The 138,221-nt window shown below is 47.9% G+C and overlaps 8 protein-coding genes across 16 annotated transcripts; 2 read left to right on the plus strand and 6 right to left on the minus strand.

Moving 5' to 3' along the window:
* The first annotated feature begins 5,993 nt into the window (after nucleotides 1-5,993).
* On the plus strand, nucleotides 5,994-20,709 carry SLC5A2 (solute carrier family 5 member 2). Of its 2 annotated transcripts, none has more exons than XM_044447993.1 (15): nucleotides 5,994-6,104; nucleotides 9,367-9,438; nucleotides 10,556-10,660; nucleotides 11,031-11,090; nucleotides 11,793-11,897; nucleotides 12,195-12,300; nucleotides 13,140-13,220; nucleotides 13,430-13,659; nucleotides 14,614-14,749; nucleotides 15,499-15,606; nucleotides 16,062-16,212; nucleotides 16,997-17,165; nucleotides 17,542-17,757; nucleotides 20,200-20,371; nucleotides 20,489-20,709. In XM_044447993.1, the coding sequence occupies exons 1-15, from the start codon at nucleotides 5,994-5,996 to the stop codon at nucleotides 20,707-20,709; spliced, it is 2,043 nt and encodes a 680-aa protein (XP_044303928.1). The 2 variants fall into 2 exon arrangements, with proteins under 2 accessions (XP_044303928.1, XP_044303929.1); XM_044447994.1 differs by having other exon boundaries at nucleotides 6,030-6,104; nucleotides 20,200-20,289; nucleotides 20,587-20,709.
* A 1,123-nt stretch (nucleotides 20,710-21,832) lies between these two features.
* Nucleotides 21,833-31,465, minus strand: RUSF1 (RUS family member 1). 3 transcript variants are annotated; one of them, XM_044448007.1, is made up of 16 exons: nucleotides 31,070-31,465; nucleotides 30,831-30,887; nucleotides 29,694-29,857; nucleotides 28,773-28,850; nucleotides 28,386-28,500; nucleotides 27,470-27,515; nucleotides 26,475-26,507; nucleotides 26,078-26,183; nucleotides 25,732-25,833; nucleotides 25,574-25,644; nucleotides 24,807-24,991; nucleotides 24,139-24,196; nucleotides 23,755-23,825; nucleotides 22,813-22,971; nucleotides 22,613-22,690; nucleotides 21,833-22,167 (listed from the first exon to the last, which is right to left on the minus strand). In XM_044448007.1, exons 2-16 carry the CDS (start codon nucleotides 30,835-30,837, stop codon nucleotides 22,073-22,075), a joined length of 1,368 nt encoding a protein of 455 aa, XP_044303942.1. In that variant the 5' UTR covers nucleotides 30,838-30,887; nucleotides 31,070-31,465; the 3' UTR covers nucleotides 21,833-22,072. The 3 variants fall into 3 exon arrangements, with proteins under 3 accessions (XP_044303942.1, XP_044303943.1, XP_044303941.1); XM_044448008.1 differs by lacking the exon at nucleotides 30,831-30,887; XM_044448006.1 differs by lacking the exon at nucleotides 31,070-31,465 and having other exon boundaries at nucleotides 30,831-31,062.
* A 1,812-nt stretch (nucleotides 31,466-33,277) lies between these two features.
* Nucleotides 33,278-49,148, minus strand: RNF40 (ring finger protein 40). Its single transcript, XM_044447985.1, has 20 exons — nucleotides 49,116-49,148; nucleotides 47,945-48,142; nucleotides 46,196-46,363; nucleotides 45,719-45,854; nucleotides 45,385-45,618; nucleotides 43,818-43,939; nucleotides 43,578-43,724; nucleotides 42,324-42,398; nucleotides 42,117-42,236; nucleotides 40,572-40,751; nucleotides 39,835-39,970; nucleotides 38,987-39,108; nucleotides 37,851-38,371; nucleotides 37,203-37,320; nucleotides 36,001-36,150; nucleotides 34,925-35,137; nucleotides 34,654-34,779; nucleotides 33,979-34,119; nucleotides 33,699-33,800; nucleotides 33,278-33,580 (listed from the first exon to the last, which is right to left on the minus strand). The coding sequence occupies exons 2-20, from the start codon at nucleotides 48,074-48,076 to the stop codon at nucleotides 33,404-33,406; spliced, it is 3,120 nt and encodes a 1,039-aa protein (XP_044303920.1). The 5' UTR covers nucleotides 48,077-48,142; nucleotides 49,116-49,148; the 3' UTR covers nucleotides 33,278-33,403.
* A 749-nt stretch (nucleotides 49,149-49,897) lies between these two features.
* On the plus strand, nucleotides 49,898-58,504 carry CFAP119 (cilia and flagella associated protein 119). The gene is made up of 9 exons (XM_044448014.1): nucleotides 49,898-49,948; nucleotides 51,187-51,218; nucleotides 51,465-51,530; nucleotides 55,033-55,202; nucleotides 55,804-55,874; nucleotides 56,028-56,144; nucleotides 56,418-56,478; nucleotides 57,484-57,561; nucleotides 57,917-58,504. The coding sequence occupies exons 1-9, from the start codon at nucleotides 49,925-49,927 to the stop codon at nucleotides 58,093-58,095; spliced, it is 798 nt and encodes a 265-aa protein (XP_044303949.1). The 5' UTR covers nucleotides 49,898-49,924; the 3' UTR covers nucleotides 58,096-58,504.
* A 576-nt stretch (nucleotides 58,505-59,080) lies between these two features.
* PHKG2 (phosphorylase kinase catalytic subunit gamma 2) lies at nucleotides 59,081-65,719 on the minus strand. The gene is made up of 9 exons (XM_044448009.1): nucleotides 65,591-65,719; nucleotides 65,249-65,424; nucleotides 63,994-64,048; nucleotides 63,156-63,221; nucleotides 62,852-63,015; nucleotides 62,216-62,306; nucleotides 61,400-61,553; nucleotides 60,156-60,278; nucleotides 59,081-60,023 (listed from the first exon to the last, which is right to left on the minus strand). Exons 1-9 carry the CDS (start codon nucleotides 65,683-65,685, stop codon nucleotides 59,736-59,738), a joined length of 1,212 nt encoding a protein of 403 aa, XP_044303944.1. The 5' UTR covers nucleotides 65,686-65,719; the 3' UTR covers nucleotides 59,081-59,735.
* Nucleotides 65,720-69,145: 3,426 nt separating this feature from the next.
* Nucleotides 69,146-72,696, minus strand: TMEM265 (transmembrane protein 265). The gene is made up of 2 exons (XM_044448017.1): nucleotides 72,118-72,696; nucleotides 69,146-70,556 (listed from the first exon to the last, which is right to left on the minus strand). Exons 1-2 carry the CDS (start codon nucleotides 72,322-72,324, stop codon nucleotides 70,395-70,397), a joined length of 369 nt encoding a protein of 122 aa, XP_044303952.1. The 5' UTR covers nucleotides 72,325-72,696; the 3' UTR covers nucleotides 69,146-70,394.
* Nucleotides 72,697-78,918: 6,222 nt separating this feature from the next.
* On the minus strand, nucleotides 78,919-111,619 carry LOC123032237 (Snf2 related CREBBP activator protein). 4 transcript variants are annotated; one of them, XM_044447979.1, is made up of 34 exons: nucleotides 111,455-111,619; nucleotides 106,068-106,141; nucleotides 103,630-103,874; nucleotides 103,099-103,341; nucleotides 102,750-102,935; nucleotides 102,346-102,486; nucleotides 101,484-101,700; nucleotides 100,912-101,198; nucleotides 100,554-100,644; nucleotides 100,349-100,438; nucleotides 99,484-99,639; nucleotides 98,739-98,986; nucleotides 98,486-98,663; nucleotides 98,055-98,191; nucleotides 93,833-94,002; nucleotides 93,548-93,740; nucleotides 93,306-93,442; nucleotides 92,835-93,021; nucleotides 92,491-92,660; nucleotides 91,674-92,023; nucleotides 90,663-91,205; nucleotides 90,414-90,581; nucleotides 89,473-89,703; nucleotides 88,754-89,080; nucleotides 88,356-88,594; nucleotides 87,846-88,213; nucleotides 87,425-87,627; nucleotides 86,837-87,006; nucleotides 86,303-86,499; nucleotides 85,706-85,820; nucleotides 85,209-85,337; nucleotides 84,936-85,118; nucleotides 84,436-84,519; nucleotides 78,919-84,020 (listed from the first exon to the last, which is right to left on the minus strand). In XM_044447979.1, the coding sequence occupies exons 3-34, from the start codon at nucleotides 103,684-103,686 to the stop codon at nucleotides 80,145-80,147; spliced, it is 10,071 nt and encodes a 3,356-aa protein (XP_044303914.1). In that variant the 5' UTR covers nucleotides 103,687-103,874; nucleotides 106,068-106,141; nucleotides 111,455-111,619; the 3' UTR covers nucleotides 78,919-80,144. The 4 variants fall into 4 exon arrangements, with proteins under 4 accessions (XP_044303914.1, XP_044303915.1, XP_044303913.1 ...); XM_044447980.1 differs by lacking the exon at nucleotides 111,455-111,619 and adding an exon at nucleotides 111,362-111,447; XM_044447978.1 differs by lacking the exon at nucleotides 111,455-111,619 and having other exon boundaries at nucleotides 103,642-103,874; nucleotides 106,068-106,198.
* A 5,221-nt stretch (nucleotides 111,620-116,840) lies between these two features.
* FBRS (fibrosin) lies at nucleotides 116,841-135,589 on the minus strand. Of its 3 annotated transcripts, XM_044447988.1 has the most exons (19): nucleotides 133,236-135,586; nucleotides 128,606-128,779; nucleotides 127,439-127,474; nucleotides 126,820-126,849; nucleotides 125,620-125,668; nucleotides 124,287-124,692; nucleotides 123,595-123,830; nucleotides 122,277-122,476; nucleotides 122,061-122,105; nucleotides 121,808-121,903; nucleotides 121,131-121,199; nucleotides 121,006-121,035; nucleotides 120,710-120,781; nucleotides 120,311-120,443; nucleotides 119,591-119,674; nucleotides 119,414-119,497; nucleotides 118,800-119,019; nucleotides 118,177-118,375; nucleotides 116,841-117,024 (listed from the first exon to the last, which is right to left on the minus strand). In XM_044447988.1, the coding sequence occupies exons 1-19, from the start codon at nucleotides 133,632-133,634 to the stop codon at nucleotides 116,944-116,946; spliced, it is 2,643 nt and encodes an 880-aa protein (XP_044303923.1). In that variant the 5' UTR covers nucleotides 133,635-135,586; the 3' UTR covers nucleotides 116,841-116,943. The 3 variants fall into 3 exon arrangements, with proteins under 3 accessions (XP_044303923.1, XP_044303921.1, XP_044303922.1); XM_044447986.1 differs by having other exon boundaries at nucleotides 116,841-118,375; nucleotides 133,236-135,589; XM_044447987.1 differs by having other exon boundaries at nucleotides 116,841-118,375; nucleotides 135,092-135,585.
* Between the last annotated feature and the right edge of the window lie 2,632 nt (nucleotides 135,590-138,221).

Here is a 138,221-nt window from a genome sequence, read left to right on the forward strand (position 1 = left end):
GCCACATGACTTGAGTTTACACAGGGAATGCGGAGAAGTCTGAAATGGCAGCTACACCTGCTGCTCTCCCTTCAAAGCACTTATTTAAATCTGAGGGAGTCTGTCTCTATATGCGTACTACACAGGGTAGGACTGAGGATCTGGGGCAATTCCCCAGGATGATTTGGAAATTGAGAGGTTTTTCTGTAAATATATGAAGGCTCTACCTACCTGAGGTAATGTAGCCACCTGTCCTCTTCTACAGAGGACAATCCTTGATTTGAAGTACCAAGGAACCAGAGTGATGCACTGGCTGGAGTGATGACCAGATCTTGAGCAATCCTGGTCCCAACTCAGCCATGAAGCTCACAGAGTGATTTCTGAGTCATCCCTGAATCTCAGCCCAACCTATGTCACAGGTAGGAGGATCAAGCAGACTGCCTTGGTCTCCTTGCAGAAAAGGTAGGATAGAAATGGAACAAATAATAAAACAAAATAATTTTCAGCTTAGAGAATAAAAAGAAATTTTGCCCATCAGCAATTAGTCCTGGAATAGCAAGCTGAACAGGAATGTTCAGGAATGCAGGTCACTTGTCCACACCATGGCAAGTTTTATATTTCTCTTTAAATTGCAATAATTATTTCTAAATTTGCAATTCTATATACAAATTAGCATATTCCATTTTTATGCAGATAGGCACCCTCTTGTGCACTCTTTCTGATGATTCATCAGGTGCTTTTGATTTCTCTGATGACAATGGGAATAAAATGGGTGATTTGAAGGTCACCCTATCACAAGGATCTTCAGTCCTCCTAAAGGCCCACACAGAGAGACCTCCACTCCTCCCCAGAGCTGCCTTGTTTGCCTTGCCCTTCCTTCTTGGCCTCACGCAGGTCAACCTGACCTGACCAGTCTTACAGTCCCTTTGTTCTGCAACTCCGGTCAGGAAGAGAAGCGGCTGATCATTATCTCCAAAGAGAGAGTGCAGCAGATGCCTGGCGGGTGGAGCTGCAGCCCGTAAGTGCAGGCGACATGGAGGGGATGGTGCAAGCCCCACTACGAGCAAAAAGAGAACCCTCCCTCCCCGGTTATGGAGGCCTGTGCCCCCTTCTTCCTGGAACACCACCGCCTACGGAGCACCACTCTCTCCCACCTTGGGCTGCGCCCTTTGGTTACAGACAGGAGCACCAAGTAATCTACAGGCATGCACTTGGCTTGCAACAGGTGCTTCAGGGCCTATCCATTCACCCGGCACAAGCCTTAAGGGCCTGGCAGAATCTAAAGCCGCCTTTCCTCAGCTTTTAAACCTGAAGGTTTTTTATTAGGCATTATACCGGAGGACATTAGTAAACAAGAAGTGTATTTGATTTTACATGCAATCACTGCGGCGAGGATTGCATTCGCTCAACACTGGAAAAATGAGGAACTACCCACCGATGAACTGATTCTAAAAAAGATCCTAGACTGTGCAGAAATGGATGGATTGACTTTATCATTGAAGGAGAAAGAGGATACATACTTCTATCAAACTTGGGACTCTTTTTATTATTGGCTAGAGAAACGGGACTGGGCATAGATTTAAATATGTTTTTAAGTTATCATAAATGGAAAAAGAAGGGTGTGGGTGCTGACCCAGCAGGCTCGATGTTTTTGATGATGGATGTTGTTTGTAGTTTTCATTTTGTTTTTTAGGATTATAATTTCAAATAAAACTTATTTAAAAAAAAAAGAATCTAAAGCCGCCTTGTGCTCACGCAGCAGCCATGGGTGGAATCCCACTGCCTGTCCCTGTGGGCAGCAGCCGGGCGGTTGGGCACTTCACAGCGAGGCTGCCACCCTCGTCAAGAGGTTTAGGGCTTAGTTGCCTCCCTGCACCCTAACACAGGAGAGCCCCTTCTCGGGGCTTCCACAGCAATGCCTCCAAGTACGACAGGCCTTCTCCCTCTACCCATGTGCCCCTCCTCCTCTCAACCTGTATCCTCACCGCTCCGTGTGAAGGGCCATTCTCCATCCTCACTGGGCTGCCCTGTAGGGCGTGTGCCGCCCTCGTGTAGTTATTCCTTCAGCGTTGCTGCATCACGCACATCTTCATACCCCCCTTTTGTCTTTCGCTGACATGATTTTGGCTCCGTTTTTTTGTTGCTACTCATCACACAAGTTTGCTTTTAGAGGATGGAGTGATAATAGAGCTAAGGTGAATAAACCGTGTTGTGGGGAGAATGAACTAGCCGCCATATCTGGATAATGGAGTTCTTTCAACTGGTACAGATCCAGTTAATATTTCTGTAGGACATACCAGCCTGGCTGACATTAAGCCCAGAAAGGCTGATCACATCCCAAGCATCATCAAGGTAAATCAGAGCATTACATGCAGGCAGAGATTGAGGAATCTTGCATCAAATCTCCCAGCCCAACTTCCAGGTAGCACAGCCTCCCAGGTGAGTGCAGGAATCACCTGTATTCAAATATACCAATTGGTGCTCATGGGGAGAATTTCAATCCCACAGGCATCTGTCATCACTACTTGGACAGGAGGAGTTTAATGTATTCAAATATGCTCCAGGCCAATTACTATTTTAGTTTTATTCTTGAGAATAAAACGGAGTTTTGCAGCTCTCATTCTTGTTGTACTTAACCGGGTGAAGCATGCCAGGTACGGACCCCTTGAGTCCTTCATTTTGAAGGAAGTCATGCACATATTTAATCACTATTCTCAGGTCTGCAGCTATCAACTCAGTGAACCAAAATCCGAGCTAAGGATTCTAAATATAATGACCGATCGTGTAACCATTTCAGTGTTTTGCAGGACCCATTAGGAAAAAAGGCATTATGCTTTTGATTATTAGAAAATAATAATGGCTTTGGCTGAATTGTACGCTTGTGATGGAATGGATGGGAAAGATGGGGAAATCTTTCATGGCCGGCAAGCACAGAATCACTTGAAATGGCACTCTAAGCTTGGTTGTTTCTGGTTTCCTACAATAGAATACAAGAGCTGAGAAGGGCCGTGAAAGGCAGGGCATTTTGGGGGCTGTTCATTCATGGGGCCACCATAAGTTCAAGATGATATGAGAGCAAGTAATAACAAGAATATTAGAATAGCAAATGAATTATTACTTTCTTACAAAAATTAGGATTGTCCCCCACTGCATTTCTACCACCACTCCTTGCAGGACAATTTTTAGATTTAACACAAGCCCCTTGGTTCTTTCAAAAAGAACAAATTATGTATGTAGCAATAGATGTCTTGCTAATGGGACATAGGAAACCGTATCCACTTTAGGCCTATAAGAAGCCATCAATATAAACATCTGGTTAGGATACAGTAACACTTAACTGAAAATATACATCAGAATTTGTAATATTATGACTAGTGAGTTAAAGGCCAATCTCTGTTTTGCCCTTAGGCTAGAAACTGGTGGTGATGCTCCTGGACTCTGAGGCCTGGACTGCACTGGATTAGGAGAAGATTAGCCACCCTTGAGTCCCAGCCCCTGAGGTTCAGGAGCACCCACACAAACATGCCAATGGCAATTGCTGGTGTGTTACATACTATGCCATCATGGATACTGATGCATAAATGAAACAAGCAGCAATGTGTGAGGTCCATTCCTAATTTTCACACAGTTAAAGTGTGTGTGTGGGAGGAAGGGAGAGGGAGCAAAGAAAGTGAAATCGCCTTCAGCGGATACGTTGTCATTTCGAAGCGGGAAGTCCTGGTTCACAGCCTAGTGACAAAGAGCAATCACTGTGACAGAAGAAAAACTCAAAAATTCAAAAAACCCAAAAAACTTCTTGGTATCATTCCCCCACTCAAATACATACACCCCCCCCCCTTAGGCTCAAATGTTATCAGATTTCTGCTGGAAAACATTGCAATGTGGAGAAGGGACCGTGACAAGCAACTTCCTGCATGCCCTGCTCATGTATCTCTGGACCATCCCAGGAGGTTTTGCTGTCTGAGGTGAAGGACAAAATGAGTCTCCCCCCATTCCAAGTAGAGACCGGAACAGGTGGGCCGGTGAATCTTTCCTTCCTGCCGGCTTGCTCTAGTGTACCCGAGAGCAAGAGAATTGCTTAGGGGGCACAGGGCAGGCACGTGGGGGCACGGATACCGTCCCACCCTCCAGAAACATGTTGCCTCTCCACTCACTCCTGCCCGTCTTCTGCCTCGCTCTGCCTAAGGATAGGTGCCTTGCTTTACTTCACCACATAATTGAACCTGAAGGCTTGACAGGCCCAAGATTTGCCCCTGTCAGTTACAGTGCAATGGGGAAGGCTTTTTTTCTGTAATGCCCCCCTCCTGGATGGAATTGTTCTTTGCCTGGGGAAGGCCTGGGTTTCACCAGCCCCTGAACATCAAGTTTTGCAAAAGCCGGGAACTGCTGAGCTGTTTGACAAGTCCTCTGCAACTGTCATTTTAAATGTGCTCTTTTAACAGTTTATGGTTGAAATATGTGTGGGCTCTTTTGCTCTGTAATGTTTATTTCCAAGACAATCTGCTTGCTTAAGAACTGTTTTAGTAAAAAGTGTATACAGTGTGAAGAGAAACCAGAGTAGACTTGGACATTGAGATTCTCCAAGGGCTTTTTCAATATGAGATCTCTCCTTTTTAGAAAATACATTTTGCACTCCAAGTACAGTTGGTAGCAATGGCATATGGTTATGTATTTATATGATTTATGCCTTCTTGTTTTTAACTATTGGTAAACTATTTCGTGTTATTTTAGAATATTTAATTTAGAAAGAACTGCTTTAGTACATCATTCTTCCCTTGGCTTAAATTGGTTTTTATGTTGTTGTCATGGTCTTATTTGCTGTTGTTTTTGTTTTGGTTTTATTCTGTATGATTTTTTTTTTGTTTTGATGTTGGTACAGTATCAGACTACAGAAGGCTGTTAATCCACTATATCTACTTTTGGTTTTGTCACAGACTTGAGTCCTGAGTATTACATATGGAGTGTTTCCTTTCCTGTTTTTCTGCTACATCACCTTTAGGTGGCACTGTGGTAGCACAAATACACAAAACAAAATTGTGTTTACTTTCACTTTTACCATGCAATACTGCATTTTCCCTGCCTTTAAACAAAACACCAAAAATGCTGGTGAGACATAGAAGCAAAACTGGAGGGTCACAGCATCATCTAAAGAACCTGCAAACAACTGTGAGGAAGCTATACCGAGTGCATAATAAATGCTTCCGGTAGAAAAGCCTCAAGAAATGGGATGGGGGCAGGGCAGGTGCATAATGCAGGGAGAGCTTGTCTAAAGACTCCCAGGGGGAACCTGAGGGCATAGAGGTCAGGGGAGGTGAAGCCTGTTTGGATGGGGCAGAGCTTAGCACAGCTTGCTGTGGACAAGCAGTGGCCTCTCGGTGGGTGGTGGCGCCTAGTGCCTCCTACGTCCTTCAGGAATGAACAGGACAAGGTTTAACTCAAGCTAGGCTTAATCAGAGCCGCTTCCCCTCCCGCACTCAAGCGTATGCTGCTCCCAATGAGCTGAACTTCAACTCCCATCCTTCCACGTGGGCACCTAGAAGGGCACCATGTTGGTCACAACATCATTTGTGTACATATTTATTTATATTTAAACATTGAGAGATGGTTTGAGGCCCCCCCCAAAGCTTGTTTGCAAGACAATGGGCTTAAGTTGGGAATGCCGTAAGTGCCTCAGAGTGTGTGCACACAAACCTCTTGAGCACAGAAATACTGTGGACAGAAATGCACGCACTGCCCACATCTTCCTGGATGCACTTTTCCAAGGCACAGACCTTCAGTCCATGGAAATATGTGGTGAGCTGAGCAAGGATGGGTGGAAGTGCCCTTTCCCACATGGCTCCCCGCTCTTCCTCACTTAACCATTGCTCTCACATGCACTCCAAGTTAATTGCACATCCAACCCATGCCTGGGTTGGTTATTAACCACCCCTCCGGGGTCCCACCCCAGGAGCTGCCCCAGGGAGACTCCCTGGCTTTGCCCACTTGCCTGTGGATGTTCCAGAGGTTGAGATGCCATGGAGCAGGAGGCGCCACCCCCCACGCCAGAGAAGGCAGCCGTCAGCAACCCGGCAGATGTTTCAGTCATTTGCTTCTACTTTCTTGCAGTCATCGGAGTCGGGCTGTGGGTAGGTATGTATGTATGTATGGAGGGTGGGATACAATTCACATGCCAACACTTTCCAGAATGCAAAAAGGGGACTTGAGTGGGAAGAGGTGACTTTGGAAATCAATTCCAGGCTGGTGTAGTTCAGGAGATGATCCTGGGGCTTTAGATCCACCGGATCCAAGATCTCTGTTTCCTTCGGATCCAGCAGATTTCTGTTCATCTGCCAGAACATCCCATTTCAGGGCTATGAAGACTCACAGAGTTAGGCAAGGTCAGATTGTTTAGTAAATCCAGAATTGGTTGTATGTATGTATGTATGAATGAATAAATGAATGAATGAGAGAGGGGGGTAGAATTTCTATTCTTCAAAAATATTTTCCCCTGAGGATGGATTTATTACAAAGACATAAAAAACAAGATACGAATTCAGTAAGATACAATAACATCAATTAGAAACAAATAAAGAAAAATCCCAACTGTTAAAAGCACCATCCAATCAACCTTATCAGGAATTGAAGTGGTTAACCAGCCTAGGGAATTACGAAGCGTTTAAACTGAGGCCCAAAAGATAGCAAAGGAGGACCTGGAGAACAGTGGGCAGCAGATTAAAAAACCTACCCATCGCCCTGCAGCTGTCAAAACAGGGATTGCAAAAGTTGGCTGGCAAGCTGTCTTTCACAGGGAAAAGGCAGTAGGGGCACTAAACCGCCAGGAAACTGCAGAAAGTCAGAATCAAGTTGCCGCCACAGTGGGGAAAATTCAGCTAGTGGCATCCGCCTCCTAGTGCCACTTGGGCAGTTGGTGAGGAGTTGGCACTGACAGGTGCCCGGGTAAGCCTGGCAAGAGCAGCAAAGGATTTTTGCTGCTCTTGCAAAGCGAGTAGCTAACTAATTCCTGATAGCTGCAATGGGGTCAATTGCCTAGGTTTGGGCAACAAGCCAAAACAACCCTTAGAACAAGCCACGGTTTGTCAAAGTGGCTCCTTGCTCTCAAACAAATGAGATTACAGGAATTGGTCTGGTTTTGCATGTTGCTGTGCTGTGCAAACCCAGTCACTGACAGCTTACAAACTTATGTTCGTTAGTAATATCCCTCTCCTATAGCATGCCTGCGAGGAGATTTTTCCTGTAAATAAGCAGGATTGATAATGCATCACTTCTGAGCAGAGCTCCTGGGAGCCATGGCACTGGGAATAACTCTTTCCCTCATGGAAATCCCACCCCAACTTTGCTATTACCTATGGAGGGAGGAAATATGTGGGTACAACTAATGGTTACTGGGAGGGAAGGGGCAATTCCCATCAGAGAAATGGTGTAAGAGAGAAGAGCAAGTCTCCATTCCCAATGCTCTGAGCCCTCTTCAAAGTAGGCTGTTTGGAGGAAACCAAAAAGCCATCCCTTGAAATTCCTCCAATAAATCGGTTGAGGAGGAGGCTCCAAATTCACATTTGGCAAATTTAAAAAAGACTTTGGAAGATCCAGTTGTGAATCCCTTGCTACCTGGTCTTTTCCTAAGAGCCTAGGTAATTCATGGTGCACCTAGAACTCTTTTTTTTTTTTTAAAGTCTGGTTGATTTATCTGCATCTCACATGCAAAGGTGATAGGTACATACAGTCATTTAAAGAAATATCTGCATAATCCAAATATGTTGCTTGGATATTATTAACATTAACTTAATTAGGAAAATGATTATGCAACCCATTGATGCACTTGAGCTACCTGGAATTCAAATACTGCATCAAATTTTTTGTTTGCGCCCCTTTCTCTCATCATACCTCTGCCCCACATCCAGGCAGAGAGCCTCTGCCCCTTTGCACCCTTTGATGTTTTTCTGTCCTTTGCTGTCTCTTCTCTTTGATTCCCAGGCCTGATCACCCTGAAGTTAATCATTGTCAACAGTTACATGATTCAGAAATGTACTAGCAGCTGTTAATGAGGTGTAAAATTCAACAATCTGTTCCCTAAGGGTGGAGGTTATTTTTTTTCATCCTCTCTCTACACGTTTCCCTGTTTTCCAGCCAAGGCAAGACATTTTTCCAGGTTTACCCTGCCTAAAAAGCAAGATTCTTCTTCAAGAAGACTAGCTAGACTTGCTGAAAAGATTCAATTCATTTGTAGACACACACAAATGGATTTGCAGTTCCTGGACTATGTATTTCAATGAATTTCCCTTACAGATTTTGCAGTCATGCAAATCATGGTGGGGGCAAACTTACACTCTGTTTAAAAGGACTACCTGTTAAAAACATTCCTCTTCTTGTTTTATAACTCACATCACAGCTGCGCTACATGCTAGAAAGCTCAAGTGTGGTTGCAAATGCCCTCATCAGCAACACGAACAGACAAGGCAACTTGTGACCACCCGCTGAGCACTTCTCCATCATTTTCACTGGTGGCCACCAGCCAGGCTTTCTAACTGCCTGGAGCATATGATCTGCAAACTACGGCGGACTGGGGTCAAACTTTGGGCTTAAAGTCCAGAAAGCCTCAACTGACCACCCAGGGAACTGCACATCATGGGGGGGGGGGGGCAAGGAGGCCCAACAACAGCTTGCTTGCTTGCTTGCTTGCTTGCTTGCTTGCTTGCTTGCTTGCTTGCTCTTTTTAAGCATTGCAGAGTTGGGGCAGCCCGCTGGGCATGAGCATGGTTACAAATGCTCATCCAATTGCCTTTGCTGGCAATCCTGGCATTTTCCTGGTAGAAATATTATCCATTCCTATAAGAAATGGTGCCTATTCCAAGTAAACATGCTTGGTATTAGAAGCAAACTTGCTTGTATTCCTGTCTTCATGATATAGCCCTGGTGGTGTTATGATTTGAGCTTAAAATGCAAAAGTGCACGTGCTTAGAATTTATTTTTTATTTAAATCAGGATGGGCAACTGTTTGTTGCTCTGGCACATGAGGAAAGTAGAAGCAGCTATAAAGTATGGACTGCAGTGGGGAGAAGAGAAGTGCTAGCCAAGCGTTTCCCAGCTGAAGCAACATGTATGGCCATCTAAAGGAGGAGTTTCCATTGGAACATCAAGTCCTATGTCTAAAATTACCCACCTTCATCGCAGCTTGTAAAGCAAAATGGGGAAAAGTTTTAAAAGGCAGCCTCATAAGAACAAAGTCTAACAATACAGTGCAGAGATAATATGGAAGAATAACAACAATAGTTCCACACTAATGTGGAAACAGGAGAGAATGAACTTAATTGTGAGGAAATGCAAACATGAGACAAACCAGGTCAGCCAGGGCCATCCCTGATCACACCTTTCTTCTCTCTTGGCTCACAGTCCATGTGCCGGACCAACCGGGGCACCGTTGGGGGATATTTCCTGGCTGGTAGGAACATGGTGTGGTGGCCGGTGAGTATCAGAGAAGGGATGGGGAGAAAGGGAGGAGGACGCCGTTCTCCCAAGAAGCACGGGGAGTGCAGGCAGAGGCCTCCAGCCAGTAGCGAGGTGGCGCATTTGAAATGCAGGCTCTCTCCGTGTCCCCACTGCTGCATCCCTGAGGAGATTCCAAGATCCCAAGCAACTCCATTGCTCCACATCAGCAAGACACTTCTACTGCTTTTCATCTCCACTAGGAGACGGTCTTTCAGGAGATGTGCGAGGAAACCATGTTGGGGGTGGGAATCTCAGCCTCCCTGGGATCAGCTCCCCTGACTCCAGCCCAGTTTCTCATGGCCACGGTTTGATTCCCTTACAAGCATGCTGAGCCCTGGAGCACCAGGTGCCTTCCAGTAAGCAAGCCCAGAAGGATGTCGCTCAAGCAGCATCCCCTTTCTGCACACGACTTGCGGCCTTTCTTTGTATCTGCAGACACTGTGGAAAGTTGCTGGTTGCACAACTGGAGTTCCACAGGGGTCCGTGGATTTCCCCTCCTCTTGGCTTGCTTCCTACGTGAAGACCTGCTTGCGAAGAAGTCCAACGAATAGCGGAGGGCTGGATTCTGGGAAGGATTGTTGCAAGCCTTGCATCAGTTCCCCATTTAAGACCAAACTGCCCCCAAATACCTGGCATCACAACAAGGAACACTATTTCTGTTGGGAAAATCGACTGTCCCTCAGCCACCATGAGGGCTGCTTAGTGGGATTAAGGAATTCTGAAGGGTTTGGCAGATGACACCGCTGTCCCTGCCAACAGAAAAGGAGGTGCACTTTGTCCCTGAGAATCTTGGCTCCACTACACCACCTCCAAACATGTCAGATTGGGAGCGCGGAGGGATGGGCACGCAATAAGATAATGGAGAAGGAGGATGGAAAGAGAGCCTGGAAGGCCGGCGAGAGGATCAGTGGGGAGGACGGAGAAAGAGAAGGAAAAAGGAAGGCCGGTGAGAGTGAAGCTGGATGGTGGTGGGCAAGGAAAAGAAAGAGAGCAAACCAACAGAGAGAGTCAAGATGCTGAGGTCCCGTGTTTGAGCTGGCAGGTCCGGAAGAGTCAGGTGCTGCCCGTTCCTCTTTGATCTTTGTGTCCACAGATTGGCGCCTCTCTCTTTGCCAGCAACATTGGCAGCGGGCACTTTGTGGGCTTGGCAGGCATGGGTGCCGTGAATGGACTGGCCGTGGCGGTGTTCGAATGGAATGTAAGCCGTGGGCTACCGACTTGGTGTTTCTTTGGGAAAAGACAACATGTGGGAGCAAGGGGGCTGGCGAGGGAAAGAAGAGACAGAACTCCTTTGATTTGGTGGGGGAAAACAGGAGCCATGAAAGTAACATGCTGAGTTGAATTAACGCCATTTTTGTCACCAAACTAAAGAAAAATGAGTGGCTTGCAAAAATGTGGAGGGTCTTTTTGCAGACATCCAACTGGGCTGCTCTCCACTGTGTGAAATTACATAAAATAAAAACTGGATAAAAACTTCACTTTTATCTTTCTGCCTGTCATTCACATATTAATGGCACAAAAGTCTGGAGCAAAAGAAAGGAAAAACCCAGATCCATGTCTCTTCCCAGGCACTTTTCTTTGTTCTTCTCCTTGGATGGCTCTTCGTCCCAGTCTACCTCACAGCTGAGGTAATACATGGTTTCTTATCCCTCACACATTTTGGCTTATTTGTTTCTGTCAGTTTTATCTTCCTGGTAATATCTGGCTATTTGTGTGCTGCTGTGGAAAAAATCATTATTTAATCTGAGGACCAATAAACTATGACATGATGCAGGAAACCAGTGCAGCCCATGAATTGCTCCAGATCCGATTGCAGCCGAGGCCCTGAGGTGGGGAATTTTTGGAGACTTCCCTGTCTTGTGCTCCTCAACTGCCCTTCCAGAGCTATCATTAGTCCCCAGGTTACAGGTGGCGGCGGAGAGGAGAATATGTGCATCTTACAAACTTTACCTGCACTTTGGCCCTGGAGGAAATGCCTGTTCAGTTCTGTGCTCAGCAAATGGACTTGGCCACCTGATCTCACAACCTCAGTGTTGCTGGTTGGCCCCATAGCTCTTCCCAGGGAGATCTATGGGTGAGTTTGGCTTGTGGCCAAGGGAAGGGAAGCTCTCCAAGTTTGCACTGTGCAGCACAACTCACTTGTGCACGTTAGCTGTAGCTGATGTTCTGCAGGCACCTCTCACCGCTGCTGCCTGCCTGGGGCACAGAAGGGGCAGGAGCAGAGATCGTTCTGAACCTGAGTCCTCATTTCATGGAGAAGGACCAGTTGGTGCTTTTTCTTTAACGCTATGAAAACTAGAAACGACCTCTCCCTCTGCTTTCCTCTTCAGGTCATCACAATGCCACAGTACCTGAAGAAGCGCTTTGGAGGCCGAAGAATCCGCCTCTATCTCTCTGTGATCTCTCTTTTCATGTATATCTTCACCAAGATCTCAGTAGGTCATTTTTCCAGACTTCAGGAACAGAAATGGGTCTGAGGAAAGCAGGTTGGCCCCCTTCCACCCGTGGAGGAAAAACATTGGGTAGTCAGTGGTGTCCAAACCCTGTGCCCAGTTTCTCCCTCACCTTGCCCCATGGCAAGCCTTCCACTGGGAGTACAAGCAGCACCGCTCCCATTCTAGTCGCTTTTGGTAGCTCTGCATCAATATTCACGTGCCTTACAAAAAGTGTAACTAGCCCAGCCAACCCCCTTCCACCCCATCCACTCCTGGGCTTCTGCATTCTTGCTGCAGGTAGACATGTTCTCTGGCGCAGTGTTCATCCAGCAAGCCTTGGGCTGGAACATTTACGTGGCTGTCATAGCCCTCCTGGTCATCACCACCATTTACACAGTGACAGGTACCTGGACTGCTTGTTAGTTATCAGGGCTGGCGAGCTGGCCCAGAGTTTCGGGACTCTGGGGATGGACTCCATCGGGACGGGGTGGGCTCCGTGGTGCCTGGGAACCCCCATGTGGGCCTGGATACCTTTCCGGACACCCACCTTTCTGCCTTCCCACATTGTTTTTTCCAATTAACTCACTTCTCACCTGCATCTGGGATTGATCTCAAATAAGTTTCTATTGGTGATGAAAACTGTGGGTTCAAAAGTGCATGTTTAGTGTTTTGGGACTCAGACCGCTCCTCTGCCATGTACGCAGTCTTTTGGGCAGCTAAGTTGTCCTTCACCATGCCTCCCATGGCAGCCATTTTGTGGTGGTGCCCACAACGGTTTCTCCAATTGCCAAATGTGTCCATGGGCCAAAAAGATTGCCTGTCTCTGCAATGGAGACTTGGGTTGCCAAGTGGCCAGGAAAAATGGCAGGGGTTGGAGAGGAGAAATCAGTCTGACCTCTTGCCCCATGAACGAAGGCGTGTGCTCACATGCACTTTTCCTACCCCTCTGCACTCAGACCTCAGCACGTGGGGATATGGAGGTTTGACGTTTCCCCCTCTAGCCACTGAGCTCTGGGGACTCTGCACGCTGTCCCACACTCTCATCTGAGACCTAGTAGTTGTGGGGAAAGACTGGTCTGAGCTGCAGGGCTGCTGGAGGCTCCTAGACAGGCATCTGTGGGCATAGTGCTATGCAGACAATAAAAGGACACTGCCCCGAGGAGCTTACACTTTCTAGTGTAGGCAATGCTATTGAGCCAGATGGACTTACAGTTCCTAAGAGCTCTCCTGCCTTTCCTCCAGGTGGGCTGGCAGCGCTGATGTACACAGACACGGTTCAGACATTTGTCATGATCAGCGGAGCCTTTGTCCTCATGGGGTTTGGTGAGTGTGCTGTGCACCCAGCAGGCGCCCTGACACAGGCGCCTGCCCCTCCCCGGATCCCCCGGGCTCTGGCCCTTGCCGTCCTGTGGATAAAGCACGGGGAAGGAGAGGGTGCTGGGCTTGGGAGCGGGTGCTGGGACATTCGCTGCCATATCACCAGTGCTGATTTGTGGTCTTGTTCCCTTCCGATGGTGTCTACCACGCGACAGCCTTTGACAAAGTGGGGGGCTACCAGGGGGTGTTTGAGAAATACATGGATGCCATTCCGAGGCGGACGGTTTCCCCCACTCCAGCCCTTTACAACATCTCGGCTTCCTGCTACCTGCCCCGCGAAGACTCTTTCCACATGATGAGGGACGCCTTCGTCAGTGATTTGCCCTGGCCGGCTGTTATTCTCGGCCTCTCCATGAATTCCATCTGGTACTGGTGCAGCGACCAGGTATGTAGTAAAGGCTGGTGCATCCCTACTATAACCTCCTCGTGCTCATAGAACACCAGATCCTGCTCTTTTAATCTGGATTAACACCCAGTCCCCTATTCACAAACCATCAACATCGTTTCGATTCCTCGTGTCACTCCAAAGCAGACACTTATGCCACTAACCCAGTCATCATTTCTAAGGTGAGGTGCTGTGTCTGCTTGTGCGAAAGCCACGGTTCCTAGCTTCCACTCAAGCAGTCTGTCTCCGATTGCTTGGTAGGGACTGGAAATTCACTCTACAGACACTTAGAAGTGCTGGCAAGTTATTCATATATTCCACAGATGACTGCTAAGCAGACTCTGGCTCAGAAAGAGGCTGTGCATGTTGAAAGGCTTTCTCAGCCACCCAAGCACCATGGCAGGGCAGACGATTTCCCCTGAGCTCTAGGTGAAGGAAGGCTGCTTTAAGGGCTGCAAGGCAGGGGGTGTTCATCCAAGGCACGGGAGCTGTAGAAAGGACAGGCACTGGTGCTTAACTGGCCACATGCCTGAGGTCACAAAACCAAAATCCCTCACTCGCTCTTTCCAGAATGCATCCTTTCTTCCAAGTCTAATTGAGAAATTGCACCGCTGTAGCCCACAAGCACTCACAGTTTGGTGTCTGTTGCGGACAGCCTAAATGGCGCCCTCTGTCCCACTAATTAAAGTGGAGCACTGCCCACTGAGAAAGGATGGTGTGCGATCGCCGCTGAAAAGCCCGGGCTCCTGCTCATGGCAAGAGAGAAGAACCCAGGCAGACAGCCTCACAGGAGCCCGTCTCACACTTGCCACTCTTCATAGACGCTCTGCCCTGGCCACCTGAGGCAGGCCCTTCACCTTGCCTTGTGGCAGTGCCACCTCACTGCTCAAGGTAGCCTAGAATACGAGCTCAGATGGTAGAAAGGGCGACCATTCTGCCTCCCGCCCCATCCAGGTCATTGTGCAGAGGTGCCTGGCTGGGAAGAACCTCACCCACGTCAAAGCCGGTTGCATCCTTTGTGGCTACCTCAAACTGCTGCCCATGTTTCTCATGGTTATGCCGGGCATGATCAGCCGGATTCTGTACCCAGGTAAGGTAAACGCCGTGGGAAAAGTGGGTGAGGAGGGCTGTTGGTTTTAACGGTGGAAGAACAAGAACAATTCCTGTCATTTCCATCCATCAGGGAAGAAATGCGAGGCACTGATCTACCTGAAACAAGACATTCTGATGGGAAAAATCAGATTGCAGTAGTCTTTGGGCCTGTTATCACTGTTTTGTGCATTTTAGTGTTAACTGAACTCTTACAGACGGTACTACTTACAATTCATTGTCTTTTGGCCCCCCGTGTTTTCCTCCCCTCCATCTGGCCGTGCATATGTCCTTTCAAAGGGGAACCTTCCACATATTGATGAGGTAGACCCCGGTTCATAGAAACCTGTGCCGTATTATTTTAGTGTTTGTTAGTTTCTAAGATGTCACCAGACTGTTTGTGGCTGTTAACTAATGTACCAGCTACCCCTCTGGAAACTGAAAATGAGCCACCTGCATAGCAATCAAGGCAATCTCCGTATCTTTAGATCTTTCCTCCTCTTTAGGGTAGGGCTTGGGGACTCAGAAAGGTCAATGGTAACTAAGGAACACAGCTTTTCCATGGAGGTAGGATTTCACCTTTAGGCACTCCTGTCAAGCTTGACTACCTGGGGTGGGGGGGTGAAATTAAAAGCTTCCTGGTCCAGCAATCAGAGTGAAGCAAGTGATGTGCACACAACCCATCAATCTCTCTATTTTGACCCCAAAGTTCTTACCTGCCCCCTGTCCGCACCTCCCTTGCCTTTTCAGATGAAGTGGCCTGCGTCATCCCAGAGGAATGCAAGCAAATATGTGGCACTGAAGTGGGGTGCTCCAATATTGCCTACCCGAAACTGGTGGTCTCTCTCATGCCAAGTGGTAAGTGGGGAGCACAATTTTGTCTCTGACTTCAGGGTGTTTGGTTTGGACTGCAGACAGGTTTAAAGCAGATTTCCGGAGCCTGAGGCTCAATAGATGCAATTATAACTCCCATCCACTGCCACCATGGGTGGGGGTGATGGCAGTTGTAGTCTCTCACAACTGAAAACTGGTTTGGTTGCTCCTGATGTTGGGTGGGCTGAAGAGCCTTCCAATCTATTGCTTTAATCCAGACTGGCATCCTCCAAGTGTATTCAGACACAGCTCCCAGAATCCCCTAGCCAGCATGGCTGACAGGGGGATTCTGGGAATTATATTCAAATACTTCTGGAGGTGATCAAGGTGGGTAATGCTGCTTCAGCCTCAGTGACTTCTTAGCAGTCCCTTCTGTGTGGCATGAGAGATGCTAATCTGCAGGACCACATTCCCTCCCTCCTCCCTGTCACCCCCCACAGGCCTCCGGGGCCTCATGCTGGCTGTGATGCTGGCTGCGCTGATGAGCTCCCTGGCTTCCATCTTCAACAGCAGCAGCACCCTCTTCACCATGGACATCTACAACCACTTGAGGCCACAAGCGAGGGACAAAGAGCTGCTGATAGTGGGCAGGTGAGAAGGCATGCCGTCCAGCACACCACATCTGAGCAGCACCTGCTTCAGTAAAATGGAGGGTTGGGACTGTGTGAATGCACAAAAAGCTCGGTAAGAGCTGGGAAAGCACCAAATGATTAGCCCTCTGGGATAAGGAATAGGGCCCTGTGAGGGGTCCCAGAAGGCTGGCTTGGAACTGCAAAAGGCCCTCTGCTACCTCATCCCTACATTGTTGTTTCAACCAGAATAGAACCCCCTGAATTTGGGGCACATCTGTGCAATAATCTTAAAGTACAGGGAAGCAAGCTTGGGAGCTATCAGTGTTCAAGGAGCAGCTGGGGGTTTCTTGCAGTTGGTGCCACTGAACTGCACCGTCTGGATTTGGGAGAAATCATCCATCTAAAACTGTATTTAAGGCGGAACCCTCTCAAGACATGACACCTAACCTGCCATAGCACCCATGTGCCTGTGTAGTACAAATATACCCTTCAACGCTGCCAGAAAGGAAATTAAATCTATTCCAGGAAGAATCTTCTACATCAGGCCCTCTCTATTGCAAGACAGAGAATTCTGGCAGCTGGAAATGCTACACCCCAGGTGCCCCGCTTGCCAGCACCCTTTCAAACCAATTGCACCGGCTGCCTCCGGAGAGCAAGCCAAGTCATGTAACACAGCAACTGCGAGCAGGTGCACCTCCACAGACGGGAAGTCTGATTCCAGTGCAGCTTCTGAGCTGTGCGTCCACTCCGGTTTTCTAGCCGGGGCTGCTGCATCCTCATCACGTGGCTATGCCTTCCTGCAGGGTATGGATCCTGCTACTCGTGGGCATCAGCATCGGGTGGATTCCGGTGGTGCAGGCAGCCCAGGGCGGGCAGCTCTTCGACTACATCCAGTCTATCAGCAGCTACCTAGCCCCGCCCATTGCTGCCATTTTTCTGCTCGGAGTCTTCATCAAAAGGGTGAATGAACAGGTGAGCTCAAAAACAAGGTGCACCTGCACACAGATAGAGGCAGGCTGCCCAGAAGATGCCTTGTTGGTGGAGGGGAAGCACAAATGTTCAGGATGGAGGCCATGTAAGAGATGAGCACCAGCTGGGTCATGGCCAAGGCTATGCCACGGATGGCAAAACCAGAGGCACCCAGGCTTGGAGGATGCAGAGATATTACAGGAAAGGACTGACTCCATAAATGATCATTTCACAGGATCTGCTATGAGCTTTCCATTTTAGACTGCAGGACAGGAACTGGAAAAGATGGGGGGCACCAAATGCCTAGGGAGAAAGGACTCAGGTGTTGGATTCTTGGCTCGCCTCCACTCTCACCCCCTTCCTCTCTCTCCCTCTCCAGGGCGCATTCTGGGGGTTGGTGGGGGGACTAGCCATAGGCCTAGCCCGGATGATCCCAGAATTCATTTACGGGACGGGGAGCTGCCTCTTCCCCAGCTCCTGCCCCCGCCTGATCTGTGGTGTCCACTACCTCTACTTTGCCGTCATCGTCTTCTCCACCACAGCTGCCATCGCAATGGGCATTTCCCTCTGCACTTCACCTATTCCTGATAAACACGTAAGTATGCAAGGAGGGAGGGAAAAAGTAATCCCAGTGAACAGGCACTGGCATCAGAACCTGCGCTGGGGCTTATTAGGATTATTGATCTCATTCCAATATTGCCCCATAGCCTAAGCTCTCCAGGCAGTTCCTGAAATAAGTCTTGGTTGCCCTTACTACTGATGCTCTTCCCTTTCCACACCTCTGTGACACTAAGGCAGCAGCCCTGGAAAGAGCAGGTTTATTCTGAAGATTTTCTATGGCTTACCTTCCTTCCCGATAGGCTCCTTAACCAGAGAAAGCCCTCTCTCGGCACCCAACGCTTCTCCACCTTTTCCTTCCTACAACCAAGTTTATAAAGCTCCCTCCCTTGCTGAAGCAGATCCCACATTGTTTGCAATGACCGAGGCCTGTATGACCAGTGAGCTGGCACCCCTTCCCTGGCCGTGCTGGAGCTGTCAGTCATGGGACACTGGAGTCTGCAAACCCTGATGGGAAAAGAGCTGCTGGCTCAGAGCAAGCAAAGCAGCCCTTGAGCGCCACCCTGGAAGGAGCGCCAGAGAATGTCATACAGCCTGCTTCCGCCACGGGGCCCTCAGACACCTAGAGCAACCGAAGCAGCAAAGGGGGCAACAGGAAAAACAGGACGGGGGTCTTGAGAGTGGAGTGGAAGGCATGATTTCAAGTAAAGATGTTAACGGGTGAACCGTGTTCTGAAACAGGCTTCCCTGGGGTATCCTGCAAAGCTTTCTAGGCTTGGTTGTTCAACCACAGAAGCAACTAAAGATCTTTCTGCCTCCTGAGACAAAGCAAAGTTGAAGGAGGGCAGAGGGGGAGCCAGGAGGGGGCTTGTGTGTGGAAAGGCAGTGACCTCAGTTTGCAACATGAAAACAAACTCCTTTGTTGAATGTGTGCTCAGGGATGCCCTTAATCCTTTTGAATTGCTCAATAGACCCTGCTCTATTGAACCTACCAGCAGTTTGTGAAGCCTAGATAAAAACAGCTTCCAAAGTAGATCCCCCAGCATGGATGGAACCTGCTCAACCCGCTCTGGCATGCCCTGTAACAGTGATGGCGAACCTTTTAGAAACCGAGTGCCCAAACTGCAACCCAAAACCCACATATTTAATGCAAAGGGCCAACACTATAATAAAATACGAAAACTAAGAGTTTACATTAGAAAAAGCAACTCACAGTCAGTCAAAGCAATTGTATATATATCCTTGGCAGTGCACTGACCAGCCATGCAAAAGCTCGGACGAGTCGCAGCTCATGACATCATCGCCTAGCGCTGCTACTCCTTTCCAAGCATCCTCATGGCCCTCTGTGCCCTGTGATCTGATGCTCAGCTGCTGGAGCGATGATGGGGCGACTTGGCTCATGTACCAAGAGAGAAGGCGCTACATGACTGCTGTGGCACACGTGCCATAAGTTCACCACCACTGGCCTAACCCTATTACAGTGCCAAAATACCATTGAAAAGAGGGCGATTTTGAAAAAGCGTTCCTTGAGCAGCTTTTACTGCACTGCTCATCATTTCTGCCCATTCTGAACAGATCCCAACCATCAAAATCATGCCAGGATGCCTCTTTTTTCTAACCCTAACCCTGCCCTGGTGCACACCCCTAACCCTAACACAGGGCTACAGTTCCATTGAAAAGAGAGTGATTTTGAAAAAGCCTTCCTTGAGTAGCATTTTTTGCACAGCTCAACATTTCTGCCCATTCTGAACACATCCCAACCATCAAAACCATGCCAAGATGCCTCGTTTTTCTAACACTAACCCTACCCTGGTGCACACCCCTAACCATAACACACGCCTAAAGTTCCATTGAAAATAATGTGATTTTGAAAAAGCCTTCCTTGAGTAGCTTTTTTTGCACTGCTCATCATTTCTGCCCATTCTAAACACATCCCAACCATCAAAACCATGCCAGGACGCCTCGTTTTTCTAACCCTAACCCTACCCTGGTGCACACCCCTAACCCTAACACAGGGCTAAAGTTCCATTGAAAAGAGGGTGATTTTGAAAAAGTTTTCCTTGAGTACCTTTTTCTGCACAGCTCAATATTTCTGCCCATTCTAAACACATTCCATCCATCAAAATCATGCCAGACACCTTGTTTGCCCGACTCTAGCCCAGTGATGGTGAACCTTTTGGAAACAGTGCCCAAACTGCAACCCAAAACCCACTTATTCATCGCAAAGTGCTAACACTACAATAAAACCTGAACCCTGAGGTTTTACTTTAAAAAAAACAACTCAGAGCCCGTCCAAGCATATATACATGGCAGCGCACTGACCGGCCATGCGAAAGCTTGGTCAAATTGCAGCTGAGTCACGGCACATGATGTCACCCCCTGGCACCACTACTCCTTTCTGAGCATGCGCGTGGCCCCTATGTGCGCTGTTATCCGATGCTCAGCTGCTGGGGCCTAAAGTTCGGTCTCGCCCGAACAGCTGCATCGCCTAGTGTTCAGCCTCCGGCACAGCAAGGAGCAGCGCATCGATCTGGACATGGAGGAAGAGGCGGAAGCTAAGCCCAGGGAGGCTGCATGGCGGCAGTGCCAGGAGCAAGCAGAGTCGGCAGCGCCAGACAGCGAACGGCTGGAACGTGGGCTCGAGATGGATGGTGAGGGGCTGCCCACTGCAGGGCCAAGCATGCCTGGGGGCCAGCCATGTATTCCTCAGAGGCCCCCGTGCCTGAGAACAGCCTTATCATCCCCTCCCCTTCCCCCTCTCCACGCAGATCCCACAGCAGCGTCCTCCCTTGGCAAGCTGCGCCGGTGTGTTGGCTGGTTTTGCGGGACGGACAGCCAAGGGGAGCAGGGCCTGACCCCCGAGGAGAAAGCAGAGGAGCAGCAGCGCCTGGCGGACATCACGGAGCACCCGCGCTGGAGTCGCGTCGTCAACCTCAATGCCATCGCCATGATGGCCTTTGCCACCTTCCTGTGGGGCTACTATGCCTGAGCGACACCCACGGTGGAAGCCACACGAGCCTCTGGCCTCTGCCCACCACCCACCAGGACACCCCACACAACTGGCAGCCTCGTGAGGACCGAGGGGAGCGACAAGATGGAATCCACGTCGGCAGGAGACCGAGCAGCTCTCGTGGCCAAGCCACCCGCACAGGCCAGACTCGCCCCAGTCCAAAGATCTGGCAGACCAAACGCAGACCAAAGCGGGCTCGCCTGCTTTAGTGGCACGGCTGCGCATGCCCCATTTCCATCGTTCCTCTTGGTTCTCACATATCACACACTACCTCTCTGCCCCCCAAATGATCTCCTCACCGTTGGAAACATTTTGTGATGGGGAAGAATTTTGTTTGGTTTACATTTTATTCATAGCCTACCAAGTGTGCACTTCCTAAATCAACAGGTGAACTGGACTACAGTTATTCTTCAGTATCCATGATTCTGAGAACGTTACACTGCAGTTCTCCAGCAGAGGGAAACTGTACAGTGATACATGTAAGAGGGGAAAGTTTGCTAAAATATGTATAAGTGCAAAACATTTACAAATCAGAAATATTTTAAAGAAAACAGCTTACAAAAATACCTGGCAGAACTTGTATACAAAAGGGTATATAGTAGAAAATGCACAAAAATTGCATTTCCTTGCAGAATTTTAAATCAAAACCAAATGAGGTTAAGACTAAAAATGAGAAACTGAAATTCTATCTAAACAAATAAGACATCAGCCACTTGTTTCCTTCCCACCCCACCTTTTTACCTGCTGCTCTGTTCACCTTCTTGCCTGATGAAGAGTTCTGGGTAACTCAAAAGCTTGCACACTATTTTCATGACCTTCACTTAGCCTAATAAATGTACTGCCTTAAAAGGAGTTTTGACATTCTTCTTATAGCTGATACAGCTACCTTTGTTTTTTGTGTAATGGTGTCATGTTTGCCACACAGTCCTTGGCAGTGAAAGCTCAGGGAATGTGCATAGCAAGCCTGCCTGCTTTACCTGGTGAACAGAAACTAGAGAGACACACAGAAGGAAATGCTCCGTACAGCAACGCCACTGATACATTTTATCTCAGTATCACTTTCCTCACCCACCCACCTACAACCACAAGGGAAGATGTCATGTCAAATTTACTGCAAATTTTTATTATTATGATCCTGCCTTCCGCACCCCCAGGATTTAGGGAGAGGATACTTTACCAACAGCTCTGCTCCATTTGGACATTACAGCTTTGCCAATCTCATACAAGGCAAAGGCAGGCCCAGATGCCTCTAAATACTGGTATTAGTTGCAGCAACTGGGATCTGCTCCTTTCTAGGTGGGAAGGTCCTATCCTTGGCATCAGTGATAAATGTCTTGCAGAATCAAAGGTTTTTCTTCCCAGCAGTGGTCCAATCCACACGCCATTCCTCAGGGCCTAGAAGGTTCCGGTCTGTTACCCATCCTGCAGCTCTCAATCCTTGGAAGAAATGAATAGATCCGAAAGGAAAACTTTAAAGATGAGACATGAATCTGCATGTTCTTGTTCCCACCTTTTTGATGCAGGATGTAACATGAGCACAACTGAATATGTTTTTGATGCAGTTGTCAACAGTGCTAGAAATCAAAACAGCGTCTGATTTCTTTTAAAAGAGAGCAGATTCCTAGTTGCAAAGCCTGTGGCCAAAGAGGAAAATTAAGATGCTAGAGCCCCCAGGAGGTTCTCCAACAGGGATGACTCCCTACTAGCACTCCCTGTGAACTAGCACTACAGTAGAATAAAATCAAACCGAACAAGCCACTGAACAAATTTGTTCAGTTTTCACCGCTTGTTCAAGTAGTGAAATTCCACTTCTCTTACTGTAGAATTGGGAAGGTTTTACAGCTTTAAGGTAAAGGGTAGCACCTAAATCAGTACCACAAACCTGTCAGGAATTTGGGAAAGATTCTGTCCAAAAGCTGATGTGTTTCCGGAAGTACAGCACAGTCCTTCTTATTAGGTTCTGATTGACACAAAAAGGACGGAAATCCATCAGATGCTACAAACGGAAGACTTGCAAAACATGTGCCCAACCACACTGAGCGATGGTCGCTCCCCTTCCAGATTTACTTCCTGGTTCATCACCTTCACGTAGCCGACACCGCAGATCCATAGCAGATGGTTTGTCCAAGAAGCGTGCTGGCAGCTCCCAGCACAGCAGGAACTCCAGGAGGAGGGCATGGGTGCAGGCCTTAATCATATCCACACTGTCAGCCTGTCGGTGTAGGAGAATGGAAACAGTCCCTATGAAGGAAGGGAAAGAGAAAGGGGACAAGCGGCACAGATGTAGGAAGACTCCAGTTTTAGATAACTGTAGAACCTTTGCTGCCCTCTCTTGAAAATCAGCTGTTATCCTTTTTGACAACTGTATTCCAAGGCAGAAGACAATCCAAATAAAAACAATGGAAACATCAAAGAATTAAAATGTAAAAACAATCAAGTATGGTTAAAAATAACTGTGGGATAATATGAGAACTTGCATCTTTAAAAGATTGCAAGAAGAGCATTATTTTCAAAGCCTACTACAGGAAGTTAGCAATGAAGCTTAGACATGAAGCACGTGCTCTCTGTCCCTCTCTCTGTCTCTCTCTCTCAAATAAATTTTGCACCCAGCAGGGCAGGAATCTGGCCATCTGTAGAGGCCTCTTAGCCAGTGGGAGACTGAAGGCGTGGAAGCTGAGAGTACATTCACAAGAGCTAAAGCAACAAAGATGCAGGGTGCGGGAATGGGGAAGGCCACACATCCCATAATCTAGCACATGGTCCACATTCTGCTTCCAGGTTTTTGCCCTCTGTCATGCCTTCATTAAAGAAATGAGTTTTGGTATGATTGGCCTGGAAAGAACTTTCATGGCCCAAAATGGTTCTGTCTCCTCCTCCCTGTGCTTTCAAGCCTGTCTTCACAGACATGAGGGATAGAAACTTGATAAAGTGTTTGCACAGGACCAAAATGGGTATTCCCCTTTTCACGTTCACAGTGTTGGGATATCAAGACATGTCCTAAGTGTGGCTTTCTCACCTACCCACCTTCTGAGTGGTTGAAGAAGATTAAGTAATTCGTAGTATTCCCCTCAAGGACTTTCTGGAAATCAGTAACGCTGTCAAGAGTTGGAGGAAAAGATATTAATACCAAACCTTAAGGAAGTGAGTCAGGAGATTCAATCTAAAGGCCAGCCTTGGGATTCCTCTAATTTGCCTCCCATAAATATTTTTTTGTTCCGGGGAATAAAGATGCATCTGAAACAAGCCATTCAGTAAAATACTAAAATAATACATTAAAATAAACCTTTCCAGCTGTATTTACAAAGGGAAGCTAAGAACAGGAATAAGTAAACAATGTGCAAAAATATGGCATGCACATAGGCATGATTTCTACAACAAGATGGAAGCGCTCCATGGGTGTTAACTCACCTGGAAGCTACTGAGTGAAGCGGAGCTCCAAGGATCATCTTGAGTGGTTCATGGAACCCTACGCAGAGAGAGGAACGTGCGCACACTCAGTATCCCATGCACGCAATCCTGTATTCAAATTAGGCCTACTGAACGGTTTCAGGGTCTTTCGGGAGCCCTGCAGAAGGCAAGATACGTTGCTGCCATGACAGAGACCCCAGCAGAACTGCCCAGAGACATCGGTGGCATACTTATTATATGCCTTTCCCACCCTTTTCCAGCAAGGAATCCAAGCTGGCTTAGGTAATCCTCCTGGTGCTCTCTTATCCTCACAACAACCCTGTGAGGTAGGCTAGGAGATAGTGCTAGGTTGGCTATTCTGTCAGCAAAGAACATTTAAAAGAGGGCAAGATCAGGGTGGTTCAGAGGAAGGACACACACATTCTCCTTGCCCCCATCCTCCTCCATTCACGGCCACACCAGTCCACCTGCACGCAGGAGCTTGAGGTCGGCCTCAGAATAGAAACCGAGAGTTTCTTTCTCATCCACCTCAGTGGAGGGGGTAGGAAATGTTAAAAAGCCACCTCCATGGGAATAGCTGCCTTGCCCGTGGATTTCAGGATATGGTGTAACCCTTCTGAATTGCGGGCCCCGGGGAGTCTTGCCTGCGTAAGCAACCCCGTCGTTACCTAAAAGCAGAGGCTCTTGTGGGTTGGCGACAGCAGGGCCCGGCACCTCTGCCCGTTCCAGGAAGTGGCGGAAGAGCAGGCGGAGGCGGGCGCGGTTGAGGGTCTCCATGCAGACAGCCCGCACTGCCCGATAGTTGGCATAGAGGTGCATGACCGTAAAGAGACCATAGAAGGCATAGGTGAGGCTGCAGGGAAAGGCGGGAAAAGAATCGGGAAAAGGCCTGGGGTCTTCCTGGTGCTGCTGAACTCCAAGTCCCACCAGCCCCAGCCAGCACCGCCAAGGGCTGGGGACGATGGAAGCTGTGGCCCATCATCACGCACAGTGCTGCAGGTTCCCCACCTCTGGCCTCTCTCTGCTCCCTCTTATGATCCTGTTAGCCTTAGTACTAAGAATGCCAAGCCTCTTTCAGGCCGAGGACCAAAAACCACTTAGAGGAAATGCTTGGAGGGCACATTCCCGCAGGAGGAAGCCTGACGGCAAAAGGGCCAAGGCCCCACATGCCAGCACACTGTAGCCTGAGGCTCCCATCCCCAGGAGAGGCCTTTCAGCATTTTAGAGTATGGACAAGAATGGCACAAAGGCTGCACCCAGCAGTCAGCGGCTGGAGGAACGGTGGCGAGGCCACGAAGGGAACCCTGCAGGGCCGGACTGGGGCCCCAGGCGATCCAGATTTCTCCTCTGCACTTAGAGATCTGTACCTCTGTGGCAAATCCTGCCTCTTCCACAACTGTACTACTTAAGAGAGAAATGGCCACACGTCACTCACTGGAGATTCTCAGCTACAAGAGGGATGAGGAGGAGACTGAAGAGCAGGCCAGCCAAGTTCACCAGGGTCTCCTAGGAGAGAGGGGAAGGTGGCTGATAGCAAGCTGCAGGTCAGCTGTGCTCAGGACCAGCTAGCTCATGGCTGAATGGCCCTCTCACCTGGCTTCCATCTTTGGCTGAAACATCTGCCATGTTGTCTCGCCGGGCCTGGTGCATGGTAAGGGCTGCCCGGGTGGCACCTCCAGCGACTCCCACAATGCACTGAAGCAGAGAGGGCGGAGAGAAAGAAGAGACGGGGAAGTTTCTGAGCTGCACACAAAGACAGCTGTGAGGATTCTCACAGCATCCATGAGCTACCAGGATGGGAAATGAGAACTGCCAAGCCATTTCCTAGTCCACCCAATACTGGCTCCCCATTTATATCCACCAGCTCCCAAGTCCTTCCTATTGCCTATCACAATGACTCCCTAAACCAACCTCCACCCCAAACCTCCTTCCTTGATACCTTGAAGAATCCACTGAGACACACAATGAAAGTGAAGCCTGCTGGGAATGCAGGAGCCAGGATCTCCATTAAGATGGCCACGTCATTGAGTACATCTGCAAAAAGTCTAAACAGGGTGGGGTCAGGGCAGCGGGGGGGGGGTTAAAGGTTAACTCGCTAGGGTCACTGGGCCCATTAGGGCAAAAGGGGTCCCACCAAGTCTTCCTCTAGGTAAAACGCCCAACTGCTCCATGAGTGCAGCAGCTGATGCATCAATCAGTCAATCGATCAATCCTTTATTTGGTCACTGACCAGCAGTTGATGCGTATGTACTGAATCTGTACCTTACACTGAACTCGGAACAAAAACGGTCAGGAGACCTATAACGCAGCATCAAAAGGGTCCATCCCCTCTTTACCTCCATTGCTTAGCATCACAGTCCAGTTTGCTCCTGGAAAATGAAAAGAAAAGAAAAAAAAGGATGGTGATACAACAGTCCCGAAAGACCAAATTTGAGGAAAAGAGCCGCCAGGGTTATTTTATTGATTTATACCTCACCATTTTTCCTTTCAAGAAACTCATGGTAGGTTACAAGGTTCTCTTCCTCCTCCTCACAATTTTATTCTTACAACAACAAACCTGTGAGGTAGGCTAGGCTGTGACTGGCCCAAAGTTACCCAGGGAGCTCCATGGCTGAGCAGCTCGTGTTTGGTTAGGACTGGGGGCAACCCCAGGTTTAAATTAATATTCAGACATAAAATTTACTAGGTGAACTTGAGCCAGTCAATCTTGTTCAGCCTAGCCTACTTCACTGGGTTGTTTTGCAAGCCAGGGAAGAACCACTTGTGCAATGCTGAGCTCCGAGGAAAGTGAAAAGTCTGCCATCAAGCGCCATCGTGCTAAGACTGTGAAATCCAGATAGTGGAAGCTCTGCATGTATACTAAGGGGACCCTAGAGCTGTGAACCTCTGCCCTATTTTGCTCCTGAAGTGCATTAGTTTTATTTAACCTAAAGGAGCCCTTGTGGTTGGAAACACCTTCAGCCACTAGGGGGAGACTTCTTCTCTAAACAGTGCACAGCATGGCAATACATACAGGTGGAAACCAGGAGAGATTAGTAGGCAGAGGGACAGTGTTGTACTTGCCCCATGCCCTGTGCCGTGGAGCAGCCCCCCACCAAGGAGGATGTGGTAGACAGACCCCCCTCCCCCGCTCTCAGGGGGCAGTAATACCATGGCAGGCACCACACGCAGAAGTACCATCAGGTACGGCTTCCCCACAATGGTGCAGGCACAATTTTGATCTGGGTGGGAAGCTGGGTCCATTCACTAGTGAAAGAAAGTATCAGCAGCCTCAGGCCAACACCTTTGCCCAGTCTTTTGACAGCACGATGGCGAAGGAATCACGACTCACCCCTTGCTCCAGGCGAACAGAATCCGGCCCAGCATTCCTGTCCCATCTGCGGCAGAAAGGGTGGGGAAAACACGTGAATGTCTCGCCTGAAGAAGTAACAGGACCTTGTGTGGTAGGGCTTGAAGGGGAGTTGAGCTAAGCAACAAATGAGCTTTCAGGTGTGGAGGGAGAGACATTCTAGGCAGGCAGGTGGGGCAGGGAAGTAAAGCAGTGGCTCTGAAGAACCAGAACCAGAGTATGGGTCAAGAGGGTCGTCTTGGCTTGCGTCACTCTGGGTTCAAAGTAAAGATGGGGCAGGCTTGGAAAAAGACAGTCGAGGGACCAGCAGAGCAGATTTGCCATGACAGTCCTCGTGTCTTGCTGTGCTCAAACTCTGCTCAAAAGTTAATGCTTGAAGGCATCCTATGAGCTGAGAACCTTCGGCCAGGCAGGGCTCGCACCTTCGTCATGTATGCTGGTAGAACAGAACTGCCTGGGATAAGTGATGCAACTTCTGTGGTGGATTCGGGTTCAAGGAAGCAGTGAGGAAGGTGATGAAGCCCATCTTCCCCAAACTGACACAATACAGATATGTTGGGCTGCAACTCCCATGATTCCCAGCCAACTTGGCCATGGTGTGGTGAGTGGCAGTTATGGGAAGAACTGTTAAGCTACAAGCTCCTAAAGGCCTTATACTGGGGTTGGGTGGGTAGTCCTGGCAGGCCAGAAGAGAATTCTCAAAGGAGGTTTCACAAAGTGCTTGGAGGCAAAGAAAATACAGATAGCCTGAAGCTGCTATATTTTAAGAAGCAGAACAAAGATTCCTCCTGGAGCATAGAATCTGCATCTCAGTCAGGTACCCCAAGGTATTTTTCTCCAGGAGAAGAGAAGACAAGATGGGGAAAGGCACAGAGAATAAGCTGAGGACAGCTCCCACCTTTCAGTATCCAAGTGACGGTGGCGGCCGTAACCGTCGAAGTCTCGTCCCCGACTCCCACCCCCTTCAGCACGGCCTGGGTGGCCAGTGTCCCTGTGATGCTACTAGCAAAGGCCTGAGGTTTGGGGATGAGAGAGAGAAAGGGGAGGGGAACCGTTAGAATGAAACGTGTGCTTCCTGCAACTCCCACTCTGCTTCCTGTCTCCTGTTGACCCTCAGTCCTCTATCCCACCTCAGCCGCACATACATGTCCATCCGAAGGACAGCCCTGCTTAGAACAAATGAACGAAAACTCGCCATGCTTCTTTCTTCAGCCTCAGAAAGTATGGGGCAGGAGGAAGGCCTTCCCACCCATCCTCACCCTGAGACAGACCGTCAGTCTCTCACCTGCACCGTGTCCCAAATCTGGTAGGCAAGGTAATCTGGACTCACACTTTCAGGATAACCCTGAGGCAGGAAGACTGACTGCAGGAAAGAGAAAGAGCATCAGGGACCACCTCCCTGTCACCTCTGCTGCTCGCTCACGCTCTTGTTCGTGTCTCGGCCCTATTTCAACCATTTCGTGGGCAGAACAGTGATGCAGCAGGACTCTGCCACCAGCTTATCTGTGTCCGCCCAATGAAGCTCTTGCAAAACCCCAAAGCTTGCTCAGGCTGGAAATGATGTACAAGAGGACCCCTTAACTGATGAGCATCCATCTTTTAAATAGATGAATACCAATACAATCTATTTGCATATATTGATAAGGATAATATACATTATATTTAGAACTTTCTTACCCCTTGCAGCATAGCAGGCACCAACTGCATTGGAGCTGTGGCATCCTTTACAAATGTATTTGCTTAATCAAACATTTGTTAATTTTAATGCCCACTCTACTGTGCCTTTTTGTTTTCCTGTGGACTTTTACTACAACTGTACTTGTTGTTTTAATGAATTTGTTACATTACCTTGGAAGATGTGAATGAAGAACAGTTCATAAATGTTTTAAACCAAGGGCGCAGAAATTCAGGCCTGGGGCCAAATGCGGCTCTGCCCTCTTTCCGGCAGCCACGGAACACTTGGTGATTCCTGACTTATGTACAGTTTTTCCTCATGCTGAAAGGTGGAAATGCTTGCCCTGTGGGTTCCTTAATGGCATTAAGAACTTTAGGCTAGAAAAGCCTGTTATTTTGGCCCTGCTTGTCACTGGAATGTATCTCTGAAAAGCATCACGGAATGGTGAGTCCTGGGAGTTGTAGGACTTTTCCATAGGCCAGCGACCCAAATAGCCTCGGGTGTGGTTTCAAAAAGCAGCAGTTTACTCACCATGAAGATATCTCGTACTGAACGGTAACCCTGACCTTCCGGTCTGTCCGAAACACAGATCAGCCTGCCATCAGGTAAGGATTGATAGTGCTGAGCATTGCGAGAGCCATAACTTTCTGTGCAAAGCACTTGCCCTCCAGGATTGGTCATGGTTGAAGCAGTACCTGAGTTTGAAAGATACAGAATTCACCGACTGTTAATTTAGAAAAACTGTGAACATGACCTACTGGGATCATGGCCGCTCATGGACCTCTAAGACTGCATTCTAATAATTTTCTTCCCTCGGGGAACCCATTCATTCATTATGCCATTTACCTTAGAACCCTCATGCACTGCAGAGGATACTGGGGACCACCTTAAGCAGCCCACCCAGTTCACAGAATGACAGCTAGTCCCAGTCATAGGAACGGAAACCTTAGGAGTCATGGAGCACTGCAGCCCTCATTGGCACGTTTGATTTAAAGTCACTCTTGTATCACAGCTTCTGATACAAATAATATAGGACTTTCGATGCAGGTGCCAAGAAAAAGAATACTATCATAGCACCCAACTGCCATGGAAAATCAGGACCAGCCAGTGGCAATTTTCAGCTTTTACCAGAAGTTAAAAAATGTATCACTATGCATGTTTTCTACGTCTAAAGGCACAAAAGCGAAGAGTTTTGAACTTGTCCTTTATCTTTGCAGTATGCAAAGGACTCGTGGTCCTGTCCCAGAGCAAATTCTCCGCTCATACAGGGCAGCCATGCGTCCTGGAACTACAGTTCATCATTCCAGCACACAAAGACAATTCCTAAACTGCTTGGCAGAAAAGGCAGAATAGGACACTAAAGTATCTAAGAATCCTGTGTCACCTTGAAGACTGACAAATTTGTCATGGCATAAGCTTTCGTGAGCAGCAATCCTAATGCATGCAGCACGCATATATACAAGCTTCTACTGTAATGCATTGAATCCTGAAAGGTGTCACAAGGCAATTTACTTTTTAAAACAAATGTGACTTTGTGATTATACATATTGTCATATAAATGTGACTTTGTGATTACAATATTTATATATCATAAAGAATATATACAATTTTGTATTTTGCAGCATGGAAATGTAGCAATACGGAAAGCTCTACAGGTTGAATCGCTACCTGTCATGCAGCCGTTAAAGACCCCAGGAGCCCTGTCAAAGAGGAAAAGATGGAAATCTTCGCCACAAAAAAATAAAAATAAAAATCTTATTAGGGATTGCAATTTCTTGATCGCCAACTAAGATGAAGTTTCAATGGCTTTCTGTGGGGGTTTTAATTTTAAAAAGGTGCGGGGAGGAAAATCCAGCCAGAGAAAACACGCCCCACACGAAAAACGCGGCCACGTCGTCAATCCTCACCAGACCGGGGCTCTGCAGCATTTCCAGCCAGCTGGAGCAGCACCGCTTCGCTTCCCTGCTTCCTCCTGCATTAGGAACTAGAGGAAACGGTTGAGTTACAAGTCGGACTCATTTCACTTCCGCTTCCCTGCCTCAGAGAACGCTGGGGAATGTAGTCTTTTCTCTATCCCTTATTATTTATTGTACTTCTATGTCGGGAGGGAGGGAAGGTTGCCCACAATGTGAGCGGGGAACGGGGAGACTTCAGCTGCCCCCTCACAGAAGTGCATCGATGGGTGGGCCTGGCAAGGCAGGACCGGCACGGGAGGCAAAACGCTTGACATCAAAATCCTGGTATGAGGGCCCCTATAATGTCCTTGGGGCAAAGAAAATCGTAACATTTATTATTTTAGAGCATCTTTAAAGGATGAGCCTCTTCTCAAAGCAGTACGCCCATCTTAAAAAGAGTATTATTGCTGATTTACATAAAATTTGGATATGCTGACCTGTATGCACAAATGAGATATATCTCACCATAGCAAGAAAGGTGCCCGTCTGCTGAGTGCTGCTTCTTGATGGATGTCACTTCCCCCTCCCTTACCTGTACTCCTTGGAGTTCTTTATCTTTAGACTTGCTGGAATGCAGACAGTTCTGAATGGAGGATTGTCCTCCTTGAAACAGACCCCCCCTGGCCACCAAACATTTGGTACAGGAATAGTGCGAGGCATAGTATAGTAAACTTGAGGTACAGTGAATTTCATCACTCTTCTATAGCTTATCTGAGCTGCCAGTAAGCTGAGCTGTCAGAGGCCACTGAGAATTCTTCACCTGCAGTTTTGGAATTCCAAAGTGGCACACAGGCCATCCTATCCAATCAAGACCGTTGGAATATGCTTGCATAATTGTGTACACACTTTCATGGGAGTAACTCCATCACAGACCATGCAATTGCGTTTTGAGTAAGCCTGCCCAACTCCTTTGCCCAGCACATACGGCTACCAGCTGTGCCCCTTTCCAGCAAGCAAGCTTCACTACACCACAGTGGCTGTCAATGCATTTGCCACGATTGCCTACAAAACTGCAAACCATCGAGAAAAGCTTTGCCAGCAAAACCGCTGCGAGTGGCTGCTGGTGAAAGGAAAGGCCTTTAATTTTAATAAGGCTTAACTGTCAGTCTTAGGTAAGGTTTGACTCAATGTCCTAAGTATCACCTCTGGAGAACCATTTGCAAGAACATAGATTAAGGACATGAGGCAACCCCGAGGTAAGAGATGAGGGAGACCACAGGATTTGCAGGAGGTCTGGGTTATAAATTTTGCCCCAAAATTAAATTAAATTTTGTATAAATGGCTTACAACCAATGCTTGCACTGGAAAAGAAATTGGCCTTTGGATTAGCATGCAACAGATAGACTCAAGTGGTAACTAGAGCAGATACTGTAAAGCCAACTGTTGTTTCAAGTTTCCTGTACTGAGCAAAACAAAGAACCATGCTGGCTGGGGATCATGGAAACTGTAGCTGAGCATCTCTGGAGGACATGAGGTTGGGGCATGTTAGACTAGGCAGCCTTCAAGGTCCCTTTCCAATGCTAAAATGCTAATCCCACACTCTTAGCTGGAAACATACTCTCTGCCCTCCACCTTATCTTGCTAGTGTATCCCAAGAGAAGACTACACAAACACAGCTGCCTCCCTCTCTTCAGAGGTTTCTGTCCCCATCTCTCTTCACTCACAATGCTACACTTTGCCCGAAAGGGGTCCAGAACAGCCTACAGCCCCCAGCCTCCAATCCCACCAGCTCAACCCCTCACTTAACAAAAGCCACAGGCACCGGTTTTGAAGGAACAGGGAGGGGTCCATCCCACAGGAGCAGACCATCTCCAACTTTTATTTCCAAAACACTCAAAACAATTAAAAAATAGGAATGCCCTTCTGCAAGAGAGGGGGGCATCTGTTCGGCACAACTGCCGCCTGCAGCCAGCAACTGGGAGAGCTCGCGTCATAGAAGTTTTCAAAATGGTGGAGCAGGGAGATCTGGAGGCAATTTAGGGGGCACATCTGGGAAAGGTTGAAGAGCAGCAGAACAAACTTGTCAGGAGACAGGGAGAGGATCGACTGATACTCAGGGGAAACCAGTGAGTGAACCCAAGCAGCACAAGGGCAGGGACAGAGAGGAAGTAAACCAAAGAAGAGGGATCCACTGAAAAGGAAGCCTGGGGGGGGGGGGGATCCAGAGACACGAGCCAAAGAACTTGGGGGGAGATGTCCCAGCTGGACCCAAGGCAGGTCTCTGCAAGAGGCCTAGACAGAGTCTATGAAGGGGGATCCCCTGATGGGGGAATCGGGCCCAAGTGCTCAGCTGATGTAGATGCGATGGAAGTCATTGGCACCGAAGGCTGCATTGCACTTGGGGCACTTCCGCTGGCGGGTGTCGTAGCGCGTCTTGACGCAGTCGAAGCAGAAGACATGGAAGCATTTGGTGAGGACGGCATCCTTCTTGCGTGTGTTGCAGCAGGGACAGGTCAGCTTGGCCTGGGCATACAGATAGAGGGTGAAGTGGGAACCAGAGCTTGCCTCCCTGTTGCTGCCCCCGCCCCCCATGGGGCTTTCCCTGGCTTGCAAACCACAGTTTGCTTCTCCCTCCTCTTACCTTGTACTCCTTGATCTCCTCCTGCAGTATTTCATCAGCATCTGCGTACACCTCCACCTTGCGCTGCTTTTCCAGCTTGCGCCGTAGGCGAGAGATGTCCTCCTGCAAAAGGAGTAAGAGAAAGTAGACCAAGGCACAGGAAAACAATTTCAGCATATTCAGATTATTTATTTATTGCAACCATGGGGGTTAGTGCCTTGCTTTACAAATATTTACATCTATATAGATTCTGGAAGTCCCATCATCATGTGGCAAAGCAGGGCCTTTCTTCTCTTAGTACCTGAGCTCTTTTGAGGTTGAAAGACTCCTTCTCCTTGGCTGCCCGGTTCTCAGCCATAAAGGTCTGGATCTCCTTTAGTTTACACTGCACATGTTCCAGCTGCACCTTCAGGTCTTCTGCCAGTTGGGCAGCCTCTACCGCCTGCAAGGAGGGAGAAACAGACACCTTGACCTGTCTTCTCAGCAGTATCCAGGTCAGCCAAAACAAGCATCAGCACCAGCAACGCAGTGCCCTGTCTGAGAATCTGATTTCTAGGGCTGTGCAAAATACCACAACCACATTATGTAAGCATGAAAACTGGTGTTGGGTACAGAAATCACTCCCTCAGGAATCTTTTAAGCAAGTTTCTGGCCTGTCTCACCATAAATATGAACTTTTAAATGAGGAAGAAATGCCTGGAAGCCTTCAGAAGAGGTGGCAGGAGAGATGATGCAGGTTCCCCAGGGCTCAAGAATGAGGTTTCAGTGGCTGCCATAGCCTGTCCCCCTTTCCCTGTGACTAACCAAAGCAGAATTATGTAAAGGGGATGCAGATGTGCTAATTTTTCATCAGGTATATGGACTAAAGAATTCAAAACTGGTGAAAGATTTCTGTTCTTTAAGCACAAGCACCAATGGTCATTGTTGGTTTCCACCTCCACCTTATTTTCTCATCTCATTTTTTCATCCACCTCACCTTCCTCTTGTTCAGCTCCAGGGCCTGGCTGCGCAAAGTCAGCTCTTTCTCCACTGTGCCCAGATTCCCCTGCAGGACACGTTCCTTCTCCTCCAGTTTCTGTACCACCAAAAGCTGGGTGTCCACCTAAACAAGGAAAGCAATGGCTCCTGCTTCAACATGCATACGAGGAGTGCCGCTTGCCCATTTCCTCCTGCACCTGTGTCACACCCATCTTTCGCTCGTCAGAAGGTCGGCAGCCCAGCAAAGAAGAAGAGGAGAACTTTCTTACCTGAGACTTGAGAGCCAGCACCTGTTCAGCCAGCTCATCCTTCTCCTCCCGCAGCAGTTTGTGGATCTGGTTGGACTTGATGCGCTCAGACATCAGCTTGAAGTTGGCATCATCCTTCTCGCGTAGCTGCTGGTTCAGCCGCATGTTCTGCTCCTGCATGTCCTCAAAAGCCTGGCCTGTCACATCCATTTCAGACAGAAGAGCCTCCTCCTCCTGCCCCACAGACGAAATAAGCAGTGGGAGGAATGAGAAGGCGCTAGTCCTTTCCCCTAATCTTACTGCTACGCGTATGGTTACATACAGAGACAAGGACAACAAGGCCTCATTTCTTTGGTTAGGAACAGGCTTGCCTCCTCCGTGTAGGGACTACAACCACTCACGGGGAAGTGCGGAAGAGACCAGTCATCAGAGATGAAGCCCAGTGCTCTGAACTTGGGGCAAATACTTGCCACAGAAGCCTTTGCCTCTTGCAAGATTCCCGCACTAACCTGCATAATGGGCTACCTTGCAAATAATTATCCAAAATAAAAAGTGATAGGCCTTCCACCTTTTGCTCATAAATTGCTAATACTCTCCTAAATGATGCTTTTCATAAAGACACAACAAATAGTACTACCCGTTGGACCTTTTTGCTGTGAGCCGTCCAGAGACAAAAGTGATTGGATGGGCTAGAAATATCCTGAATGAATGAGTCAGTAACTTTTGCCTGACCCTTCCACTGACCCAGCAGCCCGCTATGGGAAAGTTGCAAGTTCCCCAGCTGAGCACAGGAAAGAAATAACCAGATGAATACAGAGGCAGAAACGGGGGAACAGGCATGTCCATCTGGTGGCCAGCCTGGGCCTGTGAATCCAATCCCCTGCCATGGAGTACATAGTTAAAATATACTGCGTTTTGTAATCCTGGCCCTTTGGAATGGGACCCAACAGCTTCTCCAAATGCGGCCCTTGGAGTGAAAGAGATTCCTCACCCCTTGGCCACCAGCTACTGAATGGCTGGAGCGAGCGCCAGTTTCTAGGCTCCCCGTCTCAGGACACCAGCTGACACCTGCTTGTGCACCTCCCATGAAGAACTACCTGCTTGGTTGCAGCCAGCTTTTTCTGCAAGTGCTCAATTTGCTCCTCGGCCAACTTGATCTTACGCAAAGCATCTTCATCTGCCATTTTCTTGCTCTCCTTCTTCTCCTTCTCCTCCAGCTCACGGATCCTCACCCGCAGCTCCTCCACCTGCCCAGTGGAATGAAGTCAAAGAGAAGAGGACTGACTCCTTATCCTCAGCCCCCAATCTGGAACAAGACAACTTGCAAATGCCTGAAGGCGAGGAACAGTTAAACTATGGAATTTGTTCCAACAAGATGTAGTGATGGCCATCAACTTGCACGCCTTCAAAAAAGGGACTAGAAAATTCATGAAGGCGGCGGCTAGCAATACATCCTAGCCCTGATGACTACATGTCCCCCTGGTGTGCCTACACACACCAGTCGTTGATGAACACCTGGTGCTAACACGGCCCTCTTTTAAGCACCAGGATTAGACCTCCCCCACCGAGTTCCGCCCTGCAGCTCAACGCAGGCCATTGCCAGTAGGTCGCTTCATGCCTGGTGTCAGTTATGCTTCCATGCGGTTTGTTAATTATTTTTTTAAAAACATAGTTTTCCTCTATTCTCAGACATTTGCTAACATATTAGGGGCTTCTTAATTCAGGCGCTTTGGGGATTGTGCTATTTCAATGATAATTTTGAGTTGCTTTAAATATCTGTATGCTCTCTCTTTTGTTGCAAAATACCTTGAGGCTTTTTTTCTGAGCAAGGCACCTATTAAATTGAATACTGCTACCACTGAAACCTCCCCCACCCCCACAAGTGGAAGGGCATTATTGCCCTCATGACGTATTTGTGGGCTCCCCATAAGGCCTCTGGTTGACGAGTGCGAGAAAGAGGGTGTGGGACTAGATGGGCCTTCAATCTGACCCAGAAGGCCTACTCTTACTTTCAAACGCTCCCAGGGTTTTCCATTTGCCATTCTTCTCAGCCAAACCTCCATTTTCAGGGCGTTAATCTATGCCATGTGAGGGATGGCAATGGCCCTTGGCAGGACCACTTCTGCCTTCCCTCCAGACGTACTCTCTCACTTGGACCCAGGGCTAATGCCCCGTACGGCTGCACTGTGGCATACTAAACCACAGCACGTTCTGGCTGCACAAGTGCTTTTCCACAATGAGGAATCTGGAATGATGCTGGAAGGGGAGCAGGTGCGCAACACGGGCCCAACCACCTCACCTCTGCCTTGGTTTTCTTCTCAGCGGCCATCAGCTGAACTTTGTCCCGCTGCTCCTTGGGGGCTGACTTGTACATGTCTAAGAGAAGCTTCATTTCCTTCTGGCTCTCCTGAGCTTTTCTGAGAAAGAAAACACGTTCAGATGATACTCACAGTCCAGGGGGCCAAGAATCCCCCTCTCAAAGTTCCTCATTTCTTTCCCCAACTACCTCTCTCCTCATCCCTCCGCTGCTGCCTCCTGCCACGCTCTCCTCCAACCTCCAATGTCCTGAGTAGCAGGCATTCAGGGATGTTGGGAATGGACAACTGGCAAGCACTGGCTGGCCAACTCAGCTTGAGAGACACAATTTACTTAGACACAACAGCAAGAAATACTGCTGCTTTTGGAGACTTGTGGAAGCTGTGAGTGTAAAAAGGAGTCTCAAACTGTTTTATATCAATGAACATCTCATTATTGAGATCAATACTAGAAAGGAAGGGTTGAAGGACACTGGAGATTCATTTGCTGTGACCCTTCTCTTCCTTTCCTATATGCTCAAAAACCGTGACAGAGGGCTCACCGTCAAAGCATGACGTCTGACGCTCTCCCTGCTTTCCAAGGAGCTCCACCATCTTCAACCCACCCGCCCCCAGCCCTCCAGGACTCTCACTTGAGATCAGTTCTCAGTTGTTTGAGCAGATCCGAATCTTTCTTCTTGGCATCCTCACAGCCTCCACTGCTGCCGCCCCCCTTCTGTTTCTCCCGATCCCGTGAGGAAGAGGACGATGCGGAAGATGAGGACGAGCAGGTCTCCTTGTCCCGGTCCCGCGACCTCTCACGATCCCCTCCCCGCTCTGTCCCCCGCCCCTTGGACCGCTCAGGCTCCTTGGCTCGAGGGGGTGGGGGCGGCTGCGGCGTGGGGGGCTGGGGGGCAGGCAGCTCCTCTTCCTCCTTCTTCATGCCCTCGTGCAGCCCGAGTGGCTGGGGTGCCGCCACTGCTGCCTCCTCCTTGGGCTCCTTCTTCACCTGCGCCTCCCTGGGCTCTTTCTTCACCTCGGAGGGGGCTGCTCCGTCCTCCTCCTTCACGGCGGCTCCCGCAGGGGCCCCGAGCAGAGCTGCCGGCTCCTCGCTCCCTGGCGTGGTGGGTGTGGCCACCAAGCCAGAGGGAAAGCCGCTCTGCTGCATCCGCACCTGAGGAAAGGACAACGGAGGACTGTGCACCACCGGGCGAGAGGTGGTTTCCCATCCGAGCACATGCGATGGCGTGCTGAAACCTCCAGTGTCCCAGCTTGGGACTCCCACCAGCTCTAGCTAGCACAGCCCATGGGAGTTGCAGGCCACGAGTTGTCCACCCCACCCCCGGCGAAAGATTTCCTCATACCGTGGCAACGACGCCGAGTTCTAGGAGGACTGGGGGAAGCAAATCTACATATGTTTACAGTGTGCAGTCTTGGAGAGGGGGCTGTGAAGGACCAGAAAAAGTTTGGGACTCAGGGCAGTAAAACCACGTGAGATAGCCAAGCATGAGGGTACATCACGCTGCCCCAATCCCGTGTCTGCAGGACCGGCTGCGTTTTTAAGCAGAGCCCTGAGAGCTATAGACCAGGAATAAAATGAACTGCACGGGGACTGGCTGTATACCCACAAACCGCCCTACAGAGCCCACAGCTTCTGTCACCTAAGCCAAAGAAGCTAACGCACAGTTCCAAGGCCACAGCGGCGGGGAGAGGCACGGCTGCCCCCATCCCAGCGACCTCCAAGCCTCTTGAAAAAGGATGCCTCCGCGGTTCCCTGCCACAGGCCCACCTTGTTGATCTCTGCCTGCACCTCCCGGAGCTTGCGCTTGTAGCGCTGCACGTCGCCCTTCAGCTGATGGTTGTGGTTCTGGAGGCTGCTGATCAGGTGGCGCATCTCCCGGTTGATGGGGCCTCGAGTTTAAAATTGGGGGGAGAGAGGAGAGAGGGGGTCATTTAGCGGAACAGCTGCCTCTTGACACGCAGCAGAACTGATTTACAGTGGAGGTAACAAACCTCTTTCAGCCTCAGGGATGGATACAATTTGGGAGATGCTCAGAGGGCTGCACTCTAGTATACAGGGCTGAAAACAAGTAAGGGCAGAGCCAAGGAGGAGGAGAAAAGGGCCAAAGTGCTAGCAAAAGCAGCCAATTCCAGGGTAAAGCTCTTTTTGCCAGTAACTAAGTCCCAGCAGGTTTCGGGAGGAGGGGGAAAGCTGCAAAAGCCAGGAAACCATCAAATCCCTGGCAGCTGGCAGGAAAGGGCAGGTTCTTTGGAGCCTGAGACTCCAGACAGGATGCATTTAGCTCCAAGGCCTGAGGATGACACCCTTATTAACAGGCACCAACATATGGCAAGAAGGGATCAACCAAGAGTGTGAAAGTGGCCACACCTGCCTTGGGCAGAATAACCATGGGAGGAATCTCACATGCTGAGCCTAGGGGTGTGGCACCTCCTAGGCAACCAATGTGGTTCGCCTCTTATTTGAGAGCTCTTCTATGGCAGGCAAGCCACTCACATCAAAGGGCCCAGAAGAGGACCAAGGCCCAACAAGCTCGGCACAACATAGTTATGGGCCCCAAACCCCACTCTCCCAGGGTTGCCCCACAAACCTGCCGTGGGGAGAGGATCACGCCTCACCTGCTTGCTCATTGGCAGCCAGGTTCTGCTCGAACTCGATGCGCAGCATTTCATACTCCTTGCGCACCTGCGCCAGCGTGTCCTCCAGCTGGATCACCTCTGTCCGCAACTTCTTCTGCAGGTTCAGCTCGTCGCTCTGGTGCCAGGGAGAGGCAATGGGGTCAGCCACACAGAGCCGAAGTGCAGGCCCCAGCACCTCCCCCCGGCAGAGCGTCTCCATCCAACCAGGCAGGGCCATGCCAACATTTTAACTGCGTGGGCAGCATGGTTCTTTGTCAAGCCAGCATCACAGAGGGGCGGTGTGCAGACAAGGAAGTGTGGCCACCTCGGCTGGAAGCGACCAGAGTTTCAATCCCAGCACAGCTGCAGGAGACTAGATTGGGAGGGCGCTTCAGCCTTCTCCTTGGAGACCAGGAGTCTACCTTCACCTCTCACACTCTGCCTCACAGGAGCATGAGAAGCCGCCCTTATATTAGGTTCAGGCCATGAATTTAGAAACATAGAAACACAGAAACAGAGCGAGTCAGAAGGGACCTCCCGGGCCATCTAGTCTGACCCCTGGCTCCAGCCCGCTTCATTCATGACATGCCCACCATGTGCACGTCCAGACCTAACTGGCAGGGTCTGTTCCAGGCTTCACGCAGGGCTCTTTCCTAGTGCTACCTGGAGATACTGGGGAATTGGACCGAGACCCTCCACGTGCCCGACAGGTGTTCTGGCACGCTGAACTACCTCACCTCCATGTGTTCGATGTGGCGCAGGTGGCTGTTCTTGGTAGTGAGTAGCAGGGCCCTGGCCTCATCCAGCTGCGTTTTCACCTGCAGGCTCTCATTGTACAGCAGCGAGAACTGGGACTGCAGCACTTTGAACTCCAGCGTCTCTTTCACGGCCTCCTCAGGTAAGCTCCGCAGGGCCACCTACAGAGCAGAGACCCACACACCAGGGAAGAGGGCCAAGCTGGGCCCAGCTGCACAGAAACCCCTGCAACAAACACCCTCCAACACCTTCTCTGGGGAGCTGCTTTGGTGGGGCTTTCTGACTGGTACGCAATAAGCTACGACAGCGAAACAGACCAGAGCCTGGTCAACGCGGCAGCATACAGGCGGGATCCAACTAAAGATCCATCTAGTCCGGCATTCTGCCCACACGGTGGCCAACCGGCTGCCCAGAGGAAACCCACGAGCAGGACTTTGGTGCAACTGCCCAGTCTCGCTCGTGTTCCGCCGTCCCCGACACAGTGCATGCCTCCTCGGGTACGGCCACCGGCATCAGGACCAGCAGCCATTCACAGCCTTCTGCTCCATGCGTTTGCTCAATCCCCTTTACAAAAATATCCAAACTGGAGGCCACCACACCTTCCTATGGTAGCGCATACCCTTAAGGGTGCACTGTGTAAACGAGCCTCTTCCTCTGTTCTAAATCTCCCACCAGCTTCAGATAACTCCTTCATATCAAACCAACCTGAGATGGGAGCCTTAACAGCAGATTTTTAGGAGTCAAAGTGTGCCATGCATCACAGATGAGAAATTCAGGGTAGGCTACACTGGCTTAGGCCTCCCCATTTCAGTGCTGAAATGGGGAGAACATACCCAATTCCTTCCTTCCAGGGCACCACGGACACAGTGGAGCAGCAGTCCTGGCAGAGGCACATGGCTGGGAGGGAGGGAGGGAGGGGCTTCACCCTGCTGGACCACTCAAACATTCACCAGCACTCTCAAGAAGCCCTCGCTTTGCGGGTGCGAGGAGCAGCTCTACCACAGCAAGGTCTACAGACCTTTCTTAAGGAAAAAAACAGAACCAAGACAAAAACAACACTATGAAGTGTCAATCCTGGCACGCTCTGGGCCCACACATCTGGAGGGCAGATCCACTGGCAGGCCAAGAACTGCAGAGAACCGCGCGTTGCCCAGCCCTGCTCCAAGATGCTCCTGCACCACCTGAACACCACACTCCACCTTCTGAGGGTAACCTGCCCGGAGCCGAAGGCAGCCGTGAGCAGGGCCCCCTCCTTCTCTCGCCACAATGCTCTCTGGCTGTCCTCCTGACTACCCATAAAGAGGCGGCTGGGCCACAAGGAGATCGACTGCCAAATGCTGTTTATTCAAGGAGACGCCACACATTCTCATTTTCTTCTCCTGCTTGGCTTCCAGGCTGACTAGAACGAAGCCTCCTCCTGACCTGCCATGAAAAGCCAGCAGGCTGCCAAGGACCGGAGCAGTGCAGGAGCCTGGGGTGAAGGGCACGCTGCTCCAACCCCTCCTCCAGGGCAGGCCCGTCCCTACCTTCAGCTTCTCATTGGTCCTGACTGCCTGCTGCATTTCTTGCTGCAGCTTCTCCAGTTCTGCCATGCGGCTGTTAGCAAGTTCCTGGTTCTCTTCCAGCTCTGCATTCAGCATCTCAAACTGCAAGCACAAAGCAAGTCAGAGACCCAAGACTCCCAGATTCCAGTGATGCAAACTTCACCTTCCTGCCATTTTGCTCCTGCTTACCTTCTGCATGCTAAGTGTGATCTGCCCACCTTGGAAGCCGCCAGAACTGCCTGACGCATAGTACCCAGAGTTTAGCTGCCAAAGAAGCAGAGGCACACAGTCAAGACCTTATAAATACAAGTATTTCTACACAGGCTGCGATCTGCGAATCTTGCCAGTCTTGGGGTCTTAATAAAAGGCGAAATGAAGGCAAGTGTTATAAAAGTATTCAGAATTACAGAAATACCCTTTGATATGATGTGGGAAGGTGAGATGAGAACCTGTCATGGGAGGTCTCCGCCCCCATTGACCTAACACTCAAAAGAGCCCAAGCCAATTTATGAAACAACCCCCCGGATCCCTACACCTACCAAGGCAGAGGAACTGGCTCTACGCAGTCAGAGCCACAATTAAGAAGGCCCTACTCTGCGCAACATCTAAGGAAAGGGAAACTTTGCAAGGCTTCTTCTCCACAACGTGAGGGGCATCTCAAGCTGAAGATTCCTCCCCTGGCCGCCTATAAGGCTTGGCTGGTCTTTCTCCATCCAGCAAATGACTCGGTTAAGGTGCTTGGTCAGCATGGAGTTGCTTTACTGTGGGGGCAGCAGGGTGACTTGAGGACAGGCTCATGTTCTGGACTATGGCTTCCACTGTCCCTTCCCTATGAGCTCTGCTGGTTGGGGCTGATGGGAGCCACAGGGCAAAGCACCAGGGTGGGTGCGAGTAACAGCCCCTTTTCCACAAAATGGTCCTTTGAATTCTGCAGCTACCTTCTCCAAGGGCAGAGACGCATCGACCCAGGCAGGGTCCACAATACTTCCTGAGCGTCTGCCACCCAACACAGTTCGGGTGCAAGTTCACAAGGGGACCACTCGACTGAGGTGGGCGCCCCCCTGCCTTCCTTACTAGTACTACTTTATTACACCTTTCTTTGGCAAAGAAGCCAAGGCAGCTTATATAATTGGCCATCTCTCCAGTTTATTCATACAACAACCCTGTGAGGTAGGCTAGGTTGAAAGTCAGTAACGGGCGGTCACCCAGGGATCTTCATGGCTAGGTGGGATTGGAACCCAGGTTTCTTGAGACCCGGTCAAAAACTCAAGCACCCACGTCCTGCATGCTATCTCAGCCCATTCCCTTTTGCCCACTGGTTCCATGCATTAAATGGCTGGCGTGTCTCACTGCCTTCTCTCTTCCCTAGAGAGACGCAAGAGGCCTTTGGACAGCACCAGCCATGGGGGAAGGAGAGGAGGGCACCCCATGGTCCTCACTCGCCTGCTCCAGGGCTTCGGCCAGGTGCTTGTTCAGCTTCTGCTCTCGCTTGCGCAGCTTCTCGATATCCCACTGCAGGTCTTCAATGGTGGTCTCCATCTCCAGCACTTTGGTCTCTGAGGAGGTCACCTTGTCCTGCAGCTCTGTGTACTGAGCAGGCCACAGGTAAAAAAGAGGATGGGGCAAGCTTCAGGGGAGCTTTTTCACCCTCCCACTAAGCCAGAAATGCTGCCAGAAACATACCTCCAGGGAGATCTTGTGATGCTTCTCCTGCAACTGGGTGGTTAAGTCCTGTAGATGCCGGTTCTCCCTCGTCAGCTCTTTGGTGAGTGCCTTCACTGCATCTTCCAGCTGGTCGAATTCCACTGTGGGGAAAACAAGTTCCCTCTGAAACTGGAGTTGCTCAACTTCCATTTCCCTCTCCTAGAGGCTGACACCCAATAGATATCCTTGAGAGCCTGCATTTTTATGGAACATGCTTGCTATGAACCACAATGCCAAATGTCAGTGTACTCCAGATGCAAGAGTGATAGCCCTGGATCTGGATTCAAAGCTCCCTCAGAGTCTGATTCACTCTGTCTCACCTTTCATCTGGGGACTTCACTGTGAAAGGAAGTTAGCAGTTACCTACCTTACACAATGACTGTAAAGCCAAGCAGGAAAAGCATTGAAGATTGCAAATAAATGTTAAATAATCAGTAAAGTATATAGATGCCACAGATAATGATGCATCAAATACATTTTGATCCAGTTTTGCATACTAAGTTGACTTTATGGCAAAATCCAGACTTTAAACATTCGTAAGCAAAAGGGTTTGGGATGGACATTGATTTTTTTATTTGGGTCAATGTTTGAGGACAATGTGGAGGTTCTACCCTTTTCAGATTTCCATGCCAAATGTGATTTGTCCACTCTGGCTAAATAGCACTACCTGGAATTGCAACACTCGTTAGAATCAAAGTTTGGCCCTGCAACTGTTTCAGCTTCAGTTTCCTCTGCTATCGGAAATAGTTGTTTAGATTGCTCAGTTATACAGACCCAAGATCCACAGTTACAAAATTGTATTATTGATGAATAAATATGATACACAAGGTCTGAAGCTGAAATGGAATAGGAAAGCAGAATGTCCTATTCATTCTAAGCAGTGGATTATCACTTTAGTATTTATATGTCAAGTTGCAATGAAACTAAAGTTACAACTTATTCCACAGAAACTTTTGTGTTTATTTGATGGCATAAAATCTCCTTAATACATTTGCCTAAGTCTGCTACCTGCTGATAATGCTGCCGATACTTAATCATATATTGGCTAGTAGGGTGGCAATGAAATCAAATAAAGTATTTTGGCAATATGCAGTAGTTGCCCCTTATGGAGAGAAAGTTACACTATGAATAAATTTTGCATGGGAACACTTTTATATTTGCCACTTCATGCCTTCTTAACTTTTTAGAAGCAAATAGATAATTTAACACATGGTCAGTGCTAATGGATTTTCTGCACCCTTCTCACAGATACAAAAATGATATTACAATACTGGAGAGATAAAACCTCATCTCCTATAATATAATCGACTGAGGACCAAACAATGCTTTCAACTTTCGAACAGGTGGTGCACAGACAACACTCCTGAATGAGTTATGGTGTAGGAATCTGTCTCTTGTGTGAATTATCTTTCCCCTTCAGACACAAGAATTCTGGATCTCAGGCTCTTTTCCCAGTGATGTCTGAGGCGCTCCCTTGATGACTCTGACACAAAGGACGGTGATGCACAATCAACCCCCCCCAACCTGACGTGGAGCTTGGGCTCACCATGGGCATGGATCTTCTGGCAGAGTTCCTCAGTGCGCCGGTGGATCTTGTCAGAAACTTCCACGATGCGGGAGACAGCAGCTTTAGAGAACTCCATGCGCTCCTGAAGCTGCAGTTCAATTTCTTCGCTGCTGCTGCTGGCCAAGGTGGCCAGGAAGGAAAGGGCCGTCTCGTTCAGCACCAGGCCCCCAGCCTTCCAGGGCGCAGGGGGAGTGATGGGGGAGAGTACTGCCTCTGAGGAGACCAGAGGAAAGCAGGGTCAGTCTTGGCTCGGAGGATGGGGTGCCCCATCCCATCCCCCATGTGCCCCATAGACACAGAAAGCAGGGCTCACCTCTCCTCTCAGATCCCTCTGGTCCAAGAAGAGACCCCTCTAACTCCGCTCCTGCAAGCTCCAGTTTGGGCTCCTCCAAAGACTGCCCACAATCTCCATCGTAACGTCTCAGTAGCACTTGCACCGTTTCATCCAGCTGTAGAAATGAGGAGGAGGGGAGGAAAAAGGACTTTAAGAGTTGAGGAAGGAGTAAAGGGAGAGCATGTTTGGAACAACACAGGCAACGCTAGGCATTTGCCCCGAACGGTACGATTTCTGGAGATACAGAATGAACTGCACCAATAAAATCAACTCAGATTATGCTTGTCATGAATTGAGAATAAGGAGCAGATGCTCCCTGGGACCGCAAAATCCTGCTTCGGTTTCTGCTTCTTTCTAAACATTGCACCGGATGCGGGACTGAGCTTCAGCTTTGCAAATGCAAGCCTGAGATGAGGATCTTAAGGGGGAAATCAGCTGAGAGGACTGGGCCCCAACCTGCTTCCAGTAGCGATTGACAATCAAGAGGGTAGCATCGTCAGTGGCCTGTCTCTTCTCCAGCTTCTCGATGCGTTCGCGCAGCTCATCCTCAAAAGCCTGCCGCTGCTCCAGGCGCTCTGCTAGCTTCTTGTTCTTGAACTGCAGCACCTTGAGGTCCATCTCCTCCTACAGCAAGAAGCCCCCCACCCCAGTCATCCATGAAAATTGTATCCACAGTGAAAGTCTCTGCCGTTTCCAGCAGCTGTCCTAATGGACACATGAGAGGATGTTCCAAGAGCAACACCTGCCCTGCAAGCTGGTTAGCCCACCGAGAGCACTACTTTAACTTGCAGAGCAAGGCAGCAGGGTCTGGCTCATTTTCAGGGGTCTCAGGTGAAAACACCACAACAAAACAGATGGAAACGCTGGACTGGATTCAGGATTTGCACTCTGCAAGAGGAAAGGCTTTGCTCACACAAATTCCACCATGGGATTTTGCTGGATTCGCCCAACAATACAACTCTGATTCTCCAACCTGGTTCACAAGATCAAAACAGCCCACCCACAAGTTATTTACATTATGGTGTGATGCATGCCACTCAGAATGTTACATGTTCAACTCCCAATTACTTTGCGTTTGTCTCCAGGCAGCGCGGGTCTGTTGTTTAACTCTTGCATAACCCATGGTGGCTGCAATAACAACCCCTAATCAGGAAAAATTCTGCCTAGCTAGTACTGGCAAGCACTGTGGCTCAGTGTATTAAACAATCCATAATGGGCTGCGCTGATCATGTGAATCTGATCAGAGAGTTAAGAAATAAGCTGAGAAAGAAACACATGACAGGTATACAAAATTCTGCATAGCGTAAAGGAAGTGGGTAGGAAGGCATCCTTCTCCCTCTCTCATAATACTGGTACACAGAGCTGACTGGTGCAGGATTCAGGACAGATAAAAGGAAGTATTTCGCATAGCACATAGTTAAACTATGGAATTCACTTCTACAAGATAGAGTGATAGCAGCCAAATTGCATGGCTAGAAACGGGAAATGACTGGAGGAGGCGGCTAAGAATGGCTACTAGTCCTTCATTTACATTCTGCATTTCTTCCTTTTGCAAAGAACTCAAGGTAGCTCACAAAATACTCCTGTCCACTTATCCTCATAACAGCCCTATAAGGAAGGTTAGGATAAGGCAGTGACTGGCCCAAAGTCACCCAGTGGATTTCATGGCTGATTGAAGACTAAAACCTAGATCTCCTGAGTCCCAGTCCTGCACTCTTAACCACTACACATGGATCTCAACGAATCTGTAACTGACTGTGATGAGTTATAAATACCACGACAATCAGGCCAGTCAATATACCAACACATACTAGAAGCATTCCAAAATCATCTATTCCACAGACAAGCTCTAACACTGCAAAGAGATTAACAGAGTCTGATTCAGAAAGAGGCCATGCGTGCCGCCTCCTTACTGAAAGTAAGCAGAAAGTTTTGGGCATTTCTGGAAGTTTTGAACTTCAGCTCCCAGCATTCCTGACCACAGGACACATTGGCAGGGGCTTCTGGGAACTTCAATCCAAAGCAACTAGAAGATTTTACCTTCTGCCCACACCTGCAGTAAAAATTGGGCTTCTTTTGCAGAAGTCTGGAGCATATGTATTCACAAGAGATCACATTATTTCTTTTCAGAGTAGATAAAAATAGGTTGCTGCAGATCTTAATCCCACACCATCTTTACCCTGCTTTCTGACTCCAGGATCTCACCGTAGAAGAGATGCCGCCTAGCCGGATGGGCTCAATCAGGGTGGTGGTGGTCTTTTCCTCCCTGTTGGCTTTCTTCTCTGGGGGCCCTGAGCCCCCATCTCCAGCTGCCCGCTTGCTTCCAGGCCCTGACATGGTGACTCTGCGTGGTGGGTTAGAAGCACAGGAAACAGGCAGTCAGCCGAGGGGGCAGTTCTTCAGCTAGAAGGAAAAAAAGTGACAAAGATGGTTAGCAGACCAGCATTGCATCAACCTAATTGCAATCCTGTATCATTGCTAAGGCTGGGAATTGCTTACCTCACATCTGAGCAAAGTAGCAAAAAGAAAAGGAGCGTAAGGGAAAAGCTACAACATGTGGAAAGCAGTGCAGCAGCATGAGATACAGGCATGCAAAATATTAACAGAGATCACATATTTTGAGAACTTGAATAGGAATGAGGGTTGTGATCACAAATGCTAATATGCACATGTGTACCATATGCCTATTAAGAATGGCAGAACAGGTAGAAGTTCAACAGGTGTTTGTTGACATAAGGATGTAGCAATAAAGTGGCACCTGCCAAACTACTCCTGTCTGTCGCAGTACTGCCCAAGGAAGAGTAGATGCTCTGTTTGGAGGAGGGTGCTGACAAACAAATACGGAAGAGAAACTGCACCAGTCTGGAGAAACTGCAAGGCTTAGCAAGAAGGGAAATGTGGGCAGAGGAAGAACAGTTGAATATGCTCAAGGAAAGGAGTAGCACAGAACAGAAAATAGCAAAAGAAGAGAGAAGAAACAGAAGTGGCTAAAATGAAAACAGGCGATTAAAAAGGCAAGGAGGTAGCTAGGAGTGAACGCACTTGGTCTCTCTTCTTTAACCCAAGCCTCCCTTTGCACAACTTTGCTTCTTCCCTGCCTGAGATGACATATTTGATACATCTCCTAAAGAAATCATTTTAGAATTAATTTACTATTACCATCACAGAAAGGCAGTATCAGAAAATAGTACAAAAGGGATGCTCAGGGGGGAAACCTTAGTTTGGAAAAAATGCGAACAGGTAAGGCGAAAGACCTCAGTGAGGAGAAGAAATACAGAGATATGGGGGAAGAGGAATATATATAAAAGATACAGGAAAAAAAAGCCCCCAGCCTGCCTGGAGGGCAGGAGCCTCTCTCTCTCTCTCTCTCTCTCACCTGCCCCAGCGCCCCCTCCCCCCACAGCTGCGGATCCTTCGCACTCCCCCCCATGCGACGAGTAGAAACAGGAACGCCAACGCAACTTCTGCGCATGCTCCTACGTTACCACCCTTAAGGCCCAGCCCTCAGTTCAGAACCAAACGAAATTCTTCTCCCCGCCCCATGCGGGTGCGCATGCGCACTCAGACATCCTACCGTGAAAGCGAAGGGTAATTGGTTGAAAGTGATACACTGGGCAGGATTATTCTTCGTGAGAGGTTTGGGAGGGAGGGGAAAAAAAAGAAAGCCGGTTGTGATTGGATAAAGCACACAAGCGCCGAGGCTGTGTTCGTCGGAGCTCGTGATTGGGCTCGGCGCGATACGGTTTTATAGAGCCACCGCATTCTTATAGAGATAGAAATGTAGAGCTAACTGTGCCTTTGAAATCCACTTTAATACTTTTGGGTTAAAATGGAACTATTTTTACTTTAGTGTTGAGTGTAAAGATTTCATGAATCAAATACTATTCTGAGTCTTTCATAGTAGCAGGGGAAAGAGGAAAGCGCCCCTTGAAACCGTTTTAGTGCTCCAAACGAATGACGCCTTCTGCTTTTTATCGTTGTGTTACCTTAATTGATCTATCTCTATTGAAATTTTCCTAGCCACGGCAAAGAGTCCTTCCATGATTGGCTAGGCCCTCGTCCTGCCCTTACTGACTCACTTCGCCAGTATTGCTCATTCTGAGTGGGTGAATGGGCACGGGCTGCCAACCGGGCAAAACAGGGGTTGCTATGGCAACGCGTGCTTTCCCAGTCGGATAACCCGCGATGGGGCCCGAGTCTTTGCAACAGGTAAAAGGGAGTGGAGATGGGATACTATACACAGGCTAATCAGTAGTACGAACGGTCAACATGATGGTAACCATCGCATATTCATAGCCTTGGATCCACATTTTGTCTTACTCAGAGCAGACAAAGTTAACTACTTAACTGCAACTGACTTAAGACCTGTTGATTGTGTTGGCCAAGGTCCGTGTCCTGCTGCGCACATGCCCAAAATACACAACAGAGGAAAATTTTCTTTAAAGTATTTATTTTTCCAGAATAACCAGCTACCAATACATAGTTCCAGTTGGCTCACCTGAGCAGTCCTTAGTTGGCCCTTTTATGCATTGATCATAAAAGGGTTGCACGTAACACAGTTAACACTTTCTAATAGGTTACAGAAGGAAAAAGCCGCATGATCTTTCCAGTCTGCATACCCAAGAGAAAGGAGATTTTTTTCAAGAAGGGGATGAGGATGCGGTGTTATTCTGAGGAGGAGGAAGGGTGGTGTGAATTGCCCTTTGCTCAGACCGTACAGTGTCAGCTTGGTGTCTCTAGAATGGTGCCTGGTTAGTGTCAGCTACATTTCAAGGATGCACACATGCTGATGTCGAAAGAAAAGGATTCTTTTTCTGGTCCAGCTACATGCCAATATTTGCATGATTATATCTGTGTAGGTTGTACCTATTGATTTGTTCATCAATTGCACCGAGTCTCCTCTAAACATAAGTACATCTGTGCTTGATCTATTATTATTTTCATTTCTATACCTTCCTGCAGCCAAAGCTCTCTGGGCAGAAATATTAAATATTAATTTCACATAAGTGAAGGCATACAAGGCTACATGGATGGTATTCATTGGGAGGCATGGGTTTTCTCCCTTCTGTCAATCTAGTCCCACTTTTGAATCTTGAAGAAAAATATCTACCTCAGATTGTGAGAAGCACTAACACAAATTAACATTGTTCTTGCTTAGATCAGAAAAGGTGTGGTTGTATTTAAAACTACATCAACATGGCTTTCAGCCAGCTGTAATTTGCATAGCAAATAAACCTTGTTTCACAATAATGATCCATCTCATTTTAATTGTTTCATTTCCATTGTGGCAAGCACATCTGCCATTAAAGTTGCCAGTGGGATAATCGTGTTGGAATAACAACTATTTGGTAGTATTAAATAATGAGCTAACCTACCTGTAAATGGAAAGAATTATTATAATGATCCCCACATAGAAAATACACCTAAATCTTAACTTTCTTTTTCAGCCCCAGTCACATAAAGCAAAAATATGCATGTGGTAAGTGACTTCTTGTGACTTTTAGAGGAACTGTTAGATACCACATCCAAGCCTAGAGCCAGTTGCACTTTGATGCAGGGCCTGTATTTAGACATTGGTGGGTGCCCAGTACTCAATCGAACTCAGTGGGAATTACTTCTGAGTAGACATGTATGGGATTGCACTAGTAGTTACACCCAAGGCTGTTTGTGTATGTGGGCAACACACAGTTACCTTTCTTATTTTTGCTTATTTTCTGCATTTCAGGAAGGACATAGATGTTCACTCCATGGATCTCATCAACAAGGCAGAAACTACTGATGCTTTGAAAAGGTAACAAGAGTTTTAAGACTGAAAAGCATTTTGTGACTAGATGTGCTTTATTTATTTATTATTTTATTTATTTATTAAAACATTTTTATGCCGCCCCATTCGCCGAAGCCTCGGGGCGGCTTACAACAAAAAATTTAAAATAACATTTTAAAATATATACAATAAAATACAAATATACACTATAAAACAAGCCGCCCTGGCCAAATAAAATTCAATAATATTAACATTTAAAATACTGCTTAAATAAAAAGGTCTTTGCCTGGCGCCGAAAAACAAATAACGACGGCGCCAGGCGGACCTCTCTGGGGAGCGCATTCCATAACTTAGGCGCCACCGCTGAGAAAGCCCTCCTCCGAGTAACCACCCTCCTAACTTCTTCCATGGAGGGCTCCCGGAGAAGGGCCTCTCCCGCCGATCTCAGGGGGCGGCTGGGCATATAAGGATGTAAGCGCTCCTTCAGGTAACCAGGACCCAAGCCGTTTAGGGCTTTATAGGTCATAACCAACACCTTGAATTGGGCCCGGACTTCAATGGGAAGCCAGTGAAGCTGACGGAGAACTGGAGTCATGTGAACATAACGTCCAGTCCCCGTCAGCAGCCTGGCAGCTCTATTTTGGACCAATTGAAGTATCCGGACCGTCTTCAAGGGTAGCCCCACGTAGAGCGCGTTGCAGAAGTCCAAACGGGAAGTCACCAACGCATGTGTCACTGTCGCAAGGCAGTCATTCTCCAGATAGGGGCGCAGCTGATGAATTAGCCGAAGCTGGAGGAAAGCACTCCTCGCCACTGCTGTTACCTGAGCTTCCAGTGAAAGCTCTGGGTCGAGGAGCACTCCCAAGCTGCGGACCTTGTCCCTAAGAGGGAGTGCAACCCCATTCAGGACAAGGTTCAATTCACCCTCTCCGAAGCCCGATCCACCAACCAACAGGACCTCCGTCTTGTCTGGATTGAGCTTCAGTTTATTGGCCCTCATCCAGCCCATTACCTCAGCCAGGCACCGGTTCAGCACAGCCACTGCCTCACCTGGATTGGTGGAAAACGAGAGGTAGAGCTGGGTATCATCAGCGTACTGATGGTTCCGCAGCCCACACCTCCTGATGACCTCTCCCAGCGGTTTCATGTATATGTTGAACAGCAAAGGGGACAAAATGGACCCCTGCGGTACTCCATGGCATAGCTGCCATGGCGCAGAGCCATAGTCCCCCAGCACCACCTTCTGGAACCGGCCATTGAGATAGGAGCGGAACCACTGCAAAGCAGTGCCTCCAACCCCCAATCCCGCAAGCCTATCCAGAAGGATACCATGGTCGATGGTATCGAAAGCTGCTGAGAGGTCCAGCAGAACCAACAGGGACGCACTCCCCCTGTCCTTCTCCCTGCACAGGTCATCATACAGGGCGACCAAGGCAGATTCAGTACCGTACCCGGGTCTGAAGCCGGACTGCAATGGGTCCAGATAATCAGTTTCATCCAAGAGTGCTTGGAGTTGTCCCGCCACCACTCGTTCTAACACCTTGCCCAGAAACGGGATGTTGGCCACTGGTCTATAATTAGTGGCCATCTCTGGATCCAGTGACGCCTTCTTCAGGACCGGTCGGACTACCGCCTCCTTCAAAGGGGCCGGCACCCGACCCTCCCTCAGAGAAGCATTAACCACTTCCAAGATCCAGGTTCCAATCCCGTGCTTGGAATCATTTATTAACCAAGACGGGCAAGGGTCCAAAAGGCAAGTGGTTGGACGTACTCGCCCAAGCACCTTGTCCACATCATCGGGCCGCAATAACTGAAATTCATCCAATAAATCTGGACCAGACGGCAGCATTGGTGTCTCCTTTGAAAACTCTGAATCAATAGTGGTGTCCAGCTCGTGACGAATCTGAGCGATTTTCTCCCTGAAATGCCTGGCAAAGTCGTCACAGCGGGTCTTTGAGGGTGGAATCAGGTCTTCCTTTGGACCTGGACGGACCTTTTCTCTTACTGGAACAAAAAAGGAGGTGTGCACAGGTCTGAACATAATGTAAAATGTATATAAGTTCAGTATATCTGAGCAGCACACCCATGCAAAATCTGATTGTATTCATGTACAGGAAAGTGCATAATGCAAAAATGGACTCATGTATAGTAATCTGTATAACTGCTAACATCAAGAAGCACACACAAAATGCAGCTTTATGCCATAGTTGGTTTTTTCCCGTTACTGTGCATCAGGATGGACCCTATAGCTGTTATTAGTTGCTTTCTGTAGCAGTTATTCACGGGAAACCCATTCACAAATTCTTGCTCCTAAGTATCTAATATCCAGGCATTATCCCTAAATTCCATCTCCTGAGGTCTGCTATATAACAATGGCTTCCTTACAGTCTGTTCAGTTTCCCCAGGAACTCTTTTGCAGGGCAGTCAGTTCAAGTACCTGTACAGCTTCAAAACACAGATCTGTATTCAGCAGCTGCCCTTTCTGTCAAGTTGTTCTCTGTGGTGGCTGGGTCAACTAACTCTGTTGTAACAAAAACTACAGTGCCCTCCAGGATCTCAGTATTTTTCAGCAGCACAGGCCCTCATAAGGTACCGCTTGCTTCATCAGATGCTTGCAATTGATAATAGCAGCAGACAGATCAATGGAGGCAGGCTGGTGGGGGTAGCAGAGCAGAATCTGGTGAGTGAGAGGAAGGCTGAAACGCCATCTCTTTACTTGTAAGCATTACTGTGGAATAAACTTGCATAGCATTATGCTGCATGAGATGAATGGCTACATATCCTGAATGCAGAGAGAAGGGGAGAAACCAATCAGCATTTGCTGTTATTAGTGCATGGTTAACTGGGTACTGGTAAAGAGACTGCTCAGATTAGAACTATGTGTATCCATAGGTTAGCTGTCCAGCTTCTTAGAAAGGAGAAGGAACTTCCTCCCCAGGAAGTGAGACGAGTCTTTCATGTATTGTCCTTTATGGCTGGTGAAGACAGATTCATTCCACTGAGCTTTTAAAAGCTGCTATCAGTGCAGTTTTTTATTACATATCCTGGTGGGTTTTTTATCTAAATAGTCATTCAGCTGTTGTAGCTTATATATTTGTTACTTCTATTTATATAATTCCTCAGTGGAGCAGTAATCCAGAACTATTGATTTGCATGCATAGCTATACATTGAGTTAGTATGTGAGTCACCTTTGCTTAGCTGGAAAGACACAGGCCTGCAGCTGGATGGTGACCACATCTGGAAGCAGAGCAGTGGGGTGGACTCGATGTCCTCACAGTACCCTTCCAGCTGTATTTCTGTCCTCTTCTGTTTTAAATAAATGTTCAGCTGTGGCCAGTCCTCAACAATTGGAGGAGATGCAAAATCAACAGCCACCTTTCTACTCTTCCTCTCTTCAGTTGCACAGTATCATCTTCTTGCATTGGATTGTACAAACCAAAGGCAGGCGGTTATATGTGAAAGGAGAGTCCTTTTGGTCTATGCCTAAGCTGGATATCTGGATTTACACATCTTCTCCCCCTTTCACAGCCTTCTTTCTGAGCTCTTCCATCTGCAGGATTTTGACTCAAACCCACGCTCTGCTATCTTATTGGACCTCTACTTTTACACCATCCAATTCAGCCGGGAGCAGGGGTTCAACCGGGAACAAACCTCAGCCTTCTTCTCCATCGTGAAGGATGTCCACGAGGCCTGTGTGGGTGAGCAGAGGGTTGTCAATGACCAGGGAGAAGGCAGCTTTATGGGCAGGACAGAAAATGAAGGAGACAGTGGGAGAAATGTGCAAAAGTCTCAATAAGGAGGGGAGGACACCATCCATTTTCAGCAGGCCTGGATCTAGGATCACCTGTCTGAAACATCTCCTGCAACAGCCTGCCCCATGTGTCTACTGCTCATGGTGGCTGCTGGTGTTCTGAGCCCCGACTGCCATGTTTTCCTTTCGTTTTGCACATGTGTAAAAGATAGAAGAGCCGCCGCCACCACTGCTGCCAAGAGGAAGAGGTGTGGTGAGGATCCCTTTCAGAATCAGTGCGGCCTTGTTGTGGGGACTGGCAACGTGATGAGAGCCACAGGCCAGGTGTTTTGGCCTGTGGCTCTCATCATCATGTCTAATCATTGGCTTTGCTGGCTTGGGCTGATGGGAGCCACAGCCCAAAACACATGTAGGGCCCGAGTTGCGCACCCCTGCTGCGTTGGCTGCTGGTAGAGGACCTGGGCTGCCGGGTGAGACAAGAACAGAAGCGGCAGGGGAGATCAAGCTGAATCTTCGGCTTACCCCCCCCCCCCCCCGCTCTCCTACAGAAACACCCCTGCCCAATGTGGAGGAATGCTACAGCTATTTCACGGAACTTGTTTTCTGCCACTCCATCCGGGTGAGTAAGTGTGCCAGATAAAGAGGATTACAGAAGAACCCTGCTGGACCCTCTTCAGCATGTGTCCCTCTGCAGTAATGCTTGTTGCTACATAGCAATAGGCTAGCTGCCCTTCTGCTCTAATTGTCTCTCCTCCAAACACACTTTTTCCAGAGACCTCCCTTCAGTATCAATCTTTTTAATCAAGACCAGCTGGTGCTCATAACTGACTACATGATCAACACTTACTTCCGACACTACAAGCTTTACAAATATGCTTTCACTCCACAGGTAAAAGGATTTTCTCGCTCTCCTCAAACTGTGTGCAAGAAAAAGATCAGAGCAGCTCTTGTGTCAGCTCCTCATAGTGGGTGAAGGAAGTGTAAGATCCTGGGTGGCCATGATCTACAAGACGTGGCTTCCACCGCAGAGTGCTTATTGAAAAACAGCAGGAGTACTGCCTTTGCTATGCAGGAAAAAAATCAGTGGGACTAGAAAAATGCAACCCACTGAACTTGGTGGGTTCATCCACACTTACCCCTCTGGTTCTTCTGTATTCGTTAGGTGCGTTTGGACCTATCACTCACCTATATTGGGATGCCTGAACCACAGCCCAAAGATGAAGGTACGACAAGGATGCTGGGACCCCTCTCCCAGCTCTGAGCTCTATAGTTACCCCAACTGTCATCCAGCTGTCTTAGCAGGAATGTTAACAAGATGAAAAGGAATGGACTGGTCTTTCCTAGTAAAAGAGGATTGAACCAAATGAGAGAGCGCCACAGATAAATCAGAGATTAAAGGTGACTTAGGGCAACCTTCCCCAACCTTGTGCCTTTCAGACATTTTGTACTAAAATTCCCATTATCCAGTCATGGTTCATTGCATCTGGAGGGTTGAGAAAGGCTCCTGTAAGGGCTTAGCTGTGTGGACTGGATGCTGGAGATTTGGCATCAGGCATTGGCATAGGCAGGGAGCTCCTGAGGGCCCAGAAAACCGGAAGGGCACATTCCTGTCCTGAACCTACCTCAGCTGCTGCCGCCATCCTCCCTCTGCAGTGAAGGAGCCTCTGAAGCCCCTCAGTGAATTAAAAACAACAGCAATGACAGAAAGAATGTTTTCTGGGTGGTTGGAAGCAGGCAGGCATTGGCTCTGGTGCTTGATGGCTGGCAATAGTAGTAGGGGGCTTCAGCTGCAGAGGGCTGCCACCAGCCCTCATTTCATGCATAAGTAACTGCCATATATCAGGTATTGGTATCCTAATATGGGGGAGGGGGTCTACTCTGATGGTTACAGGCTTATCTTTCATAGTGTCACCACCCTGAAACCCTTTTTACATGGAGATGATGGAGGACTGAACCTTGTAACACATGCAGGGACAGAGCTCCTGGGCTGAGCCTGCCTTGTCTTGCGGCCGGGTGGTGTCTCTCTGAAGCAGGACTCGCAGGTCTTTGAAGCTCTGGCAAGTGCTCCAGCTACGCCGTGCTCTCCCTGGCTTAGGCTTAGCCAAATGAAGTTTATATGATCCTATGAAGTGACCTTACAAAAATATTTGAGTAAGGGATGACAATTTTACCTCAAATCCTACCTTTCTCCACAGCTCTTCCAAAGGGTTTAATATCTGTTTTTACAGAAGCAGCTGAGAGCACAGAAGCAACTTTGTCACCTTTACAGGAAGAAATGGAAGAGTCGGTTGTTGCACCTGAAGAAAGTAAGGCAGGATAGTATGGTGCTGGGGGCCAGGGCAGGGCAGTGGGCTGAGCTGGTTCGCCGGAAGGGGCCCAGACTTGAATTCCTTTCCAGACCTGAGGCAAGCCACTCTTCAGCCTCAGGAAACCCACCTGCAAGATGGAGATAACAATATTGCCCTCCTTTAAAAGGCTGTGGTAACTGAGCTAATAGGTGGGAGTACTTTAAATACTCAAAAGGCACTATTTCAACACTAAGTAGCAGTTATTCTTGTGGAGAGTGCCAGTCCTGTACCCAAAGTGGTTGCAGGGGGCAAATGCTTTCTCCTGTTAAGGCTGCTGGAGTTCAGGGTGCATTCTGCCTTGCCCTCCTCCTAGGTCCCACGGCAGCACTGCGGGAATTCATCTCTGCCCAGCTCAACCAGGAGCTGGCCCAGCTGCGTGTCTCAGTAGAGCAGCGTTTAAAGGCAACAGAGGATCAATTTAATGCCAAGCTGGTTCAGCTGGAAAAGGCTTTTGGTGCTGGCAAGGGCAGTTCAAAGGGGAAGAAAAAGTGAACAGGCAGGCCTGGAGATGGGACTAGGAGAGTAACTGTTTTAGGTTATAATCTTGCTGCCTCCTTGTCTTCGAAGCACCTGAGGAGAGACTATATAGGTCTAGCAATCACATCTGTCATGCCCCAGATGGCGGGGAGTGCATGCAGCTGTTGCGACAAATACTGTTAAAACCATATTCCCCAATGGGGTGCCCTCCAAAAGTGTTGGACCGCAACTCCCATGATTCACCGCTAGCACTTGCAGGTTGAGGAAGGCAGCTTTTAAAAGCAGGCAGCAGATGATAAACAGACTTTTCAAAGCATGATGTGGTTTACAAAAAATCTCTACAGAGAGATCTGTGTACCAAGAAGAAGCAGAAAGGTTCCCTGCAAGATGGGATATTAAGGCATTAAAGAACTTTCTGAACAATGCCTACCGTTGCTGTTCATCTTTTGTGCATTAGGCCCACACTGTGTTCCCCAGTTTGGGCCTGCGGTACCTCCCTCCACACTCAAACTGTTGTATTTTTCTGGGGACATCCAGATTCTATCCAGCCTTCTACCCAGCACCTTGGAGGTGCTGCCTGGACTGTAACGGTGCAACCAGGCAAAGACGAGGTAGCTCCTCACTGTTGCTTTAGCTCAGGAGTAACCAATGTGTAGCCCTCCAGATGTTGTGGCAGTTGCAGCTCCAGAACAGCTGGAGAGCCACGTGTGGCCCAGCCTTGCTTTGGCAGGACTGGTGGCTGAGGTGCCCGACACAGCTGCAGTCTCAGGACATTCCTTGAGTGCTGCTCGGTGCCAGCTCTGCCTTCCCAAGCAGTCCTCCTCCCTCCAGGCTCACATCATGCAGCAGCACCATTCTTTGCCCGCTCGCCAGATGCTCTGCTGGCTGGAGCACTTGGGATTTTTGGGTGGACATGGCAGTGAAGTCTGTCCCTTCTGGCAGCATCCAGTAGAACTAACACAGTCCCTCTTCGGGAGGCAAAGGATGTCCCAGAGGCCTGTTTTGGTTTTGTCCCATTATTTTAATTCTGACATCAAGTAGTTGGGCAAACAACACAACCACGCACACACACACATACACACACAAACAAGAGACATGATTGTACAAGGAAGGGCCAAACCCAGCTCCTGTTTATAGGAGGAAGGAAGTGTGTAATACCCGATTCCAGTCCCACCCACTTCCCCCAGTACTGACCATACATTGACTGCTTCCTCAGCAATGTGAAAATTGGCTACATTTTGGAAGGGTGAAATGTAGGGACCTCCTTACTGTGGAAACAGGTGTATAAATGGCTCCACTTCTTGCTACTCTAATATAAAAGATTTCCCCCCCACCCTGCAATGCTCCCTAATCATTTTGTATCAAGTAATACTGGAGCTCTGTACCCGGACCCCACACAGATCCAAGGTTCCGCACTCTCCAGGACAATTACAGGACCTTTGTTCCCATCAGCCACAAACTTAGGTTCCCAGATACCTACTCCACAGAAAATGGCCCCTCTGCATGCAAGGGCAAGTATCTCTCCCACAGGAAAGCTTTACGACTTGCCATTCTCCCAAGAAGAGTTCATTTCTCACTCAGAGCGGCTCCTGCCTCCCTCATGACAGTTCCCAGGACCAGCAATCCCGCGGCTGCACAGGGAGTGCAGTAAACTCTCAGTAGGAAGGGTGTTCCACAGCGGATGTCGAGGGGGCCTCCTCTCCCTCTGCACTGAGCAAGACCAACTGGATGGCCTTAGGGACGTTTTCAAACAGGGCAGCCCGGTTCTGCTGCTCGCCTTTCTTCACCCAGTGCCCATAGATGCGGAAGGCACAGGCATCGATCAGCTTCCGCACCCCCTTGAGAGCATAGGGTTCGCAGAGCAGCAGCTCCTTGGTGACTGGCCGAACACGTCTGTAGGTGGAGAAGATGCGGATAGAGGCCCGCACGGTCCAGGCAATAACCTGTCGTAGAGAAGAGGAGGCAGAAATGGCTATGGGCAGCAGTCACCACTCTCCCAAGTTGGAGAATGAGCAAGGGATCAGCCTTCCCCAGCACAAAACAAGTGGCAGGGATGGCGAGAGGAGGAGACCCACCCGGAATTTGCGGAAAGGGCTGAAGTGCCGGTGCTCCTTCCCATAGCGATGGAAGAAAGGGTGCTGTAACGCCTGCTCGGCTGTCAGCCGCTCTGCTGGATCCACCTGCAGCAGTCGTGAGATCTACAAGAACACAGGTGTGCTGAGAGGCACGGGGTGGCCATGCCCCCTTTCCCCCAACAACCTGGGGTTTGATGGTTTCTCCTGTTCTAAAACTGACGTACCGGGCCTAATGGCAGGCACCTGAAACTTACTTACTGACAGAAAGGATTCTAAGCCAAAATCGGCTGGGTTGCTTTGGACTGTTGAGTCTACCCTTTTGCCTGAGCCTGTGCCCCCTCTGGCCACACCCATCACTGGCAGGCAGCCCAGCTGACCCGGAATTCGGCTACTGGACTGAAAGAAGTTGGGCACCTCAGGTTTAAAAAATATTATTTATCCTACCCTTCCTCCAAGAACTCTGTGGTCCTTTCCCCTCCTCTCCATTTTATTCTCACAGCACCCTCTGTGGCTGGTTAGCTGGAGAGCGCCCAGAGATCATCTCATGACTTTCAAGGCTTAAGCGGAGATCAGAACCGGATCACCCCAAGCCTAGTCTCACGCTCTGACCAACACAGCGCATTGCCGCACAATTAATTACGAGTCGACAGAAGTTCTGTTACTTCGTCAGGTCTCTCTTTCCAGCCTGCCTTGCTAGTGGCCACCAGGTCTTAGTTCTGCAGTGGGACTTGGCAAGCACTTACACCAGCCGATCAGGACAGAGTTACCAGGGGAAAGTTGCAGGAGGCGGGCTCACTATAATCCGATCACAGTTAGGGGCAAACCCTGGAACTTCAACCTGGTATCTACCACCCCTGAATTCTAAAAGGACGTAGAAGTAGAGAAAGAGCATGGATCCCAATGATTTTCCTTCCTTTTAAAAAAGTAGTAGTGTTAAACTTTCATTTCTCAAGGCTTAGAGGATAGGTTTGAAACTTTATTGCTGGCATAAAAATGTGATGACTTAATCCCATAGGCAGGGTAAGGAAAGGATCGGGATTTCCAGTGGTAAAGGGCAGGGCTCCGGGGCTAGGGGTGATTCTTCATTCTTCCTCACAACCAACAAAAGCAAAACTATGCAAACTATGCAAATGTGCTCCATGTGTGTTGTGGGACTGCTTTTTTCCAGCACAGATCTTTCCAACTGGAAGATGGGGAAGCTACACACAGAACCAAGTGACCGACAACAGATCCTTCAGTCTTACCAGATCCTTGACTGTATCAGATCGGTCATCCCACTCAGGGGAGCCGAACTGGTACTGCCCCTCCATAATCATCCGAAGCATCAGCATCTGCTTGCGATGCCAGAAGGGGGGAGAGCCAGCCAAGAGAGTGAAAAAGATGACTCCACAGGCCCAGCTGCAGGGAAAGGAGAGAACTTATTTTCTGCATCTCCTTAAGTCCCCTCCACAGTCAGAGAGAAGGCCTAAGGAATATTGATCTTGCCAGCATCACATGCAATTTGCATGACTTCTTAAGGGTCTTGAGAATGGCAACATTTGATTTTTTTAAAGGTGTGTTGCTAGACCTTGTGTTAACTATGGAATCAAAGCCGTCAACAAACATGGACCATCTGGTCAAACCTGGCCTACATGAACCGCAGGCCAGAGCTGGACAAGGGAAGAGAAGCGAAGTTTGCCCTCTTCTTCCTACCACACGCATCCCATCTCTTAGGGCTAGGCAGCTGGTGCCTGTCAGATGCTTTGGGCTGGAGCTCCCATCTTCCCTCGCAATTGGCTAGCAAGGGCTGATGGGTAGCGCTCTGCCACGTATTGTGGCCTACAAATTTCCTGCCCCGACCGGAGTTTGGGGTTCTTTACCAACTGTAGTTCCAGTACAAGAGAACAGATGACCAGAACAAGGAAGGGGAGAAACAGACTCCTTCACATTTATAGAAATCTGAACGTATGAATTTGTTGTGGATTTCACCAACATCCCTAAGTCCAAATGAACTGCAGGGCACCAAAGAGGAGTTGGCAAGCCCCAACTTCCCCTGCTCCCGTCTGCCATGGGAAACTTACAGGTCCACCTCTTTCCCGTAACCAGGGTGAGTCTCATCCATGGAACATTTCAGGATCTCTGGTGCCAGGTAGCCTGGGGTTCCACACAGCTCTGGCAGGGAAGAGTGAAGGAATCAAGGAATGCAGAGAACCACTGAGCTGAAGCCCCCATGAACCTGAAGCTAGGAGCCCATGTTGGGAGCACATGTACAAGCCACGCATGCCCCCACCCCACCCACAGTAATGGCAGGCTTGTGGTTTCATCCCATCAGCGCTACCCAGAACATGGTGAGAGCTGCAGTCCAGCCACACCTGCAGGGCCACATCGATGTAACTGCAGAAAAACTACAGAGCGAGCAAGCAGGCTGATGGGCTGCAAAGCAACAGCAGGGCAGCCTCCAGCATCTGGAAGCCTTGCCAGGCCCAGCTCTGCTTTCGGGCAGGCTTCCCAGCCAGCCGCCCTCCAGATACTTTGGCCTTCAGTTCCCAGGGCCCCACGCTGGCCAGGGGCTGCGATCCTCCACATCCGCAAGGCACCACGTTGAGGCATTCTTGCCTTGGGACAGCACAGAACACTGAAAAGAAGGGACCCTCCCCAACACTTTCCGACCACAGGACAGCCCACCAAACGGGGCCACCCCCAGCCGCCATCTCTACCTCGCAGCTTCTCCCCTGGCTCCAAGTGGCAGGAGAAGCCAAAATCAGAGAGTTTGATGCTGAGGTCGTCATCCATGAGGATGTTCTCAGGCTTCAGATCTCGATGGATGATGTGGTTTGCGTGAAGGTAGCTCACAGCCTCCAGCAGGGCTCGCATAATACACCTGAAAGAGGGGGGGGGACAGGTGGCCCCTGCAGTTGAAGCCCCCATTTCTGAAAGCTCCTCCGAACTCGGGCAGGGATGCAAAGCATTGTGAAGGGAGCCTCCACCTCTCCAGGACCACCACGGAGGGCAGCACTTTACCTGGTCTCCTTCTCGCTGAGTGTTACCTTCTCTGTAAGGTAGTCAAAAAGCTCTCCACGTCTCATCCTGCAGGGGGAACGCAAGCTGAGATAAATCTGCCTGCAAGGGCGATGGCACACGAGAGAAAAGAACTCCTCCCCTCCTTCACACGGCACTTTCAATCGGTAGGCAAAGTGCTGCCTTCCAGGTGCTTTGGCCCCATCCTTTGTCACTGATAAGAGCTGTAAGCCAGAACATCTGGAGGGCCGCAGGGTGCCCACCCTTGCTTCAGCTGCAAAGCAACCCTTTATGGAGGGGGAGAGCCAATGAAGTCCAGGAGCTGGAAACCAGCAGGACTCGGGTTCAAGCCCCTGCTCTGGAATTCAATCATGAAAGGACTCCTCAACAGGGCCATTTTTCCCTTAGAGGAAAGATGACTGCAGGATTAATGATACCTTGATAACAAGTCTATTTAAGGTTGAACAGACAAAAGGGAAATTACAGAACAAGTGCTAATCAAACATTAATTCAGCCTGCTGGTTGGTTCTGTCAGTCTTTCTTGCCAATCATAACAGTATCAAAACTGGAGACATGCGGCTTTTCTTTCCACCATCTTTCACCTCTCATTCTCTTTTGCTCCCACCCCCATGGACAGAATGTGTGCATGTGAGACAGTGAGAGACTTCTTGTTTCTCCAAACCTGACTTGTTTCCACAGGGAAGAAGCACAGGCCTGTAATGTGCAAAGGGAAGTGAAGTGGCTTTTTTGTACTACTGGGAAGCCAACAGCTAGAAAAGAATTTTCTTTGCTAGGGAGAATGGGGTGCATCAACAGCTCATTTTCAGAGGTTTGTACTTACAAGTCAAATACGAGGAACATGAAGGTGGATGTCTCATAGGAATCTATAAGAGTAACTGGGAAGAAAAAGAAAAGGATTATTGCTTCAGCATTTTGGAGGGAGGCACTGTGAAACTCAACCCACTTCTGCTCAGCAAACATCAAGCATCTTGCCAACTTGAGAGAAAAATCGGGTGGGGGTTGTTTGTTTTTTTGTTTTGCAACACCCATTTTGAAGTGGGCTATGATTTTAATTTTACTTTAAATGTTTAAAGAACATTTGCATAAATCCCAGCCACAAATAGAGTCAATTCTAGACACAAACTGAAGCTGAAATGTATGTAAATTTCCCAGGCTTTAGCGCACCCCGCCCCCCTGCAAATCATGGCTTGCTTCAAAAGTGAAAAAGTGCATATTGGTTCAACTCATGTCAGGGCAAGTTGGCACCAACAAGTTGACAAGAATTAATTTGGAATGCTGAGCTGAACCAACATGTCATACTTTGATCCTTACCAGATTCCTTGCCTATCCCTATTTGGCAGTATACGTAGGAGACAGAAAACAGCACTAGTGGAAAACCTATTGACAGAATACTATTACTGCAAGAAATGTACAGTGACAACAGCCATGCTTTCTGTCATCTGTATTTTTTTTCTTTACTTGCTAAATGTGAATCTAGCTTTTCTACTGCTCATGATGCTAATAAAAAATGAATAACAAAATTTTAAAATTTCCAAACATTAAAAATGTGAAACATGGCATGTAAGACAGCAAAAAAAAAAAGCCAGTTCTTAAGCCAATAGCAACCTATTTGCAAACTCATTCCACTACAATTCCAGGTAACTTGTTTGCCCATTAAAGGCTGTGGTACCGAATTAGGATTTTGGGAGTTAAACCCATTCGGTGATGGTGGAAACAAGTACAGATACCAACAGGGAACTACCGGGATAAGTTCCTCCACAGTGAGATGTGCCCAGATACTACAGGCAGGGTTAACAGGAGGGTTCCATCTCCAACACAGAATTAGCAAAATGTTGGAGTTTTGGTTAAAGCAGGAGAGGGCAGCTTGTGGCCCCTGTGACTATTTTTATGCTCATGTCACCTTCCTGCTATTGAACTTGCTGCTGCCGCTATGGCAAAATTCACTGTGACAAAACATCTATAACAATTTTGGCAAGAGTAGGATTTGCCCCCAGCAGCAGGTTCCAGGGAGTGCTATGCAGGGTCTCCAGCCCCAAGTTAGGGAACTGAGCAGCCATCAAGGGGGTGTCACTCACTGATGAAGGGGTGGCCAGAAACCTGGCGCAGAATAGCGATCTCTTTGCCCGTCGACGTGCGCACTTCCTCCAGCTGTTGAGGGGTCATGCGCTCTGGGGTCACCTCAATAATCTTGACAGCATATTCCTGGCCTGTCTGCTTGTGAATACATCGCCGGACCACACTGCTCACACCCCTACAGCAGAGGGTTGTGGGGTAAACAAATTCCCAAGAAAGAGAGTTTAAGTTTCTACACAGTTAGGATAAGGATGGTAGTGATGGTGGGGAAATTCAGGGATCCTCCCCCTCCGGGCCCCTCCTTGCATGATGTCCCATGCCAGCCCCACCCAGCTAGCCCTTACCTGCCAATAACATCCTTGGGGTCATATTTCTGATAGAACTCCTTGGCACCAGCCCAGTCTGGAAGTTCATCATCTAAACCCACGTCCCGAGTCATCGCACCTCAGGGACAGGGTGGGTGGGGTGGGTCACAATGTCTGTAAAGCAAGAAGGAAACGAGCGTGTCAGAGAAAAACCTGTCAAATAACCAAAACCTTCAAGGACTAACCTACTTCAAGGCAGAGAAGCCAATATCCCACGTGGGGAGGGACCACAGTGTATGTGGGAAACAGGACACAGATGTAAAACAGCAGATGAACAGAGAAGAGGGCCAATAGAGAAAAAAGGCTGAGGGAATGCAGTTGCAGGAGAAGCCTGCTGTGCGCATGTAAAGACACCTTCCAGTCTCCTTCAGGAGCTGGGGACTGAGGCTGAGTGACAGAGCACATGCTCTGCATGCAGGTCCTACTCACAGGTCCGATGCCCAGCTCCTCCAGTCAAGGCAGGAAAAATAGGACTCTGAAACCCTGGAGACCATAGCTGCCAGTCAGTGTTGCCAATGCTGGGCTAGATGGACCAATAGCCTAACTATAAGGCCTACCTTGCAATGTTGTTGAAAAGGTACTGAGCCAGTGTGAGCCTTTTGAACTCTGAAGAAATCACTCTATAAAATAGCAGCTGCTTTACTGATTATATTGCCAAGTTTGTAAAGGTTGAGACAAGGTACCCATGAAATACACCCTGTCTATTGGGGAAGCCCTCTCCTCAAATCCCAAAACCCAAACAGGTGTTTCAGGGACGCTCATTAATAGGGTACTGCCTTCTGCATATACTCAGAGGCATGCTATTCCGATATTTTGGGACCAGGGCCTAGCACAAGCAACAGGTTCCAGGGCTGAACTCTGCAAAGCCTTATTGCGTTATGAAACATCCCGCACGTTACCCAAAGAGTAATTCAGCCCCTCCGCTCTTTTACGTGGATTCCCCACTACGTAATTAGGCCCCGCCCCGTGCACGCGAAGGGACTCCCCGACATCCTCACCCGACCGAACCTTTGCAGGGATTCAGTCAATGACCCCAACAGCAGCCGGCGACTTCCACGCTCCGCCTCCTTTCCTTTCCGATTGGTCCGCGCTGCTTCGAAGGAGGCGTTGAATGACAGCGCCAACTATCAATAGACGGAAGCGTGCTGCGGGAAGTGTCCCGGCTGGAGAGGGCAGTGTCCAGTAAGACGACGAGTAGATAGGAAGACGAAAAGGGGCGGGCTGTCGCCGGCAGTGTCGAATCAAAGAGAAGGTGAAGAATTTGGAAGGCGGGGATTAAAAGAGGAAGCGACTGTTTTCTGCTCGGTGCCGAAGGAGGAGAAGAATGTTTGTTATTGGTAGTCAAATGAGCCAATAAGATGCTACTCGAGGGGTCGCGCCGCAGGGAGGAGTTCAGATAACAAGTCCGGGAGGTGCAGTGGCCAATCGCGAGCAGAAGGGGGAGGAACCTGGCTAGAAAGGCTAACCGGGTTTCCTAATCGCGAAGGTAAAGGTCAAGGTGAGGACACGGTTCTTATTGCCCTCCTTCAGCGCTTGGACGTGTGGCTACACAGCAATACAGAGAACCTCGTTCCGTGGTGATCGCTTGACCTGGCCCTCCACCCAATTTTATCTTCACAACAACCCTGCGAGGTAGAGTAGCCTGGAAGAAGAAGTGACAAAGTGGCATACAGGGCATTTGACGACTGAGCGGGGCTGTCTCCTACTCTACCGATGACTTGGGCTGGGAAACGTGTGGCCCTCAGCCGCCATCATTCCTGACCACTGGCCATGCTGAGTGGGACTGATAGGAGTTGCGCTCCAGCAGCAGCTAGCAGGCCACACGTTTCCCACCCCTGACCTAACCACTGCACACCATAATGGCTCCTGGGTTCCTGATGGGTCCTTCCATTTTGTGCCAGTTAGATTGAGCAAAATCTAACAGCAAAAATATTAAAGAGCTGTTGTTGTTACTATGATCCCATCTTTCTCCCAAGGAGCTGAAGGCATCACATTCTTTCTCTCCATCCCCTCTGATTTTATCCTCATTTCCTCTCAAGCGTTCTATTAGGGGACCAGGCTGAGCAAGGCAATGACTGGCTCAAGATCCCCAGACAGCTTCATAACTGGGGGAGGTTTGAACCCAGAGCTCCCCAGGCCAACCATCTACCTGCTGCACTGGTTCTCTATGTTCTCTCCCCTGCTGGTATATGGTACGACATCCATAGGGTAAGAAAAGATGGAAGCTGTTACACAGTAATTAGTCGATAGAACACAGACATCCCAGGAGTAGCTGCATCTGGGCATAAAGGAAAGGATTGCTTGGGCACTAAAGAATCCCTTTCCTTGCATCCAGGCACATTGGATGATTTGACTTCTAGCTTAGGCTGTTGCAGCAGAAACATTTCAGAGTTTTCTCAAGGCTTCAGTCTCTCTCTGTCTCTCTCTAGATTAGGGAAACTTCCTGGTGAGCTGTGAGAATTATAAACCTTGGGCATGATATATCTGGATTTCAACAGTCCTTTTACAAAGTGCCCCATGATATCCTGATTAGCAAACTAGCTAAAAGTGGGCCTGAGGGAATAACTATCAGGTAGATTCACAAATGGCTACAAAGTTGGCTCCAAGGGTGCTTCTCAGTGCAGCTTCTCAAACTGGGAGAGAGGATGCGTGGGGTACTGCAGAGTTCAGTCCTAGAACCAGTGCTTTCTGACATTTTTGTTAACCATTTGGATGAGGAGGTACAGAGAATACTTATCATATTTGTAGATGACACAAAATTGGATGGAGTAGCTAATACCCTGGAAAATAGAAACAAGATTCAAGATGGTCTTGATAGGTTGGCACTCTGGGCTGAAAAGTGCAAGCGGGCCAGAACCAGTCTTATATATTCAGATCTACGGGTCCCAGTTATTAATCTGGCTGTCACGTTCTGCACAAACTGCAGCTTTTGAAGTCTTCAGAGATGTAGCTACAGAGAAAGAAAATGCTAGTTTGGGCTGCATTAACAGAGGTATCACATCCAAATCCCATGAAGTACAGTGCTAGTTCCTGGCTAAGCAACACTGCTTAGGCTTCATCAATGACCAATGCTCTAGGGAAGTTGTGGGGCTTTCCCACACTAGAGGCATTCACGATGCAGTTGGATAGCCATCTGTTAGGAATGCTTTAACTTGCGGTCTTGCACTGAGCAGGGGGTTGGGTCCAGTGGCCCTCTGGCCCCTCCCAACGTTCCTATTCTACGATTCTATGAGGGCAACAAAGGTGCCCTTAGGATCTTCAGGTTCAGTCCTCTGCATGTTTAGACAGGAAAATGTCCTACAACTCCAAACATTCCCCAGCCAGCCATTTTCAGCATTCCTCATGGTACTGGTTTCTGAAGACAGGGTAGGTTACTCAGCTGACTGGGACAACTCCATTGTCTTCTAATCTTAAGAACATTTAGAGGAACAGTTCTTCTCATGAAGGATTTGATTATATTTCAGAAAGAGCTGCACCTTAAACATATTCATGAGCAAGTACTTCCTTGTTTTTAAATCATATTTATTTCTAGTAGATTGTGCTCAGTTGTATAGTTAGTCATTACAGGAAGTACAATGGAGCAGGCCTTTCCCCCACACCGTTTGCAACCCACTGCTCCCTTTCTTTCTTGTGGTTGACAAGGAGGTAGCATTTTTGCATTCACGTACAATTCAACCTAATGATATTTTTAGCTGAACTTCCTGATTATTATTATTAGTCTCTTATATCCTTTCAAAGAGACACACACTTGCGCACATTCTCATGCCAACAGAGGGTAACACTTCATGAATCGGATGTAATAGACTCTAGCCTACGAAAGCTTGAGCTTGTAACAGGTTGTTAAGGCGCCACGATGCACATCCTTCTTCATTCTACCTGCATTGCTGAAAGACTGTAACTATCTATAAACCTGATCTGACAAAAGATACTGCTCATCCACATCAGCCAGAGTGGCGGGAATTGTCAGTGCCAGTTTTTCACATTGCTATTTTACAGGAATCTGTATTCAGGCTAAGTAGCATTTACTACAAGTGGCTTATCTTTGAAAAAGGGTATGAAACAAAAAGTCCATTACAGTTAACGGTAATAAGAAATACAGTTCTGTACCAGAGTCCATGCTACCTGGGAATGATGGCACTTGCAGTCGAACAAGAGAGATTGGAGAAGCTTGCTCTATTCCAAGTGCCAATAATGATTTTCTTCCTGTGGAGAGCTCTCGTGTGCAGAATTATCTTATTTTATTTGCTCTCACAACAATCCTATGAGGTTAGGATATTGCATGAACAAGTGAGGTGGAGAACAGTGGGACCCAAAAGAGGCTACATCCAAGAAGGGATTTCAAGCAAAGTCTTCTAAGTTGTTTTAGCCATTCAGTCAAAAGCATGTTGCGTAATAGACATCCAACCAACGATTAAAAAAACACCAGACCACAGCAGCAGGATAGTTTCTGATGGAAGAAAACAGCACAAAAAGGAAATGAAAGCATATCCTGTGCTTCCGTTTTTTGATACTCCATAGCTCTAAAGAGCTGCTCTCCAGCGTGTGCACGTTTTCAATTGAGAAGTGCCCCAAGGAGGACCTTGATGCACCCCAATAAGATGTCTGCAAATACAAGACAAAGTAACAACTGCTCTCTTCTCTGATGCTCACAAAGCCAACGGAAATGAGACGGCACCATGGCAGGCAGTCTTGCTTAATGACCTCTTAGGATATATCCTGATGGGGAAAATACAGTAAGAAACAGAGATCTTGGAAGTTCAAAGTCACATGTTGGTGTGGGTCATCATTCAGCTTGTGCGAAGATGTAAGAGACGAGGATAACTAACAGGGGCACCAGAATGAGAAGGCACAGCCAGACAGCAATGCTGAAGACAGACATAAGCCGGGATTTCCGGGCCCAGTAAGCTGCAACATCTTGGGAACCGGCTTTTTGCTTCTCACTTGCCTAAACAAGAGAAAATTGAGAGTCATCAGAAAATTAGTTGCTAGAGTTTTGAAGAAAGTCCCTCTGTATTCTGAGTTTGTTCCTGTTAGCCTAACCTTTCTTAAATGCACTCACCTGCTGAAGTGCATGGTAGAACTACCAGAATTTTTTGTTTCTGTTTTTTGTGCTGGACTGCAACTCCAAGGGTCCCCCAGCCAGCCATCTTCCCATCCCCAGATAGATTTGGCGCTACACCCAGTACTTATGAACCATGCGAAGTGACCTGGGAGGAAGGTCAGTTTGGACAGGAAAATTTATTTTTGTATTTCTTTAGGGAATCTCTTTCTCAGAGCTATCTTTTCATTGAGGAAGCCCTGATGTCCCTTCCAAGGCACCTCAGGTTTCTCTGAACCACCTTTTTCTGAATCACAAAGCCACACAGAAAATAAGAGCTCTCCCTTTCTCCAGGATATGACATCTTCACCAAACATTCCTGGCAGCTTCCTGGCATAACAGGTATGTAGGAGATTTCAGTGCAGTGAGTGCTAACTTGGGTGGGGCAGAGATGAAGTAATTCCTTTTGTCAGTAATGCTCTGCTCAAGGGATATTTTGCCCAGACAGACTTAAAATATACGATTTATTTAGAAAGTAATCTGACAGAACCCACTGTCCAGTTCCCAATTTCACAGAAACTCCTAATTATCAAAGGACAACTTGTTTTTAGCCAGGGGTTTTTGCCATATAAAATAAATAGAGTGAATAGTCCAGTGCTTTTCTCTTTGAGGTATGGTTCTTTGAAGGAAGCGATTCAAGTGCGAGCCAACTATAAGCTATAGCCAGGAGCCCTTAACATTTCTTATTACCTCTCCTTGAACTCCTAGGAGGTAGACCCAACCTGCCTGGAATGCATATGCAGCCTATTTGTTCAGCACAAGGATGGGGAGGGCAAGGCTAGAAGTATTTGCCCCCCAGGAGCGAGTGTGGGGGAAACAGTGCAGCAGCCCACTCAAGAGCCAGGTGTCCACCACCATCAGCGAGCCAGAGAGGTCACAGAGGAATCTGGGGCAGGCACTGACCTTCCTCACAAGTTTCCCCTGAGGATGAAATGGAGAGGAAGAGGAGGCAGAGCAGCCTGTGGTTCCTTGCAGGAAAAAAGTTGGGCTAAAATCATAGTTAAAAATAAATTAATTCTAGGAGTCCAAAGGGCTCCTAAATACCTCTGAGCCCCATGCCTGGAGAAATCCCTGCTACTGAATGGGAAGGAGCCACAAGTGAAGCATCCTCAGGGGAGTTGGTGGCCAGAGCACTCCCCCAGTCCCTGATGCAGCCTCTCCCCATCAGGGATACCAGGGTGCAGCAAAGCAAGGTCCCAGGAGAGATGCCAGACACACAGTATGTTGGCCGGAAATCAGATTGTGTCCCTGATGTAATTTGACCCACAGGTGACTGGGGGGTGGGGCCATCCACTTCGTTGAAGTTGCCCACCTGTTTTATGACAATGCAGGAGTAGAAATACAAAGTCAACCATCCTGTCTCCCTGCTGCCCCCCACAAGTTCCCGTCACAGGAACATGTAGCTCACCTTGATGGCATAGATCAGTGCAAGGACTCCGATGCAAGAACAGCCACAGATGATGCTAGCTATTGCCAGATTGCGAAGTTTGTGCAAATGCAGAGGCGGCAGCTTTGTAGGGTTATCCCCCTGGGTGGTGCTTGCTGTGGTCATTGGAACCATCTCTGCCCCATCTTGAGCAAATCCTCCATTACTGAGCTCCATCTCTTCTCCCATGGCAACAGGTCCATGTAAAGTTGCTTGAAGAAGGGTGCTGTGAGGATCCTAGTCTGCTTTTGTGATTCAGAATTCAAAGCCAGGAGGTGATGACAGCCAGCTGAGAATTTGCTCTGGGAGACTGTTCTGAATCCCACCTGGATGGTTCCAAGAAGAACTCCCTCTTCCCCAGACTCAGCCTCTCTTGCATAAAGCAATGGGTTGTTAATGATGCCAGACCTCACCAGATTTTTGCCAAAAGGAACGTGGCATTTTAAAACACCTTTCACCAATAAAAGGCATTATATGAATGACAAGGTCTTGAGGATTCATCCATCTGAAGCAATCTTTTAAAAAGAAGCAGGAGCACCAACTGTGATCCTCTAAGCTTTCCTGTAAGCCATTGGTACTTCTTTATCAATAAACTTTGATTTCATTCACCATCCTGAGTGTGCATTTGTAGTCCCTCGTTCAGCTTTACCTACCAGTCTAAACCCAAATTAGCACAGCACACACGAGTTCTGCGAGCCAAACTGGGTTACAGTCCTCAAAGGTGTAGCATGACCAGTTCATTTTCTATAGCTTTTTTACGATTCTGTTTGCTTCCCTGGGAAGTACCATGAACATATTTCAACTGCATGTCATCAACATGCTGCTCTGGGATTGGCAGCAACAGTACAAAAGGAAACAACTCTTATCCGAGAAATGGCTCAGACAAGTTCAAATATAGGCACGCCTCAGCACATGGCGAGTTTCACACAAGATTCCCACTATCAGGCAATTCAAGGACAGCTAAGAAACCAGTCTGTGCACATTCTTGCACCCTGTGACAGAAAACTTTCCAAGGCCTGTGCAAAACCATGTCAATTATTTCGAACTTCCTTTCCCTCTTTTAGAGCTGCACTCTGAGCTTGAGAAGTATCTCCATATTCAATTATTCTAACAAGCAAATAGCCCGACTGAGGTGGCAAGAGCACTCTTGTTCATTCCTGTATGGTTTGGCCCATCTTGCTGAACCTGGTGCTACACCCTGCAGGGTTCCTGACTGTGCTGGCTGGGGCTGATGGGAGCTGAAGTCCCAAACATCTGGAGGGCACTTGGTTGAGGAAAGCCAATTTTAGACAACATAACGAGTGCACGACCTGCTCCACCTTTGGGTGTTAGGAAAGTATGTTGATTCTTGGACAAGGGTGGGAAACCGGTGACCTTCCAAATGTTGCCAGACTACAATTCTTTATCATTCCAGGCCACAGTCCATACCAGCTGGGGCTGGTGACAATTACAAAAGCAGCAACATCTAAAGGCTACAGGCCTAAGAAAATGGTTCAGACCCAGCATAAAGCCTTGCGGCTTGGCTGCCTGACTGTTCAGAGAGGTGCACTACTACCCGATTATCACTTGATCCTGGGGGAAGGTTGAGGTGTGCTACTCATTGTTATTACTCCAGTGCAAGACTTGACTCCCCAGAGCTGAGGGATCATAGGTACCATGCTGTTACCTATTGTGTGAAGAAAATTTTGAGAGGCAAAAGTTAAGTATGCTTCCACTCTTGTGCTTTATTTGAATGACCGAAGACAAACGGGTTAATATTATTTTTATTCGTTGTGGTGGTTGTTGTGCAATACAAAAGTAACCAAACCATGCTATTAAATGCGGTGGGAGGGAGAAAAGGATAAACAATTTTTGAATCAAATGTAAAAGATCCATAGCACTAATTGCATGTATATTATATATATGTATATGTTAACACGGAACATACTACCAGTAAAGTAATTATGTGTAGACTTCAACAAAGCACACTCCCCAAATCCATATATTTATCCATTACACCTAAATGCCACCAGTTCAATAATTGAACAATTAAATAAATCCTCCACCCATTGTGTTATTATAGGTGGCAGTTTATCCCTCCAAGGTTGCTGTATTAGTCTCTTAGTTGTCAAAAGAGTGCAGAAATTTAGTTGCATTTACCTTGCATTACATTCCAAGAGATGGCAAGATAATTCAAAAGAACATGTGTATCCTTGACTGTAAAAGAACTTTCCATTGTAAGATTTATCTGATTACCTTCTCCCAAAAGGAAGCTGCCAAAATTGGGATTGCCAAAGCACGTTGAGAACCACCGCATTACCAGCATCGCACTTCCACTAATTGGCTGATTAAGCTTCCATCAAAAAGATGTTGTGGTATCCAATATACCTGAAACATTTTTTTTTTTTTGATGAATTAAATGTAGCCTAAAGGATGTTTCACTGGAGACGAAGACCAAGATCATCCATGCAATTGTATTCCCCATCAGTATGTACGGGTGTGAAAGCAAGGCAGTGAAGAAAGCTAATGGGAAGAAACATGGTGCTGGAGGAGAGCTTTGTGAAGATCCGATTCCAACAGAACGACCAAGTGGGTCCTAGAGCAAATCCAGCCAGAACTTTCTCTGGAAACAAGTGATGAAACTGCCATAGTTTTAGGCATGTCATGGGAAGGCAAGACTTACTGGAGAAGACAAACATGTGAATGACTCAAAGGCAGAAGAGGAAGACCAACTTTGAGATGGAGCGATTCCATAAAGGAAGTCACCTCCTTGTTTTTACAAGAGCTGAGCAGGACAGTCAAGAACGGACCATTTTGAAGGGCACTTGTTCACAGGGTTGTCGTACTGAAGAACTCCATTGACTGGGCAAGATGGGGTGCTCCAGTGTATTATTCCATTCTTGGTTAAGTCCTTGTGTATCATATTTATTCAATGATAATAGATATTTATAGAAATGAATTGCAGGCTGATACAGCTGTTCAGCCTCAACCAATGCTTCCAACAACACAGGCAGCTCTGAAGGCATAAAAGCAGCAGGACCAGACCTGGATTCTAATAAATGTTTCAAGTGCATGTATTGCCATGTTGCTGTAGCTGCGTAGAACTAGCACACAAAAGCAGGAAAATATTATCAGGACTGACACATCCATCTAAAGCAAAGATCAGCCTGCCATCCAAGTCTGCCAAACAAATGTTTTCTTGTTCATTTTAAAATCTAGATTTCCCCATAAAGTTGACAGGTAAAATATTTCAAACTGCAACTGATGTGAAAATATACCCACTGCTCTCTGGCTGCCACAAGCAGAGGCTACCTTGCTCATTTTGGTAGGACAAGAGCCCGGATGCCGTCCACTAGGGAAGAGGAGCCAGAAAGGAAGATGCCAAAACTGACTGAGATGAGGAATCCAATCCAAGGGGAAAAAACTAAATCTAGTGCAAGTCAACAGACAGGCTTAATAGTATAAGGACAGGTTAAACAGTCCAGATCCACCCTCTGACTGAAAGTTGCATCCTTTTTGATATTTGTGGTGCACTGGAACTGCGTAATAATTTACAAAACAAAACATTACACTTCTGGAAATGCTTGCCAAATATATAAAGGAATTCCATATAGAACATAAAGTGAGGTATTACATTCATTGTAAGTATATTTACCCTGCTCCATAGACTTAACTTTATAGATACCCATCTGTTAATGTCCCTTAAATTCATAATTTATGATGTTTCTTGGAACAAGTATTCCCAGATATATTATTAAACCTCTAATTGCCAGTTAGATAACAAACTATGTGGTATATATTCCCCAATAGTCATGACTTCTGTTTTTGACCATTTAAAACAGAAAGTAGATAAATGTTCAAGATCATTCATTGTCTGCTTCAAAGCAGGAACAGATGAGTGGAGTTCAAAAAAATAAAAGATCAGCAGCATAGAAAATAAGCTTATATGCTAGTGCACTAATCACAAATCCATGGATATTAGGGTTCTATCAAATAGCACATGCCACGTGCGCCAAACATAAATTAAGTATCAAGGGGGATAGAGGACATCCCTGCCTAGCACTTTTCTTTTCAGTAAAATTCCATTGGCCCTTACTCTGGTTCTAGGGCTTTCATATTTTAACTCATGTCTTAAATTCAACAGGAAAACAACTTCTCAATGTGGCAATGATAAATATCAAATAAATTTTATCAAAGGCCTTCTCTGGATCCAACTAGATAATTGCAGTTGTCTTTTCCATCCTCATTTAATGCAATCAGGTCCACAAGCAATTTCAGCTCCTTGCCTATTTTTAATGAATCTCACCTGGACAAGTTGAATTATGGCTTGTAGTCTTTCAGCCAGAATTGCTGTATTTTAATGTCAACATAGATCAATAAAATAGGTCAGTAATTAGGACAGTACATACGACTTTTCTCAGATTAGGAATTACTGTAATAATAGCATAAATGAGCACTGATAAAAGAGAACCTGAAGCAAAAATACGCAAGCAATAATGTTTGGGAATACAAAAACTGGAAATGTTTTATATCACTCAGTTGGAAATCCTGTAAGACCAGGTGCTTTTATTGTTTTCATGTTAGTTATTGCTTTGGCAACTTCATTAATCAGCAAAGGCACCATTAAAATGGACTCTGAGACATATCTAGACAGGGAAAATTAATTTGTGGGGTGCGATTTATATCCTCCTCTGCTATTTCATAACCACTATTGCCACGTTGGGATGACCAAAAACTAGTAAGCTGACAGAATTTTCTCTCACTGCGCAGGTGCCGCACCCATGTGTGAGATGCACCGAGACCTCAACGAAGAACCACTACTGCCAATTTTTATCTTTAGGATGAATTAGTATCTTGCCACTATCATCTTTTATTGCTGAGATAGTTTGATGTTTTTGTTGTCAAAGGCAACTTGCCAAAATTATAATGAACCTCTTAGCATTCTCTCAATATCTCTGTCTTAAACAAGCTAATGCAAATTCTACCTGCTGTGGAAAAAAATTGTCCCGGTCTTATCTAAAAGGGGTTAACAGTATGAGAACATGTATGCTTTTTGAGTGAACGTCAGCAGGTAGATGAAATATGGTGTGCCGGTGGAGTGGCAGTTACTGCTCTCCTTGGGAGGGGAATACAAGGCCAGGTATGTGTCTTAAACAAAGATGGGAACAAAATCAGCCCCACCTGCCTGAAGAGCTGCACATTCTAATGATGCCCATTAGTTCTGAGCTTGAACAGAGCTCTCTGACTTTTTACTGAGCAGTGTTCTGGAGAGAGCTGTCAAGAGGCATCCCAAGTTCACTTGGGGAAGTCTGTCAGAACAGTGACAACACGAGTGTCTTCAAAAGAGCCCGAGGAACACAGCAGTGAAGCAGCGGCTGGACTGGGAAGCCAAGCTTGAGGCGGGCAAGGCATCGGGCAGCGAGTGAGTGTGGAGGGGAAGCCTCCAATTCAGGAAGAGCAGAGGCTGGGGGAGAGATGGGGAAGTGGGGTAGCTGCTAGGCCAGACTGAAGACTTCAAGGGAAACCCGGTAAGCTATTAAATGTTTCAACCCTTATGGGAGTATCAACCCTTCACCGCCAGGCCAGTTAGTTAACTGTGCTGGAGCCTCATACAGGAATTGACTAAAGTTTGTTTCAGATTAGAAACCAGTAACAATATAGCAGCTCTATTTTTAAAAGGCTCTTAAAGGGTTTTACTCCTCTTTAGTAACACATTCATCTTTATAACACATACCTTTGTCCAATGAACGTCTAGCTGCCTTATGCAGAAGTTGTGTATTAAATGAAGGGGGTACAGATTTAAGGTGGCTGTGGAAAAGATGGTTCAGTGGTGAGGGATGATCCTCCACACCAGATAGGAATGGCCCTGTAAATGCTTCTTCGTAAGCTTGCTAGAAGGCACCCCTCAAGCTGTGGACCAGAAGAGTGTAAGCAATGCAGGGAGGCTCAGATTTCACATTCTAGATGGAGAAGGCCTCAGGTGAGTCAGATTCAATACCATGCACGTTCCTTTCTAAATTACATAGCAACCAAGTGCAGTTGTATTTCCACTCCCAGTACACAAACACACACCTGAAAAATTGGCAAGTCTCCAAGTTTCAGTGAGGAAGGAAACCCCCTTCCTTTCAGGGCATCAGCTTGGCCACTCCTGCCATTTATGCCCATATTCGGTTACCTACCTTGCATAAAGCACAAACCCATATATCATTCAAACAGGAATGGCAAGCCAACAGTGGCTTGGAATTTGGATGTGGAAGACAAATACTAACCCACAGTATACTAATTTGGATGTAACAGCAAATTCTATTTTACACTAGATGGAAGCTGACTACTCAAATGTGAGTATGCTGACATACGAAGCTAACTCACATATAACAAAATGTGTTTTAAGATTTTAAAGAAACTTAACCGAATGGCTGAAACACAGTAAAGCACTGCTCTCCAGTGTCATCTATGGCTGGGATTAATGATTGTGTTTTGGAGGCTTGGATTCTATCCCTACCTTGTATTTGTATTCTTAGTTTCACTAACTTGCATTCTGGAAAAGAACCATGTTGCACCTGCTCATGCCCACCATGGCAACCATTTTATTAATGGGCAAACCCTGCCCCCATGGGAGTCATTTTGTGAGAGCATCTGTAAGACTCACAGTTCCAGATGTGCCAGCCCACGGGGTGGGGATCCCTGAACCAAACCTTGATTTCATGCATTGCCTGACTGCCAGTTCATCTTCCAGGAAGACTACAGCAAGGAAGACAGAAGCGCGGGAGGCTTCATTTACAAGAAAGGCTCCACAGACCCATATGGTGTGCTGTTGTTGTTTTTTCCTTTTTTTAACACTTTATTCATAGCATTATTCTGAAGAAAGATTACATCGGTCTTCTGTACAAGTTCTGAACATGCTTCAGTAGGAAAGACAGCTCCATGGGAACACCTCCCCCTCCACCCCACTGCACCCCTCCCCCAAACCAGAGAACCACTGCCACCCCCTAATCCCACTGCGGTGGGGGAGGGGAGGGAACGTTGTGCTCCCCTATACAAAATAACCTTTGCATAGATTATGTTCAAAAGAACCTATTTTACATTGAGAGCTGTACATAGAGGCAGGGAAGGGGAGGGGGATATGACCCAACTCAGAAGCCCATAGAGAATTCTTGGAGCAGTGAGGCTGCAATATACATAATTAAAAATACAAGTTTTCTTCTGGAGGTGACACAAAAAGTGAGGGCAAGACCTTACTGGAACAGGCCTTGCCCCTCATATTTTGAGAGCCAACTCTCTCTCCTCCTCATGCCTCAAGAGGGCCCTAAGTGGTGAACGGAATAAGCAGAGACAATCAAAAAGGGATAGCCAGAGAACGGGGACCCAGCATTTGGTCACTGTCATTTAAAAACCAACCCAAAGCCATTAAAAAAGTAAGAGCTAATTGTGTTATAAATCAGGAGGATGTCCCCTGCAGGTTTGGGTTTTGGGTGGAGGGGAAGAAGGGGCAGAGGACAGGGACACCTAGCCCCCATTGTGACGATTATAAAAAGGGAGGCAAGCGCCTATAGGCTTCCCAAAGTGGTACTGAACCAGCAGGGCATTCAGGGGTGGTGGCAGCCCTGCAGCGTTCCTCCAAGGGCCATGGCTCTGGAGAGCCACCCCCTGTGCCCCTACACACTCCACCACCAGGAAGCAGCAACATACACTAAGCAAAGTGCGGGTCTGGTCACTTCCTCCTGCAATGGAGCAGTCGAGTCACCCCCACTAGCAGCTTCAGCAGGAGTGCCCCTCGCCCCACTCTGAAAAGAGCATCCGGGAGTGAGCCACTCTCCTCCTTTCAAGTAGTACTCTAACAGTCAAGTCTGGAATGCAGGGAGCTGGGCGGGGACAGGGATGCCCCACCGGCTGCCCCCACCATCAGGAAGAGTCAGAGCAGGGGCATGGGCTGGCGGACTAAATTTGCTTACTGCCTTGTGTGGGAGAAGAGATGGCACTGGCCCATCCATCCCTGTAGAGAAGTGACAGCAGAACTTCTCACGCGGTGGTCACGTTTTGGGCTTACGGCCTCTGTTACTTAGTGAAGAGGTAATGGGGGTGCCTGGGGAGGAGACAGTTGAGGGAGAGAGCGCTCCAGTGACTCCCCCAGCTGAGGTGGAAGCAGAAGCAGAGGCAGGGCCTGTTTTCCTGGTGGGGATGGGGGAAGAGGCCGAGCGGGTGTTGTCGGCCGGCTTGGCCGCACTCCGAAGGACGCGGTCAGCCATGCTGCTCAGCTGCCGGCGCCCTCGCCCCCGCCCCCTGCCCCGCCCCCCGGCTGATTCATAGCACTGGCGCTTGGGCTGCTTGTTACCACTAGACTCTGAGGAGGACCTCAGGGAGGACTCTGACTCCCCCCCATCCTGCTCGGAGATGGCTTGGGGGGCAGGCGACTTGCTGCTGTTGCTCACCCGGCTGCCGTCCAGGGAGCAGCGCCGCTTCCGCCGCTGGGTCTCCCGTTCCAGCGGTGGAACGAGGCTGCCAGGCCGCAGGCGGGTAGAGCGAGTGGGGGTGTCGCCAAAAGGCTGTTCCCAAGCACTACTCTCGGCTGAGGAGGCCCCCTCTGCAGCAGCAGGCTTTGGGGAGGGCTGTGCTACACCCTCCCCGCCAGACTCTGGCTTCTCTTCCAGCTTGTGCCGAGCAAGCCTGGTGAGTGGGCGTGTGTCCTCACCCTCCGAAGAGCTCTGGCTGACAGTGGGCAACGATGGGCCTAGCTCATCCTTTCTCCTTCGTCTCCTCCGTTTGCGGACAGGAGGAGCAGGGGTTTGCTTCTCCGTGGAGGTCTCTTGGTCAGAGGTTGAAGCGGGAGGTGGTGCAGCCTCTACTTGAGGAGAGGGCGGGTTCTTTGGGGGCCGACCCCTCTTCCGCTTTGGTGGAGACTCTGCTGTCAGGGAACCAAGAGCAGCTTTGTGCGATGCATGAAGCAGAGGAGATGGAGAGGGGCGCTTTTGCATTTCTGTGGAAGTTTCTGTGGCAGACACTGCTCTAGGGGGAATGGCAAGGGATTCACACGCTTCTGTGGAAGATTTGGAAAGAGGTTTCAGGGGGGTAGCCAAAAGTTCTCGTGCCTTAAGAGTCGATTTTGACACTGATGAGGGATTGGGATGCATTTGGTTCTGTGGCTTAGGTGTTGCTTTTGAGACAGGAGTTGTTTTGGGACACAAGTCCAGTGACTTTGATGTTGCCTCTGGTACAGAGGTAGGCCCGGGGGATTTTTGCAGCTGCTTCTGCACTTTACGGGATAAATCAGTGATCAAGGGTTTTGTGGATGCAACTGATAGCTTTCCAGAAACAGAAGCTTTGGGAGACATGATAGGGGATTCCCGGACCTTGGGTGGCCGGCCGCGCCTTCGCTTTTCCACTGGTGAGTCATTCTCACTACTCTCGGTCTTGCTCTTGGGAGACTCACTCTTGGGTGATGACGACTCAGGTACCCTCCGCTCCATGGCCTTACTTCGCGGTTGTGTCTCGGGCACCTTCTGCTCCGAGCCCTTACTTAAGGGTTGCCCTTGAGGCATCTTCTCTGTGGCCTTACTTGAGGGTTGTGTCTCCAGCACCTTCTGCTCTGGGGTCTTACTTTGAGGTTGTGTCTTGGGTAACTTCCACTTTGGTGCTTTGCTTTGGAGGTTGATCTCCAGAACTGGCTCAGGGAGCGGTTGAAGCATATCTGGACTTGGCTGTTCAGAAGACTTATTCTTAGGGGGACGCCCTCGTTTGCGTTTAACAGGCTCTATGGAAGGGCTAATAAGCAACTCTCGTTTTGAGCTGTCATCTCTTTCCTTGGCTGCTGCCCGGCATTCCAGCTCAATTCTCCGGCGGGCAGGCAAGTCACGCAACAGTGGCAGCTCTTTCCCAGTGGGCGAGATCTCTGGCTCCGACATGCTCTGCGCTGAGCTGTTGCTGGGGCTCGTCATGGTGCTGTCAGCAGCATCCAGTATGCGGACACGATTACGGCGGCGCCGAATTAGCTCTTTCTCCTCCACCACTGTTACTAGTCGTCCAGGCAGCTTGCGCAAGACTTTGGCAGTGGGGCCATCCTGCTCCTGACAGCTCTGCCGGATTTGCACATCAGCACTAGTTCGGCGGCGGAGGGGTTTGGCTGGTGAAAGACTCTCATCTGATGACAGCGCTCCTGGGCAAGTTACTGTAGCTAATGGACTCACATGTGAAGAGACAGCACCAGTGGAGATGGTTGCGATCTCGGCTTCGTTTGGGGTCTCATCCCCAGGAAACCTTTTCCCCACCACCCCCTGCATCTGCTTGGGTGACTCACTGAGGTTGTTGGTTTCACTGCTAGCTACTGCCACCTCTGATGTTTGCAATACAGTTTCTGGTGGCAAGATTTCCAACTGAGGCTTGTTCACCAAGTTTGAAATTGGGCCAGGCAGACCTCCAGTCCTGGAAGGCTGCTCTAAACCGTTCTGTTCATCAGCACAGGGCAAAGTTTCCAGTTGAGCAAGGGAGCTAGTAGCTGCTGTGGAGTGGGCTGGAGAAGGAAGCACAGGCACCTCCGTTTTGGGGGTCTCACGATCCAGCTGGGTTGCTGCACCACTGGTGGCTTCCAGAGGGATACCCTCTGAGTTTGGGGAGGAGAGAGTAGCCACTGCCCCATCAGCACTGCTGGAAGGTGTCATCTCCTGCGAAGCCTCCTGCCTGGGTGCCTTGTCCACAGAGCTCAGCGATGCTTGCTCTGCAGTACTGTAACGGATACTCTTGTCAGTCTCTTCCTGTGGCCACAGCAGGCTCTCCTTTTGTTCACTCACAAGTTTATCTACTTCCTGAGCCGCCGTAGGTTTGCTCTCACTAGGTAGTTCGTGGGTAGCATTTAGAGGTACTGGGCTTGATGCCTTCTCTTTTGCAGCTGGGACTCCCAGCGTGACTTCACCAACAGGTGGCTTCTGCGTATCCAACAAAGTCTCAGCCACTGGAGCACATGATGCTTGGAACGCTGGCACTCCCATTGTTGGGACATTCTCAGCAACTTGGAGTTCAGAGGCTGACAGATTGAGCAGGGGAGTTCCTTCCTCTTTCTGTTCTCTCTTATATGCTCCTTGTTTGAGGACTGTCCCATCAAGCCCCTGGGAATGAAGCTGGGGGGGCTCTACCTCAAATTTGGGTGCTTCAGGCTTTGGTGGGCTCAAATGACGCCTATCTAACCCAGAAGGCTTTTCAGGCTTCTGGGGGCCTGGTCTCAACACCTTCTCCAATCCAATATGAGTTATTTGTGGGGAACTTTGGGGCAGCCTATCAGTAGCAGGCTGGGCTTCTGCTTTAAGAGGCATGCCTCGTAGAACTCTGTCCCCTGCAGATCCTGGATCAGGCTTCTGTGGAGTACCTTGCAGCAACTTATCCCCCACAGATGAAGTCTCCACCCTGTGCGGATTAGTTCTCAAACCCCTGTCACCAGAAGGTTCAGTTCTGTGTGGGGTTGTTTTCTGCACCCTCTCCCCACCAGCTGGGGTCTTAGTCCATGCTTCTTCTCGGCGGGCCAAATGTTTGCGAGTGTTCAGGACAACCTGAGCAGGCTTTTCGTCCCTCACCAACTCTCTACGCACAGCAGCACCTCGTGTATGCTGAGCCACTTGGGGCAAGCCATCATCTTCTTCATCTGTCACTACTCGGGAATGCCGAAGATTGGGCAGCCTAGCTTGGGTGGACTCCACATCTCCACTGTCTCCATCCTGTGGTGGGAGACGGGTGCTACGCAGTCTTTCACTCATGCGGGTGCCTGTCCTCTCTGAAGCAGTACGGCTAGGGACCCTGGCCTTCTTGCTCTTCTTGCTTGAGCCTTCCTCAAGGACATAGCTCTCGTCTTCATCCTCCGGTAACTTGAAAACCACCTCGTCCTTAGCCTGGTCAATATCTTTGCGGGCAGCTTCCACCTGTTCCTAGGGACAACAGACAAGATGGCTGAGTACACTTCCAAAGAATGCATTTACCCTTGCTTAACAAGTGATGCCCAGGAAGGACAGAGACCTATTTGGACAGGAGTACCAGTGAGAGGATGACTCTGGAGGCCTAAGCTCTCTTCCTCCCCAGCATGACTTGCCAATGAATCCTTCACACTACAAACTCACAGAAACAGTTGGTTCTATTAGTTTTTGGGTGTTATCTCCATGAAAGGTTGCAAATCCAGAGGAATGGGATTTGCAACAGCCTGAGAGATGGTTGCTGTGTGGCTGCCTTTTCAGAAGTTATATCAGACTGAGGAACTGACTAACTTCAGACAGAAGACAATTCAGCCGGCTAAAATTCCAGATATTGCATCCAGGGTAACCACAGTACTGGAGGCTGGGAGTTTACCTCTGCTTGCTTCAACTCCTCTCGACTGATGTCCTCCAGAGAAGCCTCCAAGAAGTTCATGGCATAGCGTTCGATAGGGGTGAGCTGCAACACAGTAAAAGACCTTCAGAGGGAATCTTTGAAGAAATATGCACGTCTGTCACTCAGAATAAGGAAAAAGGTAAGGATATGCTCAGCTGAATAAAGTTGGGAGAAAGAGAATGGGAAGCAGCGCTTCCTGGCTACTGGAAAGGGAAGACCATCAGTTTAGCGGAAGCAGTCGCACGCTTCAGGCTTCAAACCCCATCATCAACAGTTACAAGGATCAAAAGGAGCAGGGCTGGGAAAAACCTCTGTCTGAGCTTTGGAGGGAACGAACAATGCTAGATGAAAGAGCAGCTTGCGGTGGCCCCAATCAAAACACACCACCAAGAAACGATACTAATTCATGTCCAACTCCTTTAGGTTAAAGGCACACAAGTAATCCCACTTTTCCTCAAGATGCACAGAGAGATGTGTACCTGTTCTACCAGTGAAGCAATCTCTTGTTCAGCCTTAGACAGCTCCTCTTCCTCTTCCCTGCTGGGCCTCTCTTCTGCATCCAAAGGGATGTTCTCATTGAATTCTGCCAGTTCAGCCACTTGCTCTGCCTTGGCCTGGGTGGCTGCCCGGATGTCTTCAGGGTCTTCTGCCTTGCACAGTGCCTGCATGCCAGACACATCCAGGTAAACCAGGACCCTTGTCAAAAGACAACCACTGTAACTCAGCATCATGGCTGGGCAAAGGAAGCTTACCTGCTCCAGAATCTGGGCTTGTTTGGTGGCCATGGGCTCCTCTTCCTCCTCCTGTGCTAGAGCTGGGACCTCCCCTTCTTTCTTAGCTGGTTCATCTAGTGGCATATCAAACAGCTCACGAATGGTTTGCTGAGGAGCATGAAAATGAACTGGTCAGATATAAGCAGCTTTGGGGTAGCTAACTGCTTGCTCTTGGACCCACTGAAAATCCATCCTGAGGCTAACTGGGTTGTCTTTAAAATGTCTTTCTTACAGCAGACTAAGACAGCTAGTCAATTGCAATCATTCCTAAGGATGCCTCAAGATAATTCCACATTGTAAAGAAACCTCCTTATGGCGCTCAGCATCAAAGCAACATTATCCCCAAACCAGCTGTTCCATGGGCTGCACAAGCCAAAGCAGACTCCACTGGCATAGGGGGGAGCATGTAATCACACAAATACAGACATACAATTCAGCACACAGGCTTTCTAACAGTGAGAGATTTGCATGATCACCTGTTTGAAATAGGCTGTGGTGAAGTTGCCTCCCTCAATAGCCATATCTCCCAGCATCCTTTTCTGATTGGCTTTCTTCAGGATATTTTCCTCCACTGTCCGTTCACTGATCAACCTAAAGAATGAATCAGAGAGTTAACCTGCACTTTGCTCATGTGCACAGTGTCTGCGCTATAGTATCATCTCATGAGTGTGAACGTGTAATCCAAGTCTCCTTTGGAAAGGACATCCTGAAACCTCTTACGGTCATACCACCTCCTGGGGCACATGCTTCGTAAGCGAAAGGACCCCAACATGATCCTGGCATCTCCAGATATGTCTGGGAATGACCCGATTTAAAAAAAAAAACCCTGTCAAATCACTGTCAGTCAGGGCAGACCAAGGATAGGCCTTCTGGCCTTCCTCAGATTTTGGCCAGCCACTCAATTCATCCCTCCATACTGGCTATGCTGTCCAGAGTTACTGCTTAAAATAGCTGGAGGACAACAGGCTGCCCACCCCTGCTGCAGGCACTAATGAAAAGATGGTCCAGTGGTGAGACTTAGCATCAGGCAGTTTCCTCTGTCCTATGGCAATGGAACAGAGAGCCCAGCTAACCTGTAGATGTGAACATCCCGTGTCTGCCCGATGCGATGGCAGCGATCTTGCGCCTGGGCATCCATGGTGGGGTTCCAATCGCTGTCATAGAACACCACAGTGTCAGCACCGGTCAGGTTCACCCCCACACCCCCACTGCGTGTAGACAAGATGAAACAGAAGATGCGCTTGTCTGCATTGAAACGTTCCATAAGGGCCTGCCAGGGTCAAAGAAGAACCCAGAGTCAAAAACAGAATGAAAATCCAGGATCGAGACTCCTAGTTTTACTTCCACATTGCATTACACAATACCTACAAAAGCTCACACATTAGAGGATGGAGAATCTGTTACTTGCAAGGCTCTCTTTTCCCATGACTCCTAATCCCCTTCTTGCCACCCAAAAGTCTTCAGTCCTCTGACCAATGGCAAACGGTCAAACTTCTCCCTTTCATTTATTCCAAATGCAATTATTGCGGCAAATCTTTGCTAACCTATTTGACAAATAGATGCAGACCTGGATATTCTCCCTGTGGCAGCAGGATGCCATTCCTTACCTGCCGTTGCTCCACACGGGTGCTGCCATCCAGCCGCAAGTAGATGTGTCCATGATAATTGAGGAACTGCTCCAGCACGTCTAACATACGGGTCATCTGGGTGAAAATAAGGACTCGGTGGGCCCCAGCCTTGAGCTGCCGCAGCAGCACATCCAATGTCTGCAACTTTCCTACAAGGAACAGTAGCAACAAACCGATAAAGAATCATCAGTGTCTATGTGTGTGCCTACCTAAAACTGAATTGCCCAAAGCAGGGGTGGGAAACCTCAGTCTGAGGGATCAAATCCAGATCCTCCTGAAAGCTATGCCCCCTGCTGCGAACCATCAGTAAATTGGAATTTCCAGGCTTTTGTGTAGTTTTTTCTCTCTCATTCTGAAAAGCTGAAACACCCTTCCTAGGACTTAACTACTGCCAGTGAGTTTCAAGCTACAGTGTGCTGGTTAGTTGTTGGCTTTTTAATAATTTTGCCTCAGCCCGCCACTGAAGTGTCATGAAACCGAACTGGTCCTCAGTGCTCCACCACTGGTCTAAGCACAGTGCCCTCACTCCCAGCTGGAGTCACACAGACTCCACCCTGCAGCACGTACCACAGTCATACTGGATGAGGCGGAGGTCTGGGAACTGAGTCCTCATGTTGCAAATGATACGATGCAGGCAGCTGGCATGGGGCGAGAGCTCTTGACGCAGGGTCTCCTTGAAGACAGCCTGCTGGAGCAGGAGCGATGGGGGTGGGTGAGAGGTGTGCATGGTGATAGCAGGAGCCTCCACAGGAGGCATAACGAAAATGAACCTGCAGAGACAGAAGGAAGGCTAAGGGCAGTAAGGGAGGCGTCAAGACAACTTCGGAGAGCTGGAACTCTCGAGCTCCCTTCAGAGATGAACCTTGGAACGCTCAAGAACCCTCTGGAAAAGTGAAGTGCTCCTCTGCCCCCCTCCCCTGCCGCCATGTTCCTTTGCTGCCACCATCACCCTCCAAATGCCAACGTATCTGACAGAGGAAAACGCTACCTCTCTATGATGTCTCTCAGTTCCTCGATGCGTTGCTGAGGTGTCAGGATGGCCTTGGCCAAGGACTCTGATCGCTGCCAGTGGGCCTCAAGGCGCTGGGGATCCCGTTGCACTTGTGCTGCGAAGCAGTGGGCGTAGCTGGCTCCTCTCCAGCTCTGCAATTCCGTTTCCTGGGCTGTCCCCTCATGCTCTTCACTCCCCTCCTCACCCTCCTCCTTCCAGGATGGGGGAGCAGGAGGGAAGAGGGTGCAGAAGCTCAGCACCTCAGTACCATAAATGGGCACCAGGTTGCAGTGCTGCTCATTGAGGCGGAAAAGCCGGTCGAGGCGTTCCTCCTTCTGCTTTTTCCGCTTCTCTTCAAGTGATTCCTGCAAACCAGGAGGGTGCGATCAGGTGGTGGAGCCGAATCCAGCCCTTTGCTCACAACACAACCGGAGTATTTGCCAGCCCCTTGACCACCGTGCCTCCAATCCTGCCCACAGCCCCAAGTCCCCTGGCCAGGCAACTCACCAGATAGAAGGGTGACCGGGGTGGGGGAGGTGGCTGCCGCCGCGGTCTTGGGGCCAGGATGGAAGGGGGAGGGGGTGTGGGTGTTGTGGAGCGCAGCGTTAACAGCTCTGGTTCCTCCCTGGGCACTGGGCTTGAAGTGACGTGAGAAGACACAACAGGGGGCGTGCTGGTGGCGACAGTGACGGTGGTAGCTGGGGTGACAGCAAACGGAGCCACTGTGGGAGGTGAGGAAGCCGTCACTGCAGAAGGAAACAAGAGCACGACCGTCAGGGGAACAGGCAAGGGGAACGATAAAAGCGTCCCGATATTCTGATGCAGAACAGTGTGAAACCATTTTCCGACCCTCCAATCATCTGGGACGAGAAAACCCTGCCTGGGTTGCTGGCACACATGCTTACCCAACTGCTGCTCCACACCAGGGTTGGGTGCCTGGACCATTCGCAACATGGGCCTCACAAGGGCCTGCAGAGGAGCTGGAGTGGGTGTCCTCACTGGCACCAGTGGCTGAGTGGGCAACCTGACTGGTGACACAGGATTTATGGAGAGTGGGGCTCGCTGGGCCATGAGCGCCGCTGAAAGGCCGGGCAGGGTAGTGGCAGTTGTCGGTGTAGCCGGGCGCAGAGGAGCCTGCTGTGGACCCGGAGAGGGCGGTACCAAGCCATCTCGAGGGGCCTGGCGCACCACGATTTTTACCACACCAGAACTGTTCACCGCAGAGGAGGGCACTGTGAAGTCAAGGACAAAGACACAATTCGCACAGGGGCAACCCAATGGGTGAGGAACATTGCCCATTATTACTTTTAGGGCTGTTATTACAGTTATTACTTTTATGTCAGTGCAGAGAGGCAAAGCTTCATAAAGCAGAAGGCACAGAAGAGGAGTGTTGGAAGCAGTGCCTGTAAGACTCAGACGAACAGGAGTAGGAAACTGGGTGGAAGGCAGCTAGTAGCAGATGCTGGAACTCGATGCAGAAGGATGGGATGTGAGGGAAAGGAGATACAGTTGGAGGTACAGGAAGGAGGTTTACTGATCCCAGCACGAAGCCCCAGAGTCCTGGCCCTCAGCCCCACAAGCCTAGTGCTAGAAGAAAAATCCAGGAATCCGGCTGTCTACTGACCTTGAGTGGCAGCGATGGGGACACTGATGGTTGCTGTGGAGGCAACAGCGGCGGCAGCTGTGCTGGTAGCTGGGACAGGCAAGATGGTAGGGGGCTGGTGGCCTTGCACAGCCTGCACACCCACTGGGGCCTGCCCTGCTTGCTGGGCCATGGCCTGAATCAGAGCCACCTGTGCTGGCTGACTAATGATGTGATGCTGCCCCCCAGCAGAGACCAGGTGAACTACATTCCCTAGAGCATGGAGGGAAGGAGAGGGAGAAAGAGGGAGACTGAGAGAGGGGAGAGAACTGTCCGCTCAATTGCCTGTTTGGTCTGCAGGGCGAAGCACGTGTAAGCCTTCCTAAAGAGATCCCACCAAAGGAACAGTGGTCCTCTATGTCAGGCAAGGCTCTGGCATTTCTTCTATCCCTCGGGTCACCGGATGGCTCACAAAGAGGCACCAGGAGCTTAGAGGGACTTTTCCTCTCCTTCAGGGGAAAAGACCCTTCTCCCACTGCTCCCATTTCCCTTTCATCATGCCCCATAACAACCTGGTGTTACCTACTCCCTGCATGTGAATCCAGCAAGGTTCTGACTGCCTGCTTGTAGAGTTGAAACTAAATTTTGTCCATTTTGTTTCAAATAAAGAGGCAAGTAATGGGCACAGAAAAGACATTTCTGTTGCAGGACCAGTCCCCTACAGATGGCATGTGTAAGACTGGATGCTCCCTCACAGAAGCCACCTTTGTACTTAAAATTAGCACATCAGAGAGAAGGTGAGGCTACAGCTTCCCCTTCAACATGCTTGGTTAGATAAGCTCCATGCCTTTAAAAGTTATTATCATTACCACTATTTTTATTACAACCTGCCCCCATCTTACTCAAGTAATAGTTTAGAAAGACACACATCATGCAGAGCAGTGGGGTGTCATTGGAATCATGGGGGACTGGGGTTTACCTACTTGGCAGCTGTCGGGCTGGCTGAGGCATAGTGACCTGGCGCACCTGTGTACCCGTCAAAGTAAGCTTATTTCCCTGGATTTGGAAGGTGAGGGGTTTGCTGCCAGGAGCACTCTGGAGGGGCCGGTTGGCCAATGAGGCCAGCTGGCCAAGGCTTACCACTTCACCTGCTGTAGAGAAAGAGGGGTTGGTTAGGCTCTGGAAACAGCCGTTGTCAAATGCCACCTTCCTGCCATCCCCTCAATACTCACAAGGCAGCCGGGCCTGCATGTCAGGGGAAAGCAGAAGCCTTTGCTGCAAGGGTCCAGTTGCAAAATTGTAGCCTGGCAAGGCAGGTACTGTTGGATGGATGTTCACTGGCTTCATCATGCCTCCAATGGTGCCTGCAGCCATGGTGCTGGTAGACTGTTGGACTGCAGGGGTTGGGCCCAAAGTGTTGGCAGGCGGTGGCGGCTGCTGCTGCTGCCCCCCCAGGGCAGAAACACCCAAGGGGTTAATGGGCTGCTGCTGCTGCTGCCCCACAGGAGGTATGCCCAGGGTGCTGACTGGCTTGGTGCTGATGGGCTGCTGCCCCACAGAGGTGATACCCAAGGTGTTGATGGGTGGCGGCGGCTGTCCACCTACAGGAGTGATGCTCAAGGTGCTAATAGGCTGCTGTTGTCCCATGGAGACTGGCCCTCCGCCAGGCTTAAGTGAGGACGAGGTGGTTGTGACAGGGGAAAGGGGCGGGGGTGGAAGTAAGGGCCGAGGAGTGTTTGGGACCAGCTGAGCTGCAGTCATCGCCATTGGCAGAACTATAAAAAAAAGGAAGGAATTACAAACATGTTGGGGCTCCCAGATCTACCCTGGGCCTCCTAAAAAAGGAATTATTTTGCTCCAGGTAGGATAAAAGAAAGCTCTTCTCATCTGTTCTCTGTGCTAACAAACCCTTCCCAGCAACACCCATTACCACCCCACCCCAACTCAGATAGAGGCACCCCTGGTTGAAGCAGTTCTAGCACATAAAAGCAGCCTATGTTCCCGTGCAGTTGTAAGGGCTAAAAGCTTCAATGTTCAAAATTAAAAAAATCTATCTGCATTTCTGTATCAGCACACATGCACATAACAAACACATGCACACACTATTCACGCAGTAAAAATTCTCGGTGCATGGCTACTGATAACTGATTTGAAGCCAGGGTTCAAATGAACTGGAAAGAGGGAATAAACCGCCACCTTTTTCTCCCCTCTCATCCCACACTTCTGGGACCTCTGAACCTTACCCTGTGGAGCAGAGGCTTGGCCCTGCAGCAGGGCAGCAGCAGTGTTGTTCTGGCTCAGCGTAGGCACTAGAGTCTGGGTCTGTGGTCTAGAGGAAGGAGGCACCGGTACTGACATTGTCACTGGTGAGGGAGCCATTGGGATAGACACAGGGAGAGAGACTGAGACAGGAAGTGGGGAAGGCTGCACAGGCCCTGGCAACACAGGCCCTGGGTGTGGAATGGGGGCTAGAGCCGGTGGCAGTGCCTCTGGAAGCACTGGAGCGATGGATCTCTGCAGGGGGGTGGGGGGACGAGGGCTGTTCACCAGCACCACTGTACGGTTCTCTGGCTTGGGCACTGGCTGCAGCATCCTAAAGAAATGGGGGGGAAAAGACTGATTCAGCACTGGGATCCCGGTCAAACCCCTTCTCCAGTCAACTCTCCCTCCTATAGAGCAGAGCCCCCATTATGCATATCTCAAGCAAAACTCTTCCACTGTTTGTGCTCTAACTGAAGGAATAGTTTGAGTCAGGCTCTTGGAACCAGCTAGTTAAGGAGCAGCTAGCCATACTGTGAGTCAGTAGCCTGCCATCTAGATTCGGCGGGAAATAGGCAGCATCTCTCCCCAGTGTTGTCGTCTTCTTCAGGACAGGAAACTCCCAAAACATGCAGAGGTGAGGAGCCAGAAACCAAGGGAAAAGGTCTGGAGAAGCCTCTTTGAGCTTGCCAAGAATATTAATGGAGCCCACTCACTGCCCCACTTAGTTGAGGCAACAAAGAATTGAAACTCCAGGTTAAAGCTGCCCACTGAGGAGACAGGGAGAATAAACCCAGGTACCTGTTCACTTTCATCTTTACTGGTTTGGGCCTGGGAGGAGGGTCTGGGGACTCAGCAATCTCTTCAATCAGCTTCCGTGTCACCTTCCATTTGGGGAGGAACGTGTCTGTCTCATAGCGGGATACACGACCCTCCAGGTTGATCAAATCAAAAATGCCCAAGTCCACGTGCTGTAAGTAGCAAGGCCCACATGCAGGAAATGAGCTCCAAGCCAGCTCTGATGCCTTGTTTACCCACCTATGCTTTTCCCTTCTGGACCCGACAGTGGCCACCCTCCCACCCCAGTGCCTCCTAAATGATGCAAACCCACTCTCTCCCACCAAACCAGATTGGGAGGCACCTGCCTTGAAAGGGTCATTATTGAGGGCATTCAGGACGAGGGAGGCTGTGTTGAAGCAGATGCCCTCTGTTATGAATGGTGAGTGGATTGGCCGCGGGTCAAAGAGGTTAGGGTGATTGCAGACCTTCCGGAGCTGCATCAGAATGTTGATGACACTCATGAAGTGTCCAGTTGCCAAGGTCTCCTTGGTGCTGAAAAGAGAATTGGCCACAGAGAATCAGCCATGTTCAGAGATGCCAAGCAGCACAGTCCTAGTATTGGCCTCAGAGAGGAAAGGGTCGTACAGGGTTGCTCAGTGCTGAGGAACTGAAAGAACAAGTCACTGAACACAGTTCCTCAGAACTCCAGTTTCCTTTGCCAGATGCCCTGTCTACCAGACCTGCAAAATTTGGGCCACAAAGTATTACGTCACAGAAAGCCCCAAATCCTTGTTTTCAGTGCTCTCCCTATGGTCCAACTCCCCTTTTGTACTCACGTAGCCTGGGCCATGAAGTCATCATAGAGATAACGCTGGCGCTTGGAGAGCCGGCACTTGATAACATGCTCATATTTCTTTGGCATTTGCTTCTCAACATCCACTTTTACCCTCCTCAGAAGGAAGGGCCGCAGCACCTGTTAGCAGAACAACAGCGAAAATCGATCTCTTGCAAATCCCAGATCTTTTCCTATCATGTGAGCTGCCCCCTGCCAGGACTGCTCACTCCCCAGCCTACTCACCTTATGCAGTCTTTTGACCAGATTTTCGTTGTACTCCTGACTACCTTCAATCATACCCGTCAATGGGTTGGAAAACCACTCTTTAAACTCGCGGTGTGATTGGAAGACATGGGGCATCAGGAAATGCATGAGGGACCACAACTCCATCAGGCTGTTCTGGAGAGGGGTCCCAGTCAGCAGCAGACGCCTCTGGCTGGAACACAAATGCAATGGGAGGGTGAGAAGCAGTGAGGAGGTAGAGAAGAGTCCTATGCCACTCTGAGGGCAACATCACTGACTTCCCACCTGTTGAAGTTAAGCAAAGACTGCCAACGTTGGGATTTGAAGTTCTTGATGTTCTGAGCCTCATCTAAAATCAGATACTTCCAATTCTTGCGTCGAAAGGCTTGGTGATCCTGCAGCACCAGCTTGTACGAGGTGATGCATATATGGAAGGCATTGGGCTTGGTCCAACCCTGAACACAAATAGTGAAGGGGTTATGAAGTGACTAGCAAGAAGGACTCCATTTTACCCATTCTTCATCCTGCTTCAGGAAAACACCAGCTAATAAAGGCAAAATTGTCCCTCAAGTCAAACGTGTATAAAGAAATCTCATTTTGTTCCAAAATGCAGCACTGTAATACAGTTGCTTCCACACATTTTATCTACAGTCTGGTCTACTTCCGTGATTTCTACATAGTAAAGTTTCTAAACTACAAGGTGTATGGAAGCCAATTTCCAAGGATGATACATGGCCTCTGAGCCTGAGATTTAGCACCCCTGTTGTAAAGTTTCAGGGGTCCACTAAGTTGTTGATTGAGACAGAAAGTCAACAACAATACCCTTCTGCCTAAGGGAAACATTTTGCAATAAAACAAAATAACCACCAAGAGCGCATACAGAAAGGTTTTATTTTAAAATTTGTTTATTGATATAAAGAATGTTTTAAGTTTTAAAAATGTTAAATCTATGATTTAAACATTTAAATTCTATACAATTTATAAATGGGATGTACTATTGGCCATTTTGTTTCTGGAATACTGTATTCTGCTTGTTGCATTGCTCATACATTGGTTGTTTTGCTATAAGAGTTTTTAAATCTGGCATGGCTTTGAATACTTTTTCACAAATGCTACAGTCTAGAATCTAATGGCAAGGATTAAGTCCAGGGTACAACTGTCATCTCAAATGCAGTTAGAATTGACAAAAAGATGCATTTATTGCATCTTTACAGCTTATTTACTAAACAGCACTTTGTAACTGATTTTGTGATAAATGACATTTTCTAACAGTTAATATCCATTTAGGATATCTTCAGTCTTTGTTCTACCATTGCTTTTAGAATTTTCATCCATTTAGCAAATCTAATGAAACTCAGAAAATATACATTTCTTCCCTGTGAGTTGAAGAATTTATTCTTCACACCTGGACAAACTCTTTATCTGCCCTTTCGTACCTGAAATGTTAGTTATTAAATATTGCAACTAAATATACTGAAGCCACAAATATTCCCACTTCCTTGTTTGCAAATTAATACTCCCATGGCTTACCATACATTTTAAAAGTATGGAATGTCTTATTAAGAGAACTCTCTTACCCAAATTAATTCAGTCTATAATGGAAACTAGAGGAAAAATTCTAGGATTAATTAGTTGTGCTTATCCCAGAGCAAGATCTATGTTGAACTAATTTATTTCTAATCAAGCATTGCCTCTTATGGGTATACATAATCTTCTACAGCCTCCATGGAAGTAAATGTCACATAATATGCTCATTTTATTATATGGCTCTATATAAGCTAGGGATCAGGAACCTTTGCAGGTTTGATAAAACCCATGGGGGTTGTCTACAAGGCCTTGCAACTTCTTCCTCTGGTCCCACCTAAGCTTTTCTCTCCAGCCAGCAGCTGATGAGAAATGTACATTCCCCATGCTTAGTGCAGAAAGCAATTATCACTTATCAGCCACTGATCAGAGCAAAAGGTTTCCTCTGCAGGACTGAAAAGAAGAAGCTGTTGGGTGATTCTTTCCTGCTTACATCTTAGTAGAAATGCAAAAGTCTATCCAGCTTATTTGTGCATAGACATGTTTCTCATCCTTTTTAAGTTTTGCCAATTTAAATATGATTTGCCTGCTAGGGCTGAATTACACTACTTACAATTGCAACATGTGTTAGCATCTAGGTTTGGTCCTGCTGTTTATATAGCCTCAAAGTCTCTTTTGTTATTGGAAGCACTTATTGAGGCTGATCAGTTACATTGACCCATAATCCATGTTTATGAATATGTATGAATATTGGAGGTTTAACACAACTGTTACTTAGAGAGCTTTAATATATGCATACATTTCCTATGCAAGTACTGAAACTGACATGTGCAAGTCTTTGTAGCTTTTTGTTTTCTTTAAGCATTTCATGAAATTCCACAGAACAAAATTATTTAATCCTAAATACTTGATATTTATCTGATTTTATACCTTTCCAAAAGTATTTTGTATTAAATATGCTGAAGAATGCTCCTTTACATGCATCTGTTAACTCAAGTTTCCTTACATGTGCCAACTGTAATTTCTTACGTGCACAATTTATTTTATGTTTAGTTCCCATGTCCTCTGTTCTGTTTCCTATTTTTTATGTGAAGTAATGCTGAACAAACCCCTCCTTTGCCAAGAAATTTACTTTCCCTGTAAAACCTCCATTTTGTGAAGATGGGCCTGTACGCAGCCATAAAACGACCCGTGTGTTATCTTCTCTGGTTCTGGTTTCAAAGCTGGAGCAGCATTCTGCCATTTAAAGTGAATGATTTCAGCATAGCTTCTGTCATAGTGTCCCTCCTTACCAAAAATTCCATGGAAACTATTTTGCAATTGGTGTTACCACTGTCAAAAACATCTAAGTATAAAACAAGGGAGATTATGACTGTATCTTAGTTTGGCTTGTGTTTGTCTCGATCTTTGCTTCACACCCCACATATGTGTTTGGTGCTGTCCTATTTGAAGACCTGTGCTTAGATACATATATGGGAAGCTATATTAGCTTTGTTATTTTGTTTTGGAAGTGCTGTTTCTAAAGACTGCTCAGTTTTGTTCTATGTTTTCCCTTTCACTTTTATAAACGAACACAGCACCCATCATAACTGAAAGTGTGTGCTTTGTTCAAATTAAGCCTTCGGAGCTTACTTGTCACTACCGTTTGAAATAAAGGGTGCTTGATGGGCCCTTATTTCTGAAGCAACTGAGGTGCCCTGTAAGATCTGAGAATCCCAAGGCTCAAGAGGAGTTGGGCATAAAGGGTGGTGGCAGACTGCCTTGTTGGGCTGGTGTTCAGCTTGACCAATCTTTTGTCCCTGAGAACTGCAGCAACCCTCTTCCTCCCTTCACATCCTTATTAACACCTCAAATGCATTCTGCACCATTATCATATACTTCAGAGAACTAGAAAATATCAAAAGAAATTCTTATACATCCCCCACTTGGGGTTTCCATCTTTCCTGAAACAACAAAGAATTCAGTCACCAAAGTGTTTCATTGCTCTGTCTTTAATTAACTGCCAGAGCACATAAGTACAGAAGCATTATTTGATTTATCCAACATTCCCTGCCTTAGGTTTTTCCCAAATGGAACAGACACATTCTATTTATTACAACAGCATAAGGTAATTCTTTAATCCCTACATGCCAAACTTCTAGATATTCCAATTCCTAGCCATTCTCTGATCTCTTAAGAAATTATACTTCTATTCTCCTTCCTATAATATGTAGATACTGATGACACATCCACGTAGATATGGATGACACATCATATTAAAATCACCCAGAGGAGTCACCTCACTTTTTCAAAAACATCTCTGTTTTAGACTTCAGGCTTGTCTGATCTAATTTTTCTTTCCTCCACTTCTTTTTAGTAGGACCTGCAAATCTGTTAACCACTCAAAGCTTGATACAAAGACACACACTTGGAACTGAAGAAAATGGTACCCTGAGCACATAGCAAGTACAGGAATTTGTTATCAGTACTAGAATAGAACTGAGCTCACAGGTTTTTTTCACACAAGAGTCAGCTCCTAGTTAACCAAGCTTTCTTCATTTCAGCAGCTGCATTTATGCGAAGGTTATTTGCTATTGCTATTATTAAGCAACTGGGAACCAGAAACCATTGCCAGTAGATCCCAATTTATTGTCTGCTTACCCCTTGGTCTAAAACAAGTGGTAAAACATAATGTAATGACCCACCAAACTGTAATTAGTTCCATCATTGCCACTCAACATAATAGTAATGGGGTCTAGTTTTTCACTTACTAGATCAGCTACCCCTAGATTGACTTAGGAGCAGACTGATGGTGATGGGGAATCCTATTTAGAGACTTTTATGCAGGATCTTAAGACACAAAATTTTCTGAAGCAAAATGATATAATTTTACTTTTTTCAACATAGAACAATCTTTCTACTGTGTAACAAGAATTCAAACCATTTATATTGTGAGATTTAAAACCCATTTTTGACCAAGATGCAAGGGGCTGAATTCTCTCACCTGCCGCTTTAGCTTACGCTCCTTCTGTGCTCCATAATATGTGAGGATCTTGAAACTGGGGCACCAGCGCTTGATTTCCATCTCCCAATTCAGCATCACGCTGGTGGGAACAATGATCAGGTGTGGGCCCCAACTGCCTGCAGAAATACAGCAAAGAGAACTTACACACTTGCGGATGGCAAGACTGCTTCAGTTCATATCTAATGCCTGGAACAAAAGCAGCTATTGCTTTGCCACAGCCTATTCATCCCCCAAACAGAGTGCTGGCTTTCTTAGTAGTCTGGCCAAACGTTAGCAGTAAAGGGGGTGCCATGCCAATCTACAACTTTTGCTTCCCCCCTCTCATGAGAACCCACTGTCACCCGCTCTCCTTCATGACGCGATTTTTGCACTGGCCAGGAAACAAGATCCTCTCAAAGTCTCTCACCCACCCTTTTCACAGGCCAGATGTGCCAGCAGGGAGATCGTCTGAATCGTTTTGCCAAGCCCCATCTCGTCTGCCAGAATACCGTTGAGTTTCTTCTCATACATGGTGACCAACCAGTCCAGACCAATGTGCTGGTATTCTCGCAGGGTGCCACGCAACAGATAGGGAATGGGTGTCTTCACCTGAATAGGAAGATGGCAGTATTATCCGTTTGCATTATTCCATTTCAAGCCAAGCCTGCTGACCCTATGACTTACCTGTGTAGTGGCTAAGGTATAACCTTTGGGCTGCAGGCTCTCAGCTGCAGCCGCAATATCTGTTATCTCCTTCTTGGGCCCCGGGGCTGGAGTTGAGTCATTGTCTCCCTCACCACCGCGATCCTCATCCTGCTTCAACAGGTACTCAACACCAAAGTCCTCCTCCTGGTTCACTGACACTTCCGCCTCTTCCTCAACTACATCATCTTCACTTTCATCCTGCTCACTCTCCCCATCATCTGTGGATTCTAGAAGAAAATGCAGCAAAATTAGGGTAAAAAGGATCCCTATTCTACTAATATGCTGGGCCCTGCATCAGGCAGCTGGGCAACCTCTTCTTACCATCTTTAAACCAGTGCTTTTCAAACTCTTGAGAACATGTACATTTCTCTGCACAGTAAATCATTTGTTACACACCCCAACTTCCATTCAGGCAAATGTAACTGATCACAAGCACAATCTTCTGTCTCGCTAGACAGAAAAGATCTGAAATCCCAACACTTCCCAGGCAGTCATGTTGGCTAGCTAATAATTGCAGGGCTTTTCATCTGCCTAAACATGCACAGAACTGTGTCCTAAATTGTTTTTGGGACAAGCACTTCTTCAGAAAATCAAAAGCTGATTTGTGGATTGAAGGATGAATGCCTGAGGACAACGGCTCAGAAAAAATAAAGCAACAGCCAAGACGCAGAAGTTTTGACTGTGTTTTGAACACTACAAAAATCTCTCTCCCTGCTCCGTCTACCTGAATGACTACTGCTGCCCTCTTCCTCAGATTCCTCCTCATACTCTGAAGTACTGGGATCCAAGGCTTCTGATGAGATGTCTGACTCTTCGATCTCAAAGTCTGAGGCATAGGCACCAGCATACTTCTGCAGCAGTTCCTCCATGGGCAGCTCACCTGTCAGATGAAAAGAAGACCTCACATTAAGCTCACAGGTTTTGATGAGCTCTCTGTCCCCAATATCAACCACATCCTATTCGTGCTAAAGTGACCCCTCATACCGCAACACAGCCAGCACAGAGATGACCCAAGTTGTGGGTTGCAACAGGGGGTTTAGTCCTAGTACAAACTCTCAAATCTGAGCCTGGGGTTAGGTTCAAGCACTTGCTATCCTTTCTGAGCTCATCCTTGCCCAGAAGTTCAAACCAGTCTATTTATACTTTTTGTCTGCAAAAATGCTTTCTTTTCTCATAATTTGCCATTTTATTTGTTGCTTCTTGTAAACTGTCCTGAGATGCCAGTAGATGGAGAGTCTGTAAAAGCTTTAAATAAATTTGAGAAAAGCTGGAAAGGTGAAAATACTGAAACCAGTACAGGCCCTACTAAGTTTATCAACAAGCAGGTCTGATCTAATAGTCCTATTGCAGGCTCCAGGGCTACTTGAGACTTCTATGGGGTATTCCAAGAAATACATTGCTGAGAGGAGGCAGGTGCTTACCCTGGCCCTATGTCTCTTTAAGAGCAAAAATTCTGAGAATGATGATCCACAGTCCAACCTAGCAGACATTTGGAAGCCCAATTTAGTAATAGGGCTAATTATTTTCAGGGCCCATGAAGCACATATTCTGACCCCATTCACCACCCCAGCTAGGATGTGCCTCCGAACCTTCCTTGGCCAGATCATCCAGCTCTTTGCTATGATCCACATCTCCTTCCAGCTTTTCTTCTGCATCTATTGTCTCTTCTTCATCTTCAGCTAGAAGGGGAAAGATACTCTGCATTACCACATGGGAGGAAGCATTCCAGCTTTTCCCCTGCACTCCCAAATTCCTGGCACATTGTTAACCTCAACCCCAGAAGAACAAGCTCACCCTCTTCTTCGTTAGCAGCAAATTCCTCATCCTCTTCATCAGGCTTCCAGGTGGTTTTATTCCTCTGAGTAACAGGCTTTGGTTTCTCCTGCTAAGCATGAAAAAGCTTTCAGGGGACGAAGCAAGGTGGAAGGATTTCAGCATTGTGTGGCCATTGTCACACAGGCTAGAAATGACAAGGCCACAGCATGTGAGCAGGCCTGCAGAGGGAGGAACCACCACTCATGACAGTCAAGGCAAGGCACTTGCTGCCAAGTATCTGCTGCAAATGAAACTGGGATTGGATTTCCTTATCTGCAGAATCTAAATGCAGTCCAGGCCACCCATCCCAAGACATGCCTCTAATTCAATAGCACACCTTTAGATTCTTTGAGGCCTGTTTTCCTTCTAGTTCTTCTTCCTCTTCACTGTCACCCTCTTCCTCATCATCATTGTCAGAGCTGGAGACACAAGGTGACATGCTGAAAGAGTTCTCTAGGACTTGGGGTGGCAGCGACTGCAATAGTTCCTCTAAGGGCAGCTCACTTTCCTGCTTTAGCAGCTCAATCTCCCGTTGCTGAGTCTCTGAATCATTCCCTTCCTGCTGCTCCTCCACTTCAATTGTCTCCTCATCATCCGATTCCTCATGGGGCTGGAAATCCCCATCTGCCAAAAAGAGAAATGATGGATCAGATTCAACCTTACAAAAGGGACAAGATCTCCCTTCAAAAGAAGCACAAATTACAATTCTGTCTCAGGTTTGGTACTGTTTGGTTAGAAAACAGACAAGGCAGGCTCTCCCTTCAATGAAGTTAACTTCCAACAGAAGCAAAAGTCTGCAGCATGGAAAATGGGATATATTGCACGTAGGGTGCTAGTTCTGTACTAGCCCTGGATGGGTTGAGGGTTCTCCATTTCAGAGCCCAGAATTAGGATGTCTATACTTCTGACCTTCATCCTCAGTGAGGTGACTGGGGGGTGGTGGGCTAGAGGCAGTAGAGCCAGCATGGGAGCCACTTGTCTTGCTGGAAACAGGAAGGGTCTCATTGAGGCTCTGGGTCAGCAGGTCTGAGTATTTCTCTGTCTGGCCCACTATAAAGTCCAGCTGCAGGTCCAGGGCTTTTTTCCGTTTCTCCTCCAGACGTGACTGTTGCTTGAACTGCACAACCTAAGAAAGATGAAGGATCAAAATGTCTCTGTTGTCATCAGCCTGCAAGACTGGCTGCTGCTGAAACTTGCTCTGGAGTTGCAGACCTGGGCCATTCAAGTTCAATCAGTTTTTCTAAGCCCTCGAAAACACATATTAGTACCATTAGTTATAATGCAGAACAAGGATTCCAATTAAATGCTTTCTTAAACACACTGACACACAGAATCATAATGGGAGATGATTTTGAGATTACATAGAACAACTGGTTACTATAACAGAATATATAACAGGTTTGCCTGCCCTCCCTCCTTTGCACCTTCATTGCTCAAAATAAGTGTGGAAGTTGCTTTCCCTGGCATGGGCAGGTTCCAACACTGCTGCCCCTCACCAGACCTTTGCTATTTCTAGTTGGATCAGCGAGTTTCCCTCCAACAGGTGGGTCCAAGCACCACACCCCTGGAAGAACCCCTAGAGGCCAAAGAGCCAAATTGGGGTGCCTTACAGGCTGGAGTATACCCACTGGCTGGAGGTTCTGCAGTTCTAGGGTAGACTAAATGTAAGCAAAATATACCATCAGAAAACTGGCTGAAGAGTTGGATGTATTCAAACAGACGGAAAGCCTGATATACTGCTTTTATGACACAAGACAAGCGCCTCATATACCTTCTCTACATTGGTCCAGAATTGTTTGACCTCTTTGGCGATGGATGATGCAATGCGGCGTAACTTGGCCTGCTCCTCCCGTTTTGCTCTTTCTTCTTTCTGCTTCTGCTCTTCATGATGCCTTATTACCATGCGCACAACCTGCATATACAAAGGGGAAAGGAACACCTCAGTGACCGCAACTCATCACAAACATCTACAGTCTTTCTTTGAGTTCTGGGTGTTGAGCAACCTAGCTCTAACGCTTTGCAGATGGAAAGTTTAACAGAAACCACTAAGAAGTGTTCTGTGCAATGGCATTTGCACTTTGGAGGCCTAGATTGGAATGCATTGATGACAACTGCTGAAGATGGTTTAAAGGTTTGGAAGACGGCAGACAGTTCCATGAAAATGACAGAACTCACCTTCCTCGCAACACCCCTCTTCCAGCGGCGCTCTTGGGCAAAGTCAGCAGACAGCCACTGCATTTCCTCACAAAGATAATCCCAGTGCACCTTAGGCCGAACTGGCTCAGGCACCTTTGATAACCTTTTCAGGGACCAGAATCCTTCCTTCTTCATTTCCGCAATGCGATTTTCAATCTCTGCCTCCTGAAATACAGTGGGCAATAGTTAGGTAGTTCATTCCTATCCTGCAGTCTGCAAGAATCCAGTACACAATCCCTTAGCCCTGGGTTCTGTTTGTTAATGCCCCAGGCCAAAATGGTGGAAAGGGTTCACAGTCCATTAGCCTGGGCTAATGCCATGTGCTTACGTGCTTGGCCTGCTCAGCAATCTCCGCATGTGTCTTGTCCCACATGCTCGCTGGGTCAGGGGAGATGTACATCCCAGGTGATACAAGGGCTCTGTTCTGTGTCTTGGAAACATCAAAGCCAAGGTGACTGTCCAGGGAGGAATCATGAGCAAGATGTGGGGGTGAGATGCTGCCACTTGAAACAGGCGAGCCTGAAGAGGCTGGTGACACTGGGTTGCTGCCTGTCATTCTGTCTGCTGCAGTCTGGTGAATGGGAGTGACAAATGAGAGTAACAGGGTGTTAGCATGGTTGCCTTAATCCAAACAAGGAATATTACTAGTCCAGCTGCGTATCTGAATAAGGCATGAGAGAAGAGTTCCCCTTGCCCTGCTCACAAAGCTGCTCCTTGCAGCACAGCGTTCTGTACACCTCCTTAAAGCATTCAAACGCCATAATTAGAGCCCTTGCCAAACCTCCTATGAGCTGCAGAGCAGTAATACAGTAGGTGGCCCTACCTACGCCACTGGAACTTGCTCTGGGCTTCCCCTCACCTCCAGCTCTACCTGTGTGTGCAATGCACAGTGCTGGCGAGGAGGACTGCTCTGCATTTTAATTCTCTCTTGCTCTTTGCTTCTCGTCCCAATAGTTTCGTCTGTGGTTGTAATGCTGGCGTCCTGCTCCAGTGCATGCTGGGAACCGGCCTCATTCTGGTCAGCCAGCCACTGGGACGAGCCGTCCAGCTCCTGAGTTCCTTGGCAGCCCAGCCTGCGCTCGGGACTGCCTGTCTCAGAATTAGCTGAAAAGAGTCATACAGATAAGTCAGTCATACTGCAATCGATCAAGAACATGCCAAAAGGATGATTTCTGGAGGAGCTGAAATTAAACACGGCAAAATGAAATTAACATGATCGCTGCCTACTACTTAGTATTAGTAGGCAGAGAACATGGTTACACACAAAAAAAGCACTGAAAAGCTGGTGGATCCGGGCAGAGGTGTTCAACCAGGGTTGGATGGGCTTATGCTCCCTCTGAAATACCAAGTTCACAATATTTAGGATATCCTGGATTTGGGGCTATCTGTAGAAGCAAAGATGGCTACAGTAGCCTAGAGTACCTTTATCAACTAATGGTAGTATACTAACTGCAATCCTATCCAGATGCCTTCCATTAGCATCAAGTAGAGGAACAAGAATTTGGAAAAGGGCCTTTTCAAAGGTGGCCCCTTGTTTATGAAATTCCCTCTGTCGAGTTTTGAACAGGCTCTTAAGACCTTTTGAGTCAAGGAGGTTCTTTTAGTCCATTCTGATGAGTTGAGTTTAATTAGCTACCTTTTAAAAACTGTGAATGTTTTAAATGTTAATGATCTTACTATTAATGTGCTGCTATACTGATTTTGAATTATTGTTCTGAAATTTTTAATGCAGTTTTCAGAAATTTTATTTGAAAAGCACAATCAAGCAATAACAAAAATCAGAGAAGGAAAACAATACACCTTAAAACCAACTAATAACTAAAAGAATGCAAATTTAAAAGGAAGCAATTCACAAGTGATCAAATATTCTGTTCCTCTCCAGTTTTGCAAAAAGCAACTATTAAGTTTAAGGTTTACAATGATCTCAATCATGAGTAAAACATAAGAGTGGTAAGAGTTAATTCCCCACAAATTTTCCAATAAAATGGTTTCCCTTCCCAGAAAGCTGCTCTTTTCTCAATGACAGCTACACAGCGTAGATACAAGGCCTGGAAGGACTTTCCATGGTGAGCTTACTTGCAGCCATGCTTCCAGTGACTGATGATCCAGTGCTCCTCATTTTAGTTTTCCACAAGGCTCTGAAATGACCCCTTGCGAAAGGTATTGTGAGAAATTAAAATAGCTGCTGCTTGAATAGTTGATGTTTAGTCATGGAAAAAGTGAAAAGGGAGGGCAAGGGCAACAATTAGCTGTGAGCCTCTCTAAGATGCTGGGACCAAGAATGTTATTTACGTGCTCCTGAGCCTACTGGGTAAAAGCAACTGAGGGTGGGTGGATAAGAGGAATTTTCATAAGAAAATGGGGGAACCGAATTTCCTTCCTATCTGTTAAGCAACAGCAGGGAATGTTTGTGATTTTAATCAAGAACATGACACTGGAGAAAAAAATTAACTTCTACTACCTTCCTCTCAATCAGCATTTTAAAAGATGAGGAGATGAAAATCTGATTTCCATCCATTTATATCACCTGGCCCTTCTTTATCATGTGTGAAGTGCCTCACAGAAATGACGCAGCCCTTATCTGGAGGTATTACAATCTATGTAAGATCATTCCTCAAATATGTTTGAAAACCAGAACCTTACTTTAATATATCTAATTCAGCACCAATATAGAATTTTCACCCTAAAGTAGGTCTGTACACAGAGGCACTGATGTAGACCAATGTTTCAATCACCAAAACTGACATGATCATGAATATTCCTACTTAGCATCCTAAAACAGGGCACAAGACCTGTCTTTTCTCCAAGTTTTCTTTAGAAATTTCATTATTTAGTATAGGGCGCATGCAAGTTTCATCTTTATAAGGAACACAAAAGACAACTGTAAGACACAACAAATGTATTAACAGTAATGAACACAAAGAGCAAAATCAAATATTGATTATAAAAACCCAGGAAAATGATTATTCTACTGTTTAACACCAAAAGCCAAAGTATTTCCAAAGGAAGTTGTGGTTGCAGGCCAATTAGAGAATTTTCAAAAAATATTTCCTGCCTTTCTGCTGAAATAATTCACAATGCATACCTCAGCAAGCAAAGCAAAAGGAGCATGCGGCCAAGACAAATCTTATCACAACGCAAGTTCTGATCCATCAACGATGGTGGGGGCAGAGAATTTATCTTGGTAACCAAGTAAATCTAGCTTTGGCTTCTGGAAAACAGTCAAGAATGTTGGTTTCTTCAGCACAAAGGGTCTTTGGCCAATCCCCCAATGGCATCATTTATTTCCACCTGTACCTGTGTGAGCTGAAAACTGCTCTTGCTGTTCAGACTGCACTTCCAGGATTTCGTTTTCCTGGGGAAGACTACTCCTGAAATGAGATGGAACTGTCAGTCTAGGACCAAGGACATGCTTTCTTGTGGTACCTGTGCATCAGTCTGTTTCTGTAGCCAGGAATTCTTCAAACATGTTCCTTTTATCTCTGTCTCTCCATGATTGTAACACAGACAGCATGGGAAAAGCCTGACCTTGTGTTGCGGTGGAGAGTTTTAATGTAAGCACCAGCTACCAAATCCAGGCCTATGATAGGAGGCAAGAACCTGTTTGGGGTGCTCTTGAATGAGCTACAAGGGCAGTTCCCCCAACTTTTCCCTCATTCTGAAAGATTCCAAGTTGTCCAACATAATGCTTTGTATGCCTTCCACTACCACCAAGTCCAGGGAGTCAGAACCCCATACTTCCTCAGTATCCATTTCTCAAATGTGTTTTATCTTATTTGCATAGCCATTATGCACCCAGAAGTGTCAACAATTTGCCCATTATTCTCATATCATGGTCCCAGATCCTTTTCCACCATTCTCTGCAAACCTACTGAATCCTGCATGGTAAGATTTTGCAACATACCTGTATTACTAGCAATACCTAGTCATTTCTTACATCTAGCACTTCTGCGGCCTCAATATGTTCTAGCATTAATAAAATATCCCCCAGCCCACTGTACCCTCCAGTTACCTTGAAACTCTAGATCCCTGTCCTGGCCCTACAAACTCCATGTCTTGCTTCAAGGTATCAGACAGCCCCTGTCCCTCTACCCCCAGGAGTGGCGCATTCTCATTTGTCACATGCTGCGCCAGCTTCAACACCTTTTGTTCCACTTGTCCCAGGAGAGAACTTGTCTTAATGGCACAAGCTGGACTGCTGTCAGAACCCCCAGCCATCTTCACACCCTTCACTTGCAAACCAACAGGACCTTCACCCCACAAGGCCAACCTCACTGCGTTGTATCTTTTAATTGCAATCCCCATCACGCCATCACGCCAGTCTTTTAATTCTTGCTTCCCTGTTAAGAGGCCAGCACTCTGCCTCTCTGCTGTAAAACCAGAAACCCCTCCTTTTGAGTTTGAGCCATGTCCTGTTACAGAGAGTTGGGATGCTGCCTTTTCTGATTCCAACACTTCCTTCAGCCAGTGCACATCCTCTGACTTGCTTGCCAGTCCAAACACTCTTCTTCCTATTCCAAAGTTTGGCTGTTCAGGACTCAGTCCTGATTTTGATGTTCCTTGACCTACCACTGCCATGTCAATTCGTTCTTTTATTCGTGCCCGCAGTGGTCCTAAAGCAAGCCCATGCCCTGGCCCTAACCCAGCTGTCCACCCAGAACTTGGTCGCAATGCCATATAATCTTGAGTCAGTGGCCTACCAAGCCAGGCTAATGGCACTTCTTCAATATCTTGCCTTGCTAAGTTATTAACATTAATCTCTGGTTTTTCCAACTCCCTAACTTCCTGCTCCTGCTTGGGTAGTTCTGCCAGCTCCTGCCCAGACATCCTTTCTGTCTCCTTAAATAAGGGCACCTGCAGAGTCTTTGGGGTCTCTGGTTCTGAAAAACATGACATCCTTTCCCGCCCAACTCTGTAGCCCATGAGAACTACTCCTTCACCCACCTTAACTCTTGTTCCCAGTCGCCCCAGTTCAGCTGATCTGGTTCCCCTCTGTTCTAGTTTTCCCACCTTCAATTTCTTATGATTCTGTTTTATCAGTCCCCTTTGCTCTGCTTGTGCTGTTAAACTGGTCACAATCAAACCTGGGGCCACATGCTTTAACACGCCATCTCTCTCTCTTGACTGTGTCGCCCCATGCTGTGCTACGAAAACTGGCCCTTGCCGTAGTCCTGCCAACCCTGAAATTCTTTTTCCTTTTGCTCTCTGACTTGGCGTGGCTCTCCATTGTGACAACACTGATGACCCAGCCGAGGAACCCAATTTATGACGTTCATTAGCCACCCTTGGGCTTCTTCTTGCTAACTCTGATCTCATTTGATCTTGGCTGAAATCAGGTGTCATCCAGCCTACTCGGGCCAATACTACAGTTTCTTCTTGACTTTGCTCAGCCAATTTTTGACCCAATCTGGATCTCCATTCCCTAGAATCCACCCCTACTTTCTCCTGAGTTTCTCCTGACAATTTCTCATCTAGTTCTGGACTCCAAACTAATACCTTTTCCTGAGAGAGTATCTTTCTTTCTGCAGCTTCCTGCTGATCCTGCTTCAATACCTTCTCACCTTCATCACTAATGTCTGGTGCCTGATCTAAACATAGTTCAAGCCATACCTTATCCTCACCAAGATCCACTGCTGATACCACCTTTTCCTCTACAGCCATCACTCCAGCTGATTCTAACTCCTTGTCCTCCCCCTGATCAAATCCTACTAGTTCTTTTTCCTCCCTCTTTTCTGGTGAAGTTAACTTTTCAACCATCTCCTGACTCTTTCTGGATTTCATCTCTCCTTCTGTACTCTTCTGACTTAGTTCAGGTATTTCCTCAAAACCTCTTCCAGGTATGTCTTCCAGGCCTCCTACTTTCTCCAGTAGTGCTGCTACCTCCCCTGCTTCCCCCTGACCAAGTGCCAGGGCTACATCTCCCTCAGCAGTCACCGCCTCTGCCTTATCACGATCTGCTGCAAGCGATACATCCTCCTTTCCAATCACCACCTCAGCTGTCCCCACCAAATTCTCAGCCTCCTTGGCAATCATTTCTAATGCTACATCTTCCTCTGTGGTCCAACCCTGTTCCACTACTGCTGTTACATCCTCCTTAATTTTGTCCTGTCTCAGCTCGTCCAAATTCTCAGTTTTTTCATGATGCACTATTAATACACTGTCTCCCTCCTCAGTCACCTTCTTTGACTCCTTCTGTTCTGCTCTTGGCGCCTTCTCTGTTGCCCCTTCATCTAGAACTGATGCCACTTTCTTTTGACCAGTCTTCCCAACCTCTCCCTGACTTGCCATAATCAAAGACTCAACTACTTCTTTAGCCACCACTGCCTCTACGCCTGCAGTCTCCCCTTTTCCCTCCCTCAGATTTTCTGGCACTGCTTCTTCCCTGCTGTGATCTGCCACAGTCACTGCTGCAACTTCCTCTTCTCCATGATCCACCACTGGCACTGCAGTTGCCTCTTCCCCCACAAGTTCCACTTCCACTGCTGGCAGCACCCCTTCCTCCAACTGGTGATCCAGCACTGGTACCACCTTCTTCTGTGCCCCATGATCCACTGCTGCCACCTTCTTTCCCATATGATCCACTACTGCTATCTCCTTTTCTCTGCCCGTCTGCTGTGCCTGGGCCTGACTTGCCCTCAGCAAGTTTTCAGTCTTCTCTTGACCCACTGCTAGGGCCACACCTCTCACTACAGTCACTAAGTCTGCCTCCCTCTGATCTATTTCAGGCAGTTTTTCACTCTGAACTACTCCAGATGCAACATCCTCCATTCCAATTGTCTTCTTGAGTCCCGCCTCACCTGGTAGAAACATTTCAGCTTCCCCCTGATCTAAGGGTGACTCCCCAAGTTGCTCTTCAGCCAATACCTCAACTTCCTCCTGACCTATTCCCACCAACCCCTCGATCTCCCTCTGAACCACCGCTGATGCTACATCTGCCTCAAGAGTTACCACCTCCAACCCTTTCTTATCTGCACCTAGCATCTCAGTTTTTCCCAGGTCTACATCCAACTTCTCTTCCATTATTTGCAATGCCTCCTTCTGGAACAGTCCTAACAACTCATCCCTGTCTCCCTGACTCTCGCCTGATTTAACAGAGTTTTTTCCACTTCCTCCCTCCATTTCCCACGAGTCTGATCCTGGCACCTCTTTGGTTTCTCCCCTTGCTAAGGTCACTACTTCTCTAGCAGTTGTTTTCTCGACCTCCTCATCATCCAGATTAAGTAATTTCTGTTGTCCATATCCTCTTTCATTTTCTTCTTGGATATTTGCATGATCCTCTTCCATCAAGTCTTCCTCTCCTCTGCCATCTGTTCCTGCCAATTCTGCAACCTCCTTTTCACCTATTTCTAAGCCAACTGCACCTTCTCCAATCATCTTTTCTTCCATATGCACACCTTGCTTTGTCTCCCACTGATCTGTTCCTTCTTCAGCTTCCCTCTCATTTGGAGTTATAAATGCATTTGTTCCTTCCTGATCTAATTCAACCAGCTCCTCCACTTCCTCTTTCATCCCACTACTCTCAAGGTCCTCAAGAGCTGGTACTGCTATTTCCTCAGCCTCTTTGCCAGCCATTTCCAATGCCATCTCTTCTTCCATCTCCTTATCAACCATCCCCTGATCCAATCCTCTCAAATCCCCCAAAGTCTCCTGATCTGATCCCACCAACTCTGCAGCAGCTTCTAGGAGCAATCTTGATGTCTTCTCTGCCACCTCTATCTTGGGTCTTTCAATTACACTCTCTTGATTCATCTCATCTCTAGTGCTCTCAGCCTGAGCATCATCATGCCCCTCTTCAAGCTCCATGACTGCACTGTTACCTTCTTTCACTCCTGACCTTTTCTTTCTTTCAAAACTCTACACCTTTTGATGACACTAAAATGCTTTCTCCTCCTCCAATGCCAGCCTTTTTCAACTACTTCCCCACACTAACTCTAATGCCCTTAACGTCACCCAAATCCCCTGTTCCCCAATGCCTTATAACCTTTCCCCTTCTGGATACCTTAATGTTCTTTGAACTTGCAACACTTTCCCAATCCCCTATGTCCATTAGCATCTCATTCCCTAAAACTTGCAATCCTTTCTTTCTCCAACGTGACCCTAAAATATTGCTCTTTAACACCTTGCTTCTTCCTTTTAAAGCCAAAGTTCGAGGTTCTTTGATTCCCACCCCGTAACCCCTTTGTCACCCTTCCCCTCCCACTTCTCCCCTTTGACCCCGCCCTGGTTTCCCCAAACCCCGCCCACCCAGGAGCCCAATCCTCCCTCCCCTCCCAACCCCTGTCCCTTCAGGTTCCCCCACTCGCCCCTCCCCCACGCACTGAGAGGCGGCAGTTGGTTGGCCGCTTTCGCGGCGCGCACAAGGAAGACGAGTTGACGGGGGAGGGGAGAAGAGGACGGTGGTGGGTGAAGTAATAATAGGCCGGCATTGAGAGCGGCCGTTGGCTGAAAAAGCGTGCGCGCTCTCCCATTGGCTACTGTTCCTTTGCTTCCCGCCCCTACCACTTTCTATTAGCGCGCCCTCTATAGGCAGGGGGAGGAATGTCGAATGGGAACACGGGAAAGAGAACACCCGGGTTTTATCGGTCCCTCACTTTTCCCCCTCGACTCGAAGCGAAGTCTCGCACCACTCCAGGGAGGTGGGTGTGAGCGAGAGGAGTACAACCCCAGCCGGTCCGCCATCTTACCTGGGTGGGAGGGGGGAGGAGTGAGGAGGGAGGGGAGGCGCCTCCTGCCCCGCCTCCTCCTGCCGCCGCCTCAGCCCCAGCGCCGCCGCCTCGGCCGGATAGAATCCGCCGCCATCCGCAGCCCCCAGATCGCTCCCACCCGGCTTCTCCTGTTGCGTAGCCCCCGCCGGCGCAGCTCAACACGTCGATGACCCCTCCCACCCGGCAATTGATCCCTAACCAGGCCCCGCCGAGCCAGACCCGACCCGCCGCGGCAAAATGGCGGCCGCCACCACCAAGCGCCAGGGCCAACCCCCTCCCTCCTCCCACTGCTCCCTCCGCCCGCCGGCCTCGGCACACAAATCTCGCGAGAACTGAGGCAACGCGAGGGCGGGAGCGAGCAAGAAAGAAGCGCAAACCTTAGGTGCCTTACACGAAATGGTGAGGGGTGTGGAGATCGCTGCCAGGGGTAGTACCAAATGGGCTTCGGAAAACGGAGCTCTTTTTTCTCTTAACGACGATGGGAAGCTTAATCCGCGGGGAGGAAGAAAGGTCGTCATAGGAGAGGAGCGTGTTGGGAAATGGAGTCCTAGGGAATGCTGGGAATTGCTGTTCTTTCCTCCCCGCGCCCAAAACTTGGATCCGTCTTATAAAAGGAAAAAGGGGACGCGGGTTTTCATCGCCGAAATGTTGTACTGACTCGTCGCTAAAGGGGCTGGCGGGACTGTTCGAATTTACTAAATAGATCCTTTATACTTTTTGTGAATGGAAAAACAAGATCCTCTGTATTTTGTTCAAACATATTTTGCACGGGATTCGCAAATATTTCAGAAGTTTACAGTTACGGAACTTAGTTATTTCGGAAAGTTGGCTATAATTTTTTAAAATCATCAATAAGCTTGAGTAGCGTGTATCTCAAAAGTATGTCTATTCAAACAAGGAAGATTGGCGTAAGGAATTCTCTTCTGCTTTGTCTGCCATTCCGTATCTTGCTGTAGTAAGTTGATCAGTATTTTAAGATGTCACAAAAGCCGAAAACTTTCAAAGCTCATGTCTGCTTAAGGGCAGCTAGAGTGCTGACCACACCTTTTACCTTCCTGCGACCCAGAGCTGTAGACAGCAAAAAGCTGTAGTTCAACAAAAATGCAACTAAAAATTGGCTCTATTTTGAATATTTGAATATTCTGCCCTGATTTCAAAAAATAAACTATGGTCATGATAACACGTGCACAAGGCTATCTTAACCACGATTGGGACTGCAGCCAGAACGTATGTACACTAAAACAAGGCGATTGTATATATTTAAATGAACGAACATATGATGCTTCCTTCCACTGAGTCAGAATGTTATCTTTCCCCAAACTTGGACAGACATGCTGGATTACAACTTCATCTCCATCCAGAATATCCCCATCTCAAACTGGGACGTTTTTCTTTATAAATTAGTTGCATCATTAAAGGTAAATAATAAAACTGCAAATATTTCAGACATCTGAAAAAATTGCTTCAAATAGAGACATAACCACTTTTGAGAATGTATTAGGCTGAGTTTCACAGAAGACTGTTTTCAGGAATTTGTAAGATCTTTTCCGCTATGAAACAATGAAATTGTAGTATAGATTTAAATGGCCAGAAATGTATTGAGGCTGTGCAGTTCTTAAAATGATGAGAGTCTACAGATATTTTTGTAAAGGTAATTCTTGATACCAGGTTCTGTTGAATGAAAGATGATATTGTTTGGGCTACAAAGGTTTGCCTACTTATTTTGGAGTAAGTCCCAATGAACTCAATATGGCCTATGTTGTTAACAGCTCTAGGATGCTGGCATTGCATTCTAATTGCAAGGTTGTCAGAGTCCCAATTTACTGCAAAAAATGGATTATGAAAACATCAGTTATGGTTTTAAAAAATCCCCATTAGAAATAACTGTAGAATGTAAATTCTGTTGTTTTGGACAGTTGGAAAACATTTTTGATCAACTCCACTGGAACACTTTAAGTCATGTGAAAGGGAACCTCAAGAAAAATAAATTATATTGTGTTTAACTTTTATGTGTTTTGATAATTTTGTTAAACCCTGCAAGATCATGTAATGTTCCTATGTTCTGAGATTGCTTTAAAATACTTTTAAAATGAGTAAAAATGGCATTAAAATAAAATGCTACTGATTGAAAAAAACTGGAATGTCCCAATTGTGATTGGATGGAAAATTGCAAGATTGAAGATTGTGTGGAAGCTCTTGACAGCTAATCTCACATGTAAGTAAATGACAAGAGAAAGGGATTCTTCTAACTTTTCATATTTTAAGACTGATCCTGGTCAAAACTGAAGCAAACACTGGGGCCATTTTTTGAGGGGGTGAGGAAGGTTCGTCTATAGCTTTGGACTACTTGCCTCTTTTCTGCAAAAGTAATTTCTGCAGCACCTAGTACCTTAAATATAGCTAAGGCTTTCAGGTTTCTTCTAAAGTGTAGTGAAAAGCTCATTTACCCTAAATCAGGAAGAAATTTTATTCCAGTCCCTTTTGGCTAAAATTTCTTCTGCTTCCTTGTTCAAACTGATGGAGCACCCAAATCAGTATATTACATATGGGTTATGGCTTGAGATCAGGTTATCCAAAGGAGTGCCTCTTCCCCTGCATGCCTACCTGGGCCCTAAGATCATCATCTGAAGGAAATAAGCAGGGTGGCTACAAGAAGGGCCTTCTCAGTAGTGGCCCCCTGAATCTGGAATCAGCTCCCAAAGAGGTTCATTTGGCACTATTCTTTTTGGTGCAAGGTAAAGCCCTCTTTGCCTAAAATTTTCATTGTTAAAGGTTTTTATATTTATTACATCTTGTGCTACTGTGCCTTTTATTAAGAACTGAGGTAATTGTGTGGTTTTATTACAAATTTTTCCTCATGTTTCATTTTAATTTTATTGTTGTAATTGTTTTTCTCATGTTTTAGTATGTATATTGTTACATTTTGTAACCCACCCAAAGAGCCATTTTGGTTAATGGGCAGGATAGAAATCTAATAAATAAATTTAGGCCCTATCGCAGGATGTTGGATCTATTTCTGCTGGTGGACTTTATTCCATTTCAGAGCAGTTTTGGGGTCCACAATTCAGTGGTTGGTAAGGACAAAGCAATAGGGTCAAAAATACCAGCATAATTTAGCTTACAGCTCTTAGTACTATCAGTAATGAAGGCTAATGAGAGGCACTTTGGCCTTTAAGACTGGGGAGCACTGCACAAGTCAGGAAACCACAAGAGGGAAGGGGCCCTCTTGAGGACCCCAGGCTGATGTTCTGCACTCCAGTCTTAGAAGAGCTGGTAGAATACCTACTTTTTGAAAGAATCATAAAAGATGCTATATGGTAAGATATACTTTCCATATCTTTCTCTTGTGTCATGTCTTTACCTTGAAAGCCTGTGGGCAGGGGCTGTTTTGTTTTACTGACAATATATAAGGCTCTCTAGCAGCCATTTTGACTGAGCAGTGGGATAAAAATACTGTAGATGAATGGGATACGGTGTTTGAAGTGAGCATGGGCACACACACACTAGCAATCCTAGTCTGGCTCATTTCTGGCTTTCATGCCACTTCATCAACTGCCCCAGTCCCAAAATCTACTCACCCCAGAGCAGTTCATGATATTAAGCAGGATGTAAAGGCATGGAGCCCAACCCCACATAGCCACACATCTCTGGGCTGGAGACAGCCATGGGATTTGCTTGAAAACCACCATTCCATACTGGCTACCCCATTCTACAGTTCACTAATATGCTTAATGCTAAGGGCTGGGAGATGACTGGTCCTTTGAACACTTTCTCAGCCTAGATGTTTATGACAGCTACAAGTTTCAAAGAAAATAATAGGTGGCACTCTCTCGGGCACAATAACACTCCCAAGTGCAGTCCTTGCCTCCCAAATTTAGGTAGCTGAATGGAACAAAATGTAGCTGTATATATTGTTTTGTTACACAATCAGGTATTTTCAGAACCCAGGATAAATTATTTTGGGTCAGAGCAACAATCCCATCTAGTTTAGCATTTAACAACAGCTAGCAAACCTCTGGCTATGACTGGTACTGGCTACCCTTCAGAGATTTCTAATCTGGCAGTTTGTTGCAATGCATTCCACAGACTACCTGACAGCTTTGCTGGCTGGGAATACAGGGGTTGCAGTCCAATATACTGGGAGGGCAGCAGGTTGGGGAAGGCTACCAAGGCTTCCCTATACAGGGAAGAGGCACTTAGACACACTTAATTCCAAGAAACTCCTACCCAGCAGGCATCTCTCTAGGATGGGCATCTATCCCTGTCTATGATCTACTGGGGCAAGATTGTTCCAAACAAGTCTTCTGGACTGTAGTTCTAGGATCCACTGATGATAGGAGGAGAGGATGAAATGCTTTCCATTCTGAGCAAAGTGATTTCTGTTAATCCGAAGGCAAAAGGATGTTTTGAATTTTCCAAAGAACAGCCTTCTCTAATCTGGGGCACACTTGATGTCCGTAGTTCCCAGTGGCAGGGTAGGCTGGGGGTGAGGTTGGGAAGGGCTGCCTTAGGACCACTGCTGATTATGTCTCAGTGCCAGAAATTGTCACCTGCCCTTCTTGCTCCAAAACTGCAGCCCTATGTCCAACATGACTGCAATATTTGATGAATGCTTTCAGGGACATGAGGAAATCTGTGCCAGCAGTCTAGTATTTGACTGCACATCTTACTCCCTTTCTCCTCAGTCCGGGCCCAATTCAAGGTGTTGGTTATGACCTATACAGCCCTAAATGGCTTGGGACCTGGCTACCTGAAGGAGCGCTTACATCCATATATGCCCGACCGCCCCTTGAGATCTGCGGGAGAGGCCCTTCTCCAGGAACCCTCTGTGAAAGAAATTAGGAGGGTAGGTACTTGGAGGAGGGCTTTCTCTGCGGTGGCGCCCAATCTATGGAATGTGCTCCCCAGAGAGGTCCGCCTGGCGCCGTCGTTATTTGTTTTTCGGCGCCAGGTGAAGACCTTTTTATTTAAATGTCATTTTAATTGTTAACAATATTTACTTATTTATCTGGCCAGGGCGACTTCTTTTCTTTTCTAACTTTTCTTTTATAACTTCTTTTATATCGTTTATATATATATATATATATTATTAATTTTAATTTTATATTGTTATTTTTGTATTGTATTTTATTGTGTTGTAAGCCGCCCTGAGGCTTCGGCAAGGGGCGGCATAGAAATGTTCTAATAATAATAATAAAAATAATAATAAAATGAAAAAAGTTAATACAGGGCTCAGACTTCACTTTCCCAGGGTTGCTATTCCCTTCCCAGCCCAGAAAGAAATCAGAAGGCTTAGCCCACCCACTCCCACCTTCTCTTGCCCAACTCTCCCCAAGTCATCCAAACACACACGCAGAGCAAGGAATCCAGAAGCACCAGTTTGGGGTTTAATTAACCAACCTGGGGAAGAAAAGGGCATTGGACAAGTGCGTTGCGCCCCACCCCCTTTGTTGCACCTTTTGGATCACTTACAGGAGGAAAAGGGATGGGAGGTGGGCAGAGAGTGGATACAGGTATAGAAAAGAGCAGTACAGTAAAAACAAGGGGAGCTGTGGGGGGAGGGAAGGAGAGAGAGAAGTCACTTTTAAAATCACAATCTCAAACCTTTTATAAATGTACAAAAAACCTTTTCCCCACCTGCCTGGGGCAGAATATATAAATATTTACACTGCCTGGTGGGGGAGGTGCCCCAAGATACAGCCCTCCCCTTTCCCCTGAAAGCAGCTTTCCCATCAGTTCTTGGTGGGAGGAGCAGAACATCCACCCAGAGTTCAATTTCAGCCCAGTGGGAATACTGGAAAAAGACACCAAACCTCTGTCAATTCCCACAGAGGCAGGAAGAGGGATTTTTGCCGAAATTAAGAGACACAAAACGAGGGCACCCCAACACCTGGATTCCTGCCCCCCTAAAAAAAAACAGGCCCCGTCATCTTAAGCCCCAACATGAACCAGGACTGAAGGGACTCAAGTCTTTCTGGGGTGGTGTTTAGCGGCAGGCCCCTAACTCAGGCTAAGGCGGCAGGAGGACCACACTTCCACCCCCCAGAAAGGGGGCCTAGATAGCTGCCTAGGGCTTCTGCTGACTCCGTCCATCAGTCCAGTAATGTGGGAAGCCTCTCGGTTTAGGCGCTCATGTTCCAGGGCCCCTCACTGCGACACCATTATCTGGAGTCCCGGTCCTTGTAGGCTGCTGCCAGTTCTCGGATGTCTGGGGCCCGCCGGGGGGAACAGGGGCGAGCATTTGAAGCTGGGATGAGTGGTGGGGGGGCACTGAGTAGTCCCACGGCGGCGGCGGCAGCGGCGGCGGCCGAGGGGGTGGCTTTTGCCAGCAGCCCGTTTTGGTGGCGGGGATAGGCCATGAGACCAGGGTGGGGTGGGGGTGGCAAACCATACAACCGGGCCCTTTCGTAGTCCTCAGCAACAGCCGGCGATGTGGTATCCAGGTAGCGGGGCAGGCGCTGAAGTGGGTGCAGCTCCAGCCCACGGTGGTAGGGCTCACGCCAAGCTTCAAGCGCAGCATAGGAGGCTGCTGAGGGTGGGGCAGCCACCAAGTACGGGGAGACGCTTCCACCAGTCCCGGCTTGGGGCCTCTCAAATACAGCCAGTGTCCCCAAGGGGTGGGAGACATGCAGGGTGCTGTGATAGGGAGCCCCTGTGCGCAGGGCCCCCTCAAAGCCTGTTAGCTCGGGCTCCTCCTTCACCTTCACTTCCTTCTTCAGGGGCAGCTCAGGATATGGAGAGCGAGAGGCATGGCCAGAACTGGCTGGGCTTCCATAGCGGTGCTCGCGTTCTGCTGGCACATGGGGCCGCCCAGGGGGCTCTTCATGGGCCAGGACTGTGTTCTTTGGGGTGGGAGTAGCTGGAGAGGCACGCAGCGGATGGCGCGAGAACAGTGCATCCCTGAAACACATGTACACAGATGACTGAGTGACAGTCCCGCCTGGCCAAACCGTGAATAATTTTCTGGCAGCCACTCAATGTCTTGCCCACTAACCTGGCCCAGTCTCCTCCACAGCCAACCCTTGCTCTCACCTCCACTTAGCACCCACAACAACCATCCTCCCCACTCCCAAAGAGGAGTCCTCTCTATTTGCTCTTCACTGCACCTTGATCCCTTCCCCATATTCTGTTTTGATTCTTAATACACCCACATAAGAAGCCCTTCCCTCTCTCTCTGTCCAAGTCTCTTCACACTTTAACCAAAAACGGCTTTGAAAGTAACCCTCCTGTTAAAACATAAACATAGCAAGATGTGCATGACTTTGCAGTACTTCAGCAAGTCCCACCATCACTCCCTACATGCTGCCTCCTCTTTGCCTCTCACCTGTCCTTTTCATCCTTGATCACCGGCCCTTCTGGCTTTTCAGTCTCCTTGTCATGCTGGGTGCTGCCACGCTCAGTCCCATCTCCAGTGCCACCTTTGGGCCAGGCTGGGGCAGTGGGGAAGGAAGGGGGTGTGCGATGTAGGCGATTCCATGTCTCATGGGGGCTAGGAAAGCCTATAGCTCCAGGACTGTCCTTCTGCCCAAAGACAGTGGTTGAGTCTGGGAGGGAAAGCAAGAAAATCAGATCTGGCACTTTAGCAGCAGAGCTGCCCCAGCCCAAACAAACTCTGGAACAATGGAGTACATAATCAAAATCCCCAGTGAAAAGCTAGACCTTTGGGTTTCTTTCTCCAGTTCATGGTGAAGAACTGAGAGGCTTGCCAGGGAATCAGGCTTCATGGGTTTCTTCTCTAGCTGCAGTAGTGAGGTGCAGTGAGGGGAAGAAAAGGGGCAGGAATCCAGAGCCTGGGGTTCTATTCCTACCTATCAAAGGAAGGTTCATCCTTCATCATTTGCTTACCTGGCCTAGTAGCTCCAAGGGAAACCCTAACAAAAAATTTCCTGTCCTCATTAAATGATAGCTTCTGAAGTTCAATTCCCCAATAATACTCACTGAAGGATGGGTTGCCCAGGCCCCCAAAAGCCCCATTGGAGAGAGCCCCGAGGGAGGCAAAACTGGGGGGTCGGCCAAAGGGATCTGGAAAAGAGGTAAGCAGAGCAGTGAGCAATTTTACTGATGGTTTGGATTCCTGTTCCATTTGCCCCATCCCTCTGGCAAGCCAGCTCTTACCAATGTGGGGACTAGGGCTCAGGAAGGATCCATGAGGGGTGCTGGCAGGACCAAAGGAAGAGCCACTGCCTGGATGAACAACACCTGAAAAAGCAAAAGGGAAGCAGGGGAGAAGAATTACTGATGATGTGTCCAGCTAGTGAGAAGAAAGGGATGTAACTGATAGCTTGAGGACACTGGGCTCCCCAAAACAGAAATCCTTTTGGGGTCAGAGCCCTAGCCATTCTCATGTAATTTACACAGAACAATACCTGTTTTAGGTCCATTCATTTCACCTAACAAACTCAGAGCTTGCATCCAGTAATCAAAAAGCTTACAGCCAGTAAGCAAGCTTTAGGAAAGCTATTTCAACCTTTTAGAATGGCATGGGGGACTGCACAAAAGCCAGAAAACCATCACATGATCAGTAGTTGGGAGCAAGGGGAAAGGGTTAGGCTTTCTGGAACACCTCAGAGGGTCAGATTAGCCTTCGGGTCTCAGGTTTTGCATTCCTGCTATAAAGGTAGGGCAAATATGTTCAAATTTGACAGAAAAGGTAGCAGAGGAAAATGTCCCTTGGAAAAGCTCACTACTATCATTGCTGGGGAGCTTCCGCATACTGTAGAAGGAGACTGGCACCATCTGTACAAGGGTCAGAGGGCTGAAATGGTGAGTCGCCAGGTGCTGTCATCTTACAAGCCCCAGGGAAAGCCCCTCCTGGATGGAACAGAGAGCACTGACCAGAAGCTGTGAACAGGGTGGCAGGGCGTGCCAGCTCCTGGCCATGCGGCAGGCTACCAAAGGCTCCCGTTCCAGGCAAGCCCGTGAGGAGGTCATTCCGAAAATCCAATTTGTGGGGGTCCCCCTGCATCAGCTGTGAGGAAAGAAAGAAGGCATGTCCCCCATGAGCAAGAGACCTGGCACAAGCTTCAGCCCATACTTTGGCAGGAACACCTCCTACTTGGCTCTGTTCCAGCTTCAGTAGGGTTTCTGGTTCCCCAGCCTCCTCAAGCCCAGACTTGTGGACCCAAATTTGGATCCAGGTCTTCGTCACTGTCAGTGACCTTTTGGCAGCCACCAGCAGGAGCTGTACCACGCTGTACAGAGGCTGAGTGGGGAGGCAGTGCAGGCCTACCCTACCTTCATCTTCTCCTGGTGCCGCAGGATCATGTAAGCTACACGAACGTGCATGGCGCACCACTTCCCAGGCTTCTGCGGGAGAAGGGGGAACCATCAGCTCGGTATATTAGTTCCCTGCTGGGCCAGGCACAGGTTGCCCTACATGCTAACTGAGTCATTCTCCACACCTCACCTCACCCGCCGTGCAACTCCCACCTCTCACCCCTGCTGAGTCAGTCACCACTATGCCTTGCACCCTCCCCACACACATCCATCCCATTGCACTGGAGTCAGGAGCAGTCCTTGGGCTTACTCACTCTCAGTGTTGGCCGGAAGGGATCAGAGAGCTGCAAAGAGACAGACAAACCAAGGGCTGGGTTAGACATTGTTTCCACACTGCCCCCACCTCACCCCACACCTCCAGATAAAGATGCAAATTCACCTGGGTGCCTTTCTGGGCCAAACTGGGTGGGACAGTGGCCAGCCGGGATGGCAGGTCAGGGTTAGTGCTCTGGGAAGAAAAAGACAGTCAGGTCACTGGACAGAGCTATGAGCTTAATTCCCCTCTTTAGTTTTTCTGTGTTCACATGCCATACCCAGCCATGCCATTCAATGACAGAACACGGGAATTCAGTCTTCCACCCAGTCCTCAACTATGCTTTCTCTGTAGACTCCAAGGATCCCGGCTCTCTTCCCATCTACTAAAGGGTCTTGGATCTGAGCCCTCCTCTCCTAACCTATAGAATTGCTGACCAACTCTGAAAGATGGGAGAAGCCACTATATGCACACTGCATATCCGTTCTCCTGCATGGTTGCACAAGGCTTACTCTGCTGGGACCTTTCCAGAGCCAGCAAGTGAACCCATGAGTCCAAGCACCTGATCAAACACACAAAGCCCCAAAGTCCAAGGCATTCTAGCTTTTGTATCGTCTGCTATTTCCCTTCAAGCTCATTCCTCACAAAGACAATCCAGGCAGCCCAGCTCAGCCCTCCCACCTGTAAATCTACTAGACACCCCCTTCCACTTCCCAGGAGGTGGGAAGAGAACCCAGGAGTCCTGAATTCTAAACTTTCCTCCCAAAGAAATCCCATTTATCAATTGCATCTGGAGGGTTCACCTTAGGTTGGAATGCCCCCTGCAGGGAGCCAAAGGTCACAGCAGGAGGCAAGACTGGAGAGATCCCCGAAACAGTTGGGCTGTATCCAGTATATAACTAGAAGAAAAGAAGAAACCAATAGAGGCATCACCTGGAGAAACCAAGGCACGGGGGGAGGAGGGCTCAGCTCCATTTTCAGGATGAGCCACTCCAAGACCTTCTGTGGACTACCAAAAAGACTATGGTCTCCACCCTCCAGAAAGGGTGCACTTACATTATGCCTCAGGATCCCATCCATCTTGCCAGGATATTTATCAAACTGGAGAGAGAGAACAGAATCAGAAAATGACTCTTCTGGCCGATGGGATGGGGATTATCCCTACCCAAAAATCGGATCCCAAAGGTTTACCCCTACACCAGCTGATGCAACACAGCCCTGCACCTGTTGTCTCCCGCTTTGCCCAGCAAGCCCATCTAGGTCTTCACTCACCATGGCTGGGCTAGGTGTGGGAACCATGCCTGGTGGGAAAGGGGTGAAGTGCTGGTGGGTGTGCTGGTGGGTGTGCTGGTGCTGGTGGTTGTGTTGGTGGAACTGGAAGGCCAGGGGGCGGATGGCGGTAGCCCCCATGTCGGCGCTGCCTTGTGCCGTGAGGAATCGGGAGCTCAGGTCTTGGCGAATTAGTTCTTGTTCTGGGGAAGCAGAAGAAAAAGTCACCTAAAAGCATGTTGCTGGGAGTCCATGAGGGGAGAACAGGAATGCTGCAAGAAGAGGAGACAGACACCCACCTACCTGCCCATGTAACTCTCCATCTGTACATAGCCCCTACCCCCCAGGAGTGGGTCAACTGACCCACAAGCATTTGAGCTAGGCTCAGCTTCAGCATTCTCCCTCTTAACCAAGGCTCTTTTTGTCAACAAGATGTCAACCTTCCAAGGCATACAGACTCCTCTGCAGCTCAGCCTTCCATGTGCCTTTCCTGTTATTCCAACTTCCTCCTCAATTTCTTTAACTTCCTGCTCCATATTACCATCTTATGTTCCAACAGTTCTCTCTCTCTCCACCTTGTAACAACTAAAAATGTACTTTAAAAATGAAGCTGGGGATCACACGACATAATGAATAGTACCTTCCAGTAGTACTACTTTATATTGCTCACCTGACATTGCCTGAACCCATATCCCCACACATACCATGGGGACAGCCATGAAATTAGAAGTTCACTTCAGGTTTTCCTTGAATAAATATTCAAGGCTTGCTGGAACCCAGCATCAGCACTATTTTTGTAAGAGAACCACCCACATGAGCTGCCAATTCCCTCCCAGGCTTCCCTGTTCCCTCTGAGCTTAATACAATCCTCAAAATAAGTATGGGAAGATAAATTTTTCCCACCAGCAACATATTGCTCCTTTTTGCAGTGTAAAGTAGTTTGGGGTGGCTTGGTATCAAACAGGCAGTTAAGATGTATTAGACTTGCTAAAGACCTGCTCCTGATGCAGATGAAAACTACTAGAATCGATTTGCTGATATAGATCAAGAGAGCTACCTGAAATTTAAGACACTCCCGAGGGTGTGAGAACACTTCAAAATTTACCACTATACCTTTGTACCACAGTGCATAAAAATGTGAGTGCAGTTTATATGTAGCATTTTTGGGGGTGCAATAACTGTTGACTTCTACAACTGAAATTTGTATAGTCATTCACACATGATTCCTGTACGTGTGTACAGCACATCATGTGAACAGCACTCTTTGCAACCACCCTTTCCCAAAGCACTGATCGTGCCCCTCCATCCAAGTCTCTCTTACCAGATATGGCAGCGGCTGCAGCTGGGTGCCCAGCAACTTGAAGCAGAGGGGGTGGTGGGGGGAGTCCAGGTGAAGGGGTGAACATGCCTGGGTGGTGGGAAGGGGGTCGAAGCGTGGACGAAAAGGCATGGGGAGGCAGGGCCAGTGAGGGGGTGGAGGGTCGGTGAGGGAGCTGAGAGGAAGAAGGGGAGCAGGGTGGGAGGATGGGCTTAGGGTGAGCTGCACCACGGCTGCACCTGAAAAAGGGAGAGAAAAATAATTTGCAGTGCACATATAAGGAAGAAACAGAATAATGAAAGATGCCAGAAAGGACACAAGTCAGAGAAGGACTCTACAGAATCTTTTACTCATAGTAACATTAGAAAAAGGATTTTCTGTAACAGTTGGTTAGAAAATTGAAATTAATTTGGGACACTTCTACATCCCATGTTGTCAAATCAAAACATCTTTGTGATCAGAGCATCTAGATGAAATTTATGAGGAAAGACTTAAACAACTGAACTAAAGTAGGGAGGGGCAAACAATTAAATGTGGGGGAGCAAAGGGGAACCACAGTATAGAAGCAGTGAGACAGGAGGAAAAAGGGAAAAGTGAAAGCAGGGGGAGGGGGGAAAGGGGAGAGGGAGGAAGGCAAACAGAGAAAAGGAGAAATGGTAGAGTGTGTTCTGTAGACAGATCATGTTGGGACTCACCCTCCAGTGCTGAGGTCCAGCCCTACAGCATATGGGGCCTGCGTCTGGCTGGTAAAAGGTGGTACCTTCATATGCAGCTGGCTCTGGGTGAGATTATGAGGGACTGCACCCCCCTGAGGTGTTGGAGGCAGCTGGCCTTTGGGCTGGGGTGTCCCATGAAGAGTATTCGGCGTCTGAGCCCGAGTCCTGGAGGGCGGTGGGGCAGGAGGGCTAGGGGGCAAGGCCTGAGCTGGAACGGGGGCTGCGGCTGCCTGAGAAGGGGGCTCCTTGGGCAGGAAAGGCACTAGCAGGGGGTCCCGGTCGGCCTCGTAGTTGCGCTCCTGGCTCCGCTCCAGGCCAGAGACTTTAGGGATCACAGAGAGTTTGGCTTCACAGCTCCCGTTTAATGCACCAATGGGTCCCGAGGCTTCCGGAAAAAAGGGAGGGGGAGAAAAGACAAGTGAGGGGTAGTGAGTCCCAATGCACAGAGCAGAACTGAGAACTAAAAGCCTAACTCAGTCACAGGGTCAATGACTAGGCCAGCATCATGTTTCGGTGACAGTTTTTGCTGTGCCAAATAAGCAACCATAGACACCCACCAGAGAGTTATTTTGGAGGTGCAGGAGGCCAATACTCACAAGCAACAATGTCATTTAAAAACAACATGAAAAGCCAGTACAAAGTGGGTTGAAACCTCGGTGGTGGGGGTGGCGGCGGCAGCAGAGGGGTCAAACTAGAAGAGCACTAAGCACTTCAAGTATTTACTATACCATACAATGAGTAGTATTACTACTCTTTCAGGAACTCTGAAGGGGTGACCCCACTCTCAAGGAGAGGCAGAACCTAGTGCAATATATTCATTTTGTCCCAATTCAGATCCATTGCTTCACCAAATGTACCACAGTACGTGCCATGAGGCAGAGGAAAGGAAAACCTGCGTAAGTTCTTGCTAACTGCAATAGAATTCTGTCAAGCCAAGTCTGCTCTAGCTCTTTGGTCTTTGAACAAGCCATCGGCCTCAATCAAGCTGCGGAGATGCCCAAAGCTGTACTGACTGTCTGGCCAGACAAACTATCTCCAGCAACGCTGACTAGGAAAAATGGGAGCTGCAGCCCATGGGAGTTATGGGACGGCCCCAATCTGGGGATGGCAGGCTTAAGCTAGCACCATCTACTCAGATTTGCAGCTGCTCTCCAGAATCTTTGAACTGAGCATCTTTGAACTAGGGGATGACATGGGGCCCCTCCCCAACCACCTACAAGCCAGATGCTACACACCAAAGTGAACTGTCCACATTTTAGAACTGTTGTGGATCACCAATAGCCTCTGTCAGCCCTCATGTCACCTTGTTTACCTTTGCTGGTTGAGACAGTGAATGACTGTTCGAGGTCATCAACGGAGGCCTGCAAAGACAAGGAACAACCTCATGTTACCTCATGTGGGCAGCCAGCTGGGAAAGGCTGCCATAGTTCTCCACACAAGGATTGACCCACTCATTAGGTTAATGCATGGAGCTGACTGATTTACATGACAGACAGAGAACCAAGGCAGAAATGATCCCTAAACCAATCAGATTTCTCTTCTTTTACTGCCACCCGTCATAGCTCACGCACACAACTTTGTTCTTACTGAGGGAAGGCTATCAAATGTGTTTGATGTTGGCCCATTTGTGATATTTTGTCAGCTCCTTCCAGTAGGAACACACTCCTGCAAATCTTGTGCTTCTAGTACCACTTGGACTTACTTGGGCTTCCGGTTCCACTCAAAACTCTCCTTTTGACCTCCTATAGTAGAAATGGGCAACTACAAGAGGTGCAGGAATGATTTTCAGCCCATGGACCCTGTCCTTCTCCCTGCAGCAGGCTGCCTTGGGAGGCAGGATTAAAAATATGCAGGGGCAAGGTACTGCAAAGCACTGAGTAGTGCTATTATGTACTATTGTATTTCAATGTATTTTATCATGTTGTAAGCCGCCCCGAGGTTTCGGCAAGGGGCGGCATAGAAATGTTATTATAATAATAATAATAATAATAATAATAATAATAATAATAATAATGATGATGATGATGATGATGATGAAGTACAGACCCAGCTTAGTTTGACCCCCATAGCACTCACTAGTTGCTACACAGCCCCATTTTGTTTCTTTCTCCCTCCTCCTCCTCCTCCTTCGTTCAGGGATCATCAAGGGGACACTTGGAACCCACCCCGCCCTAAAGTCTTCAGTGGATTAGAGCCTCTGTACTCTGCATCTGGAATCAGGCAACAGGGAGGTTTTCACAGAACCTTCGCATATGTGTGGGAAGATCCCCACAGCTGAAATAGTCATACACTCCAAGACAGTGTGGGTGGGACCACTGGCATGGAAGTAGCTTGGCATGAACAGAAACAGCGCTCTTGCATCCTTCACACTCCCCCCCCCCCCCGCTCCCAGTAACACCCGTAACACCCAGCCATCCACTCTTGGAACATATACAACTACTGCTAAGTGCGGGGAGGTGTGGTAATCACAAAAGATGCTTGGCAAATGATCTGGGACAGAGTCAAAGTCTACCTGCTCCTCTGGGTCGCTTTCTGTATCACACTGTAAAGAGAGAAGGCAAAAGTCAAATAGTACACTGAACTCAAAATTCTTTCCCCAACCTATACTAATCAAAAGCAGGCTCTGTAGTACAAAGAACTGAAGGAGGTCCAGTTGAGGACCTCACATTAAGTTTCTGTGGACCAAAAGCAGCTAGGCCTCACTGGGGCCTGTATGGGGCGGGGGGGGGGGGGGGGGGGGGGGGGGGGGGGGGGGCGGAGAGAAAGAAGACTGCAAGAGCACAATAGATTCATCAAAACAATGTCAGAACAGAACAACCTGCTTCTAGATCATGTTGTTCTGGGAAATGTAGGCCTTTGTTCTGTCTAAATTAGCACAGGATCACACCCTTACTGCTTCTTAGCTGTCCAATAGTCCAGGATCTGCTCTGATCTAGCAATATGGAGAAGATTCCCCATGTCTTCTGGCATTTCTGCAATTAACTCCATCTCAGCTTGAGCAAAAAGGATTTTCCTGATGGAAAATTTGAGCAGTGGAACAAAACATTGCCAGGACTTACTGCTAGCAGTCTATAACCAAAAATCTAGAGAGTGGGGGTAAGGAAGATAACTCACATATATTGCTCACTTACTATATATCCAGTTTCCAGGTAGGATTGGAGAGAAGGCTGGAAATAAAAAAGCAGTGGGGAAGAGAGATTAGACACAATACTTGTGGGCTGATCATCTTTAAAAACAAAATTAAAGGAAAAATGTGAAGACCTTAGATGCCAAGCTTGCTTATTTTGTCAGGAGAGTCACAACTCTGTACCTTCTACACTGGAAAAAGGAAATAATGTGCCCACTTGAAAAACACATCCACTGTGTTTCCAAAGGAAGGTATGATCTCAACCTGTGATTGGCTAGCATGTGTTGCACAGGCATACGTTACATCCACAGGAATCAACACCATTATTCTTTGTTCTAAAATCATCTGGTGTTCTGAGAATGCCATGAGCCATTTCACTGCATCAGGAATTTATAGAAGTTCTGACTGAGATGTTAAGATAGCCCCTCTGTTTATGTCATTCACAGTATTTCATTTAGGGGTTCATCACTGGACAGTATCTTTATTGATGTCTCCAAAACTCAGTCTCCTGCCCCAGATACCACTGGCCAACACTGCCTAACAGTGTCCTCTATTGATTTGATCTCTCACCCTCAAATCACTGGCATCATATGGCAGTAAATGCACTTGATCACATCAGTTTTGCTCTCGCTGTATTGTTGCCCATCTATACTTAATTTCTACTATAAAAAGCACTGGGATTTGGGATTCCCTAATCTTTAGTCCACATGAGCAAATTTTGATTATTCAGCAGGGAAAGGCAACATGCAAATGTTTTTGTTCAGATATAGTGCCTTAACTCTGGCAGTGAAAGCCATCTTCCCCATAACAAATTGATGATGGATAGGGAAGAAAAAGAGATGGTTTTGCTTACTTTTCTTCTAGACAGAAGATTCTTGTAGGGAGCATGCCTCAGACCAACCATAACTAATATTCATCAGCATCCACAACCCCACTCCCACACACACATACCTCCCCTACGAAATCGCTCAATTGGAGCAGTCTGTACACAGCACACCAATTATTCTTGTTAGCTGTTGTCAAGCCTGCCTCTGCTGCCTGCCTAATGATGTTTCATACGAATGAAAATTGCAGTAGATGGACAGGCCTCTGAATAGCTGCTTTCCACTGAACATGCCCCACTATGCCCCAGTTTCCTCTTCTCCCCATTCCCACATCCCCCAAGCCTCACCTCTTTGTGCCGTCTCTTATTACGTTTTCTACGTGCTCTCTCCCCTGCACAGCCCTTCTCTGAGCTCCCATCCTCATCCTCAGGCTCAGAGTTGTTCCCCTCGCCTCGTTTTCGCTTTCCAGAATGCTTCATCCGAAGCTCCAGTCGCTCTGGGGTCTTCAAGGTAGCATCCTTCTGCAGGTGGGTGACAAGGCACACATACATTAAACCAAATCAACTGCAGATGATCCAGTACAGGTTCAGGAAGTATTTCCCAATGTTATTCCTGAAAAGATTTACTTATTTATTTAAAATGTTTGTATACCATCCACTACAAAATAGTCTGGGGACAGTCTTACAATAAAGCAAAGTAAGGCACAGCGTCCATTCCGTTAAACCTCAATTAAAATTGCAATCTAAACCTTAAAATATTGGGAAAATAAAAAGGGTTTAGCCTGGCATCAAAAAGAATAAAGTGCCGGCACCAGGCGAACCTCTCTGGGGAGTGTATTCCATAACCAGGTTACCACTGCAGAGAAGGCCCTTCTCCAGGTACCCACCCTCCTAATCTCCTTCATGGAGGGCTCCGGAAAAAGGAGCTCCGACCCAGATCTTAAGGGACAGGGAGGCACACATGCCTTCAGATGCTAATATATCTTCTAGGGGTAGAAATGTACATTTGCTTCATACAGAAAAATGGAAAAACATAAAAATATAAACTGGGAATTGAAAGGGGTAATTGAAATATGTGTATTATTGGGTTTATATGGTGGAAACTTACATTAAAAAGCACATTCTTAAAGTGGAAAGTTTAGTGTAATGTACTAATGTAGGAAAACTAGTGTGGTGCATTACTGGACTAACGCTAACAAGAACAAAGTTCAAATCTCTCCTAAGACACTATGTTTATGGAATGACTTTGAATCAGTTGCTGTGAGCATTTATTTAAGCCATGACAAACTGTGGTGCTCTGAATACTCAACCCAACTGTAGTTTATCATGCAAATCTAGCTGACAGAAATATTTAACCATAGCATAATCCTTGCCAGCTGGGTTTGCATGGCATGACACACCACAATTGGAATATCACTATTCAGAATGGTGCCTCTGGGCACTGAAGGTTAAATAAGCCACAACCTCCTAGGGAATGTCATGCGAACTGAGTTACCATGACAACCCTGGAGGGCAAACTAGGTCAGCCTTCCTCAATGTGGTGCCCTCCAGATATGCTGATGACAGCTCCCATCATTGCCAGCCAACATATACAAGGTGGTTTAGGAAGCTAAAAGGAAGAAACACATTGCCTACCTTAAATCCTACAAAGAAGGGTTACATTCATTCATTCATTTAATTTGTATGCCGTCCAATTACTAACATCTCTGGACAGCTAACAGCATAAATAAATTGATGACCCACTCTGGCTGCAATTAATAAAATACAATAATACAATTCAATATTAAAACTTATTAAAATATTGATTAAATAAAAAGGTCTTAACCTGGCGCCGAAAAACATATAATGACGGCGCCAGGCGGACCTCTCTTGTGAGCACATTCCATAGACGGGGCACCACTGCAGAGAAGGCCCTCCTCCGGGTACTCTGTCTCCTAATATCTTTCACAGAGGGTTCCCAGAGGAGGGCTTCTGTTGCTGATCTCAGGAGGCGGGAGGGCAAATAGGGAAAAAGGCGTTCCTTTAGGTATCTTGGTCCCAAGTCGTTTAGGGCTTTATAGGTAATAACCAGCACCTTGAATTGAGCCCGGACTTCGATGGGAAGCCAGTGGAGCTGATAGAGGGCTGGGGTTATATGAGAATAACGCTCAGTTCGCGACAGCATCCTGGCAGCTCTATTTTGAACCATCTGAAGTATCCGGACTGTCTTCAAGGGCAGCCCCACATAAAGTGCGATACAGAACTCCAACCAGGAAGTAACCAATGCGTGTGTTACTGTTGCTAGGCAATCTTCCTCCAGGTAGGGATGCAGCTGATGGATTAGCCGAAGTTGAAGGAAAGTGCTCCTCCCCACCGCTTTCACTTGAGCTTCCAAGGACAGCTTTGGGTTGAGGAGTACTCCCAAGCTGCAGACCCTGTCCTTTAGAGGGAGTGCAACCCCGTCCAGGGCAAGGCCCAAGTCACCTACCCAGGAGCTCGAATCACCCACCAACAGAACCTCTGTCTTATCTGGACTGAGCTTCAGTTTATTGGCCCTCATCCATTACCTCGGCCAGGCACTGGTTCAATACAGCCACTGCCTCACCTGTGTTAGTTGAAAGAGAGAGGTAGTGCTGGGTGTCATCAGCATACTGATGACTCCGCAGCCCAAACCTCCTGCTGATCATATATATGTGATAAATAAAAATAAATTATATAATGTATTTTCAAATGTATATGCCACTCAATAGCCCAACAGGACTCTCTAAGCAACTAACAATATACAATAAACAGTACAAATAGAAGGGGAAGAGGGAAGGAAATCTGTTGGAGTGCGCACAATCAGTTTTTAAATTCAAATTTTGTAAAATCTGCAAAAGAGGATGGACTTTGCCTGCTGCCTAAATGAAAGCAGAAATGGCACTAGGTGGACTTATTTAGGAAGTCTGTTAATATCCTAAATATTAGCATGGTATTTCCAGATTAAGTCCAAGCATAGTTATTCAAGTTTGTCTAATTTGGGTTCAAATTCACATTCAGTTGTGAAGCTCACCAAGTTATACTAAGCCAGTCATTTAACACTCTGCTATGGAAAGTAACATTTTCCTTTGAGTCAGTGAGTGAATGCTTTGTAAAACAAAAACAAAAAGCTGGTACTTTTTAAATTTACTTTGAGCTTGCATAGATTTTATAGATTCCTTTTGTCCAAGGAAAATGTCAACAAGTTAGAAAGTCCTCAGAGGAAGATAAAAAAAAATCTAGAAGGAAATTCCTACAAGGAAAAGCAAAAAGTATAAAAACAACTCTTGTTAATGTGGGCAGGGAGTTAGACTAAACAGAGCACCCTCCCTTCTAGTTCTGTGATTCTCTATATGCTCTTGTGCAGTGAATTGTTCTTAATGACACACCTGATTCCTTTGCAGCTGGGTGAAGACACCTGTGTCCACACCCTGCTCCTCACCCAGTCCTGCCTAGCAGGAAAGGCAAGTCCAAAACTAGTCTATAAACTCAGACTAAAGCATTCCTGGGTAAAGCCAAGCCTTCTTTGCTGCTTCAGCAAGTGGAACAGCTGTGTCCTGCACATCTCTAAAAAATTAAGCATAGTCACCTACTGAGTTCTGTTGATCTTACCCCTGCCAAATTTACTGATCCATATCCCAGCCCTAGGAAATGCCTGGAAGCACAAGGGTTACAGTGCAGGCTGATGACACTGCCATAATTTAAGCACTAAGAATTTGACAGCAAACAGTATGTTCCATTTTACCAGGAAGAAAAAATGTGGCAGTTCCATCCCAGCCAAAGAGGAGATAACCCCATTTCAAACCCTAATTTCAGCTTGCTTGAGGTTTCCACTGCTTTATGGCTCATGTTACATCCCTATACCTCACACCTTTTGACATGGCACATGTCCACTGCCCTACTACTAGGAAGCTTATTCTAACATAGACTGTTGATGTCTCTAGCCATACTATTAGAGATGGAATCCTTGTGCTTATATGAACAGAATAGTAGCTCTAACACTGAGCAACAGGCAGTCCCTAAGCTGATACCAATTCATCCCTTTTACATTTCAAAAGCTAGAGATTCCTCCAGTTGCACCTCATCTCCCCAACCCCTCACACATGGGTATCTCGTCTTAAATCATATCCTAGAAAGAAAAAAAAAGATGAGACCTGTCCCCATTCTTGCACAAGCCAATCAGTTTCAACATAAGCATCTTGTGTGCCTCACTAGCTGAGCTGACTGTTTGGAAGATCAATGGAGTTATCAGCCTACATTAGTAACCATCTCTCAGCATACAGAAAACATAGGTCATCATGGCCTGGCTCTCATCTATATTCCCAATGGACTATGAATCCAGGCCAAAAACATGTTCAGTCAGTCTGACTTTTTCCAGTGTTAGATGGCTTGAGCACCATCAATCATAACTTTAAATCTCTCACTCCTATAAAAGGTTCCCAGCTGTCTCCCACCTGGGGACCGATCAGGTCCAGACCACACCTTTCTTTCAGAATACTGCAGCATCCAGTTCTTCCAGAGCAGAGGCTGACAACTTGTAGCCAGTCAGATGTTTTCATCGACAACTCCCATCACCCCTAGTCAGCCAATGGTGAAAGAATGTGGGAAATGTGGCCCACTGATCCCACCCCTATCCCATGCCATCCACTGGGCCCACCACACATCATTATGTTCTTTGATTTGGGAATCCCATGATGACCGTAACTAAACAAACTGTGTTGTGTTAAAGCATCTATGAGTCTCCAGTCCCATTCTCCAATCCACCCGATCCCAACTCAGTTGAGCTTGCAAAGTCTCAATAACAATGTGTTGTCTTAGTATGAACTGGATTCCAGGCTCAACCCACTTCTTTTTTATTGCTATTTCATACTTCTAAGGAGCCCCTAGAACAACAGGAACCCCCCCCTCCCAGAGGTCAGTTTTCAGACTGCATAACAGCCCATGGCCCCCCACTGGCAAATGCCAGCAAAGGCTTTCTCACCTCAAGGGCCTCAAGGCTGACAAAACTGGCAATGGCAAAGCCATCAATAAGATCCTCCTCCTCCTCTTCCTCTTCTTCCTCTTCATCTCGACTGCAGGATGATCCAGAAGCTCTCTTCCGCCTCCGAAGGGGGCGCCGACGCCGGCGCTGCTGCTGCTGCAGGGGGCGGCCTTTGCCAGGTGCCACTGGGGCAGGTGGGGAGGGGCCTTCACTGTCCGACCCTGAAGAGGATGACGACGAGAGGCCACAGTGGGGAGCATCCCCAGGCCGGCCCCCACGACGGCGAGTGCAGCGACTCTCACGGTCCCGCCGTGAGCAACGCCGCTTCCTCCGTGTTCGGCTACTGCTGCCTCCTCCCCCACTCCAGCATAGGGCAGAAGCTGCTGCTGTTCCTTCCATGATGCCCCACCTTGAGGTACACCAAATGCGATGTGCTGTGTCCAGTGAGAGTTGTGGACACAAGAGAAGGGGGCACCCTTCACCCCTCACCAGCCAAGTGCATTGCAGCTGTTCTCAACTGGCCCCTCCTTTTCTGTGGACACCACCCAGAGACGTAGCAAATTCAAGATCAAGGCTCTCCTCTTTTTCTATTGCAAAAAGGTTTTCTTATTCCATTACAGGAAGACCTTGCTGTCATCAACCTTTCCTTGATTTAGAGAGCCTGCTCAAAAGCAGGAGGATTTCCTCTTCATTCAAGTTTAATCTCCTATCAAGAGAAGCACTGGCCACAGTTACCCTTCTGTGAGTGCCACCTCTTAAAGGCAAACAAATTAAATTAAAAAATTAAATACTTTCAAGATAGAATTCTTAAAAAGTGGAAATTGAAGAACATTTAACTCCTGCTAATACACAGAGAGCACTCCTTGAACATGAAACCTCCCCTTTGGGTTTAGAAGAAAAACCTTCCGAACGCCAGCACTCTTGTTCCTCAGAAAGGATTTTACATCCCTCCAACTGTGAAAACAACATCAAGGGATAGGTGCCTTTGAAAGGCCAGTTCTGAAAATCCTTTTGAACAAACTCCAGTACTTAGCAGTTGTCCTACAGCTTGAAGGAAGCTTCTGATTTAAGTGCCAAGATATATAATTTTTTAGAAAAGATAAAAGAAGCTGTCCTTAGAGTCTTCTCTTCAGGATCGAGGCTTGAAATGTTCCGACAGTGTTAAGAGCTTGAGCAGCCTCCCCTTTAAGACTGCAGATATGACTCCTGCCAACAATGGCAGATGGCTTCCGCTCAGAGGGCAGTCACTTCCTCCCCTTCAGTGATGATGATGATGGCAACATCTCCCATAAGCACTTCTGTGGCAGCATCTTCTCTTCAGATCTGTCTCATGTGGTCACTTCCTCTTTGCAAAGCTCAATGTTTAAAAGGGGGCGGGGCTCCTGGATTTTTCCTCTTTCAGGGTATGACCTTGCCTTTAAGGATCCAGATTTGCACAAAAAATTCCTTGCATTCAATCCCCTTTAAGAATTTACGATTTCGAGTCCTCCACACATTTCCTGCCAAAGCATGGCCGCCCCTTTAAAAATCTGGATTTTAAAATGCTCCCTTGTCAGGCATCCACTCGTTTAACAACCGGAATTAAACACCCTCCAAACATTTTTCCTCATCAAACATTTTTCCTCATCAGCTCGCACTCCCCTTTAAGATTCCAGTGTTCAAAGTCCTCCAGAGCAACCCAAATTTCACCTTTAAGAGCCACCCCTCCCTCTTGCCACAATGAGGGCTTGAGGAGAACTCCCCTTTAAGAAGGCCGAGCTCCCTTTAAATCCATTGACAGGAGCTGGAGGTTGGGGGGGTTGTTGTCCTCCGGCTGAAAGTACCCCCTTCTTTTCGCTGCCCCCCCCAAGCTGTACCTTTAAGAGCGCCGGCCGTTGAGGGTGGTTTCAACTCAACCCCCCTCTCGCCCTCGTTCAGGCTCGAGGCAAGGGGTCCCGCGAGCCCCTAACGCTGATTGGCCGCGAGGCTGCTACCCTCCGCTATCCTCGCGCCCCCCCACAGCTGATTGGTCGAGGCGGTGAGGTGAGTAAGGATGGGGGAGGGGTGGTTGGCTCGCAGGGTCCGGCCGCGGGGAAGAGGCTGGCTCGCGTTGTACGCCCTTCCCCCGCGCGTGCGGGGGGGGGCTCTTTGGTCTCGTCGTCCTTCGCCCCCCCTCGGCTTCGTCTCCGCCGCTGCCCCCGATTCTCCCTCTCTCTAGCTGTCTCTGCCGGATCCCCTTCCTCTCTGCGCACGGCACGCAACGCCGCCCACAGCGTCATATCCCTCCGCTTCTCGCGTTGATAGAAGCAACGAAATCCCTCCGCCAGAAGAGGCGGGGGAGATAGTTCCGTCGTTTAGCCTCCATATCCTTCCTCTCAGAGACTGTTTTGGGTGGGAATATTCCCTTAAACCCTCTTTCTCTCACCCCCCCGCTCAGGGGTCACTTCCGTCTTATACCGGGTGACGTCATGGTGTCACGGAGACGAACGTGATGCAATGATGTCATACACCTCCGAGCACTCCCTTGCAATTATGTCACAAGAGCCACGTGTGATGTTAATATCGCAGCGCAGAGGGCTGCGTCGTCACGCCGTTGACAAAGGACCGTCGGACGCCACTGCGCCTCCGTGTGATGCAACCCAGCGGCAGCGCCTCTCGGATTCTGGCCATGCCCGAGTCATCTCCCCCGCTTGCCTCCCGGAAGCCCCTTGCGGAGTTTCGTGCAGCAGCATTTCCTAGCCCTTATATGGAAGCGCTTGGCACAGCGTGCGGTGTATCCAGTGTTAGTCCCGCTTAGAATAGGCCCATTGACATGAATAGGACTAAAGTCATAGCTCAGAGATGGCCCATCCATGGCACTGGATCCACTGCCAGTGGGACTAACGCTGGATGCAGTCCCATGCTCCCTGCTAAGCTCGCAGGCCTTCTGTTGGTTCAAACAGTGCAGCCATAGGAGCCACTTTGGTCTCCTGGAGGATCATGTTATAACAAATCAAGGATGCTCCTACAGCTTTATTATCTGATATAGCACGATATAGGGGTTGCTAAATGTATGTGGTGGTTTTGAACAGCTCGAATCCTCAGAGCTTGAGAGGAAGAGAAATCTCAAATGCACAAGGAAGCAGGGTTAGTGGCTGCTTAAATGGAAGCATTTAGGTCAAGGCCAACTTCAGCACCCCATACACACCCTGCCAAGGCCTTAAGGTCCCGCAACTAGGAATATGCAGATTACCCTGGGGAAAACTGACTTCAGCTTCTTGCTGTGGGGATTAGGGAAGGAAAACTAGGAAGTAGTACAGCATATAAATGTTGTTGAACCAATAGGAAACAGTGACTGTGGTACTATCAGATTTAATATACAGTTAAGGTGGAAGACTGCTAAAGAGGTCAAACATACTTGTGTTTGACTTCAAAAATGAAAACTTCTCAGAAATGAGAGAACTAGTAAAGTTGAAAAGAGGAATCAAGACGTGTATATCACTTCCAAGTGCTTGGAAATTACTCAGAAACACATACTGTGCATATGACAAGTGAGGAAAGATAGCACAAAGTCCAGGAAATTACCAGCGTGGTTAATACAAAGACTCAAGCAAGCTATTCAAGAGAAGAAAACTTCCTTCAAAAAATGGGAATCTTGTTCAAATGAACAGAAGGGACCACAAAGCTTGCACAAGGGAGATGCAAGCAGGCCATGAGAGAAGCAAGGAAAGAGTTTGAGGAGCACATCGCTAATAAAGAATTATTTAAACAACTGAGAAAGCAGCGGGGACATTGAATGATAGTGGATTTAAAGGAGTGGGGATGGGAAGATTTGCAGAGAAGCTGAATTTTTTCCATCAGTTTTCACAGCAGAGGATGAACAGCACATACCTCTTCTGGAGTTTATGTATTCTGGAAAGGCGTCTGAAGAATTAAGGCAGATAGTTGTGACAAACAAATTCTCAACCTTGACAAACTGGAAGTCAGAGAATCACCTGGTCTAGATGGTATCTCAAAGAAACACAAAATTGCTGTCTTTCTTACCAAAATATTTAATATGCCTCTAAAATCAGCCCTTGCACTAGAGCAGTGATGGCAAGACTTTTAGAGACCGAGTGCCCAAACTGCAAGCCAAAACCCACTTACTTATTGCAAAGTGCCAACATTAGAATAAAACCTGAAAACTCAGGTTTTAGTTTAGAAAAAACAACTCATACCCAATCCAAGCAAATATTTATATATATCCTTGGCAGCGCAGACCAGCTATGCGGAAGCTTGGACAAGTCACAGCTAATGAGTTGTGGCACATGATGTGATTGCCTGGCACGGCTACTCCTTTCCAAGCATGCGCATGGCCCCTGTGTGCGCGGTTATCTGATGCATGGCTGCTGGGGCGATGCTGGGGCAACTTGGCTCGCATGGTGACAGAGGGCTCTGCCTTAGGTTCACCACCACTGACCTAATCCTACCCTGGTGCACTCTCCTAATCCTAATATAGGGGGAAAATACCATTTAAAGGGGCAGTTTTGAAAAAGCCTGCCTTGAGAGAGAGAGAGAGAGAGAGAGAGAGAGAGAGAGAGAGAGAGAGAGAGAGTGAGAGAGAGAGAGAGAGAGAGAGAGAGAGGTGCTGGACTAGATGAACCTCTGGTCTGATCCAGCAGGGCTTTTCTTGAGTTCTTACAACAGTTTTGAGATAAAATGAGGCATACAACATTAGGTCACTTGTGACACCGGAGCACAAGTTTCAAGGAAGAATTTAGATTTTTCTTTTTAAATGTCTGATGGTATTTAGGAAATTATTAGTTGCCTATTTCCCTATGAAAAATAAATATGGAGATTTGGCAGGGAATTTTAAGAAAATTAGCTGACTCTTGGAACTGGAATATGGCTAGTGTTTCTCTTATTTGTGCTTTAGCAATGGCTGTGTCTTTTCAGGAGGAGGTAATGATATGGATCAACTTTGTGTTGGAAAGCTTTTTAATTTTTTTTATCATGTTCTTAATTACCTACTTGCATCCTGGCAGCTAT

The sequence above is a fragment of the Varanus komodoensis genome, unplaced genomic scaffold, assembly GCF_004798865.1.
Source record: "Varanus komodoensis strain SLA01 unplaced genomic scaffold, ASM479886v1 scaffold53, whole genome shotgun sequence".
NCBI classification, from domain to species: Eukaryota; Metazoa; Chordata; class Lepidosauria; order Squamata; family Varanidae; genus Varanus; species Varanus komodoensis.

Coding starts and splice junctions, on each gene's coding strand:
- SLC5A2 (XM_044447993.1), top strand. CDS start 5,994: ATGGAGCAGGAGGCGCCACCCCCCACGCCAGAGAAGGCAGCCGTCAGC. Junction 14,750..15,498: donor CAGCCGGATTCTGTACCCAG/GTAAGGTAAACG, acceptor TTGCCTTTTCAG/ATGAAGTGGCCTGCGTCATC. Junction 20,372..20,488: donor ACGTGGGCTCGAGATGGATG/GTGAGGGGCTGC, acceptor CTCTCCACGCAG/ATCCCACAGCAGCGTCCTCC.
- RUSF1 (XM_044448007.1), bottom strand. Junction 28,851..29,693: donor CAGTACGAGATATCTTCATG/GTGAGTAAACTG, acceptor TCTTTCCTGCAG/TCAGTCTTCCTGCCTCAGGG. Junction 23,826..24,138: donor CTTCACTCAGTAGCTTCCAG/GTGAGTTAACAC, acceptor AACTCTTGACAG/CGTTACTGATTTCCAGAAAG.
- RNF40 (XM_044447985.1), bottom strand. CDS start 48,076: ATGTCAGGGCCTGGAAGCAAGCGGGCAGCTGGAGATGGGGGCTCAGGG. Junction 43,725..43,817: donor ATCACAAGATCTCCCTGGAG/GTATGTTTCTGG, acceptor TGGCCTGCTCAG/TACACAGAGCTGCAGGACAA. Junction 42,399..43,577: donor TGGCCGAAGCCCTGGAGCAG/GCGAGTGAGGAC, acceptor CTTCTTTGGCAG/CTAAACTCTGGGTACTATGC.
- CFAP119 (XM_044448014.1), top strand. CDS start 49,925: ATGGGGCCCGAGTCTTTGCAACAG. Junction 51,531..55,032: donor ACTACTGATGCTTTGAAAAG/GTAACAAGAGTT, acceptor CCCCTTTCACAG/CCTTCTTTCTGAGCTCTTCC. Junction 56,479..57,483: donor ACCACAGCCCAAAGATGAAG/GTACGACAAGGA, acceptor CTGTTTTTACAG/AAGCAGCTGAGAGCACAGAA.
- PHKG2 (XM_044448009.1), bottom strand. CDS start 65,685: ATGACTCGGGACGTGGGTTTAGATGATGAACTTCCAGACTGGGCTGGT. Junction 63,222..63,993: donor ATGTTCCTCGTATTTGACTT/GTAAGTACAAAC, acceptor TTCCCCCTGCAG/GATGAGACGTGGAGAGCTTT. Junction 60,024..60,155: donor GCCCTTTCCGCAAATTCCGG/GTGGGTCTCCTC, acceptor TCTCTACGACAG/GTTATTGCCTGGACCGTGCG.
- TMEM265 (XM_044448017.1), bottom strand. CDS start 72,324: ATGGGAGAAGAGATGGAGCTCAGTAATGGAGGATTTGCTCAAGATGGG. Junction 70,557..72,117: donor CACTGATCTATGCCATCAAG/GTGAGCTACATG, acceptor TCTCTTGTTTAG/GCAAGTGAGAAGCAAAAAGC.
- LOC123032237 (XM_044447979.1), bottom strand. CDS start 103,686: ATGCAGAGCAGTCCTCCTCGCCAGCACTGTGCATTGCACACACAGGTA. Junction 88,595..88,753: donor TGGTGTGGAGCAGCAGTTGG/GTAAGCATGTGT, acceptor TTCCTTCTGCAG/TGACGGCTTCCTCACCTCCC. Junction 87,007..87,424: donor CCTCATCCAGTATGACTGTG/GTACGTGCTGCA, acceptor TGTTCCTTGTAG/GAAAGTTGCAGACATTGGAT.
- FBRS (XM_044447986.1), bottom strand. CDS start 133,634: ATGGAAGGAACAGCAGCAGCTTCTGCCCTATGCTGGAGTGGGGGAGGA. Junction 127,475..128,605: donor ATAAGAGACGGCACAAAGAG/GTGAGGCTTGGG, acceptor TTTTATTTCCAG/CCTTCTCTCCAATCCTACCT. Junction 119,498..119,590: donor GAGCCCTAGTCCCCACATTG/GTAAGAGCTGGC, acceptor CCTCTTTTCCAG/ATCCCTTTGGCCGACCCCCC.